The sequence below is a fragment of the Schistocerca piceifrons genome, chromosome 4 (assembly GCF_021461385.2).
Source record: "Schistocerca piceifrons isolate TAMUIC-IGC-003096 chromosome 4, iqSchPice1.1, whole genome shotgun sequence".
Lineage (NCBI taxonomy): Eukaryota > Metazoa > Arthropoda > Insecta > Orthoptera > Acrididae > Schistocerca > Schistocerca piceifrons.
The window spans coordinates 574,458,127-574,602,305 of NC_060141.1; the positions used below are offsets into that span (position 1 = coordinate 574,458,127).

At 41.0% G+C, this 144,179-nt stretch overlaps 1 protein-coding gene across 2 annotated transcripts; it reads left to right on the forward strand.

Moving 5' to 3' along the window:
• The first annotated feature begins 215 nt into the window (after window positions 1–215).
• On the forward strand, window positions 216–100,782 carry LOC124794975 (F-box/WD repeat-containing protein 4-like). Of its 2 annotated transcripts, XM_047258707.1 has the most exons (8): window positions 216–610; window positions 11,728–11,826; window positions 21,082–21,264; window positions 27,436–27,574; window positions 45,488–45,648; window positions 61,233–61,361; window positions 76,100–76,247; window positions 100,352–100,782. In XM_047258707.1, the coding sequence occupies exons 1-8, from the start codon at window positions 384–386 to the stop codon at window positions 100,508–100,510; spliced, it is 1,245 nt and encodes a 414-aa protein (XP_047114663.1). In that variant the 5' UTR covers window positions 216–383; the 3' UTR covers window positions 100,511–100,782. The 2 variants fall into 2 exon arrangements, with proteins under 2 accessions (XP_047114663.1, XP_047114664.1); XM_047258708.1 differs by lacking the exon at window positions 21,082–21,264.
• The last annotated feature ends 43,397 nt before the right edge of the window (window positions 100,783–144,179 follow it).

Sequence of the window (144,179 nt, forward strand, 5' to 3'; positions counted from 1 at the left end):
TGGTGAACTTTCATCGGATAGGACTTCGCAATGGAGTTCGGCGTTCCTTACCAAAATGCAGTGATGTCGAAAGAAAGCTACGAAGCTTAATGCAGACTGCTTTACTTTTGTGCTTTCAAGGTCAACGAAGAATTACTACTTCTGATTTTACAGTAATAACCCAACATATACAAAATGAATTTTTTTTCTGGGAGCAACTGACTGCGCAGAAACTAAATACGTTTCTTTGCCGCTGACGATGTTTGGTGTAAATGGATAGCAGCGGTGTTATTTTCAAATGTAGAATGAAAGGAATGTAATCGAAAATAAAATGTCAGCACGGGTCCAGGAATATTATTTCTTTAGTGCATATATTGCTCTCTCTTACGGAAGTCCCAGAAGGCATGAATGGGCAGAGCGTGCTTCAAGAAAGCGAAGACGAAAGTCGTCTGCGACTGGATAACCTTCCATCTGATGTGTTGTACATATTGTTTCAGTATTGTGACAGAGCAACATTAGGCCGATTAAGTCAGTGCTGTAAACGATTCAATGACATTGTTACTGGTATATGGGAAACATTAAGTAGGAAGTTAATCGCAACCAATCAACTAAATGATGAAATATGTAAAAGGTAAGAAGTACGGATACAGTGTTATCCATGTAGAAAATTTTCAGTACTAGTTTTCACTTGGTGTGCTCTATAGCCAAGACCTGTACATTCCATTATCATAGAAAATTAGCAGAGGGTGAGAGAAAAATTGTGCAAGAGCACGAGCTAATGTTGCTGCTACTCAGCTGATTTTCATTTTCTCGTATTTCAAGGTCTGCCGAGCGTGTGGGTTTACTATCTTTCATCAGCTGTGATATCTTTAATGCCCCACAAGCTGATAACGTAATTTATAAATATTAAGATTCACGATTCAGAATGGTCTTCTCTGCTGTTGGCCTTTTTTTCGTACAATCTCTTTAAATAGTGAAATGCAATCATTGACTCTGTAAATGGATAAGTTTTCAGAAATCTCTTTCCGAAATCAGCAAGCAGGTATTATTGCTTATGTGTGTGTGTGTGTGTGTGCGTGTGTGTGTGTGTGTGTGTGTGTGTGTGTGTGTGTTTTTCGTACAATCTCTTTAAATAGTGAAATGCAATCATTGACTCTGTAAATGGATAAGTTTTCAGAAATCTCTTTCCGAAATCAGCAAGCAGGTATTATTGCTTATGCGTGAAACACAACAGTTTTACCCCCACATAGCAGGGCAGATGTTACTTTTAATGAAATTAAAATGTTGTTAGGGGCTATTTTTGGTACATCACAGCATTCAATTTGCCATCCGTGGTTGTAATGTCAGTCTTGATTGATGGCAGCAAGTAGCTGGTTTTCCGTCTTGATCATGCACTTTACAGACCAGCGGCTGGACTAGTACTTGTCTTTTGTGGAATACTGTGATGCCACCATCTTAATGTCAGTTCGTTTTATTTTATCCCTTTATGATTAGGACAGGACAAAGGTTGTAGGTTCATTGTTTGATTACTGTTGATTGTTGCATTTCGCCTAGGTGGCCATGTTGCTTTTTGCCTACTTGGTTATTTGTGTGGAATGGCTTCTGATGAAGACAATTATAAGGGTTGCCTTGCAACAAAATGACAGTTCTGCAAACCTTGGCTGGAACTGCTGGTTTCCCTGTTTGTTCAGCAATTTTTATTTTTTGCAGCCTTCCCCACCAATTCCATTGGGGGATTCTGCCTTGTGGGACAAAAAGTCAGAGTCTTGTAAGACATGCTCTCCATGTATGAGATTTTTTTATTTTCAGAAGTATGTCACATGTGCATTCTTGCGCGCGCGCGCGCGCACACACACACACACACACACACACACACACCCGTCGCCTGCTCCCAAACTTGCACTTTTTATTAGTTCATTACTATATGATATATGTTTGTAATTTGCACCTAAGTACTTATCAGAGAATTGTCTGTTATCTAACACACTTTTATCAGTGTACTTTATGGTGTTTTCTTATAATGTAGACATAGTGTACTCTGGCACCACAAGCAAGATATCGGGGGGGGGGGGGGGGGGGATCCGGCATACTTGATTGAAGCTTATGTAGTCCATTTGGTCATTATAAAGGAACATCACATGAAAAATTGGATTACGTGATATTCTTCTATTTGTCAGCATGCCACAAGCCACACAGCATTGTGGAGAGAGGTGTGTGTGTTGTATCCCACATTTGCTCTGAGTGGTGTGGTGTAGTGTTGTGATAAATATTTAGAACAGTACATAAAATTTCTTGGTATAAAACCACAAGTTATTGACAGTCTTAAATAAAACATCATTGCCAGAGAAGAAAAGTGTCGTCTTGTCAGAGAGTGGAACTAAATTTTCTAGTAGGTTTCCCCACAACTCAGTGTTGTAAGGCTTGCAAGTGGGTACTGCATTATTTTTGTCTTATCAGGATGGATTGGAATGTTCATACTGGTTTTCTCCATCTTCCTTCCAATTACATTTTGCTTATCGCTGGGTTTCTCTTAGCAGTACTTTGTTGTTTGAAGGCATTGCAACTGAGCCAACTGACTGAGTGAAGTGCACCAATTGAGATAGCACCCTGGAATTGCATTTGGAAGGATGGTAGTTCAAATCCCCATCCATACTTAGGTTTTTCGTGGCTGTCCTAAATCTTTGAAGGCAGATCCTGGGATGGTTACTTTGAAAAGGATGCAACAGGAAGTGTCCTCGAATCTGAGATTGTGCTCCACCACTAATGACTGTGTCATTGATGGGAAGTTAAATCTCAAACCACCTTTTCTTCACTTGAGAGACATCACAACCACCACCCTCATGCCAGTCACTCTTAATTGTTAAATGGTTTCCAATGTGCCTTGGCTTTGCCTCATGGCCCAACTACAGCACTACTGCTTGTCCACACTAATTTGAAGATTTTACTGGTGCTGCCAGAAGCAGAGAAATCAGTACTACTTGAAAGATATTCGTTTATGTCAGAGTGCTACCATTGTTTGGCCGCCTTTTGACATGAAGTATTACTGTACACATTGTTAAGGATAATGGTGCTATTGTTGTGGCAAGTAGCTGACATTGCCTTCCCTCTCGCTCCTCTTCCCTCTGTAGTCCTAATGTTGGGGCAAGGCTCATCTCCTGCTGTTCCTGACAGCCAGTGTTTGAACTCACAAACTTATCATGGACAAACAGTAATTCTTCATTCACTGTGCAACAAATGTCTCCAGAAAAGAGATTTGGGATTAAAAATAAAGGCCTTTTGATTAATGGCTCTTGCACTACAGTGGATTGTGAACTGTTTAAGAACATTTGTAAAAGAAGTAAAACTTGCCACAGGCCGTTGTTCCTTTGCGGGTGGGCTGAGGGGAGGACAGAAAGACATGGCTGGGAAATAGTGGCATGTTTATGGGCCTGATGGCTGTTTTCGGAACAATTTTCTGAATAGACTAGTATCAGTTCAACAGCATAACAGCAAGTTCATGCTTCTGGAGTCATTAGTGGGTGCCCTTGATAAATGAGGCATTGCAGTTATTAAGACACTGATCCCATATTTGAGAGGATAGAGTTTGTGCTATCTGCCCATCCAGATTTAGGTTTTTCTTGGTTTTCATTAATTATTTCAGGCAAAGTGTGTGTGTGTGTGTGTGTGTGTGTGTGTGTGTGTGTGTCCAGCATTTCCTCCTAAGCCACTGGATTAAATTCAATTAAGTTTTGTATACATAATGCTCGCTATTTTCAAATAAGCACTGTGGGGATTAGAAGGTCCTAGGTTTCACAGCAGCAAAGATACAGGCAATAAAGTGTTGTTCTACCCCCTTACATTAGGCTGCCCTACATGATGCATCCCCCCCCCCCCCCCCCATAAACCATGGACCATGCCGTTGGTGGGGAGGCTTGCGTGCCTCAACGACACAGATAGCCATACCGTAGGTGCAACCACAATGGAGAGGTATCTGTTGAGAGGCCAGACAAACATGTGGTTCCTGAAGAGGGGCAGCAGCTTTTTTAGTAGTTGCAGGGGCAACAGTCTAGATGGTTGATTGGTCTGGCCTTGTAACACTAACAAAAACGGCCTTGCTGTGCTGGTACTGCGAATGGCTGAAAGCAAGGGGAAACTACAGCCATAATTTTTCCCAAGGGCATGCAGCTTTACTGTACGCTTAAATGATGATGGCGTCCTCTTAGGTAAAATATCCCGGAGGTAAAATAGTCCCCCATTTGGATCTCCAGGCGGGGACTACTCTGGAGGACGTGGTTATCAGAGAAAGTAAACTGGCATTCTACGGATCAGAGCGTGGAATGTCAGATCCCTTAATCGGGCAGGTAGGTTAGAAAATTTAAAAAGGGAAATGGATAGGTTAAAGTTAGATATAGTGGAAATTAGTGAAGTTTGATGGCAGGAGGAACAAGACTTTTGGTGAGGTGACTACAGGGTTATAAATACAAAATCAAACAGGGGTAATGCAGAAGTAGGTTTAATAATGAATAAAAAAAATAGGAGTGCAGGTAAGCTATTACAAACAGCATAGTGAACGCCTTATTGTGGCCAAGATAGACACGAAGCCCATGCCTACTACAGTAGTACAATTTTATATGCCAACTAGCTCTGCAGATGATGAAGAAATTCGTGAAATGTATGATGAGATAAGAAATTATTCAGGTAGTGAAGGGAGACAAAAATTTAATAGTCATGGGTGACTGGAATTCAAGAGTATGAAAAGGAAGAGAAGTAAATGTAGTAGGTGAATATGGATTGGGGCTAAGAAATGAAAGAGGAAGCCGCCTGGTAGAATTTTGCACAGAGCACAACTTAATCATAGCTAACTAACACTTGGTTAAAGAATCATGAAAGAAGGTTGTATACATGGAATAAACCTGGAGATACTAAAAGGTTTCAGATAGATTATATAATGGTAAGACAGAGATTTAGGAACCAGGTTTTAAATTGTAAGACATTTCCAGGGGCAGATGTGGACTGTGACCACAATCTATTGGTTATGAACTGTAGATTAAAACTGAAGAAACTGCAAAAAGGTGGGAATTTGAGGAGATGGGACCTGGATAAACTGAAAGAACCAGAGGTTGTACAGAGTTTCAGGGAGAGCATAAGGGAACAATTGACAGGAACGGGGGAAAGAAATACGGTAGAAGAAGAATGGATAGCTTTGAGGAATGAAATAGTGGAGGCAGCAGAGGATCAAGTAGGTAAAAAGACGAGGGCTAGTAGAAATCCTTGGGTAACAGAAGAGATACTGAATTTAATTGATGAAAGGAGAAAATACAAAAATGCAGTAAGTGAAGAAGGCAAAAAGGAATACAAACATCTCAAAAACGAGATCGACAGGAAGTGCAAAATGGCTAAGCAAAGATGGCTAGAGGACAAATGTAAGGATGTAGAGGCTTATCTCGCGAGGGGTAAGATGGATACTGCCTACAGGAAAATTAAAGAGACCTTTGGAGAAAAGAGAACCACTTGCATGAATATCAAGAGCTCAGATGGAAACCCAGTTCTAAGCAAAGAAGGGAAAGCAGAAAGGTGGAAGGAGTATATAGAGGGTCTATACAGGGGCGATGTTCTTGAGGACAATATTATGGAAATGGAAGAGGGTGTAGATGAAGATGAAATGGGAGATACGATACTGCGTGAAGAGTTTGACAGAGCACTGAAAGACCTAAGTCGAAACAAGGCCCAGGGAGTAGACAACATTCCATTAGAACTACTGACGGCCTTGGCAGAGCCAGTCCTGGCAAAACTCTACCATCTGGTGAGCAAGATGTATGAGACAGGCGAAATTCCCTCGGGCTTCAAGAAGAATATAATAATTCGAATCCCAAAGAAAGCAGGTGTTGACAGATGTGAAAATTACCGAACTATCAGTTTAATAAGCCACAGCTGCAAAATACTAACACGAATTCTTTACAGACGAATGGAAAAAAACTGGTAGAAGCCGACCTCGGGGAAGATCAGTTTGGATTCCGTAGAAATGTTGGAACACGTAAGGCAATACTGACCCTACGATTGATCTTAGAAGAAAGATTAAGGAAAGGCAAACCTACGTTTCTAGCATTTGTAGACTTAGAGAAAGCTTTTGACAATGTTGACTGGAATATTCTCTTTCAAATTCTGAAGGTGGCCGGGGTATAATACAGGGAGCGAAAGGCTATTTACAATTTGTACAGAAACCAGATGGCAGTTATAAGAGTCGAGGGGCATGAAAGGGAAGCAGTGGTTGGGAAGGGAGTGAGACGGGGGGGAGAACAAATAAAAACTTTTAGGTTTGCCGATGACATTGCAATTCTGTCAGAGACAGCAAAGGACTTGGAAGAGCAGTTGAACGGAATGGACAGTGTCTTGAAAGGAGGATATAAGATTAACATCATCAAAAGCAAAACGAGGATAATGGAATGTAGGCGAATTAAGTCGACTGATGCTGAGGGAATTAGATTAAGAAATGAGACACTTAAAGTAGTAAAGGAGTTTTGCTATTTGGGGAGCAAAATAACTGATGATGGTCGAAAGAGAGGATATATGGCAATGGCAAGGAAAGTGTTTCTGAAGAAGAGAAATTTAACATCGAGTATTGATTTAAGTGTTAGAAAGTCCTTTCTGAAAGTATTTGTATGGAATGTAGCCATGTATGGAAGTGAAACGTGGAAAATAAATATTTTAGACAAGAAGAGAATAGAAGCTTTTGAAATGTGGTGCTACAGAAGAATGCTGAAGATTAGATGGGTAGATCACATAACTAATGAGGAAGTATTGAATAGAATTGGGGAGGAGAGGAGTTTGTGGCACAACTTGACTAGAAGAAGGGATTGGTTGGTAGGACATGTTCTGAGGCATCAAGGGATCACCAATTTAGTACTGGAGGGTAAAAATCGTAGAGGGAGACCAAGAGATGAGTACACTAAGCAGATTCAGAAGAATGTAGGCTGCAGTAGGTACTGGTAGATGAAGCAGCTTGCACAGGATAGAGTAGCATGGAGAGCTGCATCAAACCAGTCTCAGGACTGAAGACAACAACGACAACAACAACAACAACATGATGCATGTTGTGCAGGTTGTTTAGTGTGCCTTGGAGCGGAGGGGGGATATATGTGGATGGACACGAGTGAGCAGAGAGGGGAGAGAGTAAGAGAGGAGATGGATATTGAGAAAGGAGGAGGATTACATGGACAGGAAAGGGTGGAGGAGGAAACGGGCAGACAACAAGGAGATGCGGTGCATTTAGAGGCGGGGGGGGGGGGGGGGGGAAGAAGAGGTGGACACACAGGTGGGGATTGGGAGAGATTTGCCCATAGTGTTGAATGCATATGATGCAAGTAAAGCTACGGGGAAAAGGCAGGTGAATAAATAAATTTAAGATGGTGATTGCGCTTAGAGGAGCAAGAGTGGAGTGGCAGCATTTGTCTGCAATATACACCATGAAATACCTGTTACCCCTACTAATCATCTTCAAGCTTTGACTGTTCAGTCTTACACACTATTAAGAATAACTGGGTGCTTTTTGTATGCCCTTAATTTCTTCTCTTGGGATATTTCAATGCACGACATTTGTACTGGAGCTCAACATACACACTTGTCCCAGTGGTATACATGGGGGGAGGTACTTTCTGTTGAATGTTGTCTGGCTGCACAATATAGGGAAAATGATAACATCAATGCTGCAGTTGGATCATCCATAGTATTGACCAATAAATTCCTCTTCTACAACTGATAACTGTCCTTTGAGAAGTGACAGAGAACTTGTACTCCAGCAACCATTTTCCCATTTGAATCCACCAGCCAGTTACATCAGAACATGCCATCAAATGGATGTTAAGCAACGTACAAACGCCAATCCGGTCTCCAGGAAATATCACTACTGCCATCCACAGGACTAATAGTGCGTCTGTTTCTGGAGTCATCTGTTAAAGCTGGCAGACGGCCATTGCTGTTGTGGAGCAAGGATGTGATTTATCAGTGAGCAAAAAGCAGCAAGAATTATAGCATTTTTTAGACTGTTTGATACCATCAGCAGACACATGAGATTTGATGAGAAGGATCAAAGAGGAAGGTTCACTGCAGTGACCACTGTGGCGGTGCGATTACTACCCCAAAAGGTGTTGCGCAGATAATGACAAAATACGTATAACAAATTACTTCTAATGCCAGTCAAAACCCGAATTTCCCATTGCTAATGGAATCACTGGAGAAGATACATTTAGACTTGAGCACAACTAATGCTGAAGAGTACAAGAGCCCCTTTTGTACTTAGGAGTTAGAGCATGTGTTATCTGAGGCTTTCAAGACAGCAGCATGCTGCAACATTTGAATATTGGGTCACAGAATTACTTAATCATGTTTCTTGACTGAATCTGCCTTGAAGGATAATACTTAGATTCTTGTAGGGAAGCAACCATAATCCCACTCCGGAAGCATGGGACAGATCACCACGGAACCAATCAGCTTCCTCAGTGTAGCACTTGCCAGTTGTGTAGGGAACACAGCCACTTAGTATGGTCTCTAGTGACCAGAAAACTTCCGTCACCTTCAGGATGGTTACCTTAGGTATCACTCTACACATGGACCGATGGCCCTTGTAGTCTGGTCCCTTCAATCCCACTCTACACATGACCAGCTAATGCTATTGGAGAGTGATAGGAGAGGCTTTTATTGTGTAAGCACCATGAGGTAGGAAAAGTTTTTGTTACTGGGTAGGCCTATGATTACAGGGAGATACAATATCATCTGACAAGTTTATAAATGGGACTTCTGGGATTGCCCTTGTGATGAAGGAACCTGAGATCTCTTTACTTCCTCTCTTGTTTTGTCATCTGCCTCCTTAAATTCATTTTAGGCCTATTTTCATTTTTGCGTAATTACCATTAACATGCTTGAGTATGATCGACATTTCCATAAAAGAGAAAGGTTGGTCCTTACTCTTAAGGAATATAGCACCAAGTCTAATTTTGTGCTTAGTTTTGTGTAAGTAATTAATTTATTAATTTATTTTGACCATTCCTAACTAATACTTTTGTTATAGGGTGAAATCAGTAACTGTTTTGTGACTTAGATTCTATTGTTGACTTATAAACAAATATGAATTCTGTACTAATTAAAAAAATTTGGAAGGCGAACTACTGTCGTAAAGTATTTATTTGGCTCTCTTCGAAAACATATTAGCAAAGCCAGCACTTAATTAATTCCAAAATAATTACCAGGTTTGTCAAAAGAATTGTTTGTGTAGCTATATCTGTTAATTTCATTATTTAAACAAATAATTCGGCCTAACATTTGTGGTAGAAGTAACTGTTTAAAAAGAGGAATTTTTCAGTGTATTCAGTTAATTGAATGAATTATGTTCTAATTGTAATTTCTGTAACTTAAATATTGAGCAATGTATAGTTTCAGTGCCTATTATTGTGAGGATACATATAAAGGGCTGAGGTTTGGTCCCGAGACAGTCGGCCCACCGCTGATTTTCAGACAGGAATTATGTATCTGATAAAGTAACAACAATGCATCAACTTAACAGTGGAATAAGTGTAACACAGATAGGCCGTGTGTTAGATCTAGTAATGACAATGTCTGTTCCAATTATTTGAGAAATAGTGCCACACATACCGTATTATTCTGCAAGAACTGTAAACTGTGTAATTAGGTTTTTGCTGCTAGTAGATGTTCAACAGCAAATTATTGTAGCAATACGCTGATGTTTGCCTGTAACCTATTAATGAGGCTTATCAACATTTACCAATAGTGAACTGACCATATAATTGTGTAATATTGGGGGGTTGTGAACGGTGAAAGTAAATAATTGTGAAACGCAATTGTGCAACAGTCGGATACATCATATACAGTTGTCAGTGTTGAACTTCCACTCCCCATTTTTCAACCAGTATAACAATGCAGTACGTCGATACTCAGGGCTATCAACGAAGAAATAAGGCAGGCAAACGTCACATCCTCTAGTTATATTGCAGTATTTCCTTTCGTGACATTATTTTAAGTTTGGAGTTGGCAATGTTTTCTCAGACTGACATACCCAGGAAATAATGTCCCGAAGGGGAGATTGTCATTATCAGTATTGTGTCCACAGTCAGGAGCCCTATTTCCTGGGTGATTTTTTTTCAGTCTTTTGCTTGTCTTCTAGTCTTGAGATGATGATCAACAACTGCAACTATAGTGCTTCCACATCAGAAGCTACTGCACAGAGGAAGAGGGCAGTAGGGAACATGGAGAGGATGAGACTGTCTTGTCCAGAGTAGCAGAGAGAGGCAGCAAATATCTTTCATGTTGTCAAGCCTTACAAACTGTTGCTGAGAACCAAATGAGCATAATAGCCATTTCGCAGTATTTAGGACGACATTTATCACTGTCCACCACTATTCACTGATCTACAGGCTTCAAATTATCGCAGTGTGGGGAGGAGTGAATTTTAGTTTTGTGTATGATGTGTTTTTAATAAACCAAAACTGCAACTGTGGGATAAGATTCATAGTTTGAGGAATCAGTATAGTTCCTGGACTTCAATGAGAAACTGACCTTGTTGCCACACTGGAAGCATTTCAAGGCAAAAACTCTAAAGGTTCAAAGCCTGTTGAAAGTGCCTCAGTTGCAGATAAATTCTCCATAGCGTTATTTTACAGAGGAGTTGTTCTGTTGTGGCTGTGTTCTTCTGCGAGATCATCCTATCTTAAGTCCATAGGCCTCATTCAACATGAAGGCATTAGATTGGCAACAGGAATCTTCAGGATAAGCCGTTTTCCCAGCATCTGTGCTTAGGCTGGGGAATCGCCTTTAACCTTGTGGTAGGTTCCTTATAGTGCAACATATATATAAGCTCCGGTCATCCCCACAGTCTCCATCATTTAATCTGCTTGTGTGATCATCAGTAGAGCATCGGTGAGTGGTATTCTTTAAATTATATGTGTATAAAATTTCCAATAGATGAACACAATCATTTTCAAGGCACAAACGAAACTAGAGATGACTGTGTAAGGCAACCATAGGTAATTAATGATCATCTAGTAACATGTACCAAGAAAAAAAGCCTTAGTGAATTTTTCAGCTGATTTTAGTTGTATTTAATGTTTTGCATTGTAATTATATTATAGTTCTATTAGTTTGAGGAAAGGGCATGAGTGCGCATGATCTTTTACTATTCATTTTAATATATGGATAAAGAAATGTTGTCTGTGTTGTTTTAGCCAGGCAGTCTTTCAAATCTGTGGTAGGTGGGCATGCTGTGGTCCCGAAAAGATTACTTATGAAGAAAGACTTGGTTTCAATAAATTTGTACATTGATATTAAGCAAGGGTCTGATAACCATGGTGTTGAGTGCTCTCAAAAATATTATCACTGTCACCATCAACATCAAGTGTGGGTAAGTAAAGCTTTGCTAGAGGTTGGGAGGGGGGAGCAAACACAATGGAGATTGTTAATGGGAAATAAAATTATAAATCTTACCTAGAGTTGGGGCTATTAAAAGAAAAAGCATGGTAAATATCAGTAACAAAAATGTCAGTGCCTATAAATGTCGTCTGGTTAAGAGCTACTCATCTGTTACCCCATACCATCCTTCCATTGGATGCTGCCTCAAACTTAACATTATGAAGCATTACCAACATTGATCATATGACACACAGTTGCAACGTGTGAATAGTAAACTGCTTAGTAAACTTATGCAGAAAATTTTACAGATTTCTATTACATGTGCAAAATTTTATACAAGATGTTTCATTTCAGATCATTTCGCACTTTACGTGAGTGGGAGAAATGCCAGATTTCCAAAAATTGGACTAATGGACGGTTCAGGGAAGTGTGTTATTTCGCAAGCACGACCAGGTAAATTTTGCTGTTGCAGCAGCTTTGAGGGTTTATCCAACCCTGGTTTTCAGCATTTTATACTATATATGGAACTTTCATAAATCATGCCGCAGTTGTCATTATCAGGCCCACATTTCTACCAGTTAGTTTAATATTGGTACATAACCCTTGAATAAATAACATGCTCAGAACTGGAGAATGGTTAGTCCTGCTGGGGAACGAGCATTGTGTGATATGACAACATTGTATGTATGAAGGTATTACTTTCTTGGTCGTGTCGGTGTCTTAAGAAAGGTTATGACTCCTGTAAAAATATTGCTGGTGTCAAGATGAGCAATACATAACGGAGATACATGTCTACTGTAACTAAAACTTCACAAGTGTGGGGCATCTGAGTATGTGTTACACTTCTGTTGTTTTGGATGAGTGATTCTTTACCTACACAAACTTTGTGTTGCCCTATTTTATTGTGCATCCAGGTGAGGATCCTAGCATGTGGAGGCGGGGGGGAGGGGGGGGGGTGGAGGCGGGCAGCTTTCAGGCTGTCAATAGTTTGCATGGATTATCAGAGAATATTAACACTTCTGTAGCAAAAAAGCTCATAAAGCTAACTCTTCAGTGGATGTAACAAAGAGAAAAGAAATGTCTGTGACAAACTGAATGTACCGTCATCAAGAAGGGTGGATTAAGAAGTCTGCTAAATTTCGATGAAAGAGTGGGACATGTTTGTTGTGCCTTTATGGTCGCTAAGCTTGATTATTCCAAGGATTTAAAAAATAATGTTGTCCTCAGGGGCTCAGCACTCATTTGCTGTGTTCAGGCATGGCAACCCCGGGGTTCCTGAGCTGGGGACTGGTATGCACTGCCAGTCCTCTGTCACTGTAAGCTCTGGTGAACACTATGCGGTGCAGTGATGGGTAGTTGTGTGTTACAGGGAATTGAGTTCTTGGCTTGACCACCCGAATGCGAGTATGGTAAAAACCTCTATACAAAACTTCTCAATCTTGAGGTATGCTGCATGCTGATGAGATGCAAGGCTGTTTAGGTGAAACAGTCATTAGTGGCCAATCACTGGGAAACCTGCCACACCTTAGTTGTATAAGACTTACTCAAGGATGTGGGGCTCTGTATAGCTGGACTTTTAATTTCGCTAGGTGGTTGTGCGACGGAGATGGATTCCTTCAAAATTCTCTCTCCCCAATGGAATGGGTGGGCTGCTGGTAGGTACCAACACCCAATCAAATAAGAGGGCTCGTGTGGCCAGTCCTCCAGACTCAGGAATGGTTCAGAATTCTATTGTCTTTGTAATAGAATACATGCTGCTACTCAGTGCGTTTTTTTTAGTTAAAAGGAAGGAGGGAAACTTTGAAAAAGTCACACCTTTTTACATTCAAATGGTTTAGAGGGGATTGCAGGTACATTAAAATATGCTAAGTGCTTGTGGAATGGGACACTGTTGGTTGAAACCTCAAGTTCTCAACAAGCGACAAACCTGCAGAAGGCCAAGAGCCTTGCAGAGTATTCCATTGAGACAGAGCTCCATACCTCCTTAAAAACTACAGTAAAGGTTTTGTCTCGTGCAGAGATCTGGTGGACATCCCAAAGAAGACCTGAAAGTTGAGTGGCTTGTAGAAAACATGTAGATGTGCAGAATATCATGAAAAGGGTGGTAGGCAATCTGATCAGATCTAACTCATTCATCCTCACTTTTAATAGCACGAAATTCCCAGAGCATATTAAATGCCAGCACTTTGGGCACACCACTCTTGGATTTAAGGGAGAAGCCACTTGTGGCAAATGTGGTAAGGATATCCACAAAAGTGTTTGAATTGCTCTAGGGCTCACCCTGTCTGGAGTAGGGACTGATGTGTCTTTCTTGAAGAATGGAATATACAGCAGATCAAAATGACAAGACAGATCCCATACGAGACCACAAAGATTTTTAGGTTCATACAGCCCCCCCCCCCCTCCCACACACACACACACACACACACACACACACACACACACACACACACATTCCCTACCTGCTTTGCTTTGGTTGTTAAAAACTCCATTTCAGAAAACTAGCCCTGGTACCTGCGTTTGGCAGTGCACTTGTGCTGCTGCATTTACTTTGAAGTGTATATTTCCTCCCAGAATATCAGATAAGGCCTTATTAGCTAATGCTGTGGAGCTCCCTGCTCCTCCAAAGGTTCAGTATGGTCCACCGTACACCATTGCCACTACTAGTGCCACGTTTGTGTTTCTGAAGACAACCCAGGGCAAAAAATCAAAGACCCAGCCACAGATGGAGACCAGACATAAGCAGTCTGATGATTTTGCATTTCTCATGATTTGTCTTTGAGCTGAGGGAGCTAGATGCTGGCCTAGGGCACTCATTTTGCCCCAGGACTGGCCCTCCACCCACTATGGTCTCACATTCCAGATGGGATGAAAGACAGGGTGAAAATGTTACCCCCTTGATAAATGGCTCCCATACGACAGTGGAACATTTATGGGTTCATGAGACGTGGAGAAATTGGAGCTCCTAGCACAGGCATGCGCGCCCCCCCCCCCCCCCCCCACTGTGTAAACAAAGAAACACTAATGCCTGTGTGACATGGAGCTATATCATTCACTGAAAGGACAACCTGTGTTTGTCAATAACAGACACCATTCCTCTGCTCTCTCCATGGTTATTGAGCTACAAGCTGTCCCTGTTCACGTTGGTGAGATCACCATCTGCTACCTGTGTTTACCTCTGTAGGATGGAGGATTGGTTAAGTGGAAGGCACTGAAATGGATGGTCATCAGGGCTAACTGGACACTGTTCAGCCAGCTGACTGTATTTGAACACCATGACAGGGTCCATGAAAATTGGACTGCATCACACAAGTGATCCATTATGCTGCTGATTTATCAATCGGGAGTCTTCAGGTCATCTTAGGAGGCAACCTGTACCTTGGTGGACTGATAAGTTCCATTTACAAACAGCAGCAAACAATGACTGGAGACATCACTCGAATGGTGGCAGAGCATTTTGCAGCGATTACTGCCAGTGACAGCCATGATCCAGCGTTTTCCCACTACTGAGAGACTACAGATACGGGTAAGTTGGACTTAAGACCCCAAAATTCTGAGTCTTCCAGCTAGTCTTTCTCCATGTGGGAGCTGGAATTGGCACTGTCTGAAACTCGTAATTCTGCACCCGTTCACAACCAAATTCTGTACTTCTTGCTTAGACATTTGCCAGCAGTGTAAAAGGAAATCTTCCTTGAATGAATGTTTTAATTTGATATCGCAGACAGGGCACTTCCTCAGCTTGTGGAGAGAGACAATGATACCTCTTATCAAACCAGGAAAGGGCCTCACCGACTGTGCGACTTCTTAGCCACTCTGTGTGGATTCCAGAGATTTCGGTCCACTGTCGACAACCTGACCTTACTAGAGGTGACTACTCAGCAAGCTTTCCTAAGTAAACATGTCTGTTTTGATGTATTCTTTATCAGTAAGACGTACAACACTACTTGGAGACACAGTATTCTCTTGCAACTCCATCAATTGGCCTTTCATGCCCACTTCCCTATCTTCATACAGTCTGTCCTGTCTCAGTGATTTTTTAGGTCATGCGTTGGTGACACACTGGCGGCTTGTTTTGAGCAGGAGAATGGTGTCGCTCGGAGCACTTATTTTTTAAGTGTTACCCTTCTTAGCCATAACCATAAACAGTTATCACGTCTACAGTAAAGAGTCCTGTACAAGGTGCTTTATTTGTGGATGATTTTGTTTTTTCTATGCTTCCTCCAGTTTTGCAGCAGTTATCAGTTGCAACTTATTGTGTGGAGATGTGAACTGCTAAGTCAGGTTTTCAGTTTTCTGCAGACAAGTGTGTTCATTTTAATCATTCTCGTTGTATTTTTAACTTACCTGACTTCCATATGGGGGATACCATTCTTCATTTCAAAGTCTGAGCGAGATTTCTAGGCCATATTTTTGATGCCGTATTGTCATGGTTATCACAATTGAGAGACCTGAAAGCCAGAACGCAGAAGGCATGAATATCGTAAAGTGCCTTAGACACAGGTCTTGGGAGCACATAGGGTCGTCTGCTCCAGTTTTATTGGGCTTTTCTACATTCACAGTTAGACTGTGTATGCACAGTATACATGCCAGTGAGGCCTTACTACATGAAAATTGTTGATACTATTTGCCATGAGAGGATTAGGCTGGCCGCTTATGCTTACAGGACCAGCTTCGTGCCCAGTCTCTGTGCTGAGGCTGGAGAACCACCACTCACCATCTGCCAGAAGCTGCTCATTGTGTGTCGGGCAGATAAAATCCTCACAGTTCCGACTTCACCTGTATGCCCTACAGTTGCTCTTCCACCTCAGGATGGCCTTTTCTCCAATTATTCATGGGCAACAATGCTGTTTGGGGTCCACCTGCAGTGTGTGCTGGAGTCGCTCAGTGTGGAGCACATACAACCCCAAATCCAGGGTTTTAACAGCCTGCCGCCATGGCCTGCAGAGACCCAGAGTAATTTTAGATTTGGTGTAGTACAGGAGAGATTGCACTCATGCATATGTTTTTAATACATTATTTTATGACATTTTAACTGACCACCACAACTGTGCAGCTATCTTCATAGGTGGGTCTAAACAGGGGGACTCAGTTGGTTCCTCTTGTTTTCCCTGATTGTGTCCTCAAGGTCCGACTGTCTCGAGGCTTTGCCATCTTCGACGCAGAATTGTGTGCGATCTTGCTGGTAGTGGAGCAGATGAGATGTGCTTTGAATGCTAAATTTGTTCAGATTCTCTGAGTGCTCTTCACCCTCTACAATGCTTATACCTAGCAGACAAAGTAGCCCTGAACATCCAAGATGCCGTCCAGTTATAACAGCTAGAGAAGGTGTCTTTCTGATAGGTACCAGGGCACGTGTATTGTCAAGACTAAAGGGCAGATATAGCAGCTAAGGAGGCATGTCATGATCCTCAGTTATTTTAGTGTTCCATCCCCTTGCATAGTATTACCTCAGTGTTGAGCTGCAGAATTGTGCTTCGATGGGAGGATGATTGGCTGGAAGTGATAGACAATAATCTGCATCTAGTAAAGCCCACATTGCAGCTGTGGCATACCTCCTTTCAGCCACGAAAATGGGGTGAGGTCCTCCGTACTCACCTTCACATAGGCCACAATCCTCAGATGCATGGCTTCTTGCTCCAGCAAGAGGACCCTCCAATTTGTGGTGCTTGTGGCATACATATCAATGTGTGCCCTCCCCTCCCCTCCCCTGCCTTGCCCCAAGGGCTCACCACTCTTTGGTGAGTTTGTGCTTGGCTACCATGGGGCCACAGCCTTTGCAGCGTCTCTTCCTTTACCGTGCTGCATGTCTATCATCCTGCAGTTCTTTTTCCCGTCCCTGGGGGAACATGTCTGGGATGATGGGAGTGTATTCTGAAGTTTTGAAAGCCCAGCATCAGAATATTTCATCTGTTTTTTTCTTTCTTTCTTTCTTCTATCTCCATCTCCTCCTCTTCCTCCGCTTTGGTATTTGAGGTTTTCTCTTTGTTTCTTCTTCCTGCCTGTGCGTTCCTGAAGGCCAGCCCACGTGTTTGATGCGTAATTCCCAGTGCCTGGTCAACAGCTAGGATTCGCACATACCCCCTGGTATAGGCCAGGCCCAGGGAGATGTGATTGCCTGAGCTATTATCTTGCCAATTGCCAGTTGGGCCCTCTGTCTGGAGTTTGGGAGGTGTGACCTGAGGTGTGGACAACCACATTAGGTGGGTGAGACCCCTCTGAGAGGGTCCCCTGTTAGAAGGAGCGCATCATTGCAGACGCAGGCAGTCATGGGGATTTCTTTGCAATGAGCCAATCATCATCTCAGTCTATATCTGCTAAATGTAAACTGAGTGAGGCTAAAGATTCAGAGACTCTCCCAGCTGCATCTCGGTTCCTTGTGGTATCATTTACTATAGGAGGTCAGTTTTTTGCTACGGTTAATCCGTTTGTTATTCAGAAAGGTGTTGATGTAATTGCAGGCCCTGTGAAATCCTGCTCTTGCTTACACAATGGGACTTTGCTTCTAGAGACCAATTGTGAGTTTTAAATCCAACAACTGCTTACAGCTTCGCTCCTCCACTGCTATCCTGTTCGTGTCGAGGCCCACTGTACGCTGAATTCTTCGCATGGTGTTATTTACACTCAGCTCCTTAATGGTTGATTGAGAGAGAAATCCAAACTTATCTCTTTGATCAGGGTGTTACTGCCGTCCATTGGGTAATGAAAAAGGTTGATGCAACCTTAGTACCTACACACACTCTTTTTCTCACATGTGATCGAGTAGTGCTTCAGTTGAAGATTAAGGCAGGCTGTGAAGTCATCATTGTCCAACCATACATTCCAAACCTGATGTGTTCCTACCAGTGTCATTGGTGTAACCACACATGCATGTCCTGTCAAAACGCAGCCAATTGTGCTAATTGTGATGGAGATACTCGCAAGGGCAATTACTCACCTCCCTCTCCCTCCTGCATCAATTGTAAAGACGACCATTCCACCCCATCCCATGAGTGTCCCATGTACCTCAATGAGAGGGCCGTTCAGGAGATCTGTTTGAAGAAAAAGGTACCCTACGCCATTGCTCGCAAGTTGTTGGCTGCATTTTACCATTTGGCACTTGTAATACAGTTCTTCCTATGCCTCACTCCGTGAATGACATGGTCATGCTGACTTGCGACCTCCAATTTGGTTATTACAGTTGTGACGTCCAATATCATGATAGCATCCCTACCTCTTTCTCCTACAGCTGCACAACAAGCCACCAAGTCTTCGCCCCTGGCAGCAAAATTGCCTGCTACACAACCTGCAGCCTGGACAGGACAAAAGGAATGCTCCTATGAAGATTTTTTATGTCCCTCCAACCAACAAATGTCTGAGTCTTCATTTGTCAACTGTAAAGGCTTTAAGAAAATGAACAAAGGCAAATGGTCTTGCTTTTTCCTGACTTGGAGGTTCTCATCAATGGTGACACCGTGTGATACCCACACCCAACCAGCCTCCAGTTTGCCTGGGCCCACCATCTACCATTTTTCTGCCCTGGAATCTGCAGGCTGACCCAGGGAGAATGCTGATGCCTCTGTAGATTTTGAGAGACAGCACCCTCCAGCCTCTGTGCCCTGTAGCAGTGAGTCTTAAGGATGGAAACTGGCCTCTGCTGAGGGGACTACACTTCATTTGTTCCCTCCTCCCCATTCCTCTTACCTTGGCCTACTAGCTCTTCCATTCCTTCTGATGATCTCCATTTTGCCCTCTGTCGGGAGATGGTGTCACTTTGGCATCACCACTGCTCTTCTCTTCACGGGAACAAGCTCGGGGAAATTAAACCTCTCCCAGTGGCTTGACCAACCTCCTCTCGGCCCTCTTGTTGCGAGGAGATCATTTAGCTAGGTTGCGTATTGGGCAGTCTTTTTGGCCATCACTATTTGTTAAGTGGTGGCACGCGAAAAAGTGCTCTTTCAGCAGGATAATGCACCATTGTACAAATCAGTGATAACACTAGAAGTAGTGCATCAATGGGTCTTTGAACTGGTTCCACATCTGCTCTGTTTGCGGGACTTAGTCCCCAAGGTACTTCTTCCTGTTCCCCAACTTGAAATTTTATCTTGCTGGGAAGAAATTTTGAGGAAGTGGTAGTTGCAGGCAATGAGCATTTTGCAGAGTGTGACAGAACCTATTTTTCTGATGGGATGAAAACGTTCAAGGGTCACTGGACCAAGTGCATATCCCTCAAAGAAGACTATATTGAGAAATAAGGAGAGTTCTTTGTGAAACAAACATTTTTTTTTCCTTGCACTTTCACCGAACTCATCAAACCACCTTTGTATCTACAGTAATGAATTGAAAGTAATAGTTCGGCAAGCACTAACCATTGAAAAATGTTGCAGTAACTTTTCAAGAACCATATAGCTATCTAATGAGACAATTTTTAAAGTAATTGCTTCATGCCAGCAACTAAAACTCTGCATAGTAATATTCCAGACTCCTCAAGCAATGGGAAAACTACATGCTTAAATGCAGTAATAGTGTTGTCACAGATTTTGTGAGCTGTTTGCATTACCCACCTCTCCCCGTGGGCCCCAGCTGCCTACACGCTGGCATTTGAGCTGGAACAACCTGCTCTGTTATTTGTAACATTATTTCCAAATTTTTAAGGAAAGTCATGATCTTAGTGTGTGCCTCCCACATATCAAAGGAATGAATTCCATCAAAATTTTCCTGTCAACATTTTCACTCCACAGAGGGGACTCATTAATATGAGTACTCCCAACAGATAAAAAAAATAATAAAAAAAGGATGATGTGGAACTTGAATAAATGCACTTTTTATTCATGATCAAAAGTCTACAGTCTTAGACTGAAAGCAAAGCAAGCACTACCATACCACAAAATTTGTTTTTAGAAGAAAGTATTCATTGATGTTGTTTTGTCTGGGAGCTGAAACTGTATCACTGCTTATGTTTGGGCATTGCTGGGACCACTTTTCTGTTTCTTGTAATTTTCTTGGTTATCTTCTCATATTGTAATAATGAAATTGAGTACTCTGTTTCTAATTGTGGAAACTATGCAGTGCAGCAAGCATGAGTGTCTTTGTGGTATGCTTGGGGCTATTTTTCTCTTTTGATTTCTTAAATATTGTATAAATGTTTGTAGCACTGTATCAATATTGTTGTAAACTTCCACAATACTTGATCGCCACGCAGGTTCAGGGAAATGCTGCTAGATACCAAAGCAGTTGCCACCCAATAGAATGAGTTGACAGTTAACAGATTGACTTCTTAGGGTAACACTGTGCATCAGTGTTTTCATTTCAGTTTCCATTCAGATCTGTTATAAGTATGTGTTGATTACACCAAGACCTCATGAAGATGAACACCAATGAGTGAACGTTAAAGTTTTTTTGTAACTGAAGAACAATTTAGTATGGTATTAGAGTGAACATAAAGTTTTATCATTCTAATAATTTAACTAGTCTAGTCACTCTATCAGAGTAGCGTTCTTGATGTCGACTGTGAAGTTTTTGACATCCATAAATGATTATTTTGATTTAGGAAATTCAGCAGCAGCATGACCATCAGCACACATGTAGAAATAGCTTGGAATACTTTTTATTTTTATTTGTTTATTTTCAGGTGTTCCACTTGTGAGAACTTTTATCAGTTAACTGACACTGTCAGTTAAATTGAATAGTAAAACCTTTACAGTATCATGAGTTTTTCTCTTATTGTTGTAGGTACATGCCATGGTTGTCATTGTCTGACAAGGTTCTGTGGCTGAGCAGAGGAAATGTGATAGAAGGATACAAGCGAACGAAGAAAGGTTTAAATGTTTCTCGTGCCCTGTTCTCTCTAAAAGGACACACTGATGATATTTGCAGATTTGTAATACATGATGAAATTATCATCAGTGGTAGCAGGTAGATGCTGATATTTGTATCTTTTCATAATATAAGGCACTCACTATTAAAGAAGAGAACAAACAGAAATTTGGCAGCGTCACAAAAAAGGATGATGGTCACAATAGTGCACTAAGAATATTCGAATTATTATTATTTTTTGTAGTAAAAGTTATGTGTAGTAATTTTTCTGTATGTTGTAGAATTTGGCAAAAACAAATGTAATTCCTTTCTTTATGTAGTCTCTGTGTCTGCACGTATGTTTATCAGGCAAAGCCAACCACTAAAAAGGTTTGCAAGCATGTTGCACGAGGCACTTCACACTCGTCAATGATTAATAAGTAGTCACACAAACTTTCCCTTGTTCCATTTGTCTTGCTACATTGTTACTTTATTTTACATGTGACTACAGTAGTTACGGATTTTGTGAAGTCCCTCGACTTGCGCCATAGGGTGGTGGGGTTTCAGGTTCCGCTGGATAGGTCAGGAGTCCACTACACGCAACAAGCGGCTACACGGGTAGCAGGGGTTGTGTGGCGTGGACTGGGCGGTTTTTTAGGTTAGATGGCCTTGGGCAAGTACAGAAAGGGCAACAGCCTCAACGGGTGCGGGGCAAAGTCAGGACATGCGGGAACCAAGCAGCAATCGGTATTGTAATTGTCAACTGTCGAAGCTGCGTTGGTAAAGTACCAGAACTTCAAGCGCTGATAGAAAGCACTGAAGCTGAAATCGTTATAGGTACAGAAAGCTGGCTTAAGCCAGAGATAAATTCTGCCGAAATTTTTACAAAGGTACAGACGGTGTTTAGAAAGGATAGATTGCATGCAACCGGTGGTGGAGTGTTCGTCGCTGTTAGTAGTAGTTTATCCTGTAGTGAAGTAGAAGTGGATAGTTCCTGTGAATTATTATGGGTGGGGGTTACACTCAACAACCGAACTAGGTTAATAATTGGCTCCTTTTACCGACCTCCCGACTCAGCAGCATTAGTGGCAGAACAACTGAGAGAAAATTTGGAATACATTTCACATAAATTTTCTCAGCATATTATAGTCTTAGGTGGAGATTTCAATTTACCAGACATAGACTGGGACACTCAGATGTTTAGGACGGGTGGTAGGGACAGAGCATCGAGTGACATTATGCTGAATGCACTATCCGAAAATAACCTCGAGCAATTAAACAGAGAACCGACTCGTGGAGATAACATCTTGGACCTACTGATAACAAACAGACCCGAACTTTTCGACTCTGTATGTACAGAACAGGGAATCAGTGATCATAAGGCCGTTGCAGCATCCCTGAATATGGAAGTTAATAGGAATATAAAAAAAGGGAGGAAGGTTTATCTGTTTAGCAAGAGTAATAGAAGGCAGATTTCAGACTACCTAACAGATCAAAACGAAAATTTCTGTTCCGACACTGACAATGTTGAGTGTTTATGGAAAAAGTTCAAGGCAATCGTAAAATGCGTTTTAGACAGGTACGTGCCGAGTAAAACTGTGAGGGACGGGAAAAACCCACCGTGGTACAACAACAAAGTTAGGAAACTACTGCGAAAGCAAAGAGAGCTCCACTCCAAGTTTAAACGCAGCCAAAACCTCTCAGACAAACAGAAGCTAAACGATGTCAAAGTTAGCGTAAGGAGGGCTATGCGTGAAGCGTTCAGTGAATTTGAAAGTAAAATTCTATGTACCGACTTGACCGAAAATCCTAGGAAGTTCTGATCTTACGTTAAATCAGTAAGTGGCTCGAAACAGCATATCCAGACACTACGGGATGATGATGGCATTGAAACAGAGGATGACAAGCGTAAAGCTGAAATACTAAACACCTTTTTCCATAGCTGTTTCACAGAGGAAGACCGCACTGCAGTTCCTTCTCTAAATCCTCGCACAAACGAAAAAATGGCTGACATCGAAATAAGTGTCCAAGGAATAGAAAAGCAACTGGAATCACTCAACAGAGGAAAGTCCACTGGACCTGACGGGATACCAATTCGATTCTACACAGAGTACGCGAAAGAACTTGCCCCCCTTCTAACAGCCGTGTACCGCAAGTCTCTAGAGGAACGGAGGGTTCCAAATGATTGGAAAAGAGCACAGATAGTCCCAGTCTTCAAGAAGGGTCGTCGAGCAGATGTGCAAAACTATAGACCTATATCTCTGACGTCGATCTGTTGTAGAATTTTAGAACATGTTTTTTGCTCGAGTATCATGTCGTTTTTGGAAACCCAGAATCTACTATGTAGGAATCAACATGGATTCCGGAAACAGCGATCGTGTGAGACCCAATTCGCTTTATTTGTTCATGAGACCCAGAAAATATTAGATACAGGCTCCCAGGTAGATGCTATTTTTCTTGACTTCCGGAAGGCGTTCGATACAGTTCCGCACTGTCGCCTGATAAACAAAGTAAGAGCCTACGGAATATCAGACCAGCTGTGTGGCTGGATTGAAGAGTTTTTAGCAAACAGAACACAGCATGTTGTTATCAATGGAGAGACGTCTACAGACGTTAAAGTAACCTCTGGCGTGCCACAGGGGAGTGTTATGGGACAATTGCTTTTCACAATATATATATAAATGACCTAGAAGATAGTGTCGGAAGTTCCATGCGGCTTTTCGCGGATGATGCTGTAGTATACAGAGAAGTTGCAGCATTAGAAAATTGTAGCGAAATGCAGGAAGATCTGCAGCGGATAGGCACTTGGTGCAGGGAGTGGCAACTGACACTTAACATAGACAAATGTAATGTATTGCGAATACATAGAAAGAAGGATCCTTTATTGTATGATTATATGATAGCGGAACAAACACTGGTAGCAGTTACTTCTGCAAAATGTCTGGGAGTATGCGTGCGGAATGATTTGAAGTGGAATGATCATATAAAATTAGTTGTTGGTAAGGCGGGTACCAGGTTGAGATTCATTGGGAGAGTGCTTAGAAAATGTAGTCCATCAACAAAGGAGGTGGCTTACAAAACACTCGTTCGACCTATACTTGAGTATTGCTCATCAGTGTGGGATCCGTACCAGATCGGGTTGACGAAGGAGATAGAGAAGATCCAAAGAAGAGCGGCGCGTTTCGTCACAGGGTTATTTGGTAACTGTGATAGCGTTACGGAGATGTTTAATAAACTCAAGTGGCAGACTCTGCAAGAGAGGCGCTCTGCATCGCGGTGTGGCTTGCTGTCCAGGTTTCGAGAGGGTGCGTTTCTGGATGAGGTATCGAATATATTGCTTCCCCCTACTTATACCTCCCGAGGAGATCACGAATGTAAAATTAGAGAGATTAGAGCGCGCATGGAGGCTTTCAGACAGTCGTTCTTCCCGCGAACCATACGCGTCTGGAACAGGAAAGGGAGGTAATGACAGTGGCACGTGAAGTGCCCTCCGCCACACACCGTTGGGTGGCTTGCGGAGTATAAATGTAGATGTAGATGTAGATGTAGATGCTGTGTGTTTTCTGTTTCGGAAAACTACTGAGAAAAAGTGTAAGGAGGGGCTACTGGATTATGTCTTGACTAGGCTGAGGTATAAAAAAGCATATGAAACTGGTAGAGTAGGGAGTGGGGAGGGGGGGGGGGGTTTAGGGAATGTGGTAGGAACAGCAGCAGAGTGATAGATAGGGGGGATTATGTGATGGAAAACAGAATTGCAGGTGACCATAATACACTGAAGGAACAATTTCCACAAGTGAAATTCTGGGAAGCAGGCACAGAAAAAGGAAAAAAAAAAAACATTTACAGATGGCTCTGGCTGTGAAGCAGCCATTGAAGAGGAATGTGAGCAGCATATTTTCTTATGTGGATGTTGTTGAGCACGGTGTGGTTCTGGCTATGCTTCTGACTGAAGAGCTGGTTGATCATTCCTGTGCAACTGTAACAGCAAATTTGGAGTGTGGCTCTGTTTGTAAATGGATGGTATACATCAATGTCAGAATTATTTGTTATTGTTTAAATTTTTATAATGAGTGTATGCAGAGAATTTGAAAGGAGGTACTGAAATCTAAAATAATAATACTAGGGATGGGGCAGAGAGTAGCTTTGCTCTGAAAATGTATTTTCCCTAATCCATTAAATTTCGGGCATGCAGCCGCGTCTTGTGACTCGCTCTGAAGATGACCGGACGATACGCGGCCGAAATATCAGTAGAGGAAATTTTATTTGCGCGGCTGCATGCCCGAAATTTAATGGATTATTCATTATGCCGCGAGAAGATGAAAATGTATTTTCCCTGTTTATCATGTTCTTTCTTATCAAGTGGAGGACCAAGGTTAACTGGTTATGCACTTCGCAACATGCAGTGACATCGAGGTTTCTAGAGGCATCAAAGGTTCCCCAATAGTGCTTTACCTCAAGGGTAGCAGTCTAAGATTTGCCAAACAGGGCCAATACATATCCTAATTGTTTGCAGACAGCAGCCAGTTTCCTCTGCGCCCGCATCTAGTCCCTATCCATCTCCCACAATGTAGAGCCATATAATAGTATCAAAGAATGTACTAAAGTAATGAAACTGGTTACTCTAGGATAACCATTTAAACATGAGACAAAAATTACATGAATGTAGCCCTGCAGGCAGCACAAAACTACATTACTAAAATCGCACAGAATAAAACCACAAATTAAAACAATTACTGATGTATTTTATATTGTAATGACACTAAACTTCTTTGTAAAAACAAAAACATAAACTATTGGATAAAGACACAATCTGTGCTTGTCACTGCTCCTCCCCCTCCATAACTGGCTGCATACAGGGCATACAGAGTATTATCAGTGACTCTTTTCATTGCTTTTGTTTTTCCCTCATTTTAGGGATTGTTATTGATAAGAACTAGATTCTTTTTTAAATAAATTGAGATCACATTGTGATATTTCACTCTGAACTTTGTGTGGATATGATTCATGTAATAAGATTGACCCATCTGCAGAAGCCATCATGTTTGGTTTCTAATAGTTTGAAAGCCTAAGCTGTTCTAACCTACGCTGAGGACCTTTGTTTGAAAATTTTCTGTAAAGTGTTGATTTACAGCCTGTGCAGATGTTTTTTTGTTATTGTAAATAAAACTATCATAAAATATTCTTGCCTTGATTTCCCTGATGGAAATATTACTTCACTACATAGTCGCATTTATTAAAGTTTCACCATCTATGTCTTTGCTTGTGTAGTGAACAGACATTAATTAATGTGACAACCAGTTTAATCCAGGACTGGTGTTTTTGTCAGTATCAGAAGCAAACGTGCTTCAACATGAATGATCAGACAGGTTGAAATTTTCTGCACCCAATTCAATAATTCATTTAAATAATCAGTCATGCTATGCATAACACTGTTCACTACATAGGAAGAGTACTTACTACATAATTAATTACTTTGCCTGTTCCATACACATTTGGACTTTTGCATGTGGGTTGTCCTTCTGCATACGATGTGAACTATGTAATAGAGGCAGTGGAGTAATCCAGATCTATATGGAGTGGTTGTTACTTAATTTATCAATATTTTCCCAAACCCAAAACATCTATATATAAATCTCTACCCCCTCTCCCCATCCCTCCCTCTCCCCCTCCCTCCCTCTCCCCATCCCTCCCTCTCCCCCTCCCTCCCTCTCCCCCTCCCTCCCTCTCCCCCTCCCTCCCTCTCCCCCTCCCTCCCTCTCCCCCTCCCTCCCTCTCCCCCTCCCCCTCCCTCCCTCTCCCCCTCACTCCCTCTCCCCCTCCCTCCCTCTCCCCCTCCCTCCCTCTCCCCCTCCCTCCCCCTCCCCCCTCCCTCCCTCCCTCCCTCCCCCTCCCTCCCTCCCTCCCCCTCTCCCTCCCCCCCCTCTCCCCCTCCCTCCCCCTCCATCCCCCCTCCCTCTCCCCCTCCCTCTCCCCCTCCCTCCCTCCCTCCCCCTCCCTCCCTCCCCCTCCCTCTCCCCCTCCCTCTCCCCCTCCCTCTCCCCCTCCCTCTCCCCCTCCCTCTCCCCCTCCCTCTCCCCCTCCCTCACCCCTTTCAACATTATGGGTACAGTAGCACAGTTTAACGTACTCTGACCAGTGACACCAATAATAGACTGAGAACAAAAATGCAGATGTTATACATTGTACTAACATTGTGTGAAAAAGTCTCTTTTTAATATGTGCTAAATTGTTAAAAATATATAAACAATTATTTTGCATTTTAGACTAATCACAACTATCTTAATTTGTCAGGGATGCAGCAATTTGTGGCTGGTCTTGTGCCACTGGAGAACTGTTATTTGCTCAGACTTCAAGTCACACATCTAATATAGATGCTGTTGATTGCAATGGAGTTGTGTTAATTACTGGCTCAAGAGACAGAACTGTAAAGGTGTGTGTGTGTGTATATATATATTTAAATTAAGATTCCTTTATCTAGAAATTTTATGAATCTCAAATATATGTAATATTTTCTCTCTGACATCTTAAATGTTCATAATTTCATGTGTGTGTTTTGTGTGTAAGTAATAAATTTCTGGAATCGTGAATGAGTTTGACAGTTTCAAAGTAAAATTTTATCTGATAACTTGTGTATTTGGTTTTTGCTGTCTGGGATTGATAGCTCGTATAAACCATTGGAAAAAAACATTTAACTAACATATAGTTCAACATTACTAAAATTCACAGGGTATTATGCTGTGGTCTATTAGATAACCCAGTGTTTTGTCCCCATCTGTGGAGGACTTCTGCAGGGGAGGTCGTGGCTTGTATGTTAGTCTGAAGCGCGCTGCAGCTCGTCACTTGCATTTCACAATAAAGTTTAATATTAGTTTTCCGTTACTTGTATGTGATTAATACAGTATTGGCCTCTCTCTCTCTCTCTCTGTGGTGTGTGTGTGTGTGTGTGTGTGTGTGTGTGTGTGTGTTTTGACAGAACAGGTATTTGCCTCCTGTAGATAAGTACTGGCTAGTAATTCCATCTCATAATTTTAGAAACTGGTATTATTTTGAACAGTGCGGAAGAGGACTAATAACTGAAACCTGCACAGCAAGACATAATAATGAAGTAAAGATGAAATTTGATTGTGATAAACAGAGACAGAAAATTTACTTTATCGTCAAAATTTTGTCGATAAAAGAGTGGGGGTAATGAACAGGGTCTGCCAGTTGTATGGGACTTGTTTCGTGTCGTGCTAATTCCCGCCATCCATAAATCACAAACAACTACAAGAGACCAATGAATAACGTTTGTCAGAATCCCTCTGTCAGTGTAGTTTAGACAAGTCTCCTTTGAAGTATGGTTGAGCACTTCAATTGTTCCTAGAGTTAATAAGTTTTTGCATCTTGTTAAATTTTTCAGATGTGTGTGCCCTGAATGTGGAGATGCCGCCACAATCCTGAGGACAGTGTCCCTGCAGTTCTTTCCATATTCGCTAGACAAAGTCAGGGCACCTCCTTTGTCACCTGTTCACAAATGAGTGGTTACACAATAAAATGATGTTGGAACAAAGTCCTTTAGAAATCAAGCATCTTGGTGTGGCCTTTGTTCAAAGTCATGCCGTGGCGGCACGAGGCCCTCTGGTGAGACACTCCTTCCCTTTTGACTCTCCATGGAGGAGCAGGTTAAAAACCTTAGAGTTCCTTGCATACTCCAGCAATCGACTAGCCACTGTCACAGCAGTGGAAATGCTCACATGGTGTACTCTAATAGGTTGTTCTGGTTGAAGCTATTCTTCCTGAACTATTTTCTCAAAGCATCCCTCTGTTGCTGTCTAGTCTGTGGCCACATCCTCCTGCACTATAACTGTGAAGCGAGACGACATTGATGGTCGAATCTTATGTTCCCAAAATAAGTTATTGTTGTAATAAACTGATGCCATGCGGTTCAGTCAAAAACAAACTTTCCGTCTGTGTGTGGTAACACCCGACTAGCTGTTCTCATGATTTCATGAGGAGGGGATGTTCTCATGATTTCATTGAGGGGGGGATGGTAGCTTCGAGTTTCCATTGGCTGATACACAAAACAATTGTTACACATGTTTGATTGTCTGAGGCAAGATTAGCCCTGTTTATCCTTATGGAGACACGAAAGAGAACTTGGAGGAAGTTAGGAGGGCATTCTGGCATTAGAATCCAATGGGAGCAGACTTCCACACACTGGTGCTAGCAACAATTCCTGTTGGTACAGACAGTGCCTTCACCCTGTGATGGTGACTGCTTCATTTGGTAAGCACCACACTCAGTAGGGTGTAGTGATGAGCAGAATTTGTTGACGCTTACAGAACTTTACAGAGATACAGATTTCTGATGTCATCAACGTGGGGGCAGTCTGTAGTATTATGAACACTGAATATATTCTCAACTGCCAAGGTCGCTAATATCATTTATTTTCATGTATATGATCAGTTTTGGCCAATTCTCTGTTGCCATCTTTGGATCTATGCTGTAAAGTGGTGAGGACTGTGAGCTTTTGTAAGTGGCCTAATAATATGTGTATACATAGCTGTCATTTTAAAATTGACAAGCCGGCAGAGTAGCTCAAAATACCAACGTGGACATACAGTGAAACCCTGCTTTTACACTTTCAAAGAGACTTCAAAAAATGGTGTAAAAAGTGGGTAATAAAGTTTTAAGCTGTAAAAGTTAAGTTACGTGTAGGATACCCCCTTGTATTTTTGCACTTTATGTATGATATATGTGCATAACAGGCATCAAAAGGCTTATCAGGAACTCGTTTATTATCTAATAAAAACTGCTGATGTAACTGAAACTGGTAACTGTCTGGGAAGTAGGAACGTTTGACTCAATTTCATATGTCATAATTAGTGTTAGGATCGATATGCACTTAAAACCCACGAAATATGCGCCGAAACTCCCTGAAATATGCAGCAAAAATTCTTTAATTATGCACTTCTCTTAGCCTAGATAAATTCTTTAAAATATGCATCTTACCTGGGAAAATTAATGAATAACTATAAAATATTTTCAATAATGGCTATAACCCAGTGAATAAAATGAACCATAACATAGGTACTTACACGATAAGTTCGGTAAATGCTGAAAATTTGTTTGTTTGAACTACCAACTTTTTTTCCATATTCTCTACATGAAAATTTTTCCTGTGGTCAGATAACAGTATTTTCAGTCTTGAAAATGATCATTCAGCATCACATGACGCTACAGGTAAAACTTTAAGAGCAGCGACATCAGACAACATGAAATCATCTAGATTCTCAATGTTATGTACTAAAGAGGCATGTGCAAAGATTTTCAAACGGAGAAAATTTTTGCTAAACTCTCTTTCAGAACATCTTCTATCATACACAGTCTATTATTTGATTCTTGTTGGTCATTATCAAAGAAAGCAGCAGTGTAAGTAACAACAAATAGCAATCTCTTGCCATTGTTTCGCTCATGAGACAATTCCTCTCTCTCTCTCTCTCTCTCTCTCTCTCTCTCTCTCTTTTTAATGTAAGCTGGTGTACCATGCACAAACGCAGGCCATGCCGCAATCGGCGACAGGTCGTAAACACTCATCATCAGAATGCAACAAACAATGCATCACACAGAACAATAATGCATTTTCAGCTTAGTGACGTAAACACCTATAACAAAGAGTACGGCACTTATCAGATCAAAGCAAAATAAGCAATCGATTCAAACCAGACGAAGCAAGTGAAAAAGGAAGGGTACCCGTATAAATATGGACGGAGCGCCTGACACATAGCAGTGGCTACTTGGTCTTAAGCTTACGACTCGAACCAAACTACTGTAGCTGTATCTTCATCCATTTGACCCCAATTGTGTCTCATTTTACAGTGGACCAACTTCGTTTCGATTTGGAAGTGCAGTCTAAAAATTTACTGTCTAAAAATTTTCTCTCCCCTTGAATTTAGAGTCTCAAATTTCAGGTGCGGCTTAGATTCGAGTGAATACGGTATATGCGCTATCTGTCACAATGGCCAAAACCTTGTTTCTGATCTTCACTTCTCCATAGCGTGCCTGAAAGAAAATCGAAGGATTTTACAAATTTTACAATTATTTTTATTATTGGCTCAGGACATGGTATGAAAAACTAATTGTCTTGGGATATAATTTGGAAAATTATTATATTACCTATAATTTATTTTAAACAATTCAATATTGGCAAAGACTGCAAGAATCAGTGATTTCGTCAATGGATAGCCAGACTCCAGAGTCACCAATGTCTTTCCTAATATTCTCCAATGCCTGTAATAGAGAAACTAAATTTAAAAATACACATAAACATGTGGACACTACGTAGCAGATGTATACACGAAAACAAACTATATCCATTTTAGCACCTACTTATATTTTGATTATTTTCTTATGTATATACATTGACCAAAATAATAGTAATTTAATTCACACAAAAAATTATACAGTATTCTTTAAAAATAAATTTACTTTCTTTTTTGCAGTGAATGTTTAGAGACAAACTGTCTCCTTCTCAAGTCCACTCTTCATTTGTCTTGTCCTTTCTTGAAAAACTTCACTCACTTTAAATTTAGTTTTTTTTTTTTTAATGTTCAAGTAACAATGTTCATTTTACAAAAATGAGCAAAATTTAAATCTATTTTTTTTTTTTTTTTTTTTTTTTTTTTTTTTTTTTTTTTTTTTTTTTTAGTTTTTTAAAACTAAATGACTATTATTTTGGCCCACATATGTACCAAATTATATCCATTGACTTTCTCATACCTACAGTCATGAAAATTACCAGAAAACCTTTTTATACAATGCATCTACATAGTTCTTTCTGAGCTTTGTCTCGTGAAGGATATCTTTTTCCTGTGTATTTTTTCAAGAAGGTCATTGATACTTTATTCTCCAGCTTATTCAAGGGGATGTTTACTTTTATTGAAGCCTTGCAGAGATCTTCATTGAAATTTTTTTTGTCGACCATGTGCTTCAAAACTGAGGAGATCAATGGTTGCTGTGAAATTTTTAACCGTGTCTTGGTTATGTTGTTCTGGTGCTGAGATGCCTTTTTATGCTGATCCAGTTGAAATGTTTTCTCAACCCTGACCTAAAGCATTGGAGAAGTGAATAAATAAGTACGTACAATTGTACAAAAATGTAAGAGAACAGTGTGTAACCGCGAGATGGTCACTCAAAAAGGTGAATCAAGACTACAAACAAGTTTCTAAAAATTGGAACTTCGATCCCCTCACAACATTTAACATTTTTCTTTAATTTGTAAGAATGCCAAAGGTAATTCCTTTAGACAAATTTACAGATGAACTTAATAATTATTTTAATTTATTGGAAAAATTATCGAAAAAGAAAAAGATAAAATTATACTTACCTCTTTTTCACACAGTTGGCAGAATATTATTTTTCCATCCATTGTGTAAGCACAATTACACCTGATCCATTTGTGTAAATTATTGGTTTTTGGCCTGGGCATATTCGTAACTTGAAGAAGGTAGCAAAGAGCCGATGTGAACAGCACGGAAACACGCAAGAATGATTCATATTCTGAAATGCCAACAATAACTAGTAGGGCATTGTTGGCGCACTGCAGAGATCAGGTGAGCGACCTGAACATGGATTAACTGTGGGCAACAAATACCGAAGCACATTTCTACTCCAATAATCCATCTTGCAACAATGAACCATCGCAAGTCTTTAGCATCCTTATCAGAGAGACTACCTAAGTGGATAAAGAAGACCATGCCCCTCCATAAGCTACTCATGTTTACCTGAAAGACTTTTATTCCGATGGCTCGCCCTGTATTACCTCATTTTGGAAATTTATTGGTCTAATATTCTGGGAGGTTATTGGGTTGTCAGGGAACAAAATGAATCTCAATATGGCCTCTACATGTCAAAAACATGCATCTTAATGGCCATTTCCTCTAAGTTTGACAATAATATGCTCAAACTCCAAAAATATGCAAATACATGCATTTTAAATTTGAATTTGAAGTAGCCTGGTACCTCTCAAATATCATAATTCGTAAAGATACACCACCAGGTACTGTAAAAAAACTGATATGCAAAACCTGAACTGTAGGAATAATCGATGTTTTTGAAAGCCTACAGATGTTGTACATTATTTAAATAATGAAATACTGCATAAATTGCATATTTGTTCATGCTTAGCATGAAACGTTAAAAGAATTTTTTCTCGTTGTCAAGTGCAAATATGTACATAAGTGAATATGTGTTATTCTGTGTCTGTTGCACTGTAGTTGTGTTTTTGAGGTTATCAGGTACTGTTCTCCCCCCATGAACCATGGACCTTGCCGTTGGTGGGGAGGCTTGCGTGCCTCAATGATACAGATAGCCGTACTGTAGGTGCAACCACAACGGAGGCGTATCTGTTGAGAGGCCAGACAAACGTGTGGTTCCTGAAGAGGGGCAGCAGCCTTTTCAATAGTCGCAGGGCCAACAGTCTGGATGATTGACTGATCTGGCCTTGTAACACTAACCAAAATGGCCTTGCTGTTCTGGTACTGCGAACGGCTGAAAGCAAGGGGCATGCAGCTTCACTGTGTTATTAAATGATGATGGCGTCCTCTTGGGTAAAATATTCCGGAGGTAAAATAGTCCCCCATTCGGATCTCCGGGCGGGGACTACTCAGGAGGACGTGGTTATCTGGAGAAAGAAAACTGGCATTCTACGGATCGGAGCGTGAAATGTCAGATCCCTTAATCGGGCAGGTAGGTTAGAAAATTTAAAAAGGGAAATGGATAGGTTAAAGTTAGATATAGTGGGAATTAGTGAAGTTCGGTGGCAGGACGAACGAGACTTCTGGTCAGGTGAATACAGGGTTATAAATACAAAATCAAATAGGGGTAATGCAGGAGTAGGTTTAATAATGAATAAAAAAGTAGGTGTACGGGTAAGCTACTACAAACAGCATAGTGGATGCATTATTGTGGCCAAGATACACGAAGCCCACACCTACTACAGTAGTACAAGTTTATATGCCAACTAGCTCTGCAGATGACGAAGAAATTGATGAAATGTATGATTAGATAAAAGAAATTATTCAGGTAGTGAAGGGAGACGAAAATTTAATAGTAATGGGTGACTGGAATTCGTCAGTAGGAAAAGGAAGAGAAGAAAACATAGTAGGTGAATATGGATTGGGGCTAAGAAATGAAAGAGGAAGCCGCCTAATAGAATTTTGCGCAGAGCATAACTTAATCATAGCTAATACTTGGTTAAAGAAATCATGAAAGAAGGTTGTATACATGGAAGAACCCTGGAGATACTAAAAGGTTTCAGATAGATTATATAATGGTAAGACAGAGATTTAGGAACCAGGTTTTAAATTGTAAGACATTTCCAGGGGCAAATGTGGACTGTGACCACAATCTATTAGTTATGAACTGTAGATTAAAACTGAAGAAACTGCAAAAAGGTGGGAATTTAAGGAGATGGGACCTGGATAAACTGAAAGAACCAGAGATTGTACACAGTTTCAGGGAGAACGTAAGGGAACAATGGACAGGAATGGGGGAAAGAAATACAGTAGAAGAAGAATGGGTAGCTTTGAGGGATGAAATAGTGAAGGCTGCAGAGGGTCAAATAGGTAAAAAGACAAGGGCTAGTAGAAACCCTTGGGTAACAGAAGAAATATTGAATTTAATTGATGAAAGGAGAAAATATAAAAATGCAGTAAATGAAGCAGGCAAAGAGGAATACAAACGTCTCAAAAATGATATTGACAGGAAGTGCAAAATGGCTAAGCAGGGATGACCAGAGGACAAATGTAAGGATGTAGAGGCTTATCTCACTGGGGGTAAGATTGATACTGCCTACAGGAAAATTAGAGACCTTTGGAGAAAGGAGAACCACTTGAATGAATATCAAGAGCTCAGATGGAAACCCAGTTCTAAGCAAAGAAGGGAAAGCAGAAAGGTGGAAGGAGTATATAGAGGGCCTATACAAGGGCGATGTACTTGAGGACAATATTATGGAAATGGAAGAGTATGTAGATGAAGATGAAATGGGAGATATGATATTGCGTGAAGAGTTTGACAGAGCACTGAAAGACCTGAGTCGAAACAAGGCCCCCGGAGTACACAGCATTCCATTAGAACTACTGACAACCTTGGGAGAGCCAGTCCTGACAAAACTCTATCATCTGGTGAGCAAGATGTATGAGTCAGGCGAAATACCCTCAGACTTGAAAAAGAATATAATAATCCCAATCCCAAAGAAAGCAGGTGTTGACAGATGTGAAAATAACCGAACTATCAGTTTAACAAGTCACAGCTGCAAAATACTAACGCGAATTCTTTACAGACGAATGGAAAAACTGATAGAAGACGACCTGGGTAAGATCAGTTTGGATTCCGTAGAAATGATGGAACACGTGAGGCAATACTGACCCTACGACTTATCTTAGAAGAAAGATTAAGGAAAGGCAAACCTACGTTTCTAGCATTTGTAGACTTAGAGAAAGCTTTTGACAATGTTGATTGGAATACTCTCTTTCAAATTCTGAAGGTGGCAGGGGTAAAATACAGAGATCGAAAGGCTATTTACAATTTGTACAGAAACCAGATGGCAGTTATAAGATTGGAGGGGTATGAAAGGGAAGCAGTGGTTGGGAAGAGTGAGACAGGATTGTAGCCTATCCCCGATGTTATTCAATCTGTATATTGAGCAAGCAATAAAGGAAACAAAAGAAAAGTTTGGAGTAGGTATTAAAATCCATGGAGAAGAAATAAAAACTTTGAGGTTCGCCGATGACATTGTAATTCTGTCAGAGACAGCAAAGGACTTGGAAGAGCAGTTGAATGGAATGGACAGTGTCTTGAAAGGAGGGTATAAGATGAACATCAACAAAAGCAAAACGAGGATAATGGAATGTAGTCGAATTAAGTCGGGTGATGCTGAGGGAATTAGATTAGGAAATGAGACACTTAAAGTAGTAAAGGAGTTTTGCTATTTGGGGAGCAAAATAACTGATGATGGTCTAAGTAGAGAGGATATAAAATGTAGACTGGCAATGGCAAGGAAAGCGTTTCTTAAGAAGAGAAATTTGTTAACATCGAGTATAGATTTAAGTGTCAGGAAGTCATTTCTGAAAGTATTTGTATGGAGTGTAGCCATGTATGGAAGTGAAACGTGGACGATAAATAGCTTAGACAAGAAGAGAATAGAAGCTTTTGAAATGTGGTGCTACAGAAGAATGCTGAAGATTAGATGGGTTGATCACATAACTAATGAGGAGGTATTGAATAGAATTGGGGAGAGGAGCAGCTTGTGGCGCAACTTGACTAGAAGAAGGGATCGGTTGGTAGGATGTGTTCTGAGACATTGAGGGATGACCAATTTAGTATTGGAGGGCAGCGTGGAGGGTAAAAATCGTAGAGGGAGACCAAGAGAAGAATACACTAAGCAGATTGAGGAGGATGTAGGTTGCAGTAGGTACTGGGAGATGAAGAAGCTTGCACAGGATAGAGTAGCATGGAGAGCTGCATCAAACCAGTCTCAGGACTGAAGACCACAACAACAACAGGTACTGTGCATCCTCAGTCGTGTGGAAAACCACACACACGCAAACTATCACTCACACTGTTTGTTTGTGTAATATCACAAAAATACATACATATTTACTGCACTTGAGAATGAGAATAAATTCTCAAAACAAGTTTTGCTCAGCATGAAAAAAATACGTAACTGGCACTGTGTTCAAACTAAAAACATTTGAGCAACGCAAAGCCAAATGATGGTGTCAGCTGGCACTACAAGTGACCAAGTGCCAAAACACGCTAAATATGGTTCGACAAAGATGTCAACACTGATCACAACAATCACGAAACTGCATTAGTGCAGTAGAGACAGTTTGGAAATGGTTGTGATTGGTCATGATATCTTCATTTGAGCAAACCTAGTTATTCCCATCAGGCACCATGCCAAGTTGAGCTTGGCAGGGAGGTACGACATGAATTGTTCTAACTGGTATGGCATGAATTGTTCTAACTTTTACATGTTTCTACATCTCCATCTACATGGATACCCCGCAAATCACATTTAAGTGCCTGGCAGGGGCTCATCGAACCACCTTCACAATTCTCTGTTATTCCAATCTCGTATAGCGCACGGAAAGAATGAACACCTATATCTTTCCGTACGAACTCTGATTTCTCTTATTTTATCGTGGTGATCGTTCCTCCCTATGTAGGTTGGTGTCAACAAAATATTTTCGCATTCAGAGAAGAAAGTTGGTGATTGGAATTTTGAAAGAAGATTCCGTCGCAACGAAAAATGCCTTTCTTTTAAGAATGTCCATCCCAAATCGTGTATCATTTCTGTGACACTCTCTCCCACATTTCGCGATAATACAAAATGTGCTGCCTTTCTTCGAACTTTTTCTATGTGCTCCGTCAGTTCGATCTGGTAAGGATCCCACACCGCGTGCAGCAGTATTGTAAAAGAGGACTGACACGCGTAGTATAGGCAGTCTCCTTAGTAGGCCTGTTAAATTTTCTGTGTGTCCTGCCAATAAAACGCAGTCTTTGGTTAGCCTTCCCCACAAAATTTCCTGTGTGTTCCTTCCAATTTAAGTTGTTCGTAATTGTAATATCTAGGTATTTAGTTGAATTTACGGCTTTTAGATTAGACTGATTTATCGTGTAACCGAAGTTTAACGAGTTCCTTTTAGCACTCATGTGGATGGCCTCACACTTTTCATTATTCAGGGTCAACTGCCACTTTTCGCATCATCCAGATATCTTTTCTAAATCGTTTTGCAGTTTGTTTTGATCGTCTGATGACTTTATTAGTTGATAAACGACAGCGTCATCTGCAAACAACCGAAGATAGCTGCTCAGATTGTCTCCCAAATTGTTTATATAGATAAGGAACAGCAAAGGGCTTATAACACTACATTGTGGAACGCCAGAAATCACTTCTGTTTTACTCGATGACTTTCCATCAATTACTACGAACTGTGACTTCTCTGACAGGAAATCACAAATCCAGTCACATAACTGAGACAATATTCCATAAGCAAGCAATTTCGCTATGAGCTGCTTGTGTGGTACAGTGTCAAAAGCCTTCTGGAAATCCAGAAATATGGAATCGATCTGAAATCCCTTGTCAATAGCACTCAACACTTCATGTGAATAAAGAGCTAGTTATGTTTCACAGAAACGATGTTTTCTAAGCCCATGTTGACTGTGTGTCAATAGACAGTTTTCTTCGAGGTAATTCATAATGATCGAACATTATATATGTCGTAAAATACTGCTACATATCAACGTTAACGAAATGAGCCTGTAATTTAGTGGATTACTCCTACTGCCTTTCTTGACTATTGGTGTGACCTGTGCAACTTTCCAGTCTTTGGGTGCGAATCTTTCATCGAGCGAATGGTTGTATATGATTGTTAAGTATGGAGCTAATGCATCTTCATACTCTGAAAGGAACCTAATTGGTATACAGTCTGGACCAGAAGACTTGCTTTTGTTAAGTGATTTAAGTTGCTTCACTACTCCGAGGATATTTACTTCTATGTTACTCATGCTGGCAGCTGTTCTTGATTCGAATTCTGGAATATTTACTTCATCTTCTTTTGTGAAGGCATTTCGGAAGACTGTGTTTAGTAATTCAGCTTTGGCAGCACTGTCTTCGGTAGTATATCTCCATTACTATCACGCAGAGAAGGCATTGATTTACCGGTTCAAATCCACTGAGTAGAGTACTCTGGTGTCATGAAACTTAACCATGTAATATTTGTAAACACTACTAGAAGGCCAACATCATGCCAGTGTAATTTTTTTCTTCAAGAACATTTTTAGTAATGTGTAAATTATGGGAAAATCATAAATATGTTGACACAAAATTAGGTGCAAATTAGCGTTGTGGACATAGGGAATTTGACGGGAGTGATAAAAAATGTCATAAACAGCAGGGAAATGTTAATTCCGGCAATGTAAAAGTGGGGTTGTGCTGTACATTCATAGCACCACTTGCTGTACTGAAGGAGGAGATGATGTAATGATGTATACATAGATCCGAAAATGGCAACAGAGGACTGCTGAAATTGGTCATTTGTGAGGGGTCATCAAAAGGAAATGAGCCGCAGGCATAATTACAGAAAGCAGTATCTATATGTTAGAAGTATTGACCCTGGCTGGCTGTTGGAGATATTTGTCCCACTGTGACAAAAGGTGGTGAATGGCTGTCTCATAAAATTCCTGGGACTGCGATGTTAGCTAGTTCCACACGTACAGCTGGACGTTGTCATCCGAGGTGAATCGTTTGCTCCTCAGAGCCTTTTTAAGGGGGTCAAGATGGCCCCCTTCTGAGTCACTTCCTACGGCACGGGAAAACAGTGAATGCCCAACATTACTCGCAAACCTTGACCACCCTTCAACAAGTGATCAAAATGAGCAGGCAATCAAAGCTTCATATGGCCAACACAGTCGTGGCACTCCTGCAGAAATTCAAATGGGAGGTTCTCGGCCAATGATACAGTTCGGACCTCTTTCCCTGTGACTACGCCACTTTTGGTCTCCTTAAAAAGACTCTGAGAGGCAAACGATTCACCTCAGGTGACAATGTCCAGCTGTACGTGCGGAACTGGTTAACATCGCACCCCTGGGACTTTTATGAGACAGCCATTCACCACCTTGTGTCACAGTGGGACAAGTGTCTCAACAGCTCAACAGCCAGGGTCAATACTTCTAGCATACAGGCACTGGTTTCTGTAATTAAACCTCTGGCTCGTTTCTTTTTGAATGCCCCTTATATATGAATAAATTATTTTAGCAATCTTGGCAGTTAACTTATTCAGTGTTCGTACTTTACAGGGATATGTGTTTTACTTAGTTCCATATCATCAATTTTGATTTGTAGGTGGATGACAGATTTGCCATTCGAGTCTGCAGGACCCCACATATTGCTCTCCTAATGCTGAGCAGGTGTAGTTCACCTTTCTTTAGTGCAGTATCAGTAATGCAGTTGCTTTGGTACCATTGGACCACAGAAGTTTTGGCTGAGTTCATTTCAGGTGACGTCTTTCATTCTGTCCTGATAGTTGTTTCCTTGGGGCCGCCCACCCACCAGTGTACTGTGTCCATTTCTAGTGCTTCTTTAACAATGTCTGTTAATATTCTGGGTTTCTGATTTGTAAATAACTTCTAGACTTCTTAGTCCTTTTGTGAGTTTCATGAAAAATATGAAATGATTGGGCATAATCTGGACCTAGATTTTCCTTTCCATAGATAGACTGAAACCTCAACTCCCCTTTCATCTAGTTAATTTTCTGTGAAGTGAATGATGTCTTTAGTCATCAGAAGCAAGAGGGCAGTGATTTGGTAATTGCAGCTTGATAATCATGGTTATTGTGCTCGGTAGATTAATTTAAAAGCCCTTGTGATCTTAGAGTATTAGTTATTCATGTGGACAAAACAGATTGAAGCTAGCGCGACTAATAAAACAGGTTAAACAGTAGAGAGGAACTGTTAGAAGGAAAGAAAGTCTAATGTGATGTGGAAGCACTATGAAATTCTGTGTAGTAGTCATTGCTGATCTGTCTTTACATCATAAATTTATGGAAAGTTTTGTATTTGGACCTCTGTCATGCTTCCTGTATAATTTCTTATCCATATTTTTTAACATTTATCCCTAGCTGTTATTTGAAGTTATGGAGGCATGGTTAGATGCTTGTTGATCTTTGTGAGACAGTGTACTATTTTTCTCTGAGTCTGTGTGTTTGTGTCATTGTTTAATAGACTCCCAAGTATGTTTTTACCTTTATTTGGTCCTCACCATTGTTTGTTCATAATAATGCCGGGGAAAGGTGGAAATTTTTTTATTAATATTTGAAAGTGTTGGCTATTTAAAATTTGTCGCAGATACTTGACCACAAGTTTCACGAGCAATTGCATTAACCATTAGGCTGTCGGTGCATACCTCCAGGTCCGATTACAACTTTCATTGTAACTGATGTTTCCACTTATGATTTCCTCCCCAGTGTCACTCCCCGCAGTAACTAGTCTGTATGTGAACTGATGACAAATCATTTTTGACCACAAAACCATTTTTTTTAGAGCATCTTGAGGGAAAATTCAGTGAAGTAACATCAGTTAGCAAAACTGGAAGTACTGGCATTTCTATGCTGCGAGAAAACTGATAACATTCCTGTTGCCATCACCTTTCACAAGTGCCTCAACATGGTGTAACTTATCACTGTGATCTTATCGTGCAGACTGATGAAAAATGATGTGCAAACCTGGAACAAAGGGGTGTCGATTCTGTCTACGTGGGGCGAAAAATGAGTGGGTACTGGAGCTTTTATTTGGGGTTTTAGAGGGACACATTAAGTGGAAAGGTGAAACTAATGGTTTACCATTGCAGTTAAAAGCTGTATAATTGTCCAGGGTGTGAAATACTTGCATTTTTGGCAAATTTCTTGTAGCTGCATGAATGATCCCAACTGTTGAGTCTGTGCATTTATGCTGCATGAGAACACTCCACGAGGCCAACCGCCAATCTGTATGAAGTGTGGAGACCAGTGTTGTCATTGGTCTTCGAATTGCTCTATTTAAAGAAAGAAAGATACAGTACAGCACTGCTTTTACGTTCCCAGACTTAACGTTTTCCCGCAGTTTGGCATTTTTTTATCGTACCCGTCAAATTTCCTATGTCCACTATGTTAGTCTGAACCCGAATTTGCATCAACATATTTATAATTTTCCTGCTATTTCAGCACTACGAAAAAATATTCGTTGAGAAAAAACTATGCTGGCATGTTGTCCACCTAGTAGTGTTTAAAATATTACATGGCTTAGTTTCTTGACTCCAGGGCACTCTACTCAACGGATTTGAACCGGTAAACGTGTAAAAGTTAGAACAATTTGTGCTGTATCTCCCGCTGCTGCCAAGCGCTACTTGGTGTGATGGCTGATGGGAGTAACTAGGTTCATTCGAATAAAGATATCATGACCATTCACAATCATTTCCAAACGCTCTACTGCACAAATGCAGTTTGGTGATTGTTGTGATCGTTGTGACACCTTTGTCAAACCATATTTAGTGTGTTTCGGTGTTTGGCATCTTGTAGCGCTAGGTGACACTGTCATTCACTTTGCGTTGGTCAAATGTTTTTAATTTACACACAGTGCTGGTTACGTAATTTTTTCATGCTGAACAAAATGTGTTTCAAGAATTCATTCTTGTTGTCAAGTGCAGTATTTTCATATTATTTTTTGTGATATTACACATATAGTGTGTGTGTGTGTTTTAAAAATACATAAAAACTGCAGTATTTCATTATTTAAATAATGAATGACAGCTGCAGGCTTTCCAAAACCATCAATTATGACGTTTGAAATGAAGTCAGATGTTTCTACTTCCCAGACAGTTATCAATTCCAGTTGCATCAGTGGTTTTCATTAGACGATAAACTTTTATTACATAATAAAAAGTCTCTTGACAAGTCTTTTGATGCCTGTTATGTAGGTATATCATACACAAAGTGCGAAAATGCAAGGGGTAATCCTATATGTAACTTTTACAGTTTAAAACGTTATTTCTCGCATTTTACACAATTTTTTTGAAGTCCCTTGAAAAAGGTAAAAGCGGAGTTTCACTGTATATAGGTACAAGAATGCAAAACCTTGGACGGTCTTTGGTGTTTAAAAACAAAGAAAAATTTGAATTCCAGTTCAAATGACAACACACTTTGTAAACACAGTGACTAAGGCCTCTTCTATAGCAAGGATGAAGACATCCATATCTTCCACAATTTCTGAATACATCTGTTCATGAGGGGCATGGGAACCGCTCCCTGTCTGCTCTGCTACACCCTCATTTGGGCTCTCAGCTCCCCACTTTTGACTAGGAAGAGTCCTATACAACTGGGACCCTCCTTCAGAGGGTTGTTTGTGTTTTGGCCTTACTGGTAGGCCATAGCTTTCCAGTCCAGCATTAGCTGGCCATCGACGAAGGCACAAGCTGTGGACCACAGAATGGCTCACTCATCCTCCCTTCCAGGTACACAGCGTGCAGCAAGACGGAAATCTCCACAAGGAGAACATAGTTAAAAAGAAGAAAGAATACAAGAAAAAGACAGAGGTGTAGTTGTATAAATGTAACATATTGTGCATACATAGGAAAAGAAAGCCACTACTGTACAACTACACTATAGATGAGATACTTCTGGAAACAATATGACCATAAATATGTAGTATTAACTACCCAGAGCGATAAGTCGAATGACCACATGAAACAAATGATAGGAAAAGCAGATGCCAAACTGAGACTCATAGGAACAATCTTAAGGAAATGTAACACATACGCAAAAGGAGTAGCTTGTAACGTGCTTTTTTGATTGATTTTGTAGTATTGTTCATCAATGTGGGACCCTTACTAGATAGGACTGATAGGAGAGGGGGGGGGGGGGGGGGGAGAGAGAGAGAGAGAGAGAGAGAGAGAGAGAGAGAGAGAGAGAGAGCGCTCTCTCTCTCCCTCTCTCCCCCCCCCCCCCCCTATGAGTCGATCGATCGATCCAACAGAGTGGCATGTTTCATCAAGGGATAATTTGGTCAATGCGAGATGCTAAGCAAACTGCATAGGCAGTCATTACAAGAGAGGCAGTGTGCGTCACTGAGAGGTTTACTATTGAAATTTCGAGAGCACTTTCCAGGAAGAGTTGGACAACATATTGTGTCCTCCCACATATATCTCACGGAATGTCCATGAAGAGAAAATTTGAGAAATTAGAGCCAATACAGAGGCTTATCGACAATCGACAATCGTTCTTCCCACACGCCATTCAGGAATGGGATGGGGTAGGAGGGGATCATTTAGTGGTACCAGAAGCACCCTACATCACACACCAATAAGTAGCTTGCAGAGTCCGATGTAGATGTAGATCCACTGGCCCAGCTACAATGGACCCCATGCATTTTTAATTACGCATAAACATTGTTCCCATTCGAAAGGTGGTGCCAAGCAGAGGCTGAAATATGACCCATCTTCTCACCTTCTTCCACCACCCCTAGGTACACGTATGGCGTTCAGCCAGTGGAACTTCAATGGTTACTTTCACCATTTAGAGGAATTTGGACAACTGCTTGTATTTTATCCAGTGATATGTATTGCTCTACAGGAAACGGTTTCCTGGAACATATATCCCCCCCCATAATCCCAGAATGCAAGTATTTAAAACAGTGCATGATTATATAACTTTTCATTGCAATGATAAACAATAATCACCATGCCTTTCCATAAAATAGTTTGTCCTGAATAAGCACCAGTTGGTGACTGTACTTTCATATATCTGCCAACATTTTGTGTAAATTATTACCTCTCAATACAGTTTATGAAGCTATGGCTGTTCACATGCAGACAGCTATGGGTTTTACTGTAATGTCCATCTCCCTCCATATAGGGATCTGAAAAACTAGGAGTTAGTTAACATGACCCATCAGCTACCCCATCTTTCCTCCTCCTGTGAGATTCCCCCGTGTGAGGCACCAATGCAATTTAATGGAATATGTATTCACAGACTTATAGAATAGTGGCATTCCCATTCATTTTAGTATGGCAGATGGAACATGTTCAGTCATCAATATGTCAGTCTTTAGCTCCAGCCTTCTCCCCTCAATTCAGTTTTTCGGGAAACTGTGAATGACTTCTATACCTTGACCAATAACGCCTTTGACAGCTCATGTGCTTTCATTTTTTTAGAATGATTATAGTTTTGTCTGTAGATGTAAAATTACTCAGGAGTAAGGGTTTGTGTCAAAGGAATGACCAACCAAGAAATGTAAGTTGTAGTCTTTGGCAAATAAATCCCTGTTATTCTCAAGGCATGCAGTCTGTACCTTGATAATGGCAGGGGATAAGCCCTTCAAATATCAGCCATCTTTTATAATTTTTTGTGGTTGCATTCTCTGGAATTAATCCATATGGTGTGGAAAGCTGAACTTTGACAGTATTCATTGTTGTTTCATGGTACAACCCAATATCTTGAACCCTACCAAATAATGTAAAATAGCATTGTTTATGTTTTTGTTAGAGTGCTGGGTATTTAGTGTCAAATAGAAGGTACTAGATAACTGTTAGTATTACTTTACGTTTGGAATTCTTTTACATGATCTGAGAACATAATTCTCTTCCACAAGCGAAATAAACTGTGAATCTCAATGTTTTCTCTTACTCACTCTTTGCCTGCTGTATGAGGAGAAATATGTTTGTGACATTGAAACCCACATTCTTCAGTTTTTTTTTAATTAAATATACATGTAGAACTTTTGTGTTTGTTATGGTATGCCACACCTACATTCCTTACACTTAATTGTTTAGCTGTGGACAGCAGCAGATGATTACGTATGGGAAGAGCACGTGGAGATTGACTTGGACGACAGAGTGTGGTCTATCGCGGCCTGCACAGATAGCCCTGCATGTGCAGTGGGTACAGCTGGCCACCATGAAGTGCCACCCCTGCACATCATCGACCTAGAAAGGTGTGTTTCTTTGAACAGGTATCTCCGTTGCATTAAATTCAATCACGTTTTTTCCAAGTTCTTTTCAGCAGCAGCCAAGCGCTGGTAAAATGTTCCGGATGTCAGTACTAGTTATTGAAGAATGTTAATAATTCCCCTGTATGGTCAAGTAAGTGAGAATTGATTATATATGACATTAAAGAATCTTTTGAACATGAGAGGTGAGTTCATGGACACCAAAATTTGTGACTGTGGGTGCTTATATATCTGAGTGACAGTTATAATGTCATCGCATTGCATTATTATTATTATTTTCCCAGTTCCAGGGGTTAACTGAGAAATCTCTACTTACAAAAAAAGAAAAAGAAAAAAAGCCATCCATATTTCAGAACATTAAAGCATCTATATTTCAGAACATTAAAGCAATAATTTTCCACTGTTGATCAAAATTATGATATTAAAATCAATTGTTGCAATGTATGTTGTATAGTGGTATCTCCAACAGATATTGGTGTTCTCTCTGTTTAACACCTTTTTAATTTCAAGAATTTTTTTTTTTTTTTTTGCCATCTGAGGTAGCACTCCATAAAGTCCTCTCTTGTGCCACTCTCTTTATATCAAAATAGCACCTGCACCCACTGCCCTCAATTATTTTTTGGATGTATTCCAAACTCTGTCTTCCCCTTCAGATTTTGCCCTCTACAACTCCGTCTTGTGCCATGGAAGTTATTCCCTGATGTCTTAACACAGTGTATCATTTGCCCTCTTCTTTAGTGTTTCCATACATTCCTTTCTTTGCCAGTTCTACTAAAAACCTCAGTCTCTTATCAATCTGCCCAATTTTCAGCATCCTTCTGTAACACATCTCAAGCTCTTCAGTTATCTTATTTTCACGAGTTGTATGATTCACTACCATACAATGCTGTACTCCAAACATACATTTTCAGAAGTTTCTTCTTGAAATTAAACCCAATGTTTAACACTATAGCTGCTGCATTTTTCAAAATCCCTACAACTGCCATTTGGACAAAAATGTCTCACCTGTAGTTGATATATTTACGGGTTTTTCTTAGTCTTTCATGGGGGATGTGTTTGTCTGTAACAAATAGTCACTCTGATAGTCTGTTATTTTGTTTATAACTAAAACATTGAATATTTTCATATTTTTTGACCCAGTCAACTTAAATATCCAAATCATAACGAAAATATCTAAATCATAATGAAATCTTGTGTTTTTATAGAAGTACAGCCTTTCTTCTTTTCCAGGCTGCTTTACCTTACCCTTCCTTCTCCCTCCCTGTCCTTATTCCTTTTCTTTGCCCCTTCCTTTCCCTTTCTTGGTGCTCTTATTTATGTCACCTCGGCTATCCTCCTGACTTCATTTTGTCTTGTGGTTTTGGTTTGTGATTTTGGTTTGTTTGCTTTTCCTCCTCCTTTTTGGCTTTTCTTCTTTGATCACCCTTAGGGGTTTGAGCTCAGCCTCTAAATTTGAAATCTGTAATGTGAGCCAGTTGGGGAGAACTGCCTCCCTAGCATCTTTGACGTGGGTCCCTCTCCCCCTCCCCCTTCCTCTCCCTCTCCCTGCTTGTCACAGCCCTTTCGCCTCCTTGCTAGGTAACTAGCTTGATAGCCACTCCATGTGATGGGCTGTTATGTACCCATCTAGCTGAGTCCCCTGACACAACAGGGGCCAGACTTGTCGGTACCTGGGTTGTGAATGCTTAGTGGGTGCTTACCTTTTAAGCATCAGAACTCTCAGCAATGATGATCATGCCAGGCAGCTGTTGCTGTAGCTGGGTGGCACCTATGAGGTGAGCCCCTGATCATAGTGGGCGGCACCAGGGCGGACGTTTGGCACATGAAATGTGTTAATCTCTCTGGCTGCTCTTCCGGTCTAAGGTCTGGCTCCCTCCTTACAAAGACAACTTCTGCTAGCCAGTCGGCCTCCCTCCATGCCTGTGACTGATTAGGAAACATCCCAGTGAATATCGCTCCTCACAAGTCTCTCAATATGACAAGGGTGTAATTTTCCATAGAGACCTTCTCCTCCATTCTGATGATGAACTTAGGCCTATGGCTAATCTGGAATGACATGGCCTTCATTTCGTCAAGCATGTCCAGAGAGACTTTAAGGACAGTAGTGTAGACACAGGCACTTTTATCCTGGCATGTGAAGGGGATACCCTGCCTGATAAGGTTGAGGTAATGGTATATAAATTCGAAAGCCAAACTATTTATTCCAGCCACATGTCCTCACAATGTGATGCCACTCACATCTGTGGTGACTGTGGCTGCCCTCTTCATTTGGGGAGCCCTTGCACCCCATCGCCTAACTGTGTAAACTGCTCTGGTCTACATTCTCTTCACCAGAGGGTCCAGTGTTTACAAAGAAAAAAAGAATCCAATAAATAAAGATCCTTGACCGTCTCAGCTACTAAGAGGTCCGGAAGAGGTTTGACAGACTTCACCTTGTGAATCTCTCATCTACTTTGCCTCTTCTTTGGCTCCTGCTAGGGACAGGGCTCCCTCTCGCAACACACCTCCTCAGTATTCGCAAGAGAGGAAGCCTGCAACATAGACGAGGGACCCATGCTACGAGGGCCCGAAAGCTGTTCGTTCTCTGTCCAATCTGGACATTGCTTCCACCTATTCCCTTACTGACAACACTCCTCCCTCCCTCCGGGGGGGGGGGGGGGGGGAGGGAGGAGAAGCAGCACAAGTTCAAGGACGAGGCTTCCCCGGCATCTCGGGGGGCTTTCCCCCTCCTCCTCACTTTGAATCAGACCCAGTTCCCAGTTTTTGTGAATGCACCCCATCCTCATCGCTGACGACCACCGCCAGAGTGACATAACCTCCCTTAAGCTTCTTTATGACTAATCTGGAACGTCGCCATACGATAATCCAGTGGAATTGCAACAGATATTACTGTCATCTACCGGAAGTACAACAACTTGTTTCCTCTTATTTTGTGTTCTGTCTTGGTCTTCAAGTAACTCACTTCTATGATGACCACTCTCCAATGTTTCATGGTTATCAGGTGTTCTTTCAAAACTGTGCTGGCCCTGAGACAGCATCTAGTGGGGTTGGCACTTCAGTTCAAACCCCAGATCCCCTTTCGTGCCAACCTGGAAGCAGCATCTACATCTACCTACATCTACATTTATACTCCGCAAGCCACCCAACGGTGTGTGGTGGAGGGCACTTTACGTGCCACTGTCATTACCTCCCTTTCCTGTTCCACCCGTATGGTTCGCAGGAAGATCAACTGCCGGAAAGCCTCCGTGCGTGCTTGAATCTCTCTAATTTTATATTCATGATCTCCTCAGGAGGTATAAGTAGGGGGAAGCAATATATTCGATACCTCATCCAGAAGCGCAACCTCTCGAAACCTGGACAGCAAGCTACACCTCAATGCAGAGTGCCTCTCTTGCAGAGTCTGCCACTTGAGTTTGCTGAACATCTCCGTAACGCTATCACGCTTACCAAATAACCCTGTGACGAAACGCGCCGCTCTTCTTTGGATCTTCTCTATCTCCTCTGTCAACCCGACCTGGTATGGATCCCACACTGATGAGCAATACTCAAGTATAGGTCGAACGAGCGTTTTTGTAAGCCACCTCCTTTGTTGATGGACTACATTTCCTAAGGACTCTTCCAATGAATCTCAACCTGACATCCACCTTACCAACAATTAATTTTATATGATCATTCCACTTCAAATCATTCCGCACGCATACTCCCAGATATTTTACAGAAGTAACTGCTACCAGTGTTCGTTCTGCTCTCATATAATCGTACAATAAAGGATCCTTCTTTCTATGTATTAGCAGTACATTACATTTGTCTATGTTAAGGGTCAGTTGCCACTCCCTGCACAGAGTGCCTATCAGCTGCAGATCTTCCTGCATTTCGCTGCAATTTTCTAATGCTGCAACTTCTCTGTATACTACAGCATCATCCGCGAAAAGCCACATGGAACTTCCGACACTATCTTCTAGGTCATTTATATATATTGTGAAAAGCAATGGTCCCATAACACTCCCCTGTGGCACGCCAGAGGTTACTTTAACGTCTGTAGACGTCTCTCCATTGAGAACAACATGCTGTGTTCTGTTTGCTAAAAACTCTTCAATTCAGCCACACAGCTGGTCTGATATTCCGTAGGCTCTTACTTTGTTTATCAGGTGACAGTGTGGAACTGTATCGAATACATTTCGGAAGTCAAGGAAAATGGCATCTACCTGGGAGCCTGTATCTAATATTTTCTGGGTCTCATGAACAAATAAAGCGAGTTGGGTCTCACACGATCACTGTTTCCGAAATCCATGTTGATTCCTACAGAGTAGATTCTGGGTTTCCAGAAATGACATGATACGTGAGCAAAAAACACGATCTAAAATTCTACAACAGATCGATGTCAGAGATATAAATCTATAGTTTTGCGCATCTGCTCGACGACCCTTCTTGCAAGACTGGGACTACCTGTTCTCTTTTCCAATCATTTGGAACCTTCCGTTCCTCTAGAGACTTGCGGTACACGGCTGTTGAAGGGGGGCAAGTTCTTTCATGTACTCTGTGTAGAATCGAATTGGTATCCTGTCAGGTCCAGTGGACTTTCCTCTGTTGAGTGATTTCAGTTGCTTTTCTATTTCTTGACCACTTATTTCGATGTCAGCCATTTTTTCGTTTGTGCGAGGATTTAGAGAAGGAACTGCAGTGTGGTCTTCCTCTGTGAAACAGCTTTGGAAAAAGGTGTTTAGTATTTCAGCTTTACATGTGTCATCCTCTGGGATGATGATGGCATTGAAACAGAGTGTCTGGATATGCTGTTTCGAGCCACTTACTGATTTAATGTAAGACCAGAACTTCCAAGGATTTCTGTCAAGTCAGTAAGTAGAATTTTACTTTCGAATTCACTGAACGCTTCACGCATAGCAGCGGTAAAAAGAGCGAAATGTCACTAGCAATCACCTTTTGCAATGTCTACCTCCCTCCAGGTAGGCTACTTTCTTATGTTGAACTGCCTACCTTAACATAGCAACTCCCGCCCCCCTATTTCCTCCTCCGGCACTTCAATGCACGCCACCCCCTGTGGGGGAAGTGCCATTTTGGTGGGTGGAGGACTTGTCTTGTGGTTTTGGTTTGTTTGCTTTTCCTCCTCATTTTCGTCTTTTCTCCTCCTCGGGGACTTCAATGCACACCACCCCCTGTGGGGAAGTGCCATTTTGGTGGGTGGAGGACTTCTAATTGACGAACTTATTACATACAGACTCTGATTTGTATTTCCTCAGTGGCGGTTTTTGTACCCACTTCAGTGCTGCTCATGCCACCTTTTCTGCTGTCAGTCTCATGATCTCCTCCCCTGCTCTCATGGCTTCACCACATTGGTCACCCCATGATGGTCTTTGTCACAATAACCGCTTCCTGGCAAGTCGATCATTCTCCTGCCACTGCCAGGGCACACAGGTGCCCACGTTGGACATTCCACAGAGTCAGTTGGCCTTTATATATGTTTCCTGTACACCTCGAACTGTTGCTACGATTGCATTGATGTGGTTTTGCAAGACGTCTCTAACACTGTTCTTCGCGTCGTTGGAAGTGGTGTCCCTCTATCAATAGGTCCCCCTTGTCAGTGGTACCGTGGTGAACCAAGGATGTAGCAGTTGCTACTCAGGACCGCCGACAGGCACTGCAAAGATTTAAACATCTCTCACAGACCAACACTCATTGCTTTTAGGCATCTCCGTGCTAACCTTCAATATTTTATTAAGCAGAGTGAAAAGGATCGCTGTGAGTGCTATGTTCCCTCCCTCTTCATCCCAGGTTTGGTCCATCCTCCATAGACTTCTGGGCCACCAGCAACAATTAACTGTCCGGGTCTTGTTGTACAGGGTGTTCTGTGTACTGATCCATTGGTCCTTGCAAAACTTCTCGCGACACACTTTGTGACAGTGTCAGTATCATCTTCCTATCCTGCTACTTTTCTCCAGCGTGTCAGTATCATCTTCCTATCCTGCTACTTTTCTCCAGCAGAGATGACGTGTTGAAGAAACCCTTGTGTGTTTTTTGCAGGCTCTTACCTCTTCACATGACTTGGCTTCAGACCCATTCACGTGACTTGGCGTCAGACCCGGATTTCATCTGCAACCAGATGATCCAACACTTTGATTTTACCCAGAGGCAAAATCTCAGATTCTTCAGCTACATTTGGCTCATGGATGTCTTCCCCTCACAATGGCGATACAGCATAGTTATCCCTATACTGAAGCCTGAGAAGAACACAACATCTCTAGACAGCTACTGACCTAATAGGCTGACCAAAATACTTCTTAAGCTGCTCAAGATGATGGTTAGCTTCTGATTATGTTGGGTACTTGAATCTCAGGGCCATTTGTCCCTGTATCAGTGTGGCTTCCGGAAAGAACGATCTATAACTGACTATTTACTCAGATTGGAAATAGCAATCTGACAGGCTCTTTCTAAATTCCAACCGCTTGTCACATATTAGGCATATGACATGGCTTGGCACCATCATATTTTAGTTACTTTCTAAGACTTGGGCTTTTGCGGCACATTCCTCCCCTGTGCCAATCTCTTCATCTCAGAGCAGCACTTGCAGCATATGTCTTCAATTATTTGCTGGATGTATTCCAATCTCTGTCTTCCTATACAGTTTTTGTCCTCTGCAGCTCCCTCTAGTACCATGGAAGTCATTCCCTGATGTCTCAACAGATGTCCCATCATCCTGTCCCTTCCCCACGACAGTGTTTTCTACATATTCCTTTCCTCTCTGATTCTGCACAGAACCACCTCATTCCTTGCCTTGTCAGCCCATCTAGTTTTCAACATTAACCTGTAGCACCACATCCCAAATGCTTTGATTCTCACCTGTTCTGGTTTTCCCACAGTCCATGTTTCTCTACCATACAATGCTGTGCTTCAGACATACACTATGAGAAATTTCTTCCTCAAAATAAGGCCTATGTTTGATACTAGTAGATTTCTCTCGGCCAAGAATGCCCTTTTTGCTAGTGCTAGTCTGCTTTTTATGTCCTCCTTGCTCCGTCTGTCAGAGGTTATTTTGCTGCCTAGGTAGCAGAATTTCTTAACTTCATTTACTTCATGGCCATCAATCCTGATGTTAAGTTTCTCGCTGTTCTCATTTCTACTACTTCTCATTACCTTTGTCTTTCTTCGATTTACTCTGTCCATATTCTGTACTCGTTAGATTGTTCATTCCTTACAGCATATCACGTAATTCTTCTTCACTTCCACTCAGGATAGCGATGTCATCAGCAAATCGTATCATTGATATCCTTTCACCTTGAATTTTAATTCCGCTCTTGAACCTTTCTTTTATTTCCGTCATTGATTCTTCAATTTACAGTTCGAACAGCAGGGGGGAAAGACTACATCCCAGTCTTACACCCTTTTTAATCCAAGCACTTTATTCTTGGTCGTCCACTCTTATTATTCCCTGTTAGCCCTTCTGCATATTGTACATTAGCCGTCTTTCCCTATAGCTTACCCCTATTTTTCTCAGAATTTTGAGCATTTTGCACGAATTTACATTGGTGAAAGCTTTTTCCAGGCCGACAAATCCAATGAATGTGTCTTGATTTGTCTTTGGTCTTACTTCCATTAAAAACTGCTGCATCAGAAATGCCTCTTTGGTGCCCTTACCTTTCCTAAAGCCAAAGTGATCAACATTTACTACATCCTCCATTTTCTCTTCCATTCTTCTGTATATTATCCTTGTTAGCAACTTGGATGCATTAACTGTTAAACTGATTGTGCGATAATTCTCGTACTTCTCAGCTCTTGGAGTTTTCGGAATTGTGTGGATGATATTTTTTTGAAAGTCAGATGGCATGTCACCAGACTCATACATTCTACACACTGTGATGAGCTGTTTTGTTACCACTTGCCCCAATGATTTTAAAAATTCTGACGGGATGTTATCTACCTCTTCTGCTTTATTTGATTGTAAGTCCTCCAAAGCTCTTAAATTCTGTTTCTAATACTGTACCCCCTATCTCTTCTAAATTGACTCCTGTTTCTTCTTCTATCACATCAGACAAATCTCCCTCATAGAGGCCTTCAATGTACTCTTTTCACGTATCTGCCCTCTCCTCTGCATTTAACAGTGGAATTCCTGTTGCGCTCTTTATGCTACCACTCTTGCTTTTAGTGTCACCGAAGGTTGTTTTGACTTTCCTTTATGCGCTGAGTCAGTTCTTCAGACAATCATTTCTTTTCCAATTTCTTCACTTTTTCAATTTCTTCACATTTTTCACGCAGCCATTTCATCTTAGCTTTCCTGCACTTCCTATTTTTTTATTCTTCAGGAACTTCTATTTCTGTATTCTTGAATTTCCTTGAACATTTTTGTACTTCCTTCTTATCACTTATATCCTTTCACTCTGAATTTTAAACCTACTTCTGCGCCTTTCTTTTATTTCCGTCATTGCTTCTTCGATGGTAGGGGTGAAAGGCTGCATCCCTGTCTTGCAGCCTTTTTAGTCGGAACACTTCTTGGTCTCGTATTCTTATTGTATCTCTTGGTTCTTGTAGATAATATTACTCATCTTTCTCTATAGCTTCTAGTTTTCTTATAATCTTGCACCATTTTATATTATCAAAGGCTTTTTGTACCTTGACAAATCTTACGAAGTTATTTTGATATTTCTTAAATCTAGCTTTTGTTATCAGGTGCAGTGTTAACAGTGCCTTTCAGGTGGCTTTACATTTCCCATAGTGTAACTGGTTGCCATCTAACATTATAAAAGTTTCTCAGTTTTCTTTTCCCATTCATCAGTATATTATACTTGTTAACACTGAGATGCATGAGCTGTTGTGCTGATTGTACAGTAATTCGTACTCTTTGCTGCACTTGTCTTTGGGATAAGAGTAGTAGATATAGTTGGAAAAGGCGTGGGGGGGGGGCTGAAAGAATTCCAGCTGGGTCACAGGACTGTCAGACAGAGATTCCATAATCAGGTAGTGGATTGTAAGGCATACCCAGAAGCAATTAATGGACTTGGATCCCTATGTAGTAATGATGAAGAATAGACTGGAGTTTAACCCTTTCATGGGCTGTGGGGGATATGCCTACCAGTAACTATTTCTGTACTTTGTTTATGGGATTATGTTGTACCACTTCTGTATCTTCTGGCACCTAGTGGTAGTACACTGCACTAGCTATATTGTGTTTATTGTGAAATATAGCTTTTAGGGCCATGAGACACTTTGTTTCTAAGTAGGAAATGTATGCCAAAATTAGAAATCACAAAAGTGCTGTGGGAGATAAACAAACCACCATATTTTTCATGTTAATTCACAGAAATAGAATTATCAAAAAATAAAATAGTCACAATTGATCACAATTATAATATGACAAAAAAAATTAACTACTTTGAGCCACCACAAAAAATGTGCCTGTGAAAGCATTAAGAGAATTGTCCATAAGAATCACACTAGAAAGAGATGGAATACTTAAATACTGAGGAATGACATGCTTGAAATTCTGTAAGACTGTAGATACTGTGGTAATGAATACCAAAGTGGGCAGTACAGTTGAAGAGGAATGGACATCCCTAAAAACGGCAATCACAGACGCTATACAGATAAATATAGATAAAAGGAAGGTGAAACTCTGGGTAACAGAAGTAGTACTGTAAATTGGGGCTATATTGCTCCTATGGGGGTTACTTTGCTACAGAAATGAAAAAGTTTCAAAGCCCTCTAGAGGATAAATCAACTAAAACCAAAAGCTTCAGCTTTAAATCGTAGATTACATCAGTCTCCCTTCCGGTACTTTCTGGGTCTGCCATCTTGTGTTTAGTTGTTGAGTGTTTTTATTACTGAAAGGGTAAGTATATGACCATTTGTTGTAGAATGTAATGCTGAATTAAAATTTACGCCACCTGACAATGCAGTTGCGTTTGTTTTTCTCTTATTCAGAAACAAATAAATGAGGTTACATTTTCAACAATTATGGGGGCTACTTTGCACCCATCATAAAATGGAGCAGAGTAACCCCTCTTATTTCTACAAAATGTATTTTAGTTATATTTCTATATTATTTCTCATAGATATGGTTTGTGACTATAAAAGAGAACCAGGAGCAAGTCGACATATTGATTAATCACCCCAACATATGGAACAATGCCTGGAAAGTATCAGAAATTGCACATTTTCCCCATAGAAAGGCTGCTGATCGCTTAAAAGATCCCAAGGCGCATGATTTTAAACAAACTGAAACAAAAACACCAAAATACCACAGAAATAAAGCCTGTTTTTAATGTAGATGAGGAGAATGTGTTTGCATCGTATATAGAAATTATGATTGATTATGGCTTTCCCTTAAATTCTGCTGGTCTGTGTTATGTAGGAAAATCTTATCTGGATAGAACTGGGCATACTGTGAAAGCATTTTCCAACAATATACCAGGGAAAGATTGGACAAAAGGTTGCCTTCAATGACATCCTCAGTTGACTGAAAGATATGCCACCAACATCAAATGCAGCAGGGCAGCTATTGATGAAACCATGTTGTGTAAATACGTTGAAAATCTGTCCAGTGTATCAAGAGATGTAACACTATCACATATCTGGAATCTAAATGAGAAAAATCTCTCAGACGATCCTGGTAAAAGCTGAGTTATCTGTCACTGAGGTGCAAAATACCCAGAAAGGATTTGTAACTTCTATAATTCTAATTGCTCCATTGTAATGTGTGGCAGTGCACCAGGGGAGCTTTTGCCACCTTATGTCGTCAACAAGTCTGGGCAACTGTGGGACACATGGACAGACACAGGGCCAAAGGGTAGGTACAATCTTTCTAGTTCAGGATGTTTTGACACAGTGACCTACAGTTATCGGTTTGAGACCATACTGCTACCCAAGCTGAAGAAAAAAGGTCGTGATTGCTGACAATCTCTCTACACATTTGAACATCCTAATTTTCCAGATATTTAGAGAAAATGACATTTATTTCGTGTTTCTCCACCAGACTCAACTCATCTCACTCAAACCTGTAGACGTTGCCTTCTTTCATCCCATGCAAGTTGCATACAGCAGGTACTGTGTGAGTGGAGACAAACAGGAATGAAGTGTGCTGTTCTTCCTAAACATCAGTTTCCCACTCTGCTGGAAAGGGCTCTTGATGTGATGCAGCCAAATGTAAAAAGTAGAGTTCAAAGTGGCGTTAGGAAGTGTGCGATATTTCCCTGCTATGTTGAACCATTGTTTGAATGCCTTGGACACAGAGGTGCAACAAGATGGTCTGAGTAACTCATTTCTGCTCATTCTTCAAAGAAAGGAAACACACAACATTCTGGGGATAGAGGTCACATGAAAGATTCCAATCTCATCTGGAAAAAGTCTCTCTCATGGAACCAGTACCAGTAGTAGAATGGTGGAGAATGTGGGTGTTGCGGCAGAAACCACTTCACAAACACCTAGTGGACAACCAGGAAAACATAAAAGAAAGCAAATTTGGCATTCTAAGAGAAGTGAAGATCACTATACACAAGACTCTTCTTATGAAGAATCCTGGGAGTCTTACAGGAAGAGATGTCTTCAGGAAGTAGAGCACGAAGAAGAGGAGGAAAACTTACAGTACTCTCAAGGACCACAAATTAAACCAGTAAAGAGAGAAGTTGGTGCTTTTGTGATCTTTCGTTATGAGGTTCATTTGTATCCAGGTGTTACTCAAATCTTTAATGAGACGGGGCGAGAATAAGTGCTATGACTAAGTCAAAAAATAATGGGAATGGCCATCAAAACCAGATGAACTCTTTTTATGAATGGAAGGATATTGTAGGAGGCATAGAACTACCAAACATGGTGAATAAAAGGGGCTTTTTCCAAATTCCTGAACTGAGTGGTGTTGAATGACAATGCTGAATTGTGTGCTAATTAGGTTATGGTACCTAGACTATATAAAATTGTTGCATTTTTGGTGAATATGGTGTATCCAAGAAAATCTAATATTTACTTTTTATAGGAATAATTTTGAAAAATAAATATTTTATTTTTATATGTGGATTTTTTCTGTTTAATAAATTTTAAAATTGAACTTTACTATGTGTCAGACGTTGCTCTATACAATTTTTGCCATTGGAATTACACTGATTTTGAAAGTGGAGCAACGTAACCCACCCATATGGAAAACTTCGCTCCACTTTTAAAAATTGAGTAACTCATTATAGAATGAAAATCCAAAGACCTCTTCACTCAGACATTATTACTTTGTGCTGTAGGTAACTGCTTAGAAATTATCAAATTTATTTGTTGACTTTCAACTTAGGTATTTTCAAACATTGGTACAATGTGTCTAAAATATTGGAGCAAAGTAGCCCTGCTATACGATACTTAAATTGATCAACGAAAGAAGAAAGTTTTTGAATAAAATTTATTTCACTTTACGGATTTCACCCTGTTAAGGGGACCACACCATGGTTCAGGTCGAAAAAAGAAATCAGTTTTCGGTTTTCATCATATTTCGATAGATTAAGGTTTTGTTTAAGTACTCTGAAAAGGATTTTGCTGAAAAAAAAATTTTTTTTGACCATTTAAAGAGCATTTTCCTATCACATGTGTTTATGTGCCATGCCCACTTTCGTGCATATATTTTAGATTTTTTTTTAACTCCTGCGTGTGTTGGCTATCCTTGGAATGCAACGGTCGATATTCTTTTGTTTCTGCTGTTTGTAAGCAACACACTTTGAAACACACGGTTAGTTTTATTCAAGTGTGATTGCGAGTAGTTGTTATACTTACGTTTACAGTGCTTGTTTACCTGTGTTTTGTTGTGTTTATTGAAGATTACAAAACGAAACGTAAATGCATTTTCAAGAAACGACAATTTAGAGGAAACAAGTTTAGAAAGCTTTCTGTAAAAGAGGTTATGTCACCTGGCAACTATGTTTCTAGTTGTAATTCTTCAACAAGTGCTTCGTCAAAGAAGTTCTCACTATTTCAAGATAGTTACAATGAATTTACTGTAAGTGACAAGGGATGCAGTAACATTATAATAAATTTGAGAATGTTATCAGATGTAATTTTTAAATTTGTACAATGCAGACAGTGTGGTGAGTCACAGAGTGAGAAAATTTCTGAGAGTGCCAGTGGGAGAAAAGGCCTAGCAATTGCTTTGGATTTAATTTGCACTAAATGCTGAGCTGTGATTTAATTTATGAGTTGTTCAAAACGAGATGCAAGTGGCCCGTACGAAATCAATACTAGATTAGTTTATGCCTTACGATCCATTGGCAAGGGCATGGCTGCAGGGAAAACATTTTGTTTAGTTGTGAACTTACATCAACCACCAAATAAATTTGAAAAATTGACTGCAATATTAGAGAAAGCTGTATTTGAGGTCAGTGAGGAAATCATGAAACTGGCTGCTAGGGAAGCCATGGAAGAAAATGATGGATGTTCGGATATTGCAGTTGCACTTGATAGAAGTTGGCAGAAAAGAGGACATACTTCTCTGAATGGAGTAGTGACTGCCATGAGTCTAGACACCGGTAAAGTGTTAGATGTGGAGATAATGTCTAAGTATTGAAAATTTTGTAAAGTTAATGAACATAAAGAACACAACAGTGTGGCTAATTTTAGAGGAACAAGTGGTGGTATGGAAGTTCATGGCGTTCAACACTGACTCGTTCCACGTCCTTGTGTATTCAACACAGTTGACCTATGGAACATGAAATAAATCAAATCAAAATCAAATCAAACAAATATTTCATCGCTCCGTAGAAACAAGAGGCGTATGGTACACCAATATTTGGGCGATGGTGACAGTAAGGCATACAACAATGAGGTGAACTCTGCCATTATTACTAAAATAGAATGTGTAGGCCATGTTCAAAAACATTTGGAAAACAAGACTGAGAAAACTAACTGTTGATATGAGAGGAAAAAAATTAGGAGATGGAAAATTGTTTACCAGACAGGGTTGGTTAACTAAAACTGAAATAGAAAACTTGCAGGTATACTATGTGCAGGCAATTAGGAGAAATAAAGTAAGTCTGGAGGCAATGAAGAGAGATGTTTGGGCCATATTCTTCCATAAGTCCTCTACTAATGACTAAGTCATGTCATGGATTGTGTCCATCAGGAGAAAATTCGTGGTGCAAATACGATAGGGCTCAGGCAACTGGAGAATCTTATTTTCACAAGCATTCTCTTCCTGCTGCTGTTATTACAGCAATTAAAGCTATTTTCAGAGACTTGGCTCATCCTGACCTTCTAAGGAAATGTCTGCACGGGCAGACACAGAACCCAAATGAATGTTTCAACAGCATGATTTGGAACCGCTTTCCTAAAACTGCATTTGTAGGCATGCATATCCTAAAACTATATTTGTAGGCATGCATACAATGAAACTAGGAGTTCATGATGCTGTTATTACATTCAATTGTGGTAATATTGGAAAGTGTTGGGTACTGAAAAGGCTGGGAATTAATCCTGGTGAAAATATGATCACTGCAACATTGCGATAAAATGAGGATAGCCGATGCAGACAGGTCTGCATCTAATACGGCCAAGAAAGCAAGACAAACATCCAGGAAGGTGAAAAAGAAGCTGGAAGACCTGCTAGAGGCCAAAGAAGGGCCATCATATGCAGCAGGACAGTTTTAATTAACTGTAAGTAACAAATTTCAAAAGTTTTTTCTTTAAAGTCAATTTCCCGCAAACTAAAATTTTCAGTACATATGCCCCATTATATCAGAAACTATCATAGATAAATGAATGAAATTTTCAGAGACTCTGCATAACATAAAAAGCCACCTCTGTTACTACATTAAATTTAAAAAAGTATTTCTTAAAAACTATAAAATGGATAAAGTAGATTTTAGTACAGTTGACTCTATTAGCATCATGTAACATACAGTAAAAATATTAAGGTCCTGCATCAAATAGTTTTTTCAGAAATGGGTCAAAAACTTGCCTAAATTAACATGGGTTAGATAGGCACGGTGTGGTCCCATTAGTCATCTTCAGAAGCTTAATATTGGTTTAGCAAATGTTAATACCTTCTTGAGCATAATGCCACGACACGTCGAAAAATGTACGTATTGTACGTGATACTTCTTAACGAAGATTGATAATTTACAGTAAATGAATCAGTTACGTACGTAGTCAAGTTGTTGTAGTGGTACAAATTGCTAAAAATAATGTACACATAAAATTAAATTCAGTAGTCTATGATTCTTGCTACAACATGACTACACAAAGTATTGTTTAGTAGCTGCGACAGCAACGCACAGATGTAAAACACTACTGGTGTGGAATTATCCAACTACCAGTTCAGAGCTTGGGAGACTAGATCCCAAGTCTTAAAGTACAGAGAGTACATATTAGCTGAACTGATCTCCTCTCAGTTGTGAGTGCATGTGATGCTTGAAAATACTTTGATTGCCAATGCTTTGAAATGCATTGTGTTGATACCTTCCACACATAATTTGCAAACAATATTTACTGTTATAAGGTTTTAAAAAATTGTACTCTTCTTATTCTTTAAAACTGTTTCGTTTCAGTGATGAATAAAATTATCTTTTTCTCAATTTCCTGAAATGTATTTTTAATTTCAGACCTGAAATGACAGCAAGCTTAGAAGGGAAGTATAAAGCTGGAGCAGGCATACTAGATTTGCATTGGGAATCACCACATACCCTCTTATCTGCAGGATATGATACTCACGTCCGTTTGTGGGATCTTCGGTAATTTATCTATTTAAGTTGTTTCTCAAATACAGTACTTGTTTCTGTAATGTAGTATGTATACAGTCATTTTCAAACAGGATTACTGATAAGCTTGACAGAATGTGGTGCCTTGCAGTCAAAATGTAACTTCTATCCACTCACAATCACGGAATTATGAAGTACATGTGGCAAATAAGTAGCTACTATGTTATGCTCCTAAACTAAGGAAAGCAAAGCAGTCATTGAACCAAAACTGTGATCTAAATATTTTTTTTGTTTCTTCCACATATATTCTGCATAAAATAAAGTTTACTCATTGTCCATGTAATGTAGCAGTCATTAATAGATTAGGCTGTCCTGAACTAGTGGTACAAGCTCTGTAATGCTTTTCCCATTGTGAAATGGGATAGTACACATTATCTGAAGAGTCTAACACAATCATTTTACCCTTTGCCTTTGTTCTTGCCTGCATATGCAGAAAAATAATATGAAATTTTGGTGTTCACCTAGATATGGCACTTAATTACATTCAAACTAGTATTGGTGTGACTTGCACCATCATCACTGGACTTTTATCCTGAAAGCCACATGAAATATAAAGAGATAAACAGTGAAATTAAGTTCATTTTGATTCTGACATGATTAGTTCCTTACTGATGAACGTAAAGACATTTTCTTCTCTTCCACTTAAATGTCACAAAAGTACTCCGTTGATGTATTTCCTCACACAGCATTTCATCTGCAACATTAGTACTTGTTATTTCAGTGTATTGTTGATGTTAAATAACTTTTATAATACAATCCTGTGAATTTGTGGCAGTGGTTGGATGTTTAAGGTAGCTTGTAGAGAGTTTTGTTTAGGTTACTCATTTTGTTTTATTTGGTGGTTGTTCTGAAACAGTCGTCATTATGTGCAAATTTGCGGCTAATTGTCAGACTTGCTTGTGTTTTAAATCAGTGGTGGCCTGCTGATGCAACTCTTTGCAAATTAGACCAGTTTGGGTGGTGATACATGTGCAAACAGAGTAGGAATGTGCGTGTTTGGTTCATTCAGATCTGTCAGTTGTGTTTCATATCTAAAGATGATCACTATTACATGAGCTTAAGGCTCACTTAAACACCCTACCAATGTTAAAAGTTCACAGCTTTGTATTATTAAAGTTATTTAATGTCAAAAGTAAACAGCCTTAACAGTAGGCATGCACATTGCAAATAACATGCTGTGTGAGGAAACAGAGTGTATAAAATTTTTATAACACCTAAAGTAAGAAAGTACTGCAATAGTACTATAATAGTACTATTTCACTTTTATGACAGTTTTGGAAATGAACTAATTTCTCTGTGCACTTCTCTATATTTCAGGTGTCTTCATGTATTTTTCAAAATTGCTTAAATAATCATTGAACACTTGCCAAATACTAGTTGGGTATAACAAACACTGTTTGCGTTGTGGCAGACATGTAAGTCCCATACTGTATCTCATTCTGCAGCTCGTAAGGGCAGTAGCCACACTTGACAATCTGTCCTAATTGACAACCAGCATGGAATGAAAGAGCAATTTTATGAGTAACCACTTGCTTTTTACAAAGACCTGATTCTGCAAACAGTTGGTGAGTAATATTATTTTAGAAGGTGCACAGAAGGATAGCAAGTTAACTATGTATTGTTGCCAATGGGAGGTGGATTCAACCAGCACAAAGAAAGTTTCGTGTTATCTAATGAGGCAACAAGCACTGACATGTGTGTGCCAGAATAAACTGCAGCGCGCGCACACACGCGCACACTCTGGCTTGCTAGTCAGAATAAATGATACATTGTTTGTCCTCCTTGGCACAATAGGTGCCCAGTGTACCACACTGTGTGATTGTTACTCATATATTGTGGTAGATGAGAAAGTTCTGCATGTTAACCATATGGAAAGATACTTTCCTCAGTGCATCTTATCAGATGCCAAAAACTGGTTTCGATATCTCAAACTGCTTAGGAGACGCTGTGGATGTCATGAATATCTGTGGATGTCATGAATATTTCATTCTTGCTGTATTGTCAGTGTACGCCAGCAGAAAGGAACTTGTTATATGCAGTCCATTATCTCGGGCTTGTAGGTAGTAGAAGTAGATGTCTTCCCAAATTTAAAGAAAAATTCAGTATGTTAGCTGCATTTAATCTGCAGCTTTGTGTTACCTAACATACCTGAAAAGTAAAGTCATGGTGACTCCTGTTTTTCATTGCAACCTATTCAAATGACATGCAGTTTATTATTTAATTACATATTATGTATCTCAATAACTGTGACCATTAACGGAATAATAGGCAGTTCATTGTGAAGCTGACGAACAATGCTATAACATGCAAAAGACTCAATTGTTTTCACTGAATTGTTTCCTTAAATCATGATTGAGAGCGTGCAGAACCACCAGAGTGTGCATGATGACCTACTCATTCACACTGCTGCGTTGTGACTAGCAGGCTAACCTGCATTCTCCCTGTGCTTCTGTGGGTACTTAAAACTGCACTGGCCATCATGACTTATTTTTGATCCCACACTTAACAGGGGGGGAGAGAGTTTATAATATCTGAGTAGATGGTTGTGTGCCCATATTTCCATTTGTGCTGTTAGCATTACAAAGTACTGTTAATTTCCAGAATATACTTACCTGTTAATCAACCCCCACCCCCTACACACACACACACACACACACACACACACACACACACACACACACACACACACACACGTACCTGACAGGTAATGAAGTGCAAATGTAGTCATGGTTACTTGTATGTGATTGTGTGTGGCCTCTTTAACAATTAAAAATGTTATTCTCTTTCATCTCATCTTGCGAAGGCTTTTAGTCTGGAAACACCCTGTATTTGGGAAATTTATGCATCATTATTGTTGTCGTCGTTGTTGTTGTTCTGGTCTTCAGTCCTGAGACTGGTTTGATGCAGCTCTCCATGCTACTCTATCCTGTGCAAGCTTCTTCATCTCCCAGTACTTACTGCACCCTACATCCTTCTGAATCTGCTTAGTGTATTCATCTCTTGGTCTCCCTCTACGATTTTTACCCTCCACGCTGCCCTCTAATACTAAATTTGTGATCCCTTGATACCTCAGAACATGTCCTACCAACTGGTCCCTTCTTCTAGTCAAGTTGTGCCACAAACTCCTCTTCTTCCCAATTCTATTCAATACCTCCTCATTAGTTATGTGATCTACCCATCTAATCTTCAGCATTCTTCTGTAGTACCACATTTCAAAAGCTTCTATTCTGTTCTTGCCCAAACTATTTATCGTCCATGTTTCACTTCCATACATGGCTACACTCCATACAAATACTTTCAGAAATGACTTCCTGACACTTAAATCTATACTCGATGTTAACAAATTTCTCTTCTTAAGAAACGCTTTCCTTGGCATTGCCAGTCTACATTTTATATCCTCTCTACTTCGACCATCATCAGTTATTTTGCTCACCAAATAGCAAAACTCCTTTACTACTTTAAGTGTCTCATTTCCTAATCTAATTCCCTCAGCATCACCCGATTTAATTCGACTACATTCCATTCTCCTCGTTTTGCTTTTGTTGATGTTCAACTGCTCTTCCAAGTCCTTTGCTGTATCTGATAGAATTACAATGTCATCTAGGAACCTCAAAGTTTTTATTTCTTCTCCATGGATTTTAATACCTACTCCGAATGTTTCTTTTGTTTCCTTCACTACTTGCTCAATATACAGATTGAATAACATTGGGGAGAAGCTACAACCCTGTCTCACTCCCTTCCCAACCACTGCTTCCCTTTCATGCCCCTCGACTCTTATAACTGCCATCTGGTTTCTGTACAAATTGTAAATAGCCTTTCGCTCCCTGCAGTTTACCCCTGCCACCTTCAGAATTTGAAAGAGAGTATTCCAGTCAACATTGTCAATAGCTTTCTCTAAGTCTACAAATGCTAGAAACATAGGTTTGCCTTTTCTTAATCTTTCTTCTAAGATAAGTCACAAGGTCAGTATTGCCTCACGCGTTCCAACACTTCCCAACATTTCTATGGAATCCAAACTGATCTTCCCCGAGGTCGGGTTCTACTAGTTTTTCCATTCGTCTGTAAAGAATTCGCGTTAGTATTATGCAGCTGTGACTTATTAAACTGATAGTTCGGTAATTTTCACATCTGTCAACACCTGCTTTCTTTGGAATTGTAATTATTATATTCTTCTTGAAGTCTGAGGGTATTTCGCCTGTCTCATACATCTTGCTCACCAGATGGTAGAGTTTTGTCAGGACTGGCTCTCCCAAGGCCGTCAGTAGTTCCAATGGAATGTTGTCTACTCCCGGGGCCTTGTTTCGATTCAGATCTTTCAGTGCTCTGTCAAACTCTTCATGCAGTATCGTATCTCCCATTTCATCTTCATCTTCATCTACATCCTTTTCCATTTCGATAATATTGTCCTCAAACATCGCCCTTGTATAGACCCTCTATATACTCCTTCCACCTTTCTGCTTTCCCTTCTTTGCTTAGAACTTGGTTTCCATCTGAGCTCTTGATATTCGTACAAGTGGCTCTCTTTTCTCCAAAGGTCTCTCTAATTTTCCTGTAGACAGTATCTAGCTTACCCCTAGTGAGATAAGCCTCTACATCCTTACATCATAATAACATTATTATGTCATCATCATCATCATCATCATTATTATTATTATTATTATTATTATTATTATTTTGGGCTGTGAAGTAATGTGAAGGTTAGAAAGCTAAACTTCTTTTATGGGCAAACTCAGTCAAATGTGTGATTACGATAAATTTGAAAGATATATTTTTGATACTGAGACTTCATTCAGATAAACGAAAATAAAGGTGTAGGTTGTGAAACTTAAGTCACAATATTTTGTGTTGTATAGCAAAGTATTTGGGATTCTTATTTTACTTGTTATTTGATTTAACCCTTCAACTGCAGACAATTTTCAGATTTTTCTGTATAAAATCATGGACGACTGTTGGACTTCTTGCTACATCAGCTCAGGGTAAAACCTCGAGCTTCGTCAGTTTCTACCATGGTCTTCGTTAGGAGCTTCTGATGAAAGCATTGGTGTAAATCGTCGGAAGCTCAAGGTTGTACTCTGAATTGATGTGGCAAGGAGTCTGGGATGAGGCAGCTTTGGTTGTGGCTGTACTTCTCTCCAAATTGTGTTACCTGTGCTGAGATGGCTTTCTGGCCGATATGAAGTACGTATCATCTGATTTTTCGAAAACTGTTAGAAGAAGAAAATTTATTTTTGCACATCTTACAGTCTGATATCTTTACTTGATACAAATCTGAATTTCATTGTTATTTGTCATACTTACTGTGCTGCATCAAATCAAGTAAAACATTGCACAAAATTTTGAGTTTGCTGAGGTAAACATGCATTGCGTAAACTTTGCACACATTTGATTTTAGCTCATACGTTGCAGTGAATGAATTGTTGTTAAGATATCAAAATTTTATTTAAAATTGAGAACAGAACCACATGTCCCATTTCGTTCTTGAGTTATTGTATTTTGTAGCAGAAGGACAATTGTGTGTAATAACATTTTCACGTATTTGTGCATCATGTATCATGTGTTGATAACAATCGTCACATTGTATTAATGATTCAGATATCGAAACGAGGTTTTTTGCTAGTGACATCTTGCAGTGAGGCACATATGTTGCTTGATAAATATGCGAAATTTTTTGTATTCACTGAGATGGGGGTAACTTGGCCAGGGCAGTGAGAGGTTGGTGGCTCATGATGTATTTGGGCATCCATAGCACTTCAGGAAAACACCAACGGCATGTTTATACATGTCTACAACACCAGGGGGGCGGCATAGCAGTATGTGTATACACGTCCCTAGCAGTGAAAGGGTTAAGAGAATGTTACAAAAAGACCAAAAACTGAATTTAGAAGTGATTTTGTAATTGATGTTTAACGCACATGATGCAGGAAACATGAAAATTAGTTTCAACATTATAACCACTGGAGAAACTTGCTGATAATTTTTCTGAGTGTTTGAAGTGCCATGGACTGTTTGAATAGTGATCATTGTTGCGTTGTTGTGGCTTCCTTCGATATGGCAGCAGAAACGTGTGCCGACAGTGATGCGCCCAGTGAAAACACTGGACACAGGCGTGTCAAGACATCATCTTTTTAGGCGATTCCCATGTTTGAATGCTCTGAGAATGATTGTTACCAGATTGCATTAATCATTGTCATTGTGAAGCAATATTACATATAAAAGCCCACAAGAATGGTTATAAAATTCCTAGTGCAAGAAAGTATATGTGTAAGTGTGCACATGAGACTTGAGAATGTGTAAAATGACTCCTGATGTTCCAGAGCAATGAAAAAAGATTCGACAAGACAAAAGTGACTTCCAATGTACAAATAGTCTCGAAATCATATCTGATGTGTCCCGCAGACACGTACAGAAAGAGTTGAATGCACATGTGTGTCACCTACAACTGGAGAGTTAACAAACCTGTGATGGTGTGAGCTACCACTTGCAGTCTTCGCTACATGCATATTAGGGAAAGTCTTTTGGGAGTGCTCTGCGAACTGGCAGTTACTTTTGAAGTCTCAAAACAGTGTACACTCAAGGTTTTTCAACCCTTTGATAGCTACAGATGTGCTCTCTGCATTCTGTGCTGAGTGCGGTGGAGCAGTACACAACAATCAAAGGGTTAAACTTGTGATAAGCAGTTATTGTGGGTCCCCCCCCTCCTCTGCAGGAAGCTTAGGAAGGCATACATGTGCAGATCATTCTGTGATTGTAGTCACAATTTCTTCAAGTGTTGTGTCGGTATGTCCACACACACACACACACACACACACACACACACACACACACACACACACACACACACACACCGTTAAATCATTCATCGTGAGAGTTTTAGCTGAATTACTGCCATTTTTTTCAGTGGGTAGAAATGTACTGGTATGTTCAGTCATCAGCTGAGATGTTGAATATCAATTTCCATATAATAATATCTATTTATACTCCAATTAAAATTACATAAAAGGAGACAAATAGAAAGATGGAGTGCAGTGGTGGTATAGAGAACTGTTTAGTGCTGGAATGGGAACAGGGTAGGGCCTAGATGGGTAAGGACAATGAGTAACGAAGGCTGAGGCCAAGAGTGTTACGAGAAAGTAGAATATATTCCAGGGGGAGTCTCTACCTACACAATTCTGAAAAGCTTGTGTTGGTGGGAAGGATCCATAAGCACTGGCTGTGAAGTAGTCATTGAAATGAAGTGTGTTGTGTTGGGCAGCAGCAGCAGGATGGTCCAGTTGTTTATTGGCCACATTTTGTCAGTGGTTGCAGCTTAGCTTGTAGATCACATGGCTGGTTCCCCCCTAGGGGGCTCGCCACTCTTTGGCGGGTTTGTGCTTGGCTACCACGGGGCCCCAGATCCCAGCCTTTGCAGCATTTTTTCCCTTCCATGCTGCATGTCTATCCTTTTTATATTCTTTTACACCTCCCTTGGGGAACATGTCTAGGATTTTATTGGTAATGTTCAGCATTGTCTGTCGCTTATGTAAGAACAGTCTCACCTTTGATCTCTCTTCCTTTCTTTGTCGCCATTCTCCTCTCATTCCTCCGCTTTGGCGTTTTTCTTCTTCCTCCCTGTGCACTCCTGAAGGCTGGCTCACACGTCTAATGCATAACACGTGACTGGGTAACGTGTAATTCCCAGTCCCAGGTCAACAGGTAGGGTTCGTACTTACTCCCTGGTACAGGCCAGGCCCAGGGAGGGGTGATTGCCTGAGCTGCAACCTTCCCAAATTGCTGACTGGTCCTTCAGTCAGGTGTTCAGCAGGCTGCTCGACAACCGAGGCCGAAATCCAGTCTTACCTCTCGGAACAGGGTGTCATTGCTGTCCATCATGTAATGAAAGAGGTAGATTCCTCCTTAGTGCCCACCCGCACTCTTTTCCTCACCTTTCATAGAGTGGTGCTGCTGTCAAAGATCAATGCAGGCTATGAAATTATCACAGTCCGGCTGTACATTCCGAACCCGATGCACTGCTACCAGTGTCATCGTTTAAACCACACTTGACATCTTGTCGACACCCAGTCAAATGTGTAACCTGTGGTGGGGAGGGCATACAAGGGTGATTGTCCACTTCCTTCTCCCCACTGTATCAACTGCAATGGTGGCCAGGCCGCCTCCTCTCGGAATTGTCCCATGTATCTTGATGAGCGGACTGTCCAAGAGATCCGGATAAAGGAAAAAGTGCCTTACCCAGTAGCTCGCAAGCTACTGGCTAGTCGCAAAACCTGTGTTCTCCCGTTGGCACCTCTAGTTCTGTTCTTGTTGCGCCTTGCTCCATGATGGACGGGACCATGCAAACATGCAAACTGAGCTTTGAGGTTGTGAAATCGCCCAGTGTCAAGGTAGCATCACCATCCCCCCATCCAGCTGTGCAACTAACTCCTGCCTCAAGGGGGCGAAGCCACCAGCTAGACAACCTACAACAGGAGGAGTACTCCCATGTAGACTTCCTCCGTCCCTCCAGCCAAACAACACCCAAGTCTTCCTCTAACTGGAAAGACTTGAAGTCCACCAAAGGCAAACAGTCTTCTGCTTCGCCAGCTCGAAGATCCTCTTTGACGGTGTCGCCAGGTGGTATCTTAGCCCGGCCTGCCTCTGTATCGTTGGTGTGCACCAACGGTTTTTCAGCGTTGGAATACACGAACCGACCGTACAAGCAAGCTGATGCTTCTGTGGAGCCCATGGAGCAGGATTCTCCTGCTTCTGTGTCCCGTAGTAGCGACTTCACATGGGCTGTCATTCGGCAGCCACCGAGTTTAGACACCCCTACATCTTTTCTTCATCATGACTGTCCTCCAGTAGAAAGTTCACGGCCTTCGGTCCCAGAAAGAGGATTTACGGCTGCTTTTAGCATCACAGCATCTCCTTGTACTCTGCCTTCAGGAAACGAAATTGCGTCCTCAGGAACACTTGGAGCTTTCACATTGCTTACCGATTTGTTTTGACCTTTCCCCTGAGGTTGGCATTCCATCTCATGGGGGCATCATGCTGCTCATAGTCAACCCATCTCCCTGACTACACATCTTCAGGCTGTTGCAGTTCGCCTTTTCCTTCCCTACCTGACTTCTTCTCTCCGTACCATTTATGTCCCTCAGTCATTCAATGTCACCAGAGCAGACTTCCTTCAGCTTATTGGGCAGCTACCTCCCCCATTTTTTCTATTTGGTGACTTTAATGTGCATCATCCCCTTTGGGATTCTCTCAGGATCTGTCAGAGATGTGCCCTCTTGGCTGACCTTCTTAACCAAGTTAACCTCTTCTGCCTTAACACTGAAACACCTACTTTCCTCTCGGACTCATTACACACCTATTCCAATTTGGACCTATCCTTCTGCAGTGCCCAGCTTTCCCATTGTCTTGAGTGGTCTGTTCTTCCTGCCACCTATTCGAGTGACCGTTTCCCATGTGCTATCCGTGTGCTGACTCCTACCCCATCCACGTGCATGCCCAAATGGCAGCTTACTAAGGCTGACTGGCAGCTTTACTCTTCCCTGGCGACCTTTTAGAACAAGATTTCCCCAGTTGTGATGCCCGGGTGGAAAATCTCACAAATGTTATCCTTACTGCTGCAGAACGCCCTATTTCTCGCACTTCCTCTTTACCATGTCGTGTTCTAACATTCTGATGACTTACAGTGTGAGTGTGGATGTGGGTTATATCGGCTTATTCCCCCAAACCACCTTTCACTTCTTTATGAGATGACTTACTTGGAATTTGCAACCACTCTTCTTTGATGAATAGCTGATTGCTGGAAATCCTCTTGACTTCTTCCCGGTCGCATAACGCTAGGTGCAGAAATTTTTAGACTTTTTAGACCCTTTTTCTACTTATGAAATAAGTAGACGTACAAACTTTACTTTTCATCAACTAACGTATTTGACCTCCATACACAATAAAAATCTCACTTTCCACTTGAATACGTAACTTCCTGCCAGTCTCTCGTACAGTCTGATGTTAGAAACAAGTTGAGTTACAGTTAAAGTTGGCTTGGATACTATGACCTTTCTTAACATGAATTGTAAAATGAGTCTTGCCTCTAACAAGGTTGCGTCAAGTGTCTACAAGAGTTCTTTTTCAACTGTTCTTGTTTTAATAATAATAGTCAATGACACAATAAGCACAGAGCTGCGTATAAACTCCATGGTTCTTTCTTACACACTCACTAAAACGTCTGTGGATTGCCTGACAGGTACTTGTCGGTGCCGTCTGACAGTCACGTCTACTTTCTTCCGCGACTGATTTTAAACCTGCACACACAAACATGTGACGCGCAGTAGGTAGGATTCTACCATCCCACACTCATATCCAGAATATCGTGTGTTCGAGACTGTAGAAGGCTGAGTGGTCCTAGAATTTACACAGAAATTCTTAAATCACTACAGTTTCCCAGTCGCTTGGTGGACTGAGGCATGTCGCGGTGCAATTTGCAAACGGAGATGTGCTCTCCACGTTTTTAATCATCAACCAGACTGCATTCATTATAAACAGATGCGTGCAAAGTGTTGGTTGCGTTTTTCGTGATAGCAAAATAGCTAGCTGGATTTCATTCACTAGTTCTTTTAATAGTTCCACCTCTTCCTCTGTCGTGTGGGCTAACCTCCGACGGCTCTCTGGGATCAAGATCCATTCCCCAATTTCCTGCCTGACAGTAGCAGACAATGTTATTGTGGACCCTATTGCCAATTCAAACTCCTTGGGCCACCGTTATGCGGAAGTTTCGAGCTCTTCCCACTATCGCCCTGCCTTCCTCTATCAGAAACGAGTGGAGGCGGCTCGGGTGATACCCTTCTTTTCTCCGAATCATGAATGCTACAATGCCGCCTATACTATGAGGAGGCCGTCATGCTCTTAGTTCATCCTGATCCTCTGCCCCAGAGCCAGACACCATCCACATTTCTCTTGCTGGCAAGAGCACTTTCTGCTTAACACGTAAAACTGCATCTGGGCAGATGGCACATAACCCGGGCGCTGATGTGAAGCCACCGTCATACCCATACCTAAGCCCGGTAAGGACAAAAACCTTCCTTCTGGCTACCATCCTATCTCTCTTACCAGCTGCATTTGGAAGGTGATAGAATGTATGATTCATGCCCAGCTGGTATGGTGGCTCAAGTCTCGCAATTTACTGACGAATGCGCATTGTGGATTTAGAGTGCGGCCTTCAGCAGTTGGCCATCTTCTTACTTTGTCCACCCATGTCATGAATGGTTTTCTATGGAAATCCTAGATTGTGACTGTTTTTCGATTTGGAGAAGGCCTACGACACCTGCTGGAGAACTGGTATCCTCCGTACTCTTTACACGTTGGGCTTCCATAGCTGCCTGCCCTGTTTCCTACAGGCACTTTTAAAAGATTGAGTTTTCAAGATGCATGTGGATTCTGCCTTGTTGGACACCTTTGACCTGGAAAACAGTGTGGCTCAGGGTTCCGTCATGAGTGTCATCTTCTTTGCTAGTGCCATTAACCCAATAATGGCCTGTCTCCTGCCTGGCATCACCTGCTCACTTTTTGTTGACGATTTTGCCATCTATTGCAGTTCTCCACCGACCTGTCTCACTGAACAGCGTCTTCAGTGATGCCTTGATTGTCTTTACTCCTGGAGCGTCGACAATGGCTTTCACTTTTCCACTGACAAAACTGTCAGTATGAATTCCTGGCAATGCATCTTTACATCTTGGGCCTGTTGCCCCTATGTTCGTTGAAACTACAAAATTCCTGGGGCTCATGCTCGATAGGAAACACTCTTGGTCCTCCCATGTGTCTTACCTGTCTGCCCGCTGTACATAGTTCCTCATTGTCCTAAGTGCCCTGAATGGTACTTCCTGAGGTGCCGATCAAACCACCCTCCTCCATTTGTACTGGTTCCTTGTCTGTTCAAAACTCGACTATGGGTGCTTCGTTTATGCATCTGCACGCCCAGCCCTCTTAAGTCTCTCAATACTATCTACTATCATGGCATCCTTTGGCCATGGGCGCCTTTTACACTAGCTCATGGTGCCTTTTACACAAGCCCGGTGTAGAGGCTGTATGCTGTGCCTGCTGAACTACCATTGTCCTATTGCCGTGATGTTCTCCTCAGCAGGTATGCATGCTGTTTGTCTGCTATGCATGGCTACCAATCCTATGCCTCCTTCGATGATTCCTTTGGTCGTCAGTACAGGATGCGTCCCTCTTCTCTGTTACCTCCTGGAGCCCACTTTCGACACTTGATACAGCGGCTTAACTTCATACTACACACCAGTGGGTGTGAACCCTTCACCACCTTGGCTTCGTGAAGTGGCCCATGTTAACCTTGGCCTTCATTCACTTCCTAAGGACACTACTCCAGCCTTGGTCTATCGCCTTCAGTTTCACGACCGTTGCATGCAACTTCGCAATAGTACCTGTGTATACACAGATGGCTCTCTGACTGACCTTGGGATTGGGTGTGCCTTCGTCATTGGCACCCATATCTTTCTATGTCTGTTTCCGATGCACTGTTCAGTATTTACAGCCGAGCTCCCTGCCTTGTATCAGGCCATGGAGTACATCCAGCAGCACAGCCTTTTCAATGTGTCCCCTGCTCAGACACACTCAGTGCCCTTCAAAGTCTGTGTGTACTGTACACCACCCATCCCTTAGTGCAGCGTGTCCAGGAAAACTGTGACTTGCTCACTCTTGGTGGAGCCAGTGTGATGTTTCTGTGGATACCTTGTCATGTTGGTCTGCCAGGAAATGAAGCTGCTGACTCTGCTGCCAAGGCTGCCGTCCTTGTACATCAGCCCGCAAGTACATATATTCCCTACGATGATCTCTGTGTCGCCTTTTTAGCCATTGTCATTTGCTAAGTGGCGTTACCCCACCACCTTGTACACATTGTGCCCAAGTTTTAACTGTCGGCCTCTTCCTAATGGAATGCCCGTTTTTTTAACCATTTACATTCCCCCTTGGGTTTGCCATCAATTTATCGACCGTTTTAGCAAATGACATGCAGGCTGTAGACCGTATTTTACTTTTTATCCACCAAAGCAATATGGCGAAGGCCATTTAATTTTTAGTTTTGGACCTCTGTTTCTGTGTGGTGTCTTTTTTAGCCTTTTTCCCATGCGCCTGTTCTTAGCTGTCTTCTATTGTGTAAACTGGGACTGACGTATAGTCGTTTTTTAACACCTATCTGTCTTCGTGTTCTCTAGTTTTGACTTGGGCGCATATGACCCAAGTTGTTTTTGCGCCATAAAGTAAAACAAAACAAAACAAAACAAAACCAACATGCTTGGTTTCACAGGTAACACTGTTTTTGTTGGAATAGGTGGTGATTGTGACTGGACTGGAGTAGGTGGTGGTGGTGGTGGTGGTGGTAAGATTGTGAACCTGTTATTCTTTTTAGTATTTTTGTGAAGAAACTAAAATGTTTTCCAAAAGTATTAACTTCAGCAGTAGGTATGATTTTTGTGTTATTTGCACAAAAATATTTTTATAGTGGCACAATAGAATGTGCAAAAATTTGTTTGGCAGCCCTACCCTGCCCTGTCCTATCCTCCCCTTGTGGCCTGACCTCCTTGGTCCCCTCCTAATACCTGCACCACCTGGAAAGGCTTATGCCCATAGAACATGCAATACAGCAAGCACATGGAATTCGAGAAATAGCTGTGATTGCTTGATGCCCTGTCATTACCACCCAGACTCACTGAAACACCAATCACAAAGTAAACTGAATCTAAGTGTAGCATCTGTTAACATAATTTCAAACAGTACATCCTCTTTTTTGTGGGGTAGAGCATGTGGTATCTATGGACTGCCAACCTTCTTATTTGTGAGACCCCATATCCAGTCTAAAAAGAACCCAATGATACTTTTCTATCCTTCTCATACATTGCTGAGATTTGACAGATAGGTTTTAATTGTAAGAAGACTGGCCATTACTTACCTTCAGGAAGAAAATTTGAGTACTGACGATAAAACACATACAAAAGCGCAAAAAACCTGTCCTAGTTTTGGAACGATCTACTTACTTGGGGTTAAAAAGGGTTATATTGGAAGGAGGATAGAAATAAGGGAGAGGTCACTCCAACACAAGAATGATAGGGACCCATATGTTGAGGACAAGGGGAATCAGAGATGAAAGGCAGATATCAGAGATAGCCTAAGGAGAATAAGGCCTACAGTTTGAAGTTATGTTAAAAAGGTACTAGAGAAGTTTATTCTGTTGAAACTAATGTTCAGAATCGTAATTGATGGTTAAAGATGACTGTAAAAAATTTTCTTACTGAAGAAATGGCAGTCATTCATTGAAAACTTCTAAGGTTGATGCACATTGGTGAAAAGATCTCTGATGTCTTCCCCTTCATTTTTCTCTCCTGATCCTCACAACAAGTGAGTTCTTCTCATTCTGGGGTCGGAGTGTCTGCACTATATCTATTGTCAGTATGGTAGTTTGCTTATGTGATGTTAAGTAAGAGATTTAGTATTGATAGTTAAAATTGTTGCAAAGAGACATCTACTTCAGTGTTGGTAAAGCACCACTTCAGTGTTGGTAAAGTACCACTTCAGTGTTGGTAAAGCACCACTTCAAAAAAGGTACTGCTTTTCGTTAGTTGAAATGTTAGTCTATTATTTACTTTATAGTGCACGCATATTAGTTAAATAAAATGTGACTACTTTTGGGTGCACTGTCTAAAAGTCTTGTTTGTCCACAGTACAGGGAGTAATGTTGCTTCATGGATGGACCCATTTGATGCAGCAGTTTATTGTCTTGCTACAGACAATTTGTATACTATACTATGTGGTACTGCATTACACGGAAGAGTGCAGTTGTGGGACAAACGACACAAGCAGAGCAAGCAGGTAATTTTTTATAATAATTTTGTCCTCCCACTGCCCCCCTGAACCATAGCTGTGACTGATGTTTGTGCTAGTTTATAGTCAGATGGCTTGGATGATAGGAGGATTGATTGCTTGAAAATGGGGCTGTGACTCAGAAATTAGTAGGAAGAATGAAAGAGAAATAAAATAAAAACAGTGTTACCATGGAACATTTATTTCAAAACAAATTATCAGATATAGACTGCCTAAAAAAAAATTGTCCCTGATGAGTAATGGATATTGTGAAAACCGTGGTCTTGTTGACGTGTGTGTGTGTGTGTGTGTGTGTGTGTGTGTGTGTGTGTGTGTGTGTGTGTGTGGGGCTGGCTGGCTGAGTGAAAGATGTTGCCTTAGTATGGGTGTAACAACAGAGGGATGCCTGTGGAAAGGCCAGAAAAGCCTATGGTGTCAGAAGAGAGGCAGCAGGCTTCTCAGTAGCTGCAAGGGTAACAGTCTGAATGACAGACCGAGATGGCTACGTAATATTAACCAGCATGGCCATGTTATGTTGGTACTGTGAACAGCTGAAAACGGGGAGAAACTAAAACTGTTATTTTTACCAAGGGAATGCAGTGTTCTACTGTATGAAGTAATAATGAGGGTATTCTCTCAGATTAAATATTCTATGGGTAAAATAGTCCCCATTGCTAATCTCCAGGCAGGATCTACTCTGGAGATTGTCATCAGGAGAAACAAAACACAAAGCCAAGGCCACCACAGTAATACAAGATTTTTATGTCTGTTGGTTCCATAGCTGATCATGAGATTGAAAGAATGTAAGATGATACAAAAGAAATGATTCAGTACTTTAAGGGAGGTTAAAACTTAATTGCGATGGTGGTATGGAATTCAATAATAGTGAAAGAAGGAGGAGGAAAAATAGCAGGAGAACATTTAGGGGTTAAGGAATGAAACGGAAAACTGGCTGTACGATTTTGCACAGAGTAAGGTTTTGCAAACACTTCGTGTAAGAATCATGAGAAGTTTCATTTGTATAAGAGACCTCGACACACCGGAAGATATAAGATTATATAATGGTAAGGCAAATTTTGAAACCAGCTTTTAAACTGCCAAACACCTCAGGGGCAGATGTTTAAAAACGAAGAAATTGCAGAAAGATGGAAAATCAAGGAGGTGGGATCTGGATAAGTTGAATTGCTAATTTCTAAATGGGGATAACTCTTTAGAAATACACTCCTGGAAATTGAAATAAGAACACCGTGAATTCATTGTCCCAGGAAGGGGAAACTTTATTGACACATTCCTGGGGTTAGAGATATCACATGATCACACTGACAGAACCACAGGCACATAGACACAGGCAACAGAGCATGCACAATGTCGGCACTAGTACAGTGTATATCCACCTTTCGCAGCAATGCAGGCTGCTATTCTCCCATGGAGACGATCATAGAGATGCTGGATGTAGTCCTGTGGAACGGCTTGCCATGCCATTTCCACCTGGCACCTCAGTTGGACCAGCGTTCGTGCTGGACGTGCAGACCGCGTGAGACGACGCTTCATCCAGTCCCAAACATGCTCAATGGGGGACAGATCCGGAGATCTTGCTGGCCAGGGTAGTTGACTTACACCTTCTAGAGCACGTTGGGTGGCACGGGATACATGCGGACGTGCATTGTCCTGTTGGAACAGCAAGTTCCCTTGCCGGTCTAGGAATGGTAGAACGATGGGTTCGATGACGGTTTGGATGTACCGTGCACTATTCAGTGTCCCCTCGACGATCACCAGTGGTGTACGGCCAGTGTAGGAGATCGCTCCCCACACCATGATGCTGGGTGTTGGCCCTGTGTGCCTCGGTCGTATGCAGTCCTGATTGTGGCGCTCACCTGCACGGCGCCAAACACGCATACGACCATCATTGGCACCAAGGCAGAAGCGACTCTCATCGCTGAAGACGACACGTCTCCATTCGTCCCTCCATTCACGCCTGTCGCGACACCACTGGAGGCGGGCTGCACGATGTTGGGGCGTGAGCGGAAGACGGCCTAACGGTGTGCGGGACCGTAGCCCAGCTTCATGGAGACGGTTGCGAATGGTCCTCGCCGATACCCCAGGAGCAACAGTGTCCCTAATTTGCTGGGAAGTGGCGGTGCGGTCCCCTACGGCACTGCGTAGGATCCTACGGTCTTGGCGTGCATCCGTCCGGTCCCAGGTCGACGGGCACGTGCACCTTCCGCCGACCACTGGCGACAACATCGATGTACTGTGGAGACCTCACGCCCCACGTGTTGAGCAATTCGGCGGTACGTCCACCCGGCCTCCCGCATGCCCACTATACGCCCTCGCTCAAAGTCCGTCAACTGCACATATGGTTCACGTCCACGCTGTCGCGGCATGCTACCAGTGTTAAAGACTGCGATGGAGCTCCGTATGCCACGGCAAACTGGCTGACACTGACGGCGTCGGTGCACAAATGCTGCGCAGCTAGTGCCATTTGACGGCCAACACCGCGGTTCCTGGTGTGTCCGCTGTGCCGTGCGTGTGATAATTGCTTGTACAGCCCTCTCGCAGTGTCCGGAGCAAGTATGGTGGGTCTGACACACCGGTGTCAATGTGTTCTTTTTTCCATTTCCAGGAGTGTAGAAACTGCAGTTTGTCATGTTTGGTTTATTGGGACAAAGGTGCGTTGATTGGAACTAAAATGGGATGCAGTCATTGCCTTGCCAGTTGTAGAGGGGGTTGAAATCTGCAGTTGTTTATGATAGGGGACAATAGGGGAACAACCAAGAAGTTTGTGTCTTGTCTTGAAAAGAAAGTTGCGAATGTGCAACTGAGTGTTTATTCCAGATCAGTATAAGCCGTTTATCACTGAGTCAAATCATCTTGGTTTATGGTCTATGCATCAAAAAGAAGCAAAATTGTGGATTTTAAAACAGGCTAGAGTTTTTTTTTTAATACAGAAAGGTCGTCATATCAGTTGAAACAATGGGAAAAGAGATTAGAAAAAAGGGTAAAGTATCATCTGTTCCATAGCAGTTTCTGTACTAGGAGTGCAGTTCAGAAAAGAAAGGGCAAGTACTTTGCTAAGTCCTATATTGGAGGATTCAGATTCCATACCTTTATACCAGTAAAAGCCAGGACATATTTTACCAATAATAACATCGCACTCTTCAGAAACAAGACAAAGAAAGATGATATTGAGAAGCTACTGAAGTATTACAGATGCACAGTGTAAAGTCTCATTTCAGCTGAAGATGTGGGGGCCTACCTCAGAAGTTGATGCAGTTGACTGAACATGTTTTGTATTCATTTTTGTGTGTATGTATGATAATTTTCTGAACACTAATAGTGCACTCTGGACAGATGTATTTACTTTATATTATATTAAATGTGCTCAAAATAGGTCATTTATTAATTATATACATTACTGGCCATTAAAATTGCTACACCAAGAAGAAATGCAGATGATAAACGGGTATTCATTGGACAGATATATTATACTAGAACTGACACGTGACTATATTTTCACGCAATTTGGGTGCATAGACCCTTAGAAATCAGTACCCAGAACAACCATCTCTGACCGTAAAAACGGCCTTCATATGCCTGGGCATAGAGTCAAACAGAGCTTGGATGGCGTGTACAGGTACAGCTGCCCATGCAGCTTCAACACGATACCACAGTTCATCAAGAGTAGTGACTGGCGTATTTTGATGAGCCAGTTACTCAGCCATCATTGATCAGACGTTTTCAATTGGTAAGAGATCTGGAGAATGTGCTGGCCAGGGCAGCAGTCGAACATTTTCTGTATCCAGAAAGGCCCATAGAGGACCTGCAACATGCGATCGTCCATTATCGTGCTGAAATGTAGGGTTTCGCAGGGATCGAATGAAGGGTAGAGCCATGGGTCGTAACACATCTGAAATGTAACGTCCACTGTTCAAAGTGCCATCAATGCGAACAAGAGATGTCAGAAACATGTAACCAAAGGCACCCCATACCATGACGCCGGGTGATACACCAGTATTGCGATGACGAATACACGCTTCCAGTGTGCGTTCACCGCGATGTCGCCAAACACACATGCGATCATCAGAACCTGGATTCATCCGAAAAAAAAAATGATATTTGCCATTCGTGCACCCAGGTTCGTTGTTGAGTAAAACATCGCAGGCGCTCCTGTCTGTGATGCAGCATCAAGGGTAACCGCAGGCATGGTCTCCGAACTGATAGTCCATGCTGCTGCAAACGTCATCGAACTGTTCGTGCAGATGGTTGTTGTCTTGCAAATGTCCCCATCTGTTGACTCAGGGATTGAGACGTGGCTGCACGATCCGTTACAGCCATGCGGATAATATGCTTGTCATCTCGACTGCTAGTGATACGAGGCCGTTGGGATCCAGCACGGCGTTCCCTATTACCCTCCTGAACCCACCGATTCCATATTCTGCTAACAGTCATTGGATCTCGACCAACGCGAGCAGCAATGTCGCGATATGATAAACCGCAATCGCTATAGGCTACAATCCGACCTTTATCAAAGTCGGAAACGTGATGGTACGCATTTCTCCTCCTTACGCGAGGCATCACAACAATGTTTCACCAGGCAACGCCGGTCAACTGCTGTTTGTGTATGAGAAGTCGGTTGGAAACTTTCCTTGTGTCAGCACATTGTAGGTGTCGCCACCGGCGCCACCCTTGTGTGAATGCTCTGAAAAGCTAATCATTTGCATATCACAGTATCTTCTTCCTGTCGGTTAAATTTCGCGTCCTTAGCACGTCATCTTCGTGGTGTAGCAATTTTAATGGCCAGTAGTGTATTTTTATGTAATTTAAGTAACTGTTTTAGATTATATTTGTTTCCTTGTTTATTGCTATAAAGGCAGAATTCCAGATAATAAAAATCACCGTAGCAGCTACAGATATTTTCCAAACAAGGTAACGTTAGCCTTACACAGTCCAGAAAATTAATTTCTTGACTTGGCAGAAAGACTTTAACCATTCAATACTAAACAAATATATGAAACATTTTTTTCTTTCTCAGATAAATTATCAGTCCTGAGTTCTTCCCTTTTAGAAATTAGCAATTAAGTTGAAAGTACTGGAGTTGGTTGAGTGTTTCAAAGAAGCATTAGGTAAATATTGATGACTGAAACAATACAATATGATGAATACAATAGAGGATGAATGGATAGCTTTGAGAGATGAAATAGTGAAGGCACCAGAAGATGAAGCAGGCAAAAAGACAAGACTCAGTTGAAATCCTATACACTTTAATTGATGAAATGAGAAATGAGAAAAAATATAAAAATCCTGCAAATGATGTAGGCAAAAGGAAATAAGATGCCAAAACAGTGAGTCCGAGAGAGAAAGTGAAAATTTGCTAAGCAGGAATAGCTAGAGGACAGATGCACGAGTGTGACAGAAAGTGAAAAGTGGCTAAGGAATAGTTAGAGTACAAAAGCAAGGTCATAGAATCCCACGTGATCGTGGGAAAGATAAATGTTGCCATTAGGAAACGTAGGGAAAAAAAAGAAGGAAAGAAACAAATTGAGACTCGTCAATGACATTGTTATTCTATCAAATACATACTTGGAAGAATGGTTGAATGAAATGGATAGAGGTTGCAAATTTAATATCAACAAAAATAAACGGTGGTTATAATTAAACTTTTACTACTGGAGAGGGCCCCCATGAAAAATATGTTCTTAGGACAATGAAACGTTATGCAAACTTTGTAAGGATCTTTGGGAGAGAATTAACAAATAAACCATTGAAAAAAAAAAAAAAAACTTTAATTTCCACATGAGAGGGTTCAAATCTGATGTTGTTGGTGGTTATGCAGTTTGTAACGATCAGGCAGCGATTTGGCTTTCCCCAAATGTGTTACGGAGTAACAGTGATGTCAAGAGTAACGCGAGGTGAAGCTCCATCATGCATCAAAACAGTAGAGTCCAAAGCATGTCTCTCCCACACAGGAGAAATCCACATGTTGGCAAAACAGATCACAGTAATGTGTGCCATTTTTTATTTATTTATTTATTTATTTATTTATTGTTCCGTGGGACCAAATTAAGGAGAAGTCTCCATGGTCTTGGAACGAGTCAATACATGAAATTACAACACGTTAGTAGAAACAGATAAAATGAAATATGAAAAACATATTCAGGCGATAAGTCGTAAGTTTAAATAAAGAAAATCAACAATGTAACACTGGAATTTGCTTAATTTTTTAGCTCTTCCAGGAGCTCCTTGACAGAATAGAAGGAGTGAGCCATGAGGAAACTCTTCAGTTTAGACTTAAGAGTTTGGGCTACTGCTAAGATTTTTGAGTTCTTGTGGTAGCTTATTGAAAATGGATGCAGCAGAATACTGCACTCCCTTCTGCACAAGAGTCAAGGAAGTGCATTCCACATGTAGATTTGATTTCTGCCTAGTATTAACTGAGTGAAAGCTGCTAACTCTTGGGAATAGGGTAATATTGCTAACAACAAACGACATTAAAGAAAACGTATACTGTGAAGGCAATGTCAGAATTCCCAGACTATTGAATAGGGGTCGACAAGAGGTTTTCGAACTTACACCATACATAGCTCGAACAGCCCGTTTTTGAGCCAAAAATACCCTTTTTGAATCAGAATAATTACCCCAAAAAATAATACCATACGACATAAGTGTATGAAAATATGCGAAGTAGACTACTTTTCGTGTTGAACTGTCATTTATTTCAGATACTGTTCTAATGGTAAATAGAGCAGCATTTAGTTTCTGAACAAGATCCTGGACATGGGCTTTCCACAACAGCTTATTATCTATCCAAACGCCTAGGAACTTGAACTGTTCCGTCTCGCTTATAATATGCCCATTCTGTCTGATCAAAATATCGGTTCTTGTTGAATTGTGAGTTAGAAACTGTAAAACTGAGTCTTACTGTGATTTAGCATCAAATTATTTTCCACAAGCCGCGAACTTATTTCATGAACTACATTATTTGATACTGTTTCAATATTACACACAAGATCCTTCACTACCAAGCTGGTGTCGTCAGCAAACAGAAATATTTTTGAATCACCTGTAATACTGTATGGTTATATGATGATGGCGTCCTCTTGGGTAAAATATTCCGGAGGTAAAATAGTCCCCCATTCGGGTCGCCGGGCGGGGACTACTCAAGAGGACGTTGTTATCAGGAGAAAGAAAACTGGCGTTCTACGGTTTGGAGCGCGGAATGTCAGATCTCTTAATCGGGCAGGTGGGTTAGAAAATTTAAAAAGGGAAATGGATAGGTTAAAGTTAGATATAGTGGGAATTCGTGAAGTTCGATGGCAGGAGGAACAAGACTTTTGGTCAGGTGAATACAGGGTTATAATACAAAATCAAATACGGATAATGCAGGAGTAGGTTTAATAATGAATTAAAAAAAATAGGAGTGCGGGTAAGCTACTACCAGCAGCATAGTGAACGCATTATTGTGGCCAAGATAGACATGAAGCCCATGCCTACTACAGTAGTACAAGTTTATATGCCAACTAGCTCTGCAGATGATGAAGAAATTGATGAAATGTATGATGAGATAAAAGAAATTATTCAGGTAGTGAAGCAGATGAAAATTTAATAGTCATGGGTGACTGGAATTTGAGAGTAGGAAAAGGGAGAGAAGGAAACATAGTGGGTGAATATGGATTGGGGGAGAGAAATGAAAGAGGAAGCCGTCTGGTAGAATTTGGCACAGAGCATAACTTAATCATAGCTAACACTTGGTTCAAGTATCATAAAAGAAGGTTGTATACATGGAAGAATCCTGGAGATACCAGAAAGTATCAGATAGGTTATATAATGGTAAGACAGAGATTTAGGAACCAGGTTTTAAATTGTAAGACATTTCCAAGGACCACAATCTATTGGTTATGAACTGTAGAATAAAACAAGAAACTGCAAAAAGGTGGGAATTTGAGGAGATGGGACCTGGATAAACTGAAAGAACCAAAGGTTGTACACAGTTTCAGAGAAAACATAAGGGAACAATTGACAGGAACGGGGGAAAGAAATACGGTAGAAGAAGAATGGGTAGCTTTGAGGAATGAAATAGTGAAGGCAGCAGAGGATCAAGTAGGTACAAAGACGAGGGCTAGTAGAAATCCTTGGGTAACAGAAGAAATATTGAATTTAATTGATGAAAGGAGAAAATATAAAAACGCAGTAAATGAAGCAGGCAAAAGGGAATACAAACGTCTCAAAAATGAGATCGACAGGAAGTGCAAAATGGCTAAGCAGGGATGGCTAGAAGACAAATGTGAGGATGTAGAGGCTTATCTCACTAGGGGTAAGATAGATACTGCCTACAGGAAAATTAAAGAGACCTTTGGAGCAAAGAGAATATCAAGAGCTCAAATGGAAACCCAGTTCTAAGCAAAGAAGGGAAAGCAGAAAGGTAGAAGGAGTATATAGAGGGTCTATACAAGGGCCGTGTACTTGAGGACAATATTATGGAAATGGGAGAGGATGTGGATGAAGATGAAATGGGAGATATGATACTGTGTGAAGAGTTTGACAGAGCACTGAAAGACCTGAGTCGAAACAAGGCCCCGGGAGTAGACAACATTCCATTGGAACTACTGATGGCCTTGGGAGAGCCAGTCCTGACAAAACTCTACCATCTGGTGAGCAAGATGTATGAGACAGGCGAAATACCCTCAGACTTCAAGAAGAATATAAGAATTCCAATCCCAAAGAAAGCAGGTGTTGACACATGTGAAAATTACCAAACTATCAGTTTAATAAGTCACAGCTGCAAAATACTAACATGAATTCTTTACATTCGAATGGAAAAACTGGTAGAAGCCACCTTGGGGAAGATCAGTTTGGATTCCGTAGAAATGTTGGAACACGTGAGGCAATACTGACCCTACGACTTATCTTAGAAAATAGATTAAGGAAAGGCAAACCTACATTTCTAGCATTTGTAGACTTAGAGAAAGCTTTTGACAGTGTTGACTGGAATACTCTCTTTCAAATTCTAAAGGTGGCAGGGGTAAAATACAGGGAGCGAAAGGCTATTTTCAATTTGTACAGAAACCAGATGGCAGTTATAAGAGTCGACGGGCACGAAAGGGAAGCAGTGGTTGGGGAGGGAGTGAGACCAGGTTGTAGCCTCTCCTCGATGTTATTCGATCTGTATATTGAGCAAGCAGTAAAGGAAACAAAAGAAAAATTCGGAGTAGGTATTAAAGTCTATGGAGAAGAAATAAAAATGTTGAGGTTCGCCGATGACATTGTAATTCTGTCAGAGTCAGCAAAGGACTTGGAAGAGCAGTTGAATGGAATGGACAGTGTCTTGAAAGGAGGATATAAGGTGAACATCAACAAAAGCAAAACGAGGATAATGGAATGTAGTCGAATTAAATCGGGTGGTGCTGAGGGAATTAGATTTGGAAATGAGACACTTAAAGTAGTAAAGGAGTTATGCTATTTGGGGAGCAAAATAACTGATGATGGTCGAAGTAGAGAGGATATAAAATGTAGACTGGCAATGCCAAGGAAAGCGTTTCTGAAGAAGAGAAGTTTGTTAACATAGAGTATAGATTTAAGTGTCAGGAAGTCGTTTCTGAAAGTATTTGTATGGAGTGTAACCATGTATGGAAGTGAAACATGGACGATAAATAGTTTGGGCAAGAACAGAATAGAAGCTTTTGAAATGTGGTGCTACAGAAGAATGCTGAAGATTAGATGGGTAGATCACATAACTAATGAGGAGGTATTGAATAGAATTGGGAAGAAGAGGAGTTTGTGGCACAACTTGACTAGAAGAAGGGACCAGTTGGTAGGACATGTTCTGAGGCATCAAGGGATCACAAATTTAGCATTAGAGGGCAGTGTGGAGGGTAAAAATCATAGAGGGAGACCAAGAGATGAATACACTAAGCAGATTCAGAAGGATGTAGATTGCAGTAAGTACTGGGAGATGAAGAAGCTTGCACAGGATAGAGTAGCATGGAGAGCTGCATCAAACCAGTCTCAGGACTGAAGACAACAACAACAACAACAACAACAACAACAACAACAACAACAACTGTAATACTAGAAGGCATATCTTTTATATAAATAAGAAACAGCAGTGGTCCCAGCACCGACCCTTGGGGAACACCCCACTTAACAGTGCCCCATTGGGACTGAACATCAACAGCACTCTCAATATTGCGGAGAATTACCTTTTGCTTTCTGTTCTTAAAGCAAGAGGCGAACCAATTGTAAGCTACTCCCCTTACTCCATAATGGTCCAACTTCTGCAGCAATATTTTGTGGTCAACACAGTCAAAAGCCTTCGTTAAATCAAAGAAAACACCTAGCATTCACAACCTTTTATTTAATCTGCCCAAAACCTCACAGAGAAAAGAGAATATAGCATTTTCAGTTGTTAGACCACTCCCAAATCCAAACTGTACATTTGACAGCAAATTATGTGAATTTAAATGCTCCAGTAACCTTGTATATACAACCTTCTCAATAACTTTAGCAAACACCGATGGCATTGAAATAGGTCTAAAATTGTCAACATTATCCCTGTCTCCCTTTTTATAAAGTGGCTTCACTACCGAGTACTTTAATTGGTCAGGAAACCTACCACTCCTAAAGGAAAAGTTACAGATATGGCTAAGTACTAGACTAACATACATAGAACAATACTTCAGTATTCTACTAGATACCCCGTCATAGCCATGAGATTTCTTGGTCTTTAGTGATTTAATTATTAACTCAATCTCCCTCTTGTCAGTATCATGGAGGAGCATTTCAGGTAACAGTCTCGGAACACTTTTTTCTAAGAGCGCTATATGATTCCCTGTTGAGACTAGGTTTCTATTTAGTTCACCTGCTATATTCAGAAAGTGATTATTAAGTACTGTACACATATGTGATTTATCAGTAACACGGGCATTCCCACTACACACTGATTCTATATCCTCGACCTGTTTCTGCAGACCAGCCACTTCCTTTACAACTGACCATATGGTTTTAATTTTATTCTGAGACTTAGCTATTCTATCTGCATACCACATACTTTTTGCCTTCCTAATAAGATTTTTAAGCACCTTACAATACTGTTTGTAATGAGCTGCTGCATTTAGATTTTGACTGTTTCTAACGTTTTGATATAATTGCCACTTTATTCTACAAGATATTCTTATTCCTCTAGTCAGCCACCCAGGCTGCCTGTTTGTGCTAGTACCCTGTTTTGAACGTTCTAACGGAAAGCAACTTTCAAAGAGCACGAGAAAAGTCTTGAGAAAAGCATTATATTTATCGTCTACTCTATCAGCGCTATGAACATCTTGCCACTCTTGTTCCTTGATGAGGTTTACAAAGGTCTCTACAGCAACTGGATCAGATTTCCTAAACAGCTGATGACTATATTTAGCACGTGATGCAGCACAAAAATCTTTTAGAGTTAAAATTTGTGCATCATGATCTGAAAGGCCATTCACCTTTTTGCTAACAGAATGCCCTTCTAGTAATGAGGAATGAACAAAAATGTTGTCTATGGTTGCTCTACTGTTCCCTTGCACTCTCGTTGGAAAGAATACGGTTTGCATAAGATTATATTAATTAAGGTGGTCTACCAGCATCCTTTTCCTTGCACAATCACTTATACAATTAATATTGAAGTCACCACATATAACTAACTTTTTGTATTTCCTATAAAATGAACCAAGAACCTCCTCTAGCTTTAGCAAAAATGTTGTGAAATTTGAGTCTGGGGATCTATAAATAACAACAGTTAGAAGTTTAGCTCTGTTAAATTTAACCACACCTACACAACATTCAAACACCTTTTCAGTGTAGTACTTTGAAACATCAATTGACTCAAATGGGATGCAGTTTTTCCACATACATGGGTACTCCCCCACACCGCAAAGAGCTCCTAGAAAAGCTGCCAGCCAACCTGTATCCTGGTAAAGGAAGCCTCTGAATTATCTCCTTATTTAAGAAGTGTTCAGATATACTAATAATTTGAGTCAACATCTATAAGCAGTTCACTAACTTTATCTCTAATACCTTGTATATTTTGATGAAATATACTAATTCCCTCATTACTCGGATACTTAAGCTTTGTCGAAAGTGGTTCCTTTGTTAGAGAGACTCCCCTTAAGCATGAATACCTATCAGCTGACTTAAATCTAAAAAAGTTGCAGCTCTAACACCCACTACTGCAGGAATTTTCCCATGAGTGATCCCACCACCCCCACCTTATTTGCGCGGATGGATGCCCGAAATTTAATGGACTACCTACTAGGATAGTTTAAAATACGGTCTGCAATATTGCTATCAGCTGATTTGTAGGAGACGGGCTCACCTGCAATTTGTTCACACTGCATGTCCTTGATCATTGGGGTCAAAAAAGAGGAGGCAGTCGTCTTTTTCTATTTCCATAGTTTTGGATGTTGTTGTTGGCCGTAAAGGTGATGGCACGTTAGGACATGCCGTATGTCGGTAACCAACACACACAAACCTATATCTTCATGCCAGAAGCTGCCATCACCCTTCATAGACCATAGGTGTCCTTAAGACCTTAGTGCATCAGGCGCACTGTATACCCGAGAAAGACAATTTTCCTAGAAGAGCTCACATACCTCAAGAGCATTTTTAAATCGAATGGATTTTCTTTGCAACAAATTCGTAGAGCATTCGATGCAAAACCTAAAATGAAGGTATGTGATAGGGAAGAAGATAGTAATTCCTTCAGATCTAGTGCATTTTTGCCCTATGTGGGTGCTCTTTCCTCGAAGATAGGCCGTATTCTTGAGAAACACTGTGTGAAGGTGATCTTCCGGCCCTCCACGAAGACTGCAGCTTTACTCGGCTCTGTGAAGGACGATTTACAGTTAGTAAAGCGGGTGTGTATCAAATTCCCTGCGGAAATTGTGAGAAGTCGTACATAGGTCAAACAACATGCACCGTTCATGAGAGGTGTGTGGAGCATCGAAGATCCACATGCTTATTACAGCCAGGCAAGTCTGCTCTGGCCGAACATTGTATTGATACAGGGCATTCCATGAATTACAGTGATCTGAAGATTTTAACATCCACCCACCTCTTCTTTTTGGGAATCTGTCTTCAAGGAAGCTATAGAGATTTAGATTAGCTAATAATTTAATAAATAGAGATAATGGTTTTAATTTGGAAAAAGCATGGAATCCGGCTCTTGCGGTAATTAAGCTGCAGAGAAGTTGTCATGGTGTCACCACCACCGATCATACATGGATTATCGAATCGAATGTCTGTACGCCTTCGCCACATTTGGCGCAGGTGTATGCGTATTTCTCGGCCGCTGACCAGTATATGTGACCCGCCTGCGCAGTACCGCTGTGGTGGAGCATATAAGGCCGCGCTTGGCATCTTGTCGACAGTCTTGTGACTCACTCTGAGGATGGCCGGAGGATACGCAGCCAAAATCTCAGTGGAGGAAATTTTATTGGATGGATGCCTGAAATTTAATGGACTACCTACTAGCTGTTTTGACCAGTTTTAGAAGAGTGTTGTGTTGGTGCAAAAAAAGTTTGCAAAGGAGACAATATATGTTTGGTGCTTGGAATCGCATTTCTGATCGACTTGCGCATTATCATTGCCCATGAATAGGTCTGTAGAAATTTATCAGTGTCGGGAACTGGAAGAAGTGATTCTACCTGATGGTATATTTGCCCTTAAATTTTAAAAGTTGTCATATATTGGTCTTTGAATAATTTGTGAGTTCCAATTGATGTCATCTGGAACACAGAATTGTATTTAAGTGCTTGGAATTGATCCAGTCATCTGAAAGCTATGACAACAGAAGTTCAGGTGGTGTTCATCAAATCAGAAGTTTAACTTTGCGATTTTTGCACCACATGTGGGTTGTTTCAGTGTAGAAGTTTCAAGTAGCACAATGCGCACAATTTATCCATGTGGCCGACGTCTAATCTTGGATAGAGACTGTAGTCATGATTGACACTGTATTGGACTGCAGCAAGAGTTAAATCAACATACACTGTCCAGCAAGATCGAGTAACACAGAAATTTTGAGCATACAGTCTAACTGATTCCAATGCATGCGTTCAAGTAGCATGTAAATGATGAGATAAATTTCTTGCTGTACATTGGTCTTCAGATTCTGATGGGCATGATTGAGCAACCCATAAATGATCTGATTAATAGTTTGCTTGGCGATCCTGACTTCCTTCAAAAGATGTAACTGCTTTCTCTTTCATGCCTGGCTGACAAATCTAGCAATCGATGTGCATTTAGAAGGCATGATTATTTTCACAAAGAAAACAACTATTCAAAGTTCCATTATAATTGAAGGAACTAATCATTTTGTTTACATATGAAAATTATTGTATATATCAATTCAGGCAAGATAGGAAAAAATCTTACCTTCATAGTCTCGGATGTTACTGAATTTAGTATAATGAAGGACTAAGTAAGGAAAACATGATTTTTGTTTCCTTGCCCCCCCCCCCCCCTCCCAAAAAATTCTGCTCAGAGATACAGCCCTCTAAAGATGACACTGAGCATACCATTTTGAAGATGCGAATTTAGGAAAAAAATTTTAAATGCTGTATCTCTGGAACAGTTTCAGATATTTTGTTGGGGCTTTTTCTTTGAAAGATATTTGTTTTATGATTACAAAAAAAATCCTCCATTTGGACTCATCTGTCGAAGTTCTTTTACTATAGCATCCTGAACTTTTTCATAATTTGTTTTTTTTTCTTTCAAAAATGCCAATCCATGAAACTGATTTTTTTTCTGTTGGTTAGTACCATATAATTCTACATTCCCTGAAAAGGAGAGCTTCCACTTTTAGGTTGAACAGGTTTATAAACAATTGAAATTTTTGCCATACATAAAACCTGTTTTATTATCACATAACAGGCTCATAAAAATCAAAACCTAGCCTTATTTAACATAGTTTTAGTTTTGAAAGATGAATAAGAGACTAATTTTTCAGGCATTTAATGGTTCCAAAATGTATGTGAAAGGTCCAAAGACTTAATGGTTTCAATTTATACAACTTCTGTGCACTCTGTTTTGTACTGAAATTAGCGAGTCGATGAACTAAAAATGGGTTCCACTGCTTCAGTGTCTTCCTTTGATTTAGAGTGATGCCTTCCTGTTGAACCAATAGGAACTGGAGCACTTACAATCTTCAAAACACTGTGAACAGGAAGTGAGTGCTGATGGCGTTGTTTGTGTCCTTCAGCTGGAAACCTATATCCAGCAGCTGGTCCATGTGGTAGCATAAAGTTCACTACAGTTTATTTAACTCATAACTGGTGTCTATAATCTCTGCAATCCACCGGTCAGTCATACACACACGCCACATACATCCCCCTTCTCAAGTTGTGAATCAGAATATTATCCTGCTGTTTCTGAGGTGTTGACCGAACAAACAAAATTTCTTCTTTCTTGCTATTTAAAATACGTGCAGTATGAGTTCACCCATTACTTAGTCCAAAAATGTGTCTCCTGAATTCCTTTCACAGGAATAGTTTGTTTGGACCATTTTTCTTTTTTCTGCTCATGGAATTCTTCTATTTCCTCTTTGGACAAAAGAATGAGAGCTGTGGATGTGTAAGATTTCACGACTCTTGTAAAATCCTCAGCATTCTGAATCACAGCTGTATTTGATCTGGAAAGATTGTTTTGTAGCATGGTGCTTCAGCATGTATCCTACACCATCATAAGGCTCCTTCCCATGACCGGTAGCGCTGTATACCCAGCCAGTTGGCGCAAGCAACTTGCTCAATTCAAACAGCTGGTAATGATTTTTAAAATGACTAGAGGAACCATCAGAAATAATGATCTTCTTCTGCCCGTTTTCAGTTGACGAATTTTGCGCATTGCTAGCAAAGCATGTGCTGAGTCATGTCCTGTGTCATCATTTATAACTGCAACATTTGTGGTCTTGTTTTGAAAATAAGTCACTCCTGTAAAAATTTAAACCTGGTCATTACTCCAATGATACGCTTGTGCTTCTTGTGGGAGAATTACAGACCAGTTCTCGGCAAAATCACAGTGAAGTACTAAACATAGTTCTTCAGCTTGTACACACTCTTTCACTTCTGCAATGTGTTGTAGTTGCAATTTCTTCAGATGCTGGTGTATTACTGCTTTCACTGACCATATACCTAGTTCATCAATGAAACTGTCAAAGGCAACAGTTTTCTTAATTAGTTTTAATTTCCTCCCATGTCACTTATGTAATTTCTGCAGAGTTATCTGCTACATCTTCCAGTCTAAGTGTCTGTAAAAACAGTCCTCCCTTTCCAGGGCAGTTGCCACATTCTTGAAATAAACAAGTCTCTCGCTTTACACCTCATGCTACTAATGACTTCACGCTCCCAACCAAGGTGTCATATGTCACATGCTCCAGTAAGTTCTTCGAAGTTATCACACAAAATTCAAAATTCGCACAGTACACACATAAACAGACATTCTAGGTGGGTGTGGGACTATCCACTTAGGTTGTACTGCATAAAACTTTGATCTTCCAATATGTGTAGTTGTGTAATTGCTCTTATAAATTGCGAAAGTTTCTTTAATACTGTGAGTCATGTACCTCTTCACTTTCACAACTTTTTGCCCTTCTGCTGATGTACTTTGATACAAATGGAACGTGGTTCAAAATTATTTTCTTTGAAAATGTCTCTGGAATAATAGTTACAACTTGCAACTTTTCACTGTAGGATGCATAATATTCAACAGCTGAACTGATATTAGTGAATAATTCCTGGCAAGAAGTGCAAGAGTGCTTTGGTTCATTTTCTTCTGAAGATGGAATTTCTACTTTGAAGAGTGTGGTCGGTTTTGCTGTTGTGTATTCATCCATAGCTTTAGTAATTCCACTGTGCTTTCGTGATGCATACAGCTTATGACTCGACTTTACTGACCACGGTTTCTTAACAGGACTAACACCTACCTCTGTACTTGACTGATTCAGGGTATTTAATTCTCTATTGAAGCAAAATCTGCATAATCTACACCATGGGAAGCTTCGCCTCGTTCAGATACGGGCATTGTTGTTATTCTGTCAAAACATTTAGATCACAAAATGTCGTCATTGGAAACATCTTCACTTTGAAACAGTGTCTTCAAATGAGAACACTTATTCCCAACCTGAACAAAGTCTGTTTTTGTCTTATATATCACTCTTTAATGGATATGCAAATAGTCAGCACACTTCACTCTCCTGTGGCTCCAGTCAGAAGACATTTCAAACAGTCCTTTTCACAAAAAACACTGCAACTGTGTCAACTGGCAGTTTCCTCACGAAAACACACACCTCACTGAATGGTCTCAGATTTCTTAGAAGCCTCTTCAGTAAACAAATTAGCACTGAACAACTACAGTATGGAGACCTGCAGTGAACAACCACAACAAACAAATTGATAGAAACTACAACAAAGTGTAAGAAATAACTGCAACAAAGAAAGTGATAAGAAATAACTGCAACAGTCAATAGAAGTAAACATTGTAACAAAGAAATTAGTAAGAAACAACTTCAGTGAAGACTTAAATTACCCATGAAAGTTAAAAAAAAATGGTTTTTTAAAATAAAACAATCCAATTTAAAAGTGGAAGCTCTCCTTTACATGGTACTAATCAACACAAAAAATCTAACTTTTCTGGATTGACAGTTTTGGGGAAAAAAAATAATAAATCTGTAAATTATAAAAAAAATTCAAAAGGCAACAGTAAAAGAAGTTCAGAGGATACCACTGTTATCATAAAGCTATTATCTTTCAAATAAAAAAAAGTGTAACAAAATATCTGGAACTGTTACACAGATGCAGCATTAAAAAAAAAAATCCGAAATTCGCATCTTCAAAATGCTGTTTGCAGTGTCGTCTTTGGAGGCCTGTATGTCGGGACCGGAATTATTTTGGAGAAAACAAAAAAAATGTGTTTTTTACTTACTCCTGAATTTTAACATGTGCTAAATTCCACAACATTCAAGACTATGAAGGTAACCTCCCTGCCTGAAGTGATACAGATTATGCCAGGCCTTTGGTTAAACGAATTGTTACCGAGGGCTACCAACATGTGAGAGCTTACAGAAATTCCATCATGCAAAGATGAAATGTTGAACATTGCAGCAGAGTCTTTCCCACAATTGGTTGTAACAGAAAACTGGTACATTGTGGCTGGAAGTGCTGTATAGCTACAAACTTTTTCCAGACAGTAATGATCATTTTGCAGAAAACTGAGTGTATATCAGGCCATTAGTTTTTGAGATCAAATGAAGATATCTGGAGTGTACCTTTTACAGAGGTTAGACATGGACTATAAACAGTCCAGAAAGAAAAGAATAGAAGCTTTTGAAGTGTGGTGTTACTGAAGAGTGCTGAAAATTTGAAGGGTAGATCAGACAACTAACAATGAAGTCCTGAATCAAATTGAGAAGAAAAGCAGTTTATAGCAGAACCCAACTGAAAAAAGGGTTAATTTGATCCTTAGGCATCAGGGAATCATCAATTTGATCATGGAGAGAACTGTGGGGGTAAAAGTTGTTTGAGCACAGTAAGCAGGTTCAGATGGCTGAAGGTTGCAGCAGTTACTCAAAGATCAATAGGTTTGCACAGATCTGGAGAACTTCATGAACACGTCTTTGGACTGAAGGCAACATCAACAATAATAATTTCTGTTCTTTTATAATATAATGCTGACAGAGATTTTAGTACAGTTAGCTTAGTCTGTCCTGACATTAAAGTCAGACACATGAAGCTCATTTTACAGTAATTCACTACAATTTATATAATGAATCCACTGGGAAATGGAGAAGTATGTTCGTAGTATTGTGTCCAATACATCATACTTCCTCATAGAATTATAATGGTGGTGTTTGTGTGCATACACTATGTGATCGAAAGTATCAACACCCCCAAAAACATAAGTTTTACATATTAGGTGCATTGTACTGCCACCTACTGCCAGATACTCCGTACCAGCGATCTCAGTAGTCATTAGATATCGTGGGAGAGCAGAATGGGGCACTGCGCAGAACTCGTGGACTTCAAACGTGGGTAGGTTATCGGGTGTCACTTGTGTCATACGCCTGTATGAGAGATTTCCACACTCATAAACCTCTCTAGGTCCACTGTTTCTGATGTGATAGTGAAGTGGAAATGTGAAGGGACATGTACAGCACAAAAGTGTACGCTGGCCTTGTCTTTTGACTGACCAGAGACCGCCGACAGTTGAAGATCGTCGTAATGTGTGATAGGCAGACATCTATCCAGACCATCACACAGGAATTCCAAACTGGATCAGGATCCACTGCAAGTACTTTGACAGATAAGTGGGAGGAGAGAAAACTTGGATTTCATGGTTGAGCGGCTGCTCATAAGCCACACATCATGCCGGTAAATGCCAAATGAGACCTCGCTTGGTGTAAGGACCTTAAACAGTGGAAAAACATTGTGTGGAATGATGGATCATAGTACATAGTGTGGCGATCCAGTGGCACGGTGTGGGTATGGTGAATGCCCGCTGAAAGTCATCTGCCAGCGTGTGTAGTGCCAACACTAAAATTAAGAGGTGGTGGTGTTATGGTGTTGTCATGTTTTTCATAAAGGGGGCTTGCACCCCTTGTTGTTTTGTGTGACACTATCACAGCACAGGCCTACATTGATGTTTTAAGCACCTTCTTGCATCCCACTGTTGAAGAGCAATGCGGGGATGGCAATTGCATCTTTCAATACGATGGAGCACCTGTTCATAATGCACCGCCTGTGGCGGAGTGGTTACACAACAACAACATCCCTGTAATGGGCTGGCCTGCAAAGAGTCCTGATCTGAATCCTACAGAACACCTTTGGGATGTTTGGAACGAAGACTTCATGCCAGGCCTCACCGACTGACATCGATACCTCTCCTCAGTACAGCACCCTGAAGAATGGGCTGCCATTCCCAAAGAAACCTCCCAGCACCTGACTGAACGTATGCCTGTGAGAGTGGAAGCTGTCATCAAGGCTAACACCATATTGAATTCCAGCATTACCAATGGAGGGCACCACTAACTTGTAAGTCACTTTCAGCCAGGTGTCCGGATACTTTTGATCACTTAGTGTAGCTCATACAAGTATATTCATACTGAGAAGTTCAAGCAGAGCCTAAAAGCAACAAAGATTGTGGCTGAGTGGCAATTTTGTGTGTGCTATACAGACTACAGAGAAGATAATTTTTTTTTTTTTTTTTCAAGACCGCATGTTTGTCATATAGACTTTTAAAAAACAATAGTAGTATATTTTAAGATTGAATAATTCTTGTTACTTTCTGATTTAAAAGGACAAGAAATATGTTGTTCTGATTTTTTTTGTCAGTCATTTTCGTTTTGTGTTATGAAGTTATAGAGCTGAAATGGTGTCATTGAAAGTAAGTTGGGATCAGAAATGTATTACAAGGTGATACCCAAAGTATCCAAAAATCAAAAGATGGTTCAGGAATAGTGTAGCATTTTACTTGTCAGCTGTGGTCTTGCATGACTCGAGAACCACTGAACCAAATTGCAGTGGATACATACAGTATTACAGCAAGCATTTAGTGAGGATTCTTTCAGATGTTTTAAACATAGCCAGCAATCACTGAATTGTCAGGAAGTTCATGGATTGCAGATTTTACTTGTATATGCTTTGCATTTCAGGACCATTGTAAACACACCATTCACAATGGCAGGGGACTGTTACGTATCAAATAACAGATTATGTCTTATAAATTCAATATTAGAGGGATTTCAAAAAGTTCTCACATCAACTCCTGAGAGATGAATGGAAACAACATAATGCTCAAGGAGAGGCAGGAGTCCTTCATTTTGACCTTTGAAAAATAACAGGCAAGGATCTTTGTTGAATCCTTGAAAAGCTGCAACACTGACATTGATGAGTGTGCCCTTTAAGATTATCACCCCTCCTCATTTGACTGTAAACATAGTGTTCTGTTCTGATGTGCTAAGGCAATTGATTGAGAATATTAGGACAACACCGTGCACAAACTGTTGGTTCCTGCATCATGTTAATGTATCAAAGTTTATGTGGAAAACAATGACGTGGTTATTTCCTACAGACTATATCCACACACTTATGCTCAAAGTGAATTCACTCCGCCTGCAAAAATTTAAAGATTAAATGTTTGAGACTATCTGAGACATTCAAGAAAAATTGAAGGGTGTAAATTAGAAGCTCATATACAAATTTCCACATTTTCAGTAGATTCTTCCATTTCACTTCACAATTCCACAAATGCTCTCGATGTTGAACACCACAGTGAAAGACAAAGATGTCAAATGTATTTTTGGTATATCTGAGATTAAAAGTAGCAGCCTCATGCTTTTCAAGCATTCTTGGTTTCCTCATCTCTCCGATATTTGTATCCCAATCCATGGAGAGAGAAGTGTCACCAGACTCAAAAGAATGGGGTCAGCGTGGGTTTGGAATCAGTCTGCTTGTTCAACCACAATGTAGCAATTGGTTGCTTTTGGATATTCATCATTTCTCTAGCTGCATATAACGTAAAGTAGGTAGTGTGCACTTTGGGCCAAACACTGCAATCTCATCTGTGTTCAGGAACATTTTGTTTTTTTATAATTTTCAGTCGCAATTATTTATACCCATTAAATATTTCCACCTGTCTCTGGTTCTGACTTTAGCAACACTGTTCTTTTCACCATTAGATTTGCATTCCATAACATGATCTTAATTTTTTTAGAAGTAATGCAGTCTTTATCATGTAGCCTAACAATAGATGATTCTGATTCTGAACCAGAAGCTGTTGCCGATTTATTACGATGCTGGACTCATTAAGGAGAAGTTCAGGTACCTGCCTGGCCATTCTGCGTTGGTGTTTGTAGGTTTGTTAGATTCCAACCTGCAGTTAGTGCAACAAGGTGATTTAATAATTAAATATTGCACCTTCCCCAGATGAGGTAGGATTCAAATTCGTATCCAGACAGTCTCATTTTGATTTTTCTTAGTATCCTTAAACCAGGTAAAGTGAATGCAATTTAGATGTGGTCTGTGCAAGAGCAGTGTTTTGGGCACAGTACAGTCAAAATAAATAAATAAATAATTGCACACGGCAGCACAATATGGAATGCATTTCTCTGCAAAGAAAAGTGAAACAATTGTCACAACAAGGAAGAAGAATAGGCCAAATGTGGATATAACTTGTGGAGGGGAAAAACTACAAGTGGTAGAGAACTTCAAGTACCTGGGAAGCATGATTGAAAGTAAGGGGGGAACGCAATGGAAATAAATGAAAGGTGCAGAAAAGCAGGGCAGTTCTTCAAATGCATTAGGGGGCTTATTTGGAGCAAGGAGGTGCCACAGAAATCCAAGGGAATTATATACCGAACCTACTTTGTCCCCATATTGGCATACGGAAGTGAGACATGGGTAATGCACAAAAGCGACAAAAGTAGAATACAAGCTAGTGAAATGAAGTTCCAGAGGAGCAGGTTGAGTGTAACAAGACGAGACAGATTGCGAAATGTGTATGTGAGGGAAAGACTAAAGGAGGAACCAGTACAGGACAGGATAGCAAAATCAAGACTGCAGTGGTATGGACACATGAAGAGAATGGATGAGGGAAGAATTCCAAAGAGGATGTTTGATCTGCAACTGGAGGGGAAGAGGCCCAGGGGAAGACCAAGAGATAGATGGGTGAAGGGAGTGAAGGAATGCGTGACGAGAAGAGGAGAGAACTGGACGAAGGTGGAAGAGGGGGAATGGTGGAAAGACAGAACACAATGGAGAGGCTTGTGTTCCTGACAGACCCAGCCAGTGGCTGGAAACTGTCCAAGATGATGATGACAGAGCATGTTACAGGTCACATTTGAAAGCCATGTACACATTGCTTGCTAGAAACTATGCAAAATTTTTCTTGTATGACTGCTATGTTTGCAAGTGATACTTTTGATACTCTATTGGAGGCTGCCCCATGCGCGTGTATGAATGATTTATGATTTTTTGGGGGGGGGGGGGGGGGTGGAAGTGGTGTGATGTGTGGTGGAAAGATGTTGATCCACTGTAGTCAGTGCAAAGTGGAACACAGCAGTGTTACAAGAATTGGTTGTTAAATAACTTTACAATTGAAAATATTGACTTGTTAAACTAGATTTCAAGAAGTTGGCACCACAGTAAATACGTTCATTAGATGGACGATTTCTGTAGAGCAGGTATAAAAAACCTTTTCAGGCTTGAAGTCAACTACATGCAGTTTAGTTCATTTAGAGATCTACTGACTTAAAAATTCATAAACATTCAATCACAAAAGAACAAACTCTGTCTTCAGTGCTGTCAGGTTGGCCATATACTTCTTTGCAGCTTCTTGATCCAACGATGTTTGTTGATTCAACAGTTCTGACTGTATTTGAGGAAAGTGTTCCACATTTGTTTAGAACCATGCCTGTACTTAGCCATTGAACTTCAGTGTGCAATGGCAAGTCTCCATGCTGACTGTCCAGTTCTTCTGATAGGTAGCACTGTAAACTACTACTTTTAGTAGTGTGTGTAAAATTCTGGTTGACAATAACGAATTATTTAGGAATAAAGATGATGACACACCTAAAGGCAGAAGCGCTGCCTTGTCGACAGACATGCAGAAAAGGTACAGAGCTTTTGGAATGGAATTCCTTTCTCTAGCTGTAGGAGAAATGGGTTTGTGTGTGCACGTGTGGACACACACATTATTATTATTATTATTATTGCAAATGGCAGCCGAAAGGGTGTTTTAGGAAAACTAGTAATCTAGTTAACTGATATTCTACACAATTATATATTACCTTAGCTTCTTCATTTTACATATTCATGTCATGCAACGTCTTAAACATTGAAATTTTCATTTTAGCAATATATTTACCACCTGTAAATTTCATTTTTGATATAGCAATCAGCAGGTATCACAACTTTTGAAAGTTATGTATGGTATTGCATGTAACTAAACTGCAAATTATATAGTCATCAGCTCTATGCTGTTTGTACTTCATAGGAAATAGTTTGATATTGTATGGTTTTTAGGTAATATATCTGTTGTGCATTTGTGTAAAATGGAAACAAAATTTTGCTTACAACTATTTAAACTACTTGCATTTTTTTCAGATTTATTACATGTCTCTTCGTCAGAGCAGCCCAGTCTACAGCTTGTCATTTGACCCATGTCAGCTCTTCGCTGCTGTGGATCGCTCTGTCCACTGTCTCGACTTCACTAGCAACAAGAACAAAATGATTAACTACATGAATGGAAACTTCTTCACTTGAAAGTTGCCACACAGAATTATTCTAACAGAGATTTTGGTAGTTTATTCTATCCTATTCATTGTGAAAGGAAAATGATTAGTGAGATATGAAAAAAGATTCATATACTCCTCGTTCTATGTACATTTTCCTGATCCTAAAGTGTGCAGATTGATTTTCTGCAATATGCTTTGACAGCATATTCCCTTAGATCTTGTATCAAGAGAGAGTCATAATGTGGAACTGAATATTAGAACTGTAAAAGCTACAGCTGGAATAAAGTCTGAGGTGCAACATACAAATGTTGTTTCAATTCCCATAATGTGTATTCCTCAGTATGTGCCCTGTGGCTTGGAGGTAAGTGTAACTTGACGAAATATATCTCTTATCAGTTAATAGTCTAGCTTCTTGGTTTCATCAATGTTCCTTCATCTTACAGAAGCCATTTAAAAACGAAAATACACACTCAAAAAGTAATAAATATCTGATTACATAAAAAATATAAACTGGAAAGAATCAACATCAACATCAACATGAAAACACACTGTAACATCACTGTACTAACACACTATAAACCCTAAGTCAGTCTGTGATAGTCCATAGAATCAAACATGTATTGTTTTCGTGGCAGCAATGTAAGCCACTGAGCTGATTAGTGTAATGTGGCTCCCAGCTGGGCACACGTGGCCAAGGCTAGACCATTTTATTTTACTTTCGACTTGAGCATAGCTAACCTAGGTCAATGTACCTACTGTTTATGTGCAACTGGTTGGCTGTTTAATCCTATGTTGAAACGAGTGTATGGTTGCTGAGTAGCAGCCATGTTGAAAAGGTGTATCACTAAAAAAAAAAAAAAAAACCACACACACATAATTACACTGCAAAAGAATAATTAGACATAAGGAAAGTAGGTTCTGTTGAAAACATAAGGTCTTGGAAATTGTTGAATAGAGTGTAAGACTTGTGCATTTCTTTTAGGACTTGCTTGATGACTGATACAATAGATCAGCTATCCAGTTAGCCTAAGTTTTAAAACCCTAATAACATTATAGCCAGGAGAGTTACTGCCTGATAGTGTTAAAACTATTTATTTATAATATCTAGAGTTCTTTTGAGTAATACATGCTGTTGTTTTGTACAGTGTCCATGTGAGTATATCAGATGCCCTTGGACATTATAGGAGTATTCTGGACTGTTGAGCACGGTTGCCAATTTCTGTCTAATGCACAATGCTTTGGCACCTGAGGTAGTAATTTCTCATCAGTAGCTGCAAGTAGTGATCTTAGTTCTGCTAATTCGTGCAACTTTACTTAACAAAATGACTAATTTTATAGCTCTGTACTTGCCAGTAAAATTCTACTTGAAGGGTAATGGAAAAAATCATGAGCTGTTGCAATATGTGCTTTAAAATGCTGGGTATCCGAAAGTTTATAGTCGCATTATTTACACCAAGAAATCTCGCATCTACATTATATTATTGGTTCCAATCTTTGCTTTCGCTGTAAGGAAGTAATGATTTTTATGTCTCATTCAGTATTAATTTCTTTGTAAGTTGATCAGTGTTGGCAATAAATATAAAGGCAAATTGCAGATTTGCCACATCACATCCAGTAAACCTTTCTGTTACAATTGTATTTCCCATCTGTCATCATATATCTTACATACATAAATTTCGTTTAGAATAAGTGTGCAGTTTGCTGTTAGATTACTTTCCTTTTAATGGAATAACATCATTAAGGTTCTGTTGGAATAATGGTTATTTTGAAAATTTATATTCATGGATATCTGAAGTTAGTTTCTAGGGGGACATAAAATTGGATAAAAGCTGAAAGCTAACTCACAACAGCTGCAGAACATTTACAACAGCGTGTTTTCAGAATGAATTTTCACCCTGCAGTAAAATGTATGAAGATTTGAAACTTCCTGGCAGATTAAAAATGCCTGCCAAACCAGGGCTCGAATGTGGGACCTTTGCCTTGCGGGATGCCAGGAAAACTTCTGTGAAATTTGGAAGGTGTAGATGACAAACTGGCAGGAATGGAACTGTGAGATGGGTTGTGATTCATTGTTGGATCGCCCAGTTGGTAGAGCACTTGCCTGCAAAAGGCAAAGGTCACAGTCTGGCACATAGTTTTAATCTGCCGGGAAGTTTCACAACAGTGTGTTTTCGTTTTCTAATTTAGTGAAAATATCAGATCTTTGATGTGAAATTCTAATGTTGCCAGAAATTTACATCTAGTGTGCACTCACTCATATTGGCCTGTCTGCATGTAGAACCTATTTGGTCCATATCGTATTGATTACAATGTTGGTTTAATTGTAGTTGGTAAAATGGACAGTTGGACAATAAATAAATTACGGTCTTACTGATTTTACATGTATGCTCAGTTAAAATTAATCCAAAATGTGCTCAAAACATCTTGAGTGTATCATTCCAAAACATCGTGTGTTTCTATCACCTATGCAGTGTTTCTCTTGTTTTCAGGTTTTGGTTAAGAAAAATTTTCAGTAGTGTTGCCATTTATTGTATAGTGTGGGTTAATTGAGTTCTAAAGATTTGAGACAGAATATTTAAAAAAAATCAGTTGTTCACCTGAACAACACACATCACAACTCTTAAATGTCAAATCAGTCTTAAGTTAATGTTAATGTGGCACAGTTGAGTATGAATTCTTTCTGAAACATACTAGTTACTGTGTGCAGTTTTATCTGAAGATTGTATATAGCTGAAAATTTCTAAGGAAACAGTGATCTGAATGTTAACTTCTGTTGCTGTAAAACTCTTTCCCCATCTGTCAGTTTTCATATTGTGAAAAACTGATTCCACCTGTAAATCCCTTGCAGCGTGACATGGCAATTAACAATGTGAAGCAGGTAACTAATTACAGTATTCGGTACTACTGACCCATGCCAATAAACAGGTAAACTAAGTGCTAATATGCTCACTGTGTATTTGTAGTGAAGCAAAAGTGTCTACGTAATGTAATTATCGATAGATAAACTCAGATGGTGAAAGTTTTTTGGAGAAATTACCCATTGGAATGATTGTATGGCATTATTGGCCAGGAGACTTGTTTGGCCACCTGGTGCAAGTCTATTTGAATCCACCTCGGCAACTTGTGTGTTGAGATGAAGATGAGATGAAATGATTAAAACAACACCCAGTCCCCAAGTGAAGAATATCATCTGACCTAGCCGGTAATCGAATCAGGGCCATGCCAAACACAACAAAAACTGCTATTAGGACATAATCTGTAGATCAAGCTATTAATATTTTTATTTTGTCAAATTGTATGTTGAGTTGAAATATCTTTCCAATATTGTATAAGAAATTGAGGTAAAGCAGCAGAAACAGGCACTTTGCTAGAGAGAAGTCTAAATGAGAAAGATATTTCGAAACGGAATGAAATTTTGAGAGGAAGACAAGCCATTTGTGATGTACGTTGTGTTTTGACATGATGTAATATCATGTTTATTTGAATCCTGGCACAAGAACAGTAGAACAAGCGCGAGTTCAATGTACAGAACTAAGTCAAGGTAAGTAGTAAGTGGTAATCCAGTCAATGCAGTAATCTTTAGAGAGTTTGTGGAATATATATGATGTGGCGAGAGCATAGTGAAGTAACATTGAATGAGCAGTCATGAATCTCCTCATGCCTTGCTGTGCATCCCTATTTCTGTCACCTGGATACCATCAGATGTCACCATGTGTGATGTTATGTGAAGGTGCAGTGGTGTGATCGGGCAAATCTTGTCTGCATTCCTATCACCTTCTTTGGTAGATGCTGCATCCTCCCCCTTTTGAGATGGCATACAGGGGTAGAATCGGGCCAACTTAATACTGGCTCCAATGTGGCCGATGGGGACTATCTTGGATGTTGGTTGGAGTTCCTCAGTCATGATGTTTCTTGCAGGCAAGGTAGGGTGCTAAGGATGAACAGCTGAATCTGTGTCCCAGCATGGTGATGGTAGTGCTGGGAGTGTTGGAGTGTTGGTGCCATGGTCCCCATGCCTGGTGGACAAAGTTGGAGAAGCTGCAGCTACGGGTTGTGGGGGTAGTGTAGGGAGCCAGTCCGTGGCAGTTGAGGAGGATTGGCAGCTGCCACTGTGGATGAGTTGTGGTGGTACAAGGTGAGGCATCTGCAGTCTGGGTTGGACATAGTAAGAACCGGGAGGTTAGAACAGGTGCAGTCTGTTCTGCAGTTGGTTTTGGTGGCATATCAGCACCCACCTGCATCCATGTGGCAAAGGTGATATCCCAGAGCAGAGATGGCTGTGGCACACCAAGGCTGCTGGCCAAACCTTCACAGCACACTGTGGCTCCCATATGGAGATATCCCAGCGACCAGTCTGGCTGTGAAAGTGCTTAAAAGTATTATTAGCGTATTCTCTGTGGATGTTGACTGACTCACTTCAGATGGGGCAGTGTGCTGAGTCTCCACTAGAAGCTACATTGCACTAAGAAAAGTGGCCTGATAAATGTGAATCCAGTCTCAAGGACCAAATGGTTAAGGCAGTGGAGGAAAATCCACTGGGGCAGGAACTTGAAGTGCACAATCTGCATGTGAATGGGCTCCTTTTCTGTTGCCAGGCAAATATTGTCATGCAGGTAGTACCCAGGTGTCCCACATTCACAGAGGGGCATGTTTGTATTTAGGATGAGGAGGCCGACCATCCAATGGGACTCAGTTTCTGTGTCCTACAGTGATTACCCATCTTTTGAAGTTAAGTGACACTTTAATGAAAAATAGACTTTGGCCATTGGTTAGCCTTTGTTACTGGGTGGCGTACCAATTGTAATTTAACCCCCTCCCCTTAGACTGGTTGAAATGGGATTCCATCCCCAACTCTGCCCTGAATTGTGAATGCAGTGATGGGCAATTCTTCAAAGTGGCAAGTCCATATATTGATCCTGTAGGTCAAAATTAGAGTTTGGACCAGCTAGAAGCCTACATTGCACACCTGCATGGCATGAGGGATAGTGATAAAATTGGAAACCACTGCCGTAAGCATTGATCTGACATCGGGTAAAGAAGAACATGGACCAAACAATGCCAACATAGGTTTGTGATCTGTCCCAAGATGAGACTCGATACTGTAGATATATGTATTGAATTTGTGTGTTTCATAAAGAAGTCACTTTTTCCAACATGGGCTGTCTAGGTTTTATAATCTACAGGGCTTCTCCTTTTTAGCATATATTTTTTGGTGAACTGTACTAAAAGTTTTGGATATGAAGGAAATTGGGTCCTCGACACAATCTTGATCATTGTGTGACCCATAGGACATGTCAGTAGCTAGCAGTAGTGTCTTGGATGGGAAGTGTGAGACTAGGCAGGGTGTAGACTACAGTGCTTGTTTGAAGATGGACAACACTTTACATACTCTTGCAGCCATATGAACTTTGCGTTCTTCTTCCAAAGGGTGTTAAGGAGTGAGACTTCTTTGCTTCATTGGTAAAGAACTGACCATAATAGTTTACTTTTTTCTTGAAGATTGTAGTACCGTAATTCTGTGAGAAGGCACATCCAGTCTATGGCTTCTACACGGCATTGGGTTTGAAGGATACCCATTTCTTTTGTCGATAATGGCATGTACTGTTGACTGTTGAAGATGTTGGCTTTGCGAAGCCAAGGTACCACTCCGGCATGTATCTTGTGAACTGCAAATCCACATCAAACATTGCAACATGTTTGTGATAGCCTTAAACTGAACGTTTTTTGTGCACTGAGCAAGAACAAAGTGTACGGCCCCTTTTTTTCCGTGAGAACTATCAGTGGGGTAGTGCGCTTGGGTATGTTACAACAATTTTTGAGACCACATATCAATGAGGATGACAGAACGAAATGTTAACTTCATGCAAGATGGTGCTGGCCAACGTCCAGGATTTTCTCAGTGACCGGTTTCTATGTCAATGGATTGTCCACAATGCGTCAATTGCATGGCCCCCACGTTCCTGAGACGTGACACTACTCGATCCCCCCTCTCAATTGCAACTAACTCATAACTGATTAAATTTGAACAGGGCTATTAAATAAACGTGTAGTGATACATTCCTTTTTGTCTTGGCCATTCCCTTTTTATTATACACATTTTACATAGTATGACATTTGCAAGATAACAAATAGTTTCATGTTTGCACAAAATATAATGATTTAAATGCTGACAATTTGTATTTGGTATAAAATGTATTTTCACTAGGGTTCTCGCTCCGAGACAAAGTGTCGTCTTTAATACGACTCTAGCTAAACTATGATAAACTGTTCACAAAAAATATAGGATCATTTTTTTCCAAAAGCAGCCAAATAAAACCCAATTTTATGACGATGCCATGTAATTTGTTATTTCAGACTATATTAGCATGCTGCGAGTAATTTTATTTTTGAGAGATAAAATTCTTAAATTATACCTGCCTGAATAATGTAATTTCCAAAATAAAACATTAAAAAGTGTTACGCACATTTCAATAAAATCCCAGATCCAGAAGTTAACCACTGTATATACTGTGATTACATTCAGTAAAGACTGTAACATCAAAGAACATGTACTACTGACTAAACAGACAATGTCATACTAGCCAAAATCAAGTGTGAAAAGAAAGCATTTTTTGATTCTGTCAATTCTGATATGAATCTAAAATATTTTTTTATTCTTTTATCATTTTAAATTATTTTCCTTTCATCTAAATATATTTTTTGGTGTCATCAATCAAGTCCTTGACCGATATGTTAAAATTTGATAATCATCCAAGAAAGGTACAAAGCCTTTCATGACAACCTAGACATACATTTGAGATGGTTAACAGAGCAAGATATATCCATTTTGAAAGAACTGAAGACAATTTTCTAGGTTATGTAGTGAATACACACCAGGGAGGAGATGTTCCCCAATGTTCATACCTGCAGAAGACGTGCAGGCGTGTGTCAAACTATTTGGATGTAGCGAGCACTAGAGTGTAGCATGCATTCTCTCCCCGGCTACCTCTTTGCCACAGGCCAGTTTTTCCAGGCGGAAACCGTGGCTGAAAGCCTTTGCTCTCTGACTGACCCTTCCCACATGGATGCTGAGAAAGTGACAATTTGCATGCTGTCACTGAGTGATCTGAGCAGTGTGCAATCACGTGACAACAGAACTTATGGTTTGCTGCACAATGCTCTGACAGGTGTGCAAGGATTCAGATGACCATATACCAGTAAGTCGGCTTTTTGAAATTGCAGGCTATTTACATTATCCTGCAGAACCACTAGACTTATCTCTTTTTAAGTAAGCACGTACGTGTGGCCCCATTATCCAGATGGTTATTTGAGATGTGACATCAGGCATCATTTCTCAATTATCACCATTATTAATATTAGCCAGGGTGGCAGTCCAGAGCCTGCTAAAAGATTTAATGTGTATGCCCCTGTAATGTGGAATCACCACACACCTTTGTGTGTGTAGAGATAACAATTGTTCCCTTCCTGTAATGATGGCTAAGTATCAAATAACAGTTAATGCAGCACGTGTCTAGTCCACTACAGTAGACAGGTATCCACATTAAGTACCAATTGGTGTCGCCAGAATCAGAACATTGTGCTCTGTTTTCCTTATAAAGATGTAAATTTTATATAAATGTGGCCTCCACCTAATATCACTGGGATCAAAATTTTCTACTTCAGGTTCTACGAGAATAGCCTTAAGTTATATTTATATATCCCATGTAACATACAGGTTTTGTTTCCGTATCCTGAGACAGTGAACTTTTTATGTATGCCCATTTTAGCTGCATTAGAGGCGAGATGTATCTGGACTACTCAAGATAGCTGGACAATTGTGTACCTTTGCCACCCCTGCATATTTGTATAACTCCTGATGACATATTGTTGTCATCCTAGGATGTTAATTTGCTGTATAATCTCCCCATAGTAGATTGATTTCATTCCAATAAATGACCAAGTTGCATACAAATGCATATAAATTGTCTTCCCTCGTTCTATACCTGACATGTCTAACACTTAGCAGTCAGCTTATTTGATAGTCACTAGCAATACAAGTGAGCAGTAAACTAGCTCCCATACTGGTGACCCTCGTAAGCACTTCAAATTTGGCAACATGCTCCATACTCTTACATGGCGTGTTTTGACGCAGTCCCGGCATGTCTTGCTTGCTGACACATGCTGGGTACCTTCAGCCAACACAGCCAAAGCTGCTTCTCGTGCTCAGTGCCCCAACCTAGGCTATGCACCACAACCAATCACCATCCATCCTTCTCTGCCGCCCTCCCCCCAGTGTCCATGCATCACACTGCCGCTGATGACATGATCCTTTCCCACATCAAGCCTGTGCTCCACCATACCAATTAGAATGTACAGCACAGCACCCTCATTCTGATGATTCTCTAGGCAGAGCACTAAATACGGACACGATAGCACAACCAAACACCTACACCAATGTACCATGCCTGTCGAGTGTATGGCCCTCGCCCCTTGCCAACCATCGCCTCCCCCCTCCCCACTCTCCCTCCCCCACCCCACAGTCTCTGACGTGCAAGTAGAAATGGCCTTGTTTGAGGCTTTTATCAATCACAGCACAAAGCTCATAGGGACATTGCACAGGCGCAAACTGCCTCGAGCCACCTGCCACCGTTCAATGCCTAGAAACCCCGGCTATGGTTTTTGTCTGCCAAAGCAATTTTTGTGAGCTCCTCCATCACCAGTGACTCCACAAAATTTACATTCATGGTCGTGCAACTCAAGCCCACAGTTGCCACGGTGCGTATCCCGCCTACCAAAACCCAAAAGTTTTGGTATGCTGGAGGACATAGGTACCATGGTGAGTGTCATCTGAAATGCATGTACTCTTTTGGTCAGAAGAATACACCGCCATGTGACACAGCTTGTGCAACATCTCCGCACCCTCGCTGAATCCCAACAGTTCATGTTTCCGAACTAGCTCATACGTCTGCATGCTACAAACCACATGGCCCTGGCCATGCATGATTATGTGAACAGTGACACGGCTGCCATTTGGCGGACAGGGTGTTCAAAATGCTCGATCCTCAAGACCACCACCATCCAGAGCCTTCACACACAGGCATTTGCAGTGACTGTTGCACAGCACCGCAGTAGTCATTCGTAGGACTATCAGAATATGCAGGCATGTATACCTCCTCCTCCACTATGACCCACCTGCGGAGACAGCTTGCTTAATGAGATACATGATTGGTGAGATGGCAAAAGTGTCCACTACCTTGGGACGCTCTTATCCTCCCAGCTCTGCACTGGGCCTGACAACTACATGACACCTGTGAATGCTATGTACACGGTGTACAAGACCTGCGTGATGCCTTTATCCCTGATGGTCCCCCACCTGGCAGCTGCCAGTGCACCTGCCATGCAGGCACAGCTTCTCCCAGCCAGCAGACGACTGCCAAGGCATTCAGGACTGCAGAGATGTCTGCTGGTACCACGAGTGTTTTGGCAGCAATGTCACTTCTTGTCAAGCATTGTGTTCGTGGGTGCACCCAGTTGCTCCTTGATCTCACAGCATCTGTTCATACATGACCATGAAGACCATTCCTCTTCCCACGGCAGGCCTAGTTAATACCGGATCTGACCTATCCATCTTTCCCTGCAAACTATTGTCCTTTTCCATCCCACCTTCCTGCTACTCCTCACTGCAGCCAGTGGCTCAGTCATCATCACCTATTGCTCCCACACTTGATCCATCAATTTAGGACTCGGTAGAGATTTCCCATGGACTTCCCACATTGCCGGCATCACAGTTCCTATCCTTTGCGCTCATTTTATTTTCCACTACGGCCTGCTCCTTGACCTGGCGAATTGTCACATTGTCAATGGCACATCCCGCTGTCACATCTTCTGCCAATCCTATAAAACCCGCCCACTTCACCATCAAACAGCTATCCTATTCTGGTCCATTTTTCGATCTCCTCACTAAATTCTCTCTCCTCGCCCACCCTTCCAACACCCCAGTGGGAAGCACATCATGACACGGTACATTACATAGCGACAAAACTGGGCCCTCTGTAGTGCTGCCCAAATTTGGTAGCGCTTCCTAGACCATGTTTTCCATGGCGCCCTGGGACACTATGTGCCTAAATGACATCTCTACTCTTGCGACCTCATAGTGCACTGCTGCCACCTTGAGAAGATATTCTCCTGCCTCCATAAGCGAGGCGTTATAATTATTATTAACCTGGAGAAATGTGTTTTTGATGCTCTAGTGTTCGAATTTCTGGGACACACTATATCAGCTGTCAGTTCCCAACTGTTTGCCGAGAAGACCATCCAGACGATGGGCAGTTTTGAGCACACGTAGTGGGACCTGTCTGATGCCATCCTTCTGGTCCACCCCCACCCTACTGCTCTGCTTGCATTGTCACTGACAGCAGCGAGTCTGCCTCAGGTGCTGTCCTCCAGCAACATGATGAGGAAACCCAGCAGCCACTGGCTCTCTGCTCAGCGAAGCTGTCCGACCCACAGTGAACGTGGGCCACATAAAACCACAAGCTTCTTGCTGTTTACGAGGTGGTCATATGCTTCTGACCCTCGGTAGAAGGGAGTCCCTTCACTGTCTACACCGACAACCGCCTTCTTATGACAGGGTTTTATTGTAAGGAAGGTGCCCAGATATCCCCCCCACACACAGTCCCACTAGCAAGAGTATGTGGCAGAATTCATGACACACATGTGGCACATACTAGACACTGATAATCTCATCACTGACTGCCTCAGCTGCTCCTGTCCCTTACCTCCACTCTAAACTACAGGGTCCTGGCCCAAGTTCGGTCCTCTGACACTCAAGTTGCCGAATGACCCAGAGATGGGCCTCATTCTCTAGTCACACAAAATTCTTGGCACTGACTTCCACATCTGGTGTGACCTGCTTACAGACCCCAAACACCAAGATGGCTTGGCAGACTATATCCGTCCCTACTTTTCCCTTGACGTCTGCAAACTAACATTTGACTACCTCTAAGACCTGTCATGTCCTGCCATCCGCGTGTCCCTGGCTCTCATGCAGGTGTGCTTCTTCTGGCTCAGGATTCAGGAAGGATTGTATAAAATGGGTCCATGCCTCTCTCACCAAGGTAGGGTGTCATGTAGATGCTCTGAATGCTGCTTTCTCTCCTGCAGAACATCGGTTCTTCCAAATGCCACATCAACATCATAAGCACCCTTCAGAGGCTGTCTAGTCCCAGACATCTCATTGGACCTCATTGCTAAGGCTTTTGCTGACAGATGGGTTGCACATTTCAGTTGCCCCCCACCACATAACTTAAACCATAGGTAGCAATTTACATGCTGCCTACTCAAAACACTTGCTGAGACTTACGGTACTTTAGTTCACTTCTCTACAAGGTACTACCCTGCCATCAACAGCATAATGGAGAGATTTAACTGGACGTTAAAAGCCTCCCTTATTGTCACATGATCTGCTGCCCTGCCACTGGTTCTTCTAGGTTTGTGTGTGGTCCTCAAGGATGACTTGGTGGTGTCTGCTACAGAGATTATCTATGGGCTGAGGCTTGCAGTGCCGGGTGATTTTGTTGAGCCACAACCCTTGTCTACCACTAGTGCATGGCCCAGTTATGCCTGATGCTCCCACAGCACCATGGCAAGTGCAGATAATTTGTCCACTGAGGCCTGCAGACATATTAACATGTCATGCTCCACATAAACACTGGCCAATCACCACTCCAACTACAGTACTTTGGTATTTGGCCAGCACTTGCGAGCCCAGGCACTGGGCTTCCCTACTGTTCATCCCACCGCCACCTGTGCCAGAAGAGCTACCTGCAACACCAGTCACCCCGCCCCTGCAGGCAGATGCCCCACTCATGGCACATCATACTACCTCCACACTTTCAGCACTGGTGCACCCATTGCCCTCTCCGCAGCGCCATCTGCACCCTCTGGCGCACAACCACACAACATTACGTAGCTAGATCCTCCAGCAAGATGTGACAACAGCAGCTAACAATGGCACCAATGCACGCCATTGCATGTTACAGCACCACTCAGTGTGCTGTTGCCTGTGCACAACTTGCCAGGGCACTAGCACACCAGCCCATTGCCCCCACAACCCTGTCATTGTGCCACCATGCTGTTCATACCAACCAGCCATTGGCCACTGCTTCCCCTCGCTCCGATTGCCATTGAAGTGAGTCACTGCCCCTGTGCCAAATTTGCTGTGTCTGGGACGCCACACATGATGTCACCTACTCCACTGTCAGAACACTGCTGCAGACACCCATCATCACCAAGCGAGGTGGTGCAGCTGTTAGCACACTGGACTCACATTCAGGAGGACAACAGTTCAAACATGCGTCTGGCCATCCTGATTCAGGTTTTCCATGATTTCCCTCAGTTGCTTCAGGCAAATGTTGTTATGATTCCTTCGAAAGGGCCCAACCAACTTCCTTACCCATTCTTCCCTAATCTGATGGGACCGATGACCTCACTATTTGGTCCCCTCCCCTGAATCAGCCAGCTTTCAAGCTTTCATTGTCGACCCTGGCTGCACCAGTGCTGTGTTGCCGTACACCCCAATCCACCGACTGATGCCAGGAGCAGCCCTTTGACCTACAACCTGTCGTTTACCTCTTTCAGGATGAAGGGTGATCTGTGTGGTGACACACCCAACACAAACCTCAATGTTTGCTCCTAACACTCATCTGTTCAAGCAGACAACACAAATGCAACAATGGAAGATGTCTGGGCATGCACCAAACCATTTGGGTGCAGCAAGCACCCTAGCACAGTATGGGTTCTCTGACTGGCCACCTCCTTGCGGCAGGTAAGTTTTTCTGGACAAAGAGTGTGGACAAAAGCCTTTACACCATGACCGACACTTTCCGGATGGAGCTGAGCAAGTGACACCTCAGATACCGTTGATGGGTGATCTGTGCAGTGTGTAATTACACAACAACAGAACCTAATGGTTTGCTGCACACTGCTCCCAGATAGGTGTACAAACATAGAGAAAACCATGTACCAGTAAATCTGCTTTGTGTGACTACACGGCACGTGCATTGTAGGCTACTCACATTATCGTGGAGAACCAGTGGGTCAATCTCTTTTAAATAACTAGGCATCCGCTGCTACTTTACCCAGACAATTATCCCAGGTGCAACATTGGGCATCATTTCTCGATTACCACCAACATTAATACTATCCAGGATGGCAGTGTGGCACCCTCCAGAGTTTGCTAAAAGATTTACTGAGTATGTCCCTGTAGTATGGGAACTCTGCACCACTAGGCATGTATAGAGATAACTATTGTGCCCTTTCTGTAACAGTGACTAAGCGTGCATTCAGCCCACTATGGCAGATGGACATCCACGCTATGAATCAATTTGATGCCACAATGATCAGAATATTGAATACCGTTTTCTTGTAAATTTTATGTAAACATGATCTCCATCTATTAATGCTTGGATCAAAATATTGTACCTCATTTTCTCCACATAGTTACGCAATCGTCTTATCAACGGCCCGCTCAGCCTTTAAAAAGACTAAGGCTGCATGGCCGAGTTTGCCTATGGAGATTAATACAGGCGGCTTGCTGCGGCTCGCTGCTTGTGGACGAGTTTGTACAGGCGACTAACAGCGTGCGCTTGTATCTTGAGCTATAAATAGCTGCTGATGCAACTTCGCGCATTCATTATATGAATAGCATTATTCAACAATGGGTCGCCGTTTTGGATATCGCCGTCGCAGACGAATGCTGGTCTACAAACAATTGGTCAATATTACTGGCACCTATGGTATTGTTCCAGCACCAGGTACGAGTAAGAAGATAACAAATCTGAAGATATCGCCGTCGCAGACGAATGCTGGTCTACAAACAATTGGTCAATATTACTGGCACCTATAGTACTGTTCCAGCACCAGGTACGAGTAAGAAGATAACAAATCTGAAGAAGATTGCATCTTTACCTGTATTGTCAGGTCCTAATTACTTTTTAGGACTTAAATTGAATTTTTCCATTTCAAAAGCATCTGAATCAAGTACTATAGGAAATGGTTGGATTACCTTTGCTGTTGTTGTTTGTCATGATGCTTCTAGGACTGGTTTGGAAAGTTTTACATCACGTGAAGTTTTGGCATTTCGTACTGTACATTTGGCCGAAATTCTTGTATTAAGTGAAGGATCATATTTAGTACCTTATGGTCCATTGTCTCTTAATTGTAGGACAAGGCGTAAGGTTAATTCTGATGAAAAAATTTATATTTGGTCTAAAATAAGTGGTACATCTAATATGGAAGATTGTAAATTTGTTGGTGATTGTATGATATATTATCATTAATAAAAACTACACATTGATCTTGCCAAAAGCCGAGAAGCGATTTTATTCTTTTGTAGCACCACACCTCACTCAGTATCCTGCTCCCTGGCCCCCCCTCAGGGGCCTCTCACAGTAGATATGCTTATATAACAGTTGCATGTGGTTACGCAATCGTCTTATCAACGGCCCAATGTAACGTATGGGTTTTGTTTCTTCATCCTGAGAGAGTAAACTTTTAATGCATTCCAATTCCGGCTACATTAGTGTTGAGGTATACAAGGTCTGTTCAAAAAATTCTGGAACTTTGTCGACAACATTTTTGTGCTGTTACTTTATACTTATTGTGTGTGGTCTCCTTCGAAGTACTTTCCTACACAATTGATACACTCCTCCCAATGCTGTTTCAACTTCTGGAAGCAGTCCTGGTATGCCTCTTGCTGGATTGTGTGGAGCACTGTCTGCAAATTTTCTTTAATCATGCCTGTAATTGCAAATCCTTGTCCTTTCAACAGGGGTTTCAACTTTGGAAATAAAAAAAGTCCGCAGGGACCAGGGCTGGAGAACTGTCTCACCACATTTCAGGCCACTTCCTTCTCACATTTTCTTGCAGGCATTGCAACATGTCCCAATAGTATCAACAATTAACAGTTTGTCCCTGTGGCACGAATTCATGATGAGCTAATTCTTTACAATCAAAGAAAACTATAAAAGGCTTTGAAATTTGACCTGACCTAATGGGCTTTTTAAAAAAAAAAGAAAAAGAAAAAAGCTTGGAGAACCTTTCTGAACCCATTGTGAGGATTGAACCTTGGTCTCAGCATGATAACCATAAATTCATGTCTCATCACCATTTATGTATCTCTTAAGGAACATCTCATTGTAATTTGCACAGTCCAAAAGCTCTTAACAGATTGCATCTCAAAGGTCTCTCTGATCCTGTCTCATGAGCCTTGGGATGAAGTTGGTGGCAACATGATGCTTTCCAAGATGCCATGTCAGGATTTCATGGCATGATCCAGTTGAAATGATAAATTCTTCTGTGATCTCTTCGACAGTCAGTCTTCGAATGGCATGCACAATTCCGTTGACGTTCCTGACATGAGCGTCATCGGTAGATGTCGAAGGGCTTCCTGGATGGGGTCATCTTTAACTTCCTTCTGGCCATTTTTAAACTGTGCAAACCATTCATAATACTGAGTGTAGCTTAAGCATTCATCACCATAGGCTTCTTGCATCATTTGGTATGTCTCTGTAAAGGTTTTCTTGAGTTTCATGCAAAATGTAATGCAGGTACATTGCTCCTCTAACTCTGCCATCTCGAAATTCGCAAACTGTGTAACACAATGTTCTACTCATTACGGCACTGAGTTACACATTAAATAAGGGCTTGTGCAGGGATGCCAACCACATTTTGCTCCAACACACCACTGGCATGAAATTACAAATGTTCCTGAATTTTTTGAACAAACCTCGTATCTGAGGCGGACCCGACAGCACGACCATCGTGTCAACATATTGCTGTTGGCATTCTAGTATGTTAATTTGTTGTATAACGTCCCTGTAGTACGTACATTTCATTCCAATAAATGGACCATTTGCATATGAATGGATTTAAATTGTTTTCTCTTCTTCCATACCCCATGTCTGTCCCTTAGCAGCCACCTTATATGATAGTCGCCAGCAGTACAAGTGAGAAGTAAACAATTCCCACATCAGATAATGCCTCACCCAAAGAGTTTACATGTTGTTAGTAAGTTAACAGATCAGTTGAAAGCACTCCTCTGTATGGTCAGTTTTATAGGAAGTTTGCGTCAGAAGCAGTGTTGAGTATTAATTTAGTGTTCAAGTTAGTTAATCTGGAAATGAGATGACACTGCATGACCAAAAAAGAAAAATAGTTTGATTCGAAAAAAGAAGCTCTAGTAAAAGCTGTTATATTAAAGCATTTGGAGTTTAATCCAACAATTTTATTTAGTTACAGACGTTTTGAGTATTGTCTTGGGTATGATAGGTTCGTGCACTGTATGTTGATGCATAATGAAAGGAACTATTGAATTAAGGACGTGAATACGTATAAAGTTTAATTACTTACAGTTGGGGGAAGAGTCAATCATTTACACTGATCACAGTGTTTTATCCTTTCTGAGAGAAAGCAAATTACTGCATAGCAGATTGATGAGATTGGCACTTTCCTCACAGAATTTTAACTTTCATGTAAAAAGTAGAGTAAAGGATGTGGTAATTGTGTACCAGATGCCAGCCCTAACCTTAAATTGGATTGAAATTGATAAAAGAGATAGGCAAGCAGGGAAAGTTCATGATCTATTTCTTAAAGATAAAGAAGTATGAAACTGATATTAATTTTCTTTTTTTTTTTTTTAAAAAAAAAAAAAAGAAAACACAAGTTTTGCAAAAATTAAAGCATTCTCCAAAATGGTGGACACAAAATACATTATGTAATCACAAACACAGAAATGACAACAACACCAAGAATTTAATAGTTGGAGGCTACGTAAGTGACTATATTTTAGAAAATTTTGATACCATCATACCATGTGGCTGCTGTACATCCCACATAAATATAATGAAGCCCTTACGTGGTGTATACACTCACTGCCAGACAAGAAAATTTCTCATGCATATGAAATGGTATTAACTGAAAATATATGTGGGTTCCTTAAAAGGGTTTTCAAGAAGTGGGTTATTTCCCAGAAAGCAAATGTTCCACTATGAAAGTTCATACTCCCTGATATCCAATTATTCATTATGGAATGCGCTGTTTTAGTGCCTGTGTACCTTTATGGTTCAATAATTAGAGGCCATAAAGGAATGATTTGGTGTCTGCAAGAGGGGATTGTTGCCCCCTTATGGAGCCTAGGGATATACGGTATAGACTTTTCTTTCATTACAAAATTCTCATGTATTTCTAGCACTGATTGTGTGCGAATTTACCACACTGCATATAGAGTATTGATGAGTATGGTGGGGAGGACAGTTGAATTATTTCTTACGATATTTTTGTTACTATGTTTATTAATGACCTTAGATGATCAAGCTGAATTTTCAGAGTTAGCATATGATTTAGTTTACAGTTAAATACAGAAAGTCAAAGTGAGACATCATCTACAGTGAACAAAGATTAGTCTATGGTTGAGAGACTCCACAGTGCACAAGCTGGAAACCCTTGTAGCGGAGACATGAAATGAGGTTGACTGTGTAGCAGGCTCACCTGCGGCATCAAACATTCCTATTAAGCATATAACGTCATAACTGAAACCTTGATGACTGATTAATAAAAACAGGTAGTCGGGATGATTTGATTTGAGTCTCGCCAGTGCTCTTTTATGTGACTCCTTCCTCTTGACATTTCATTTCCATTTGATTAACAAGCCATGGCAAAATACCCTTTATCGCTCTTTAACAACTTTCTTCGTGTCTTCCATTCTGAGTTGATACAAACCGAAAACTCACGTCCATACTTGGATATCTTACAATAGATGATGACAAACAATAACCAGTGCACAGAGCACATATTACAATCACAATACAACACCCATACAGTCCTTATCAACAAGCGGCACACAGCGATACATGCAATTACCACGGTTAATGGTTTGACATAGACACAGTGAACTGTCAGATCAGACAAAAAAAGATGACACTGCGTATACTGTGACGTTAGCCATCTGTATCTAACTTGGCTTTGCTTGGATATCATGCTGTTTCTAGGGAATTATGCCATTTCCTTGGGTCATTGGTGGTTTCAGCACTGTCCTGTAGTTAAGGCTGAGGTGAACCTTAACAAAACAGAGCCGAAATTAGGTCCCCAGTCTTGCTTCTGGTGGTTGTTCTTACAGCTCCCACCAAGCTTATAAAGTCCCCAGCGTTTACGCGAAACTCACCCGCAGTAATTCAACTATGTTAGACACCTCTGGGTAATATATCGATAATCATACAAAGTTTAAAATGTGTAATTAGTATAAATAGCAATGAAACAAGGGCACCGCTCTTTTATTTGCTCTGCTTTTCTGCTCTTTTCTTTTTGCCATTGTGCTTGCCTCTCTCGGTTAGCTTGATACATGTTACGCAATTAATTCTGCGGATTCGATGAAATGATCATAGGAAATCCTTCTCGGACTTTTAGTTAATTATTTGCAACTGGAACTGTTATTAGAAACGAGAATACCATATGCGTGCATTTCAATATCGCGTGTTTCATATAGAGCATCTTTTGTCTTAAGCATTACGCGTGTTGACTAGGGTAAAGTTGACTTTTATTTCTTTAAAATACACTGTTAAAATCTGACCATATTTCACTAACAAATCTATCCTTCCTTTACAAATTCAAATACATAATTTTGTGTGTTTTCTTAAATACGGAAGCATTTATTTTGGTTATTATAGTGGCATGCAATTTCATGCGCCGTAGTCTTTTGTTGTGAAATACGGTAGAACCTGCCATCATTTCAATATTCTGAAGTCCGATGATTAGTATAATATTAATTTCCACAAGGGAGCATATTTAAATTCATGGCCAGTAACAAATTTTACCAGGAGATTTGCTCTCCAAGCCAAAACTGTGGGCCGTTACTACTTTCAGAAGAAATTACATAACTTTGTGAAGTTCAGAATTAAGTCAGTCATTTAAGGAAAGAAGCGCCAGTTTCTTTTAACGTTGCCAACATTGCTTTTCATTTTAATGTAAGAACAGTTCACATTCCGAAATTCTCTTCCACATTAATTGCAAATAAAATAATTAAATCCCAATTAACAGGCGTTGACGTGAAATTGGCGAACTTAGACGAGGACTGCCAAGGAATAAACAATAAATGAAAGTTTATTGTGTATATAATTATTACAATAACTAATGTCTGCAACTCAGGAATATCAAGAGAGTGAAACAAGAAACGGAATAATAGAAGCAGTAACGCGATAAGGAAAAAAAATGGTTCAAATGGCTCTGAGCACTACGAGACTTAACATCTATGGTCATCAGTCCCCTAGAACATAGAACTACTTAAACCTAACTAACCTAAGGACATCACACACATCCATGCCCGAGGCAGGATTCGAACCTGCGACAGTAGCAGTCGCGCGGCTCCGGACTGAGCGCCTAGAACCGTTAGACCACCGCGGCCGGCAACGCGATAAGAAATCGCAACTGTATGGTAAGGATAAACAGTTCAAGGCCAAATCTTGTGCTTCGTGTTAGAAAATAGGTGAGCGTGAATTCCTTTCCTGTGTGAACTTATAAAATTATTTCGTGTGACTTTTAGATATTTATGTCTGAAAGTTACGCGCGGCAAGGTGGTGGAATTTATTATTGGATTCGCGTAATGGCTACGCTTGGTCAGATTGTTTAGCTTTGTAGGTAATTATTACATCTGAAAGTGATTTTTGGATGTGAAATATGTGTATGTGCGAAAGTGTATTTTTTATGTTTACGATTTTTGTCTGTACAACTCATGGATATGGGGAAAATAGGGAAGAATCCGACAGTTGAGGACGAGGGGAATGTTCGCGATTCGGAATTAAATACTGACGATCGGCAAATTTCGGACGTTGATGGAGAGCCTATAAATTATGCCGCAAGCAATGCTGATATGCCGGCGGAATTAGAAGGCAACATTGATTTACCAACTCCTGCATCTGGTGCTTTGCCCAATTGTATAAGGGACTATCAGATCTTACACAGCAAAATTTCGCACACCATGCGCGAGAGCAGACCGCACAAGTTACGAGGTGCATTCAAGTTATAAGGCCTCCGATTTTTTTTCTAATTAACTACTCACCCGAAATCGATGAAACTGGCGTTACATCTCGACGTAATCGCCCTGCAGACGTACACATTTTTCACAACACTAACGCCGTGATTCCATGGCAGCGGCGAAGGCTTCTTTAGGAGTCTGTTTTGACCACTGGAAAATCGCTGAGGCAATAGCAGCACGGCTGGTGAATGTGCGGCCACGGAGAGTGTCTTTCATTGTTGGAAAAAGCCAAAAGTCACTAGGAGCCAGGTCAGGTGAGTAGGGAGCACGAGGAATCACTTCAAAGTTGTTATCACGAAGAAACTGTTGCGTAACGTTAGCTCGATGTGCGGGTGCGTTGTCTTGGTGAAACAGCACACGCGTAGCCCTTCCCGGACGTTTTTGTTGCAGTCCAGGAAGGAATTTGTTCTTCAAAACATTTTCGTAGGATGCACCTATTACCGTAGTGCCCTTTGGAACGCAATGGGTAAGGATTACGCCCTCGCTGTCCCAGAACATGGACACCATCATTTTTTCACCACTGGCGGTTACCCGAAATTTTTGGTGGCGGTGAATCTGTGTGCTTCCATTGAGCTGACTGGCACTTTGTTTCTGGATTGAAAAATGGCATCCACGTCTCATCCATTGTCACAACCGACGAAAAGAAAGTCCCATTCATGCTGTCGTTGCGCGTCAACATTGTTTGGCAACATGCCACACGGGCAGCCATGTGGTCGTCCGTCAGCATTCATGGCACCCACCTGGATGACACTTTTCGTATTTTCAGGTCGTCATCCAGGATTGTGTGAACAGAAAACCTACAGAAATGCCAACTCTGGAGGCGATCTGTTCAACAGTCTTTCGGCGATCCCTCAAAACAATTCTCTCCACTTTCTCGATCATGTCGTCAGACCGGCTTGTGCGAGCCCGAGGTTGCTTCGGTTTGTTGTCACACGATGTTCTGCCTTCATTAAACTGTCGCACCCACGAACGCACTTTCGACACATCCATAACTCCATCACCACATGTCTCCTTCAACTGTCGATGAATTTCAATTGGTTTCACACCACGCAAATTCAGAAAACGAATGATTGCACGCTGTTCAAGTAAGGAAAACGTCGCCATTTTAAGTATTTAAAACAGATCTCATTCTCGACGCTGGCGGTAAAATTCCATCTGCCTTACGGTGCTGCCATCTCTGGGACGTATTGACAATGAACGCGGCTTCATTTTAAAACAATGCACATGTTTCTATCTCTTTCCAGTCCGGAGAAAAAAAATCGGAGGCCTTAGAACTTGAATGCACCTCGTAGTACGCGTATTAAGGACAAAATGAACGAAATTTTTAAGCAATTTGCAAATCAATAGAAGGAACAAATAAGCGGCGAAATTCAACACCAGATGAGTGTTAATTTCGAACGCTTAGACAAAAAGTTAAATGCACATTTTCTGCCGCTAAGTGAAGAGCATTCTACTAAAATGAGAAGAATAAATTCGAAGATAGAAACTGTAACTAACAACTTTGCTGAGTTACAACTTGCATGTAAAGACATACTCGAGTCGGAAAGGCAGTTGATCTCTGAAGAGAACGAACTAAAAGAAACGCAATCTGAACTGCAAAATACTGTACAACTGATCGCGCTGCGAAAGTGACCAGTTGAATGAAGAGTTCGTTATGCGGTTGCATGACAAAGATAAGGTTACCGAGTGCTTAACAGCATAAAGTAACAGAATTAATAACGACTACGTGAACTGGTTGCATCAAAAGGATTCACAGGTTAACGAAGCGCTTAAGACTGAATTACACATCGTAATCAAAATTCTAGCGCTGAAGTGTTATCTCAACACAAGGGGTGCAAATGGTTCAAATGGCTCTGAGCACTATGGGACATAACTCCTGAGGTCATCAGTCCCCTAGAACTTAGAACTACTTAAACCTAAATAACCTAAGGACATCACAAACATCCATGCCGGAGGCAGGATTTGAACCTGCGACCGTAGCGGTCGCGCGGTTCCAGATTGTAGCGCCTAGGACCGCTCGGCCACCACGGCCGGCCAACACAAGGGAAATACTGATGTAAAAATAGAATTAGAACAAATACAACGATAATAAATCGTGATCTTCTTAAGCGGAAGCATGACGTGGAGGAAGAAGTAGACAAATTGCACCATGAGTTGTCAGCTGCAAGCAATAATGCAGGCTGAAGCCCAGCAATAGCGGCAACAAACAATCCGCATATGCATTTACCGTCTCCACAGTCGGATGGGTTGTACCGAGAAACACCGTCGAACACTTCACACGGCTGAGCGGTATTCATCGTGTGATACGGAAGCGGCAAAGGATTTGACGAACATCTTGTTGAAAGAGAGTTTGCTCAGGCCTCATCAATTTCAGGTGTACATCCCTGACAAGAAAGGGGGTCAACATCCTGTTGTTTTCATTACGAGTTTCGGAGGGAAATTGCCCAAATCCTGAACAGACACCCACAGAATACAATTTTTTGCCTCACACGTACAAGGCTGAGGTGCGCTGTGGACATCAGAAATTATGGAAAGAGGTGAAACATATGACCAATTCGAGAGAGTGTTTCTATCAAAGTACTGGTATCCAGGCCAGCGAGAGAGATTAAGAAATGAAGTGTGCTCATCTGAATTTTATACAGTAAACAAGCTACTCTTCGCAAGTACTTCCAGAAACATATGAATAAGACAAGATACTGGGATGATCCCATATCACTAAAAGATGTTATTCGAATTTTAAAGGAAAAATTACCTTTAAATTTAAGAGTAAAGCTATTGCAGGCTCCTGAAAATGACATCGAGCAGTTCATGTGTGTTGTTGACTCGACAGACTTGTTACATGAGGACACAAAGCCGTGGACTCAAGACAGTGGGCAAGCTAATAGTAAGGACAATGCGCACCAAAATCAGTTGTAATGGGAACCAGAACCGAAACCAAAACAGTAACGGTACTGGAAATGAAATTAATCGAAACGTATCCAGCAAGGCTACGGAAATAAACATTTACAGGAAAGTGACAACCGACAGCACTTCGGAAAGAAAAGAAGGTATGATAATCGGTGTAATCCCAGTTATTGGAACGACAACCACAGGAATAATCAGGGTAACAACATTATGCCATAAACATGGCCAAACATCGAACAAGCGAATTGTCGATCGAATACTGCACCACAAAATAGAGGGCAACAGCATACGATGCAGAATAACAACCCAAACCAAAGTAATTCGAATAACAATAATAATACTGAGAACTGGCGGGAACGAAACCAATCCGTGAGGCTAATTGAAGTGATCAACCTTCAAATAGCCTGCCAACACACTGATTTCGATTACATCGAGCCCTCGGGTAGTGGTCGGGAATAGTGTAGGGGGAAATACGCAAAAACAGATGAATCTGATCCGTTATGATAACGGTGCTGATATACGTGATCAATTGTTCTCTGAGGAAAATTCGTGCATAAAGGAAAACAATACAGCGGTACAGGCTGTATCTGAAGCTGAAGTAGGTAAAGTACCTACAGTAGTAATAACTGACCCTGGTGCATCGGCGAACGCTATTTCTTACAGTTTGTGAGAAGGGTACACTTCCCACATTACCAGTCCAGAATCGTAGAATTATCGGTGCGATAGGCACCAATAATTGCGCCACCGCTTAAATTTTGATTAATAATCAGCATTGGCGGCCGAAGACTTCCGGCATAGTAAGTCCCCTCATTTTGCCAACAGCCTTGTCAGAGAGGACGGAGGAGCAGATAGAGGTTCTGGCCATTCTCTTGTCCTTGGGGTGGGAAACTGCCCCTAAAGGCGGAAGAATCAGCAAGTCAGTGGTATGAGGATGCAGAAGGCAATGGAAACCAGGGCATTAAAGGCACGTAACGTGTATCCACAAGACATTCCTGTAATTGAAAAAGTGTCATGATGATCTCTCCATTGGCAAAAGATTCCGGGATACTCCTCCATTCGGATCTCCGGGAGGGGCTGTCAATGGGGAGATGACTACGAGAAAAAGACTGAATAATCAACGAAAGGATATCATTCTACGAGACGGGGTGTGGAATGTCAGGAGCTTGAAGTGGTAGGGAAGCTAGAAAATCTGAAAAGGAAAATGCAAAACTAGATATAGTAGGGATCAGTGAAGTGAATTCGAAAGAAGACAAGGATTTCTGGTCAGATGAGTATAGGGTAATATCAACAGCAGTAGAAAATGATATAACGGGAGTAAGATGCGTTATGAATAGAAAGGTATGGCAAAGAGTGTTACAGTGAAGTGATAAGGTTGTTCTTGTCAGAATCGAGAACGATAGTTCAAATATACATGCCGACGTCGCTAGCCGAAGATCAAGAAATAGAGAAAGTATATGAGGATATTGGAAGGGCAATACAGTACATAAAGGGAGATGAAAATCTAATAGTCATGGGGGACTGGAATGCAGTTGTGGGGGAAGATGTAGAAGAAAAGGTTACAGGAGAATATGGGCTAGGGACAAGGAATGAGGGATGAGAAATACTGAGTTCTGTAATAAATTTCGGCTAGTAATAGCGAATACTCTGCTCAAAAATCACAAGAGAAGGTGGTATGCTTGGAAAATACCGGGTGATACGGGAAGATCTCAGTTAGATTACATCATGATCAGGCAGAGATCCCGAAATCAGATACTGGATTGTAAGGCGTACCCAGGAGCAGATATAGACTAAAATCACAATGTAGCAGTGATGAAGAGTAGGCTGAAGTTCAAGAGTTAAGCCAGGAAGAATCAATACGCAGTGGAATACAGAATTGCTAAGGAATGACGAGATACGCTTGAATAAGGAATAGCTCAGTAGGCAGTATAGTTGAAAAGGAATGGACATCTCTAAAAAGGCAATCACAGAAGTTGGAAAGAAAAACACAGGCACCAAGAAGGTAACTGCGAAGATACCATGGGTAACAGAAGAAATACTTCAGTTGATCGGTAAAAGAACGAAGCACAAAAATGTTAAGGGAAATTCAGGAATACAGAAATACAGGTCGCCGAGGAATGAAATAAATAAGAAGTGCAGGGAAGCTAACATGAAATGGCTGCATGAAAAATATGAAGAAATCGATAGAGAAATGATTGTTGGAAGGACTGACTCAGCATACAGGAAAGTCAAGAGAACCTTCGGTGACCTTAAAACCAAGGGTGGTAACATTAAAAGTGCGACGAGAATTCCACTGTTTAATGCAGAGGAGTGAGCGGATAGGTGGAAAGTGTGAGAATCATAGAGAGGTAGAGGCTGGCACAGGAGAGGAATTCGTGGCGGACCGCATACAACCAGCCAGAAAACTGATGACCCCAAAATGAAAAAAAGAGAGGCGCCAGTTCGAAGAATATTAGTTGGCAGACTCAGCTGGTTATATTGACAGTAAATGGAGCATTTTACTGCAAGCTCCTGGTGGTTGAGAATTTGTCAGACAACTTTATTATTGGTGTAGGATTTCTGCAGGAGTAGGTCACAAAAATCGACTTCTCGGCAGGCGTATGCTATATTACAATTGTTGGAAAAAACGCAATTCTGGATCTGCTCAAAATAAAAGCTCGCCATGGCAAATTCTGCAGCGAGTGAAGATCAAGTTTGTAGGTATGGAACCTCCACTGACAGGTGGTAGTTCAATTGCTCTAGCTGATGCAACAAGCAAGAACTCGAGGTAATATTACCAGGCAAGATTTTAGAATCAGATTACTTAAGTGAGCAGCGGAGAAACGAGCTATGCAGTCTCTTGTATTGATATACAAGTCTTTGCAGAAAAATCAGGTATAATAAAAGGAAACGTATATCGTATGCAAGTTAAGCCTCATGAAACGTATTGTCACACAACCTACTCGATTTTCTGATCTAAGAGAGAGGCCGTAAAACAAAGAAATCGAGAAAATGGTGGAATGGGGAATAGTAGAAACATCCTATCAAATAAAATTAGGAACATCTCAAGAAATTTGTTTCATAAATGTAACATTAGTATTGTATATGTCTGTGTAAGTATTTCATTTCTGTTTTCATGTAGGAAGGGCGTTTGAAAAGTCCGTGCAAAGCCCGAGAGATGGCGCCACCGGCGCGTATCGAGGTAGCATCTTTGGAAAGAACGCACACCAAGTTTCAGCCATATTGGTCTATTTCTTTGTGTCTGGCATTCGTGTGAATCAAAGAAGTCGAGGGATTGTCAAAAAATGGACGAAAAAGAATTAAGTGTGGTGATTAAACATTACTTTATGAAAGGCAAAAGGCCTCAGGAGACTATAGAGAAGCTTGATAAACATTACGGTGACTCTGCACCTTTGATTAGAACAGTTTATAAGTGGTTTCAAAATTTTCGGAGTGGCCATATGGGAACAAGTGATGCTAAACGTTCTGGACGCTCTGTGGAGGTTACAACACTAGAAATCATTGATAAAATCCATGATATGGTGATGGATGACACAAGAGTTAAGGTGCGTGAGATTGCTAGTGCTGTGGGTATCTCGAATGAACGGGTACATAATATTTTGCATAAACATTTGGACATGAGAAAGCTATTCCGCAAGATGGGTTATGCAATTGCTCGTGCTTGACCAAAAACAGAATCATGTTAAGTGTTGCAAGGATGGTTTGCAGCTGTTCAGGAAACATCCGCAGGACTTTAAGCGGCGGTTCGTCACTATGGATGAAACATGGATACATTACTATACTCCTGAGACCAAAGAACAATCTAAACAATGGGTTACCAAGGGAGAATCTGCATCAAAAAACGCGAAGACCATTCCTTCGGCTGGAAAGGTTATAGCGACTGTCTTTTGGAGTTCGCAAGGGATAATCCTCATCGACTATCTGGAAAAGGGTAAAACTATTACAGGAGCGCATTATTCATCGTCATTGGAAATGCAATCCGAAAACAAACGAAGTAGGTTACAGTACGCTTGTTCGCCCAGTGCCTGAATACTGCTCAGCAGTGTGGGATCCGTACCAGATAGGGTTGATAGAAGAGATAGAGAAGATCCAACGGAGAGCAGCGCGCTTCGTTACAGGATCATTTAGTAATCGCGAAAGCGTTACGGAGATGATAGATAAACTCCAGTGGAAGACTCTGCAGGAGAGACGCTCAGTAGCTCGGTACGGGCTTTTGTTGAAGTTTCGAGAACATACCTTCACCGAGTAGTCAAGCAGTATATTGCTCCCTCCTATGATTATCTCGCGAAGAGACCAAGAGAATAAAATCAGAGAGATTAGAGCCCACACAGAGGCATACCGACAATCCTTCTTTCCACGAACAATACGAGACTGGAATAGAAGCGAGAACCGATAGAGGTACTAAAGGTACCCTCCGCCACACACCGCCAGGTGCTTGAGGAGTATGGATGTAGATGTAGATTGGACCGTTTGAAAACCGAGCTGCAAGAAAAACGCCGGCGATTGGACCGAAAAATGTCCTTTTTTATCACGACAATGCACCAGCACACACCTAAGCAATCGTGGTCGCAAAATTAATGGAAACAGGATTCCAACTCGTTTCATATCCCCCCTATTCTCCAGACTTGGCTCCCTCGGACTACTATTTGTTCCTCAATTTGAAGAAATTACTGGCAGGACAAAGATTTTATTCAAATGAGGAGGTGATTGCAGCAACTAATAGCTATTTTGCAGACTTGGACAATTCCTGTTATTCGGAAGGGATCAACAAATTAGAACAGTGTTGGACGTAGTGTATAAGTCTAAAAGGAGACTTATGTCGAAAAATAAAAAAAAAGGTTTATTGCAAAAGTAGTTTCTATTTTTACACGGACATTTCAAATGCTCCTCGTACGTAATAGTAGAGTCGTCTGTGAGAATAAGTCTCAACGAAATATATGAATATTGTAAAGAAAAGCTGAAAGCATTTAAAGAACACTAAAAAAATAACTTTGCCAAACCTCCATTTTACTTGTAAACCAAAACCTGTCTTATAAACATATCTCACGGAATAAAAGGTAAATAGCAGTACAGTTTTCTAAACAGAATTTGTAGATAGCATGTTAGTTTTAAGGTTATTCATTTATACATTGGCTCCAAAATATGCGATTAGTTTAAAATAATTGTGCGCTTTTCATGCCAGAAGTACAGGTCCCACAAGCTCAACATAAAAGTTTTAAAATAATAAATGTACTCTTGTAAATAAATACTAAAGGGTGTGTTTTCTATAGGATGATGTTTTATGTCAAAGCATCAGCCAGCAGGCAAGGGCTCAGGTTATCTATCTTTCAATTAAACTATATTCTTATTGTGGCACTTACTGATGTCCTTGGACATTAGTTTTGCATTTTAAAGTTATTTTTGCGTGCGTTCTTATCGGTACCGTACAATATTGGGAACGGTCATTGAACTGGGTTTTCCTTGGAGTAAATAAATAAATTGGGTGCCATACACGAAACACATACATGTAAAGCACGGCTGCACAACACACAAAGCAATGACCAGTCACAGTTCAGATCGCGAATTTAGAAAGATATTCAATCTAAATATGAAACAAGCTGTATAAAGTGATGTATCCAACGAACACAGCGAACAAACAAGCTAATTTGGACGTTAGATGAATCGCTTGGCTTCAATATCAAAGCAATTTGACTCAGAATACTGTATGTAATTGCAAATGAGTAACAAAACGAATGTCAAACTCAGTGCTATTAAAGACTTTCAGAGAAAGCCGTAGTACATGAACTTTGTGTAAACAAAACTGTGCAACGGAACTAGTCTGTGAGAACAGTGAACATGCTAGTGTTGCAAAGTGCAATATAACGTTGAAGCTTATCTTCAGTGAAGTGATCAATCATGTCTGCAGGTGCAGCACCTTGTGTAGAAACTCTTGGGTAGGGCACAAGTAGCCATCCTATGAACTCGCACTGCTGCGAACCGACTGTACACAGCGTGCAACGCAAACCACACAACGACAATGTTGCGCGCGAAGCTCTAGATTGTCGCGGAGGTATGTGAGCCACTTGATCGCCCAGTATTCGCAGCATTTCAGAAAATAGAGACTTGTCACCGCTAACCTATGATGGCTGTTTTAGCGCAGATAGTGACAGCTTAATGTGCCAATAAATAAACTGCAATGCTCAATGCAAACAAATAACAATCATGATGCAATCAGAAAGAAACGATAGCAAAACACCACTGCGGCAAACAAAACGCAAACAAAAGAAATAAATGGACAGAACGAACTGTAAACTATCACCACGAACACAATATACAATCATTATATGCATCCAAAGAACAACATAAATATAACATATGTACTAATAAACCTTCTTACAGCCAAACCGCATAATTGTATTCTTGTATGTTAATGCTTAATCGATTGTATTCCATGTACCCCATACCCGAAATGCCTGTTCTGCGGAAGAGTAAGACCTAACCACCTGCATGAGTAACCAGCTGCAAATGCTGGCATGTCTTCCCCTGTTCCTGTCCGTACCTGAGGGTCCTAGCATCGACTACCATCCACCAGCAAGAACCGTTGTTAGTGCAATCCGTCGCATGATCTATCATCGCATCTACAAATCATTGTATTCGACGTTGTAAAATTGTGAAAAATTCTTAATCGAACTCAGTTTTGTAAAGACTTACGATCTGGATTTGTAAAAAAGAACGTTTATGACAAATTCGCATAATGAGACCTTTAAATGAAAAAAAACTATATCATAACGGACTCTTACACGAAAGAATTGTTTAAAAACTGAACATTTTACGTCATAATCCTGTTTGACATTTGTTATCATGAACATTTTATGGACTTTAGAATTTAATGTGTTTTCAAAATAACAGGACAAAATCCCATTGAATTTCTACCATATTTGTACTGTCTTGTAACATGTAAATTATTATTGTACATTGCTACCCTAATATTTAAATAATTTTCATTGAAGAAATAATCTGAAGACTGTATGTCGAGCCCTTGGTTTTTTACCCCGTTTTCCTTGGGATCGCGCCTGAATAGGTGCACGAGTAATTACTGTCGGGGTACTAGTTAGAACATAGGCTTCAGTCAAATAACAAGAGCAACAGTAAAGTATATATGCAAATGTACTTAAATAATCGCTCTTTTTCTTAAATGGAAGAAGAGATGCGGCATGTAAAACCATGAACTTATGCCCATGAACCATATAAACAACAAATGAAGTGACTTTAGTTAAATGTTTATCTCCAACATTCCCAACAGTGTGATCTCAAAATTTAGGGGGCATTTTATAACGTCCCCAACGTTTACATGAAATTTGCCCGGAGTAATGTAACTATGCCATAAACCTACGGATAACATATAGATAATCATCCAATTAGTATAAATAGCAGTGAAACAAGGGCACCGCTCTTTTTTTGCTCTGCTGTTTTGCTTTTTCTCTCTGCCATTGTGCTTGTCTTTCTCAGTTAGCTTGATACGTATTACGCAATTAATTCTGCGGACTCGATGAAATTGTCATAGGAAATCTTTCTTGGATTTTTAGTTAATTATTTGCAACTAGAATTGTTATTAGAAACGAGAATACCATATGCGTGCAGTTCAATATCGCGCGTTTCATGAAGAGGATCTTTTGTTTAAAGCATTACGCGTGTTGTCTAGGGTTAAGTTGACTTTTATTTCCTGAAAATATACTGTTGAAGTTTGACCATATTTCATTAACAAACCTGCCCTTTCTTTACAGATTCATAATTTTGCGTGTTTTCTTAAATACTTAAAGGATTTGTTTTGGTTATTATAGTTTACGTGCGCCATTTCATGCGCCATAGTCTTTCGCTTGTGAAATACGATAGAACCTGCAATCATTTCAATATTATGACATCCGATAGTTTAATACTAATTTCCGCAAGGAAACATATTTAAATTCACGGTCAGTAACAAATTTTCTCAAAGGATTTGCTCTCCAAGCTAACACTGTGGGCCGTTGCCACTTTCTGAAGAAATTGCATTAACTTTGTGAAAGTTCAGAAATAAGTCAGTCATTTCATGAAAGAGGCCTCTGTTTCCTTAACGTTGCCACCATTGCTTTTCCTTTTAATATAAAAATAAATCACAACCCGACATTGGCTTCCATATTAATTGCAAGTAAAATAATGAAATACCAATTAACGGTTGGTGACGTTAAAAGCTGCATGGAAAGACTACCCAACATCATGGTGCATGCAAATTCTGGCGACAGTTACAGCACAACACGAACATCGCTTCAGAACACCTGTCTGACACCTGTCATCTTTTCTCACAAGTAGACACTTCCCTCCTATGGCACAGCTTATTCTCAACACTTGTTTACCATTTTTCTGTGGACAAAGATTTATGATGGCTTCCTGCGCCTACAGGCAATTTTTTCACACAGCAGAATTATTATAGTAGGACTGGAAGAACACACCATATTATACAGTACATGCGTATGAGTGGGGGAGAGTGTTGTACCTACAGAACGGTGTATCTAGCAAAAACATTGTTTTTGGTTGGTGCTTCAGTCTGGCGACTGATTTTAGAATCACGCAAAGGAATGCACATTAGACTACCATAAGCAGTTTCTGCCATTTTATACAGTTTTTGGTGTCGTTATATATGAGGCTGTGTTTTGTGCAGCTTTTGTATAGATTTTGCATTCAACACTTTTAAGTGCTGTATATTAAAACTATTTGGAATATATTTTGACTTTTCAGAAATGTGGACCATTAAGCTAGAATTTTGTCAGTTGTGCAGGTCGTCTTTTGTCATGGAACGTTATGATATGCGGAAATGAACTGAGTTTCTTTGATGTCTTAATAGTTTTAGCTATTTTGAAAAGCGAAATGTGTCGTAGTTTTCAATAGCTTCTGTTTCGAAATTTTTAATTTGTAACATAACTTTGATAATACTACTGTTTAATTTGATGTCACTTAGTTTTATTGGTGTCTAGTAAAGTAATAAGTAACAGACAGATGATGAAGTACAGATTTTCTCAATTACGACACTTTTAAACTCCAGCTGAATATTTGTTCCTAAGCACATGAGCAGGTTTTTGTATTTTGAAGAACCTTAATTTTTCTGGAGTAATTTTTGTAGTTTCAGAAAAAGACTGCAGCACATAAAAAGTGAATGCCATCATTTAAAAATGAAATAAGAAAACATAATAAACGTCTATTACAGGGCTGGTTAGAGGTAAAAGTAAGAAGAGTGTACCAAGACACAACCAGCCTCTCTTTTACATCCAAGAATCCCATATCTTAAGTCGAGAAGAGAGGAAGAAAGCACGAAATTTCAAGATAAAAAAGTGCCCTTTTCAGGAATTGAGATCTTCTCAAACTATGTGGATAGTAGATAGTGAACATATAGTCATCGAGTTATGTATTTTGCATACCGGTCAGACGTGTATCTAGAGGAGTGTGTGCAGGGGCTCATTAGTGTTGTAACTCCTACAACCACCACCAACGCACTAAAAAAGAAAAAAAGAAAAACACCATGTTATTAAAGGCATTTATATTTTTACGTAAATCAATCTCCAACTTTCTCATCTACATATACGTCTATACTCCACAGTCTACCTTGCGGTGTGTAGCTGAATTCACCTTAATTGTCTTTTTGTGAGATGTACGAAGAAGGAAGCAATACATTTGTTGACTCTTGTAGGAACGTACGCTCTTGGAACTTAAACAGTAAACCATAATGTGATGCAAAACGCCTCTCTACCACAGGAGTTGGTTGATCATGTCAGTGACTTTTTCACTCTTACTTCACTGAAGCGCCAAAGAAACTGGTATAGGCATGCGTATTCAAATACAGAGATATGTAAACAGGCAGAATACTGCGCTGCGGTCGGCAACGCCTATATAAGGCCAAGTGTCTGGAGCAGTTGGTAGATCGGTTATTGCTGCTCCAGTGGCAGGTTATCAGGATTTAATTGAGTTTGAACGTAGTTTTATAGTCGGTGCTCGAGCGACGGGACACAGCATCTCAGAGGTAGTGATGAAGTGGGGATTTTCCCGTACGACCATTTCACGATTGTACCGTGAATAATAGGATCCAGTAAAACATCAAATCCCCAACATCGCTGCGGCCGGAAAAAAATCCTGCAAAAACGGGTCCAACGATGGCTGAAGAGAATCGGTCAACGTGACAGCACTACAACCCTTCCGCAAATTGCTGCAGAATTCATTGCTGGGGTCAGGTACGAACAATTCAACGGAACGTCATCGCTATGGGCTTTCGGAGCCGAAGGCCCACTCGTGTACCCTTGATGACTGCACGACACAAACTTTACGCCTGGCCTGGGCCTGTCAACACCGACATTGGACTGTTGATGATTGGAAATACGTTGCCTGGACAGACGAGTCTCGTTTCAAATTGTATCGAGTGGATGGACGTGCACGGTTATGGAGACCTCATGGATCCATGGACCCTGCATATCATCAGGGGACTGTTCAAGCTGGTGAAGGTTCTGTAATGGTGTGGGGCGTGTGCAGTTCGAGTGATATGGGACCCCTGATACGTCTAGATACGACTCTGACAGGTGACACGTACATAAGCATCCTGTCTGATCACCTCCATCCATTCATGTCCACTGTGCATTCCGACGGACTTGGGCAGTTCCAGCAGGATAACGAGACACCCCACACGTCCAGACTTGCAACAGAGTGACTCTAGAAACACTCTTCTGAGGTTAAACACTTCCGCTAGCCACCAAACTCCCCAGACATAAACATTATTGAGCGTATCTGGGATGCTTTGCAACGTGCTGTTCAGAAGAGATATCCACCCCCTCATACTCTTACGGATTTATGGACAGCCCTGCAGGATTCCCTCTAGCACTACTTCAGACATTAGTCTAGTCCATGGCACGTCGTGTTGCGGCACTTCTGCGTGCTTCCGGGGGCCATACACAATATTAGGCATGTGTACCAGTTTCCTTGGGTCTTCAGTGTGAATTAACCTGTAACCAAACGTGGTGCTCTTCTTTGTATCTTCTCTATTTCCTCTATCAATCCTGTCTGGTAAAGATCCCACACTAATGAACGATGTTCAAGTATTGGTCGAAAGAGGGTTTTATAAGCTAGCTGATGGACTACATTTTCTGAGAATTCTCCCAATAAATCTTAATCTGGCATCGCGTTTCCTGCAGTTTTGTTCCACTTTAAATCACTCACACACACACACTCCTAAATATTTTATAGAAGTAACTGCTTCCAGTGATCGATCTACAATCGATCGTTCTGTGACTGTGTAATCATACAATAATGAGTCTTTCTACATCTGCATCAACAGCCATACTCTGCAAACCACTGTGAAGTTCGTGGCAGAGGGTACGTCCTCTTGTACCAGTTATTAGGGTTCCGTTCACGTATGGAGCGCAGGAAGAATGATTGTTTGAATGCCTCTTTGTGTGCTGTAATTATTCCAATCTTTTCCTCACAGTCCCTATGTAAGTGATACATACGGGATTGCAGTATATTCCTAGAGTCATGAAACTTGGTTAGCAGACTTTCTCGGGATAGTTTACGTCTATCTTCAAGAATCTGCCAGTTCAGTTTTGTCAGCATCACTTTCAAACAAACCCCTGGCCAGCTATTCTGCCCTTCTCTATATGCATTCAATATACCCTGTTAGTCTTATTTGGTACCGTTTCCACACACTTAGAATGGGTCACACAGGTGATTTGTAAGCTATGTCTATCTTTGTATACGCAATATGTTATATTTGTTTATGTTGATGGTCAGTTGCCACTTCCTGCACGAAGTGCAGATCCTCTGCAAGTTTTTATGCATTTCAGTGCAATTTTCTAGCGTTGCGACTTCTCCGTATACAACAGCATTATCCGCAAAAAGCCTTGTGGAATTTCTAATGTTTATTACAATGTTATTTATATGTATTGTGAAAAGTAATGGACCTTTAACATTTCCTTGGGGTACGCCGGAAGCTTACGTGTGAAGACTTCTCCCGACTCAGAATGACATTCTGTGTTCTGTTTGCTAGAAACTCTTCAATCCAATCGGACAGTTGGAATGATATTCCATACGTTCGTATTTCATTTATTATGCAGTAGAACTGTATTGAACACCTTCCAGAAATCAAGGAATATGACATCGATCTGGGTGCCTGTATCTACTGCTTTCTATGTCTCCTGGACGAACAGAGCATGCTGGGTTTCACACAACAGTTGTCTTCGGAATCCATTTCGATTGCTACAGAGGAGATTTTCGATCTTCAGAAATGCCATATTAAGCGAGCATAAAGCATGTTCCAAAATTCTACAACAGACTGACGTCGAAATATAGGCCTATAGTTTTGGGTATTTGTTGGACAACTCTTCTTCAATAAGGGAATAACCTCTGCTTTGTTCAGATCACCAGGAACACTTCGCTCCTCCAGTCCTACGGTACCCTGCTCATAAAAGAGGGATAAGTTCTTTTGCATTCTCTGTGTGTGAGGGGCAGTCAAATGAAACCCGAACACTCGCCACAATGGGGCCATGGAATGGTTCCGTTCAAACGTAAACACCACACGCGTTAAGAGGTCTGGCCATGAATCGTGTTCGGATAGCCTAACGGTAAGGTGACCGCTCGCGATTACCAGGAAGACGATATGATCAATTCCTGTTTCGTAGAACGTGGTCAGCTGCTGCCGGATTCAAAACCGCACCCACTCTTGCACTTCCTGAAACGTATCCAGAGTCACGAATACGGACAAACATCAGCTGTATAATGGAATGACGACAATGAAAATTTGTGCCTGTCAGTGATTCGAACTCAGACTTCCTGGTAATCGCGAACGGTCACCTTATCGTTAGGCTATCCGAGCACGATTCATGGCCAGACCTAAACCTCCATATGTCGTCGTCCATGCGTCTACAGCCTGCACTCGTACATCCACAGCGTACATTCCCGTACAGGGAAGACATTTTGATTGGAAGTCACTTGCCCAGCGTCGGCAGATAAATACAGTGCCTGTGTTGTTCAGAAGAACGATGGAATGTTCCTTTGGGGCAACTACAGCCATTGTGATGTACATGAAATCCATTCACAGTTGCGAATATGGACAACCACCAGCTTTATAATGGAATGACAACAATGCAAATTTGTGCCAGACAGGGTCTCGAATCTGGATTTCCACTTATCAAGGGCGATCGCCTTACATGCATGCATGTCCAAAGGAACATTGAATCGTACTTCTAAACAACACACTTCAATATTGTACTTGCACTTCCCCTTTCAACTGAAATCTATCCCCACGCATGTTTTTCTTCAGGCCGCCGAAGATGAGAAAAATCACACAGTGAAAGGTCCAGATTATACCAAAGATGTTGCAGTGTTTCCCAACAAAATCGCTGAACCGTAGCCTTCATCAGGTTGGCAATGTGGGGGCGGAGGTTATCATGCAACAGGACGATTCTGTCCGACACCATTCCGATAGCCCGAGGGCAAATAGCAAAACAACATTGGAAACATCCCACATTTCCCTTGCCAAAGAAACCCAAAGCTGTTCACACAAGTTACGGTAAAGTCATGATTTTCTTCGACTGCAGGGCCTTCTGCTTGTTGAGTTTCTGTAGCGTAGAACCACAATCAATGTGTAGCGCTATGAAGACACTTTGCAGAAACTGCAACTTTCCATAAAGTCAAAACGCCCAGGAATGCTGTCACATGGAATCATCCTGTCGCGTGATAATGCCCACCTGCTCACTGCTAATCGGACGAAGGCTATGTTTCAGTGGTTTGGTTGGGAAACGTGGCAATATTCTCCATACAGCCTGATATTTCACCGTGTGATTTTATCGTCTTTGTCGGCCTGAAGAAAGACAAGCATGGACGTCGGTTTCAATCGTGCAAGGAAGTGGAAGTGTGGGTGTAGTTGTGAATCCATTAGTGGCCGACTACGTTCTACCGAATCACGAATTGATCGTCTCGTCTCCACGTGAGTTAAGCGGCTTAACGTATGTGGTGATTAATTTCAAATGAATCCATGCCATGTCCCCTTTGTGGCGGGTGTTCGGTTTTCTTCAGGTGCAGTGGCTTTCACTCTATTGAGCGATTTCAGTTGTTTTCCTATCCAACTGTCTCTTATCTCGATATCAGCCATTTTGTCATTCGTGCTACGGTTTAAAGTTGGTCCTACAGTGCGATCATCTCGTGCGAAACACTTTTGGAAAAAGACGGTTAGTATTTCGAGCGTTTCTATGTTGCCTCCGTTTCAGTGCCATTATGGTCACGGAGTGTCTGGACAGCTGGCTTCGATCCTTTTACTGTTTCAAGAAAATCTTAGGATTTTCTGTCAGTTAAACCTCGGAGGATAAAGTAACATGTAAACTAAGAGTCTCGAAAATGGCTAGGAAGTATAAAACAGTAAACTTTGTTTAACACAAAATACTTATCAGTTTCTTACCCACATCGAAAGGCTCGCGTCCCGACCGATTGCAGTGAATTTTCGAGTCAGGTAAAGGCGCAAATTCCGTCTGACAGTACCTGCTGCAGACAACAAATCCGACAGGGTTATTGGAGTCACTGATAGGCGGGACAAACTATAGGAAGTTGATTAAGACAAGATAGAGACGGAAAGATTCTTTTATAAGGAATAATGAAGTGTTCACTTCCCGAACGTAGGGGAAATTATCTAAAGAAGCAGCAGTCCCTCTCATTCCATTTATATGCTCACATAGTCGTAGTTTGTAGATCAGTGTTCACAACTAACCTTCATCAAATCTTAAAGGGAAGTCAAAGTCTAATTGGCAAAAAGAAGCTGAACGAAGCAAAATGAGTGTAACGAGAGCAACGCGAGAATCGTTCAGTGAACTCGAAAGCAAAATTGTACCTATTGATGTGACCAAAATTTTAACAGATTTTCGTCATATATTACGTCATACTTAATTCGGTCTTCTGGAACTGTATTACTGCGGAAAATCGTAATACGGTTCCTTCGTCCAATAACAGGACGAACACCGAAATGTATGATAAAATCAAATGGCTCTGAGCACTATGGGACTTAACTTCTGAGGTCATCAGTCCCCTAGAACTTAGAACTACTTAAACCTAACTAACCTAAGGACATCACACACATCCATGCCCGAGGCAGGATTCGAGCCCGTGACCGTAGCGGTCGCGCGGTTCCAGACTGAAACGCCTAGAACCGCTCGGCCACTCTGGCCGGCCCGAAATGTATGATAAGTGATGGTGGATTAGAAAATCAACTAAAAACACTTACCAGCAGATAGGCGTCTGCCCTGGTTGACGTATCTGTAAGACTTTACAGAAATTATTCAAAAAAACTTGCTTCCCTTCTAGCTGCAGTTTGAACGAACATTTGACTGAACAACGTCTTTATTTTATATTACTATCACGATTTCGGCCTTAAGCCATTATCAAGTGTAACAATGCTGGGTAGAATTAGACTTTGTTAAGTGAAGTCATCGTCAAGACCTATTGAACTGGGTGTCCCAGCGTGTAGTACAACATCAACGAAGTGTATGGCAGTCAGGTAGCAAACATATTTTCCGGCCATAAAACAATAGAGCCATATATTCACTGCACATGTAACTATTGTGGGTATTCATTCTGTGGCTCCATTGTTTTATCGCTGGAAAACATATTTGCTACCTGTCTGCCGTACATTTCGTTGATGTACTTTTCTACACGCTGGGACACCCAGTTCAGGAGATCTTGACGATGACTTCACTTAAAAAAGTCTAATTATAACCAACATTGTTTTACTTGATAATGGCTTCAGGGCGAAATCATGACAGTAATATAAAATAAATAAGTTGTAAGGTCAAATGGCAGCAATATCATTTGAACGTTACTACATGACTGTGGCCCAAAAATATGGAAAGATTATCAACCGTTTGTTCTAAGAGTTGGAGCAATCAAGGTTCCCAAGCAATTGAAAAAAAGCGCAGGCCATTCCTGTTTTCAAGAAAGGTCGTTGGACAGAGGTACATAACTACAGGCCTATATATATGCATCAGCTTGTAGTGGAATGATGCAATATTTTATATTCTCATTACGACATTCTGGAAGAACGAAAATCTGACCAATAAAAAATCTTCGTGGATTCCTAAACAAAGGTCTTGTGAAACACAGCTCTTTCTGTTCGTCCATGAAACCCACAGTGTAAACACGAAGGCGCCCTGGTTGATGCCTTGTTACTTGACTTCCAGAAGGTATTCGATACAGTTCCATACTGTCGTCTGCTGTACAATCTACGAGCTTAACAAGTGTCAGATCAGATTTATTACTGCATCAAAAGGCTTCCTAACAAATGGAACTCAACACGTTTTCGTAAACGGGACGAAATCGACAGATGTAAACGTAATTTCGGGATTAATCCAGGAAGCTTGATAGAGACTATCTATAAATGATGTAGGGAATAATGCTGGAAGCAAGGACGTAAGGTGAGGGGCACGGGCCCGGTGGGACAGGATCCCTACTCCCCCTTTCCCCCCCCCCCCCCCCCCCGACCCCCCGAAAAAAATCACCTAAATGAAATTACACATGATCTAGTTGCCGTGTAGCGAAATTGAAAAATATTTTGATTTTAAATCACACGACCTAAAACAGATACGTACTATCGATAATCAACAAAGCCATCGATAGATTTAAGCTATCGAGATATCGATTTCACGATAGGCTGTCGCCGTTCCCTACTTTAGCCAAGAACAAATACTGTATATTTTTGGCCTTATTTGATCTCAGTTGTTGTTTTATTAATCAGTCCAGCTCTTACTTGCTGTTGAATTTAATTCAAGCGCTGCCGTTTATTGTTTTTTCTGTGTGCAGTTTTATAGTTTCTAATTATGGATAAGCTTGTGACAAAAAAGAAGAGGAACATCTATTTTGATTCGTGTACTAGCATTATGGTTAGTTAAATATGTGTAAGCACTTCTATAACAGTGTAATTACCTATCTATAGCAGTTTAATGTTAGCACCGGAGTCTCAATTTGGAGGCTGGCAAGACTTTGGGGTTAGAATATTTCAGCATTTCACAGCGGAGCTGCATGAAAATACACTTAGATTTGCCTATGTCGTTCAAAAATCACATTGATCAACAAAAATGTCGCCCAAACGATAACGGTAACATTTCTTTAAAAAAAATTGCTCCAGTTTCTATCATTAATAGCCAAAATGGTATAATATCGTCCAATCAGGTCGCCCGGGCGGTACTCAATTAATGAAACCAGTTACAATAAGGAACGATGGGGCGGGGTTTCTGGAGAACTGAAGGGTTGTGTGATGACAGGACATACTATAGTTCGTTTCTAAAAGACTTTTTCAGTAGGGTGGCTTGAACTTCTTCCACTCCTTTCGTCCAAAATCTACTTATGCTCCTGTAATACTGTAATACCCGAAATACTTGATCACTTAAGGAAATTAAAGGAAAAGATATGAAAGATAGTTTAATAAAATTTGAGACTGAATGCTTTGATGTGCTGAAGGTTTCGGATAAACCTAAATTTAAATACGAGTTGTAGTAGGAGAAGATAGTTACTATCAGAACAAATTTGAACATTCAGCGCAATGTTAAGATTTGTTTGCTCTATGACGGGGAACCTTAGACACTGAAGCGCCAGAGAATCTGGTATAGACATGCGTATTCAAATACAGAGATATGCAGACGGGTAGAATACGGCGCTACGGTCGGTAACGCCTATATATGACAAGTGTTTGGCGCAGTTGTTAGATCGGTTACTGCTGCTACAATGGCAGACTGTTACGATTCAAGTGAGTTTGAACGTGGTGTTATACCTGTAGTCAGTGCACGAGCTATGGGACACAGCATGTCCGAGATAGCGATGAAGTGGGGATCTTCCCGTACGACCATTTCACGAGGGTACCGTGAACATCAGGAAGCTGGTAAACATCAAATCTCCGGTATCACTGCGGCCGGAAAAAGATCCTGGAAGAACGGGACGACGACGATTGGAGAGAATTGTTTAACGTGAACAGAAGTGTAACGGTATGGAGCGTGTGCAGTTGGAGTGATATGGGACTCCTGATACGTCTGGATACAACTCTGAGAGGTAACACATACGTAAGTATCCTGTCTGATCACCTGCATCCATTCATGTCTATTGTGCATTCCGACGGACAATGCGACACCTCACACGTCCAGAATTGCTACAGTGTGGCTCTTCTGAGTTTAAACACTTCCGCTGGTCTCCAGACGCCCCAGAAATGAACATTATTGAACATATCTGGGATGCGTGCAACGTACTCTCCAGAAGAGATCTTCAACTCTCGTACTCTTACGGATTTATGGACAGACCTGCAAGATTCCCTCCAGCACTACTTCAGACGTTAGCCGAGTCCATGCCACGTTATGTTGCGGCTCTTCTGCGTGCTCGCGGGAGCCCTATACGATATTAGGAAGGTGTACCAGTTTCTTTGGCTCTTCAGTGTATTAGAAGACTGAGCTGTTTTTTGTTAGCAAAGAGGCAATGCATTTTATTAGAATTTTATTTCATTTCAACGTGAATATATACATATAACCATACCCCCTGATGCGCATACCGCGTGTACGTCCGCCACGTGATCCACACCTGTTCAGAGCGTAGTGTGGGCTGTGTCAGTGTGAGTGAAGCTTTGCAAAGGAAACAGTGACACTCAGAGTGGAGCAGCGGTTGTTCATTGTGGAGTGTTATACGTGACAATAAAGTCGTGTGAACGGTGCGGACAGTTGTTTGCTGAGAAGTTTGATGGTATCAAAGTGTCAGCAAAAAGTGCCATGCTACACTTAGTCCGAAAATGGTGTCAGACAGCATCTTTTTTGAACAAGTCAAATAACATTCCGAAACGCTCCTGCGCAGCAAAAAATGTGGCTACATTTCACCAGAAAATGCTTCAGAATCCTACCAAATCAATCCGACACCTGTCGCAAGAGACCAGCATACCATATCGTTCATGCAGACAAATACTCCACCTGGGCCTGTATTCTTGCCGCGGCCGTAGTTGGGCACCCAGGTCACCTGATCGGTCCATGTGCAGTTACTTCGTGCGGAGAGCCCTAAAGCCTAAGGTGTACCGCAACAATCTTCATAGTCTTGAAGAACTGCAGCAGAACATTTCAGAAGAGACCGCAGCAGTTCCAGCAGTCCATCTTCGATCTGCCTTCAACAACTTGTTGACCAGGGTTCAAAAGTGCCACGAGGTGATCGGTGGTCACTTTCAAAATCTGCTGTAGTGAGGTTAGTTTTGTATTTCCTTTCCTTTGCTGTGTTTCTTTGTACCCTGGAACTCTGTTCTCCGGGCCACTTTTACTTGCCCCACCGTGCATGTGTACTGTTGAGAATATATGTTACAATTTTTTAAGAAAAACTTTCCTTGTTTAATACTATTTGTATGAAAGTAAACTATCGACATAAAATTAAAAAATAAGTAAATGTGTTTTCAGAAGAAACGAAAAACATGAAGTTTCTTAAAGCCCTCTTTAACAAATCAGAGTCGACCCCAACCCCCTTTGTGCACAAATAGGCGAAGAGACCCATTACTGTTCAATAGCATTATTGACGATAAACTTCTGGAAAGACTAACAACTGAAACAACGTCTAGGAGTAACTGTCCAGAGCGATCTAAACTGGAGTGACCATATAAAAGTAACTGTAAAAAAGCAGATGCCAGGCTGAGATTCATTGTGTAAAAGAGTACGTGGTTTGGGGATGGGGAGAGAAACTTCTGACACCAATGTTAATGTATAAAATGGCAGGGAAGGGGAAAGAAGGTTGTTAAATATGCCTCGTGGCGGCAGTGTGCAGGAGGTCGAGCGGTCAGGATTTGATAGTGGGCATCCAGGGCTGCAGTTAAATGACAAAACAGGGAATTAAGTACAATAAAGAGGATGTATTTCGATATACGGAGTACAAAAGGCGCGTCTAGGGTCGGAAGTTACCAGGTTTACGCCAGTCTAGGAGGTCGAAAAATTAAATGAAATGGGCAACGGAAGGGGAAGCAGTTCATGTTGACTTACGTTGGTGGCCGGTCATGTAAAGCAGTGCCAGACGCTCTGCCTTCCAAAAGAACGTCTGTTCTGCTCGAGGTCTGGATTACAAGAGAGAGAAGCAAGTGAGTTCTGCACCGCGGAACACTCCAGCGTCTGCACACGTGATCGGTATCCAGTGCACGCTATTGGCTACAACAAATGGCGTGAATTCGCTAGCAGTTCAGCAGAGGGCTCAGGGTGTCTCCTGTCAGCAGCTTTAACTGGACAGAACTGCCTCGATTTTGAAAGGCAAGCGACTTGTGTCACGTAGACACGGCGAAAATTGCTGTGGGAGAGAAATTGTAAAGATTCCACTAGGCCTTTGAAATAAATTTTTAAAACTAATTCCCTAAAATATTCTTTGACTGGCTGCCATCCTGTATAATTGGAAGAATTTTACGAAATACAATTCATCCACGAAGGAAGTGGCTTACAAAGCACACAGTTTGGGAATTGCACATCAGTTTGGGAACCTTACCAGCTGTGATTAAATGAAGAGTAAGAGAAGATCCAGCAGAGAGTGTCACATTTCGTCATGGGATCGTGAAGTAAGGCGAGAGTGTTGAGATGTTCAACGAACTCCAGCTGAAAATGTACAAAGAGAGGCGTTATGTCTAACGAAGAAGTTAACCCATTTTGTTGTCGAAGCTCTTTCCTTGTCAGAATTTGCCTCCTAATACGTAATAAGGAAATATGGTTGTGCC

What these genes read in the sequence shown, in the direction of transcription:
- LOC124794975 (XM_047258707.1), top strand. Translation starts at nt 384, where the DNA reads ATGAATGGGCAGAGCGTGCTTCAAGAAAGCGAAGACGAAAGTCGTCTG. An exon ending in CAAGAGACAGAACTGTAAAG is followed by an intron (nt 27,575 to 45,487) that starts GTGTGTGTGTGT and finishes TTAATTGTTTAG; the next exon opens with CTGTGGACAGCAGCAGATGA. An exon ending in CACATCATCGACCTAGAAAG is followed by an intron (nt 45,649 to 61,232) that starts GTGTGTTTCTTT and finishes TTTTAATTTCAG; the next exon opens with ACCTGAAATGACAGCAAGCT.